Here is a 121,896-nt window from a genome sequence, read left to right as displayed (position 1 = left end):
GGGATATATTTTAGAAGGAGGTGGAAGAGAAGGCAGGCTTTAAAAAAATAGCTCAGATAAGCTGTGTGTAAGACAACGCCAGCTCTTACACTAGTCCTGATCTCACTTCAAAGGAAGAAAAACCGCGTCCACCCCAGGCTAAACCATGAGAGGCAATAAGGCAACGCAACATGGTCAATCATTTATGTGTCCTTATCTTTGATTTGAATGCCCACTGTAAGACAGTGGTGAATCAACAAATGATGCCCAGGAACTTCCTGATAAGGCTTGCTTTAGGTACGTGCAGCTTCCTACAACGATCTGAAACCGGCCAAAGTAAGGCGAGATGGACTTTGCACCCACCCCACTCCCCTGGCTGCCAGTAACGCCATTCGCGCTGCACCTTTACACGAGGAGCAGCCAGTGGGTTTGCAAATGCCTCCCCCAGAATCGCGAGACACGTTTTGTATGAGAGTCACACACTCAAAGCCTGTTTGCCACGCCAAGCAAAGTGCAAGGATATGTGTGTGTGTGTGGGGGGGGGGGGCATGGAGGGACTGAGAAAGAAAGAAAGAAAGACTCTTCTTGGAATTAATGAAAGCGAACCCTTATAGGAAATGGCCGTAGAAATATGACTCAAGTATCTAGAAATGCATGAAGTGCGTGTGTGTGTGTGTGTGTGTGTGTGTGAGAGAGAGAGAGAGAGAGAGAGAGCCGGTAGAAATATTTTAAACTTTTTTTGTTTGTTGCTTTTTTGTCTTTTCTTGGGACTTTTAGCTGCATTCCTGGAAAGGCTACAACCGACGCCTGTGGCATCCATCATGCTGACACCAGGTGGGGCTGGTGCTTTTCAAGCTTTAGGCAGAACGGGGGTGGAGCTGCAGGAAGAATGGTTCAGCAAAAGATCCCCTGAAAGGCACAGGAGGGGACACTGCTGCTCCCCCAGCCCAGGTTCCGCGGAAGGCATTTTCCCTCCCCTCTCTCCAGTTGAAGGCTACCTCGGACCTTTCTCCAACTCAGGCCCTTGCTGTGCCCCCCATTTCTCACCCGATTGTTTGCACAACTTTTTGCCAGGGCTCCGTGTGTGTTGGGGTGTGTGTGTGTGTAAAGCCGCCAGAGGATGTCTGAATTCCCGCCCAGCCGCTGCGAGTTGTGTTACAATCACAATGTTAATTTTCTTTAACAAACAAACGCCAGGAAGAAGCTAGGCAACGTGCTAGGGGGTGAACTGGCTTTTCCAGAGTTGCTATTAACGGAGAACGATGGCCGAGTCAGGGAGAAGAGGACAAGGCAAGGTTGGCCCTGTGTCCGCCCACAAAACCCATCCCCAGGCCTGGTGGTGGGATTTCCTTGGCTTTCCCCATGGGACATCCCCAGGTCAGAACTAGGATCTATGGAGAGAGTGGGGCTGACGAAGTAGAAATCATAGATCTGAGAGGGTCTCTCTCTCTCTCTGTAGGGGGAGGCAGATTTCCCGACAGTTGCTGGAGGAGGCGAGTGTAGCTGGTTAGCCAAATTCTGCTCCAAGCAGATTAAGGGCACGGAGATGAATTTTGGTCCCCTAAGGCTCCCCTGCGACTTCACACACAACAATATTCATTCAGCGTAGAAAGCGAATGACACGAATGCGGAATGTCTTGCCCAGCGTGCTCAGGGGGAAGGCTGATGATTTTTCTTGGCTTTCACCGTACTCCCCCTATGTGGCTTCAAAGTGCGCCCCCCACACGTCCCTCGCTCTGTCCAGACCTAGTGCTGAAAAGCACTTCGCAACGAAGAGTTTGCTTTTCTGGGGTGGGGGAAAACAGGGGAAATACGTGGGGCGGGGAAGAGGGGAAGAAGGAGAGGGCGGGGAAAGAAAAGTTGGTTTCCAAGAATCTTAAAGTTAGAAGCGCGCTCAGCCGGGCATTTACCTGCCTGTGAAATCAAATGAAAAGTACATGCAGTGTCTTGTCCCGCAGTGATCTAAATGCCTCTGGATTCTCCCTGTCTTGGGCGAGTGCCACTAACTCACACAAAGCTCTTCCCTGTCAGGAATTTTCACACCAACAACCACCATCGCCACAAACAAAGGCCGGAGAGGTGTGAGTGCGTGAGAGAGGCAAAAAGAGCCTCTCGGTGCGTTTCCCTGTAGTTTCCCGGTCGCCTCGCTCATAGATCAGGGAGAGCAAAATCTCTCCCCAGCCCACACAGATATTTGTGTTAGTGACAAACTGCTTGAAATACAGTGGGGATGTGCCTGCAGCTGAGTACCTGCGGTGCCGTCTGAAGGAAAGAGGAGCCCGTCCCAGCCCTTTACGCCAGTGATCCTAGAAATGGACCACAACGAAGCAAGACCCAGAATCGAGCCCGGACCATGGAGATCCTATGCCATCATTAACAACAGAGCGGAACGATCACCCCGCCTCAGCCCCGCTGCCTGCGTCGCCCTGGGCTGTCCACTCCGATCCTGACCTCTCTTAGCCCGGGCGGCGGTGCCACGCTGCCTGCCGTAACCCCCCTGGCCGATTTAAGTCCAATCAAGGCACTTTGCCCCAGGGAGATCCCCAAGTCACTCCCAGCCGCGGTGCACCACCCGCTAGACCCTCACCTCCCCAGCCCCACGGGCGCTGGTCTCAGCACAGACAGGTCACTCAGAACAGGCTAGGGGGGAGTTCAGTTTGAATGATTATTGTTTATCACGATGGCGATTATCGATCATTATTATTTCGCTGGCACTCGGCGTGCCGGGGAAGGAGGCAACGCACAAAGCCCGGAGCTGCTCCCAATCCGTGCATGTGCTTTAGTTTGTGTGTGTGTGTGTTTCTTGTTCTCTTGCAGGGTACAATGTTAAAAAGCCACCGCTAGTCGCCCCCAGTGCTCCTACTCTCTGGGTCTTTTTGTCTCTAGTGCAGATTAAACGTCACGTCCGCACTTGAACTTGAATTTTATCCCATTGTACAGAGGCAGCCCCAGCCATAGAGAGACAGAGCGCTCCCAGAGAACCAGGACTCCGCCATCTTCACATTGCAATATATAATAGTAATAGCCAGCACCAACCCAGCTGCACTGGGGGCTTTCTTCCTTCCAGTCCCAGTGCCAGGCGAGGGGGAGCAGTGCAAAGTGGTGCAGAGGCATTGGCAATCCAAAAGCACTTGGGCAAAGCAGTGCCACTTGAACTGGGAAAGAGGAGACACAGTTTTGGCTACCCCTTTAAAAAAACCCAGCAAGGGTCAATCTCTGAAAAAAAATATTTTTGGGGGCATTTTTGTGTGTGTGGGCAATCCCCATTCTGTACTTAAAAAAAAAAATCCTGATTTTTTACCCTCCTGGTGGAAGAAGTGCACTTGCCAATTTGCCAAGCACTCTGGAGAGAGAGAGAGAGAGAGAAAGTGTCACTGTTGGTGCAAATCCTCCTAAGTTCAAGAAGAGATTTGGAAGTCCAAGTGGCAGAAGCAGTGGAGAAAAGACAGTGAGAGAGAGAGAGAGAGAGGAAAAAAAGAAAGAGTTTTTCCTGATGATGATCTTTTTTTAATTCAGGGGGATATCCCACCCAGTGCACCAGAACAGCAAAAAAAAAGAGGGTTTTTCTTGTCTCCATTTTATTTTTTAAAAAGAAGAAGAAATCAATAAAGAAGAAGACGAAAGAGTGAACGAAAAAAAGAGGAGGAAGATCCACTCCCCCACACATCCCCCCCAACCCAGTACAGCTCTCCGGGCGATGCCAGTGTAAATGCCAGGGCAATGTCCCGTCGCAAGCAGGGAAACCCGCAGCACTTGTCACAAAGAGAGATTATCACACGTAAGTTTGAACTTGAAACAAGAACGATCAGAAATCAAGGCTCAAAAGGGGGGAAAAGTCCAGGAAAAGCCAAGTCTAGTAAGTCACTTTAGAGCCAGAAAGAGAAGGGGGGGGGGGGGGAGAGGAGAGGAGAAGGGAATTAAAGGGGGGAGGGTGTGTGTGGATGGGAGGAGGGGGGAACTCGAGAAAACCAAAGTTTGCCGTGAATTTGCAGGCTGTGGCGGTGCGGGAGGGAGGCGGCAGGCGGCGTGGGGCAGAGAAGGGGCCGGGGAAGGAGCTGGCGGTGGGGTCTCGGTGTTTTGGTTTGCAAAGCGCGCGTGCTGGCTGCAGTGGGAAGAGCCGGGGAAAGTTGGCGAGCACACGCGGCGGTGTGACAGCCGGCCGGGGGAAATGCGGGCAAGGGGAGCCGGAGGGGGGAGGGGGGGGGGAAAGGCGGGCAGTGAAGGAGAGCGGCGGGAGGACGGAGGGGGGGACGGGGGACCCCACGGAGCTTGCCGCCGGGGAGCCCCTCTTGGCCGGCGCGCCCCGGGAGGCGAAGCCGGGACCGTCCCCGGCACGATGCGGGAAGATCGCCGGCTGGGGGGCTGGCGACCGGGGCAGCCCTTGGGATGGGGGCTGGGGGAGGCGAAGGCGGAGAGCAGCGGCCGCCCGAAACGCTTGTCAGGCTCCAGGTAGCTGGGAAGGCGGCTGTCCTCCCCATGCCCCGCACGGAAGGAGCTGCCCAGGTGCCAAGGCATGGGAGGGGGCTCCTGCCCCTCCACGAGGAAACCGGCCACCGACCCAGGCATGGCAGCGAGCGGGCCGGCGAGAGCCAGGACCCAATTTGCAAGGGGGTGAGGGTGGGGGGGGAATTACCCCACGAGGATTCAGCTGCAGCAAATAACCATAATAATAACAATAATTAATAGTCACAATCACAATGAAGCTGGAGCTTTAGGTCCACGCTGGGAACCCCCCCGGCCCCGCCACACAAAAGCCCGGGCAGGCGTGAGAGCCGCACTTTGCAAAAGCTCCCATTGTAAAAGAAAGAGACGATACTAAGATGTAACAATCTCTACGAAGATCCGGGGGACAGCGCAGTTTGTGTGTGGAGATGTGTGTGCGCGCGTGCTACAGAAGCGGCTGCAATTGCACCTTCTCTGTGCACGTTCTCTTCCCCTCCCACCCCCGTTTTTAGCGTTTATTTCCCTAATTCTCCATGCACAATTTTAGTGCAGTAAAAATCAAACCTCTTCTAGGTGCAGTGAAGATTGCAGGCAGGGTTTTCCCTTGCATGGCTCTCCGAAATCCCACCGTCTGAGGTGGGGAAAAAAATGTAGCCAAATAACAAGCAAACAGCAACAACAAAATAAGTCCCGAACTTGCTTTTAAAGGAGTGTTGCGCATGGAGCAAGCCAAGGGCTGAGTCTCTAACGCTGCAGATCCGAATATTTATGTTATATTTTAAAAAATTTAAATAAATAAATAAATAAATAAATATATACGAGAGTCTCCCCTCCCCTGAAAACCAAGAATAGAAGCCATCTGCCAGGAGCATTTGGTGCTTGCGATCTCTCCTTTGTTACAGCTGATACATTTTGTTTGTAAGAATTTATTGGAACTTTTTTTATTAGATATTTTGGGTGGCGTTTGCCTTCTGAAATTTCAATTTCTTATTTTTTTTAGCTCATCTGGTTACTTCTTTTTTTTAACCCCCATTTCTCCCCCCCCCCCCCAACCAGCACCTGGTGCAACAAAATGAAGATGCATCTGATATTTGACTCTTTTTTGGGGCCGGGGTGTTTTTAATTCATTGTTATTTTTCATTGTTATTTTGCAGCCAGATTTGCATGCCCATAAAAAAGGTGACTCTCCTCCCCCTCCCCTTTTGTTATTTGCATTTAAAAAAACCCAAACATCTGGTTTGGAAATTGCATTTTCCTTTTTTGTGGGGGGAGGGTGATTGTTGATTTTTAAAACCATCTGCATCACCTATTGCAATTTGTACTACTTATTTTCTGTCTCATTTGCAAGGAGATATTTGGTTTTGAAAGGGGCCGTGGACTGTGTGGATAATCTGGTTTGTTGCGTACCTTTGAATTTGCTTAAAAGGGCGAAACATATTTTTTGGGGGGGGAGGGAGGGGAGCCAGGTAGGTTCGCTCTTCAATTTCATCTTGTTTTCATATCGCCTTATTTGAAAGGATATAATGAGACAGGGAATCATTAATAGGGGTTCCAAGAAGCAGCGGGCACAATGGGTTTGGAGGGGAGCCTGCGAGGAATGGAAGGCAAAGCTGCATGCAGTTTCCCTCCCTCCCCTCTTGTATTTATCTATCTCTCCATCCTGAGGAAGCTGGCGGAGAAATCAGGATGCATATTGAATAGTGGCAGAAAAAAATAAAGGTATCAACTGGGGGGGCGGAGGGAAGCAGGAAATGCGGGCATTTTAGCACACATACACTGAGCCTAAGCTGCAGACTTTCAGAAGGGTGCTTTGCCAGACAGGAGTAGTCCTACCAGTTTTCAGGAAGCTTTAATTCATTATTAAAGAGCCAGTGTCTGTCCTGTGAAAAGGAGAGTTTGGAGAGTAGCTGGGGGGAGGGGGGAAGCCTAAGCTAATAACCAAAACAACAACCCGGAATGAATTTGATATTGTTGACTGAGATGCATATTTTTGATGTTTAGCTCTGCCTTTTTGGCATCCGTCAGGAGAAATGGTTTGCAGGGTGGATGGGAGTCCTGTGCCAGGCCAGAAAAAAAAAGGAATTTCTTCCATTGAGGCAGGTTTTCTGACACTGTTCCACTGGTATTTATTGGGTTTCAAAGAAACATTTAGATAGTGAATGCAGATAAGCAGGCTGCACTATATATAACATATTTGTTTATTCCAAAATTGGAACAATGATTATTATTGATAATCTTCAAAATTGAGTGGCCTATTTGCCATTCTCTAGGTTCCTCAGACAGTGTTGCAGTAGATTTCCTTGCAATGCAAATAAGAGAAAAGATATTTAAAACAAAAGTCTGGACCTTTATCCAGTGATGGAGACAAAAAACTTGTACCCGAGCTAGTTAAATTTATAGACAAAGTGAAAAAAAGGTGTTATACAGAAGAGATGATGATATGCTGTAGAACTGCTCCAGATCAAGAAAGATTATTTTGGTTTAACTGCTTATTTTTCAGTTTAGCAATTTTTAAACTAGAGAAATGTGTTTTAAAACCTGAACTATATTTTGGAGTTGAAGGAAATGTGAAAGAGACTCTATGTGAAAAGCCTGCTTCTGCCAGTTTTGCAGAATAAGGCAAAATACACAGAATTAATAAAACAGTAGAAAATATGGAGGAGAAAAGCACAGTAAAAGGATAAAATTCCAGATAGAGAACTAGAGTTCCCCAATGAGATTTCTTCCATAACTGGTCAACAGGTTCCCTAAGAATATTAATAATTTACCCTATCAATTCGTATGTTGTCAAAGTAATTTAAGCAAAAGAAAAAACTAATAAAATTTCTAGTACGTAAAAGTTTTGCAAATTGCTTCTAAGTGCAAAGAACTCCACTTAAGATGCATGTAGATTTGCTGCAATTAATGTGCTTTTTGCTGTCAAAGAAAACAATTTCACCTAGTGTCACACATTGAGAATGTAAGATATTACTAAAGAATTAGCTAGGAAATGATTTTTGGAGATGGCTGCGTTTTTCTTAATACCCGCATAGCTGTGCATACAAAAGCATAATGTGTTTTTTAAAGACATGTTACATGACAGCTTTAAATAAGACAGTACAAAAGATACGTTCTTTATCAGTCTCTGGGATGCATTTTATTTAAATTTATTCATAATTTACTCATGAGATAAAAAACAGTTCATTTTCATAGCCTTCCTGGCTTCAAAAAATACCATATTTTAAAAAGCCAACATGTTGTGGCTGTGTGTTATGAATCTGTATTGCTTCCTAGTTTTTGCTTGATTTGCTTAGTGATTTAAATAGCTGTACGATAGATTAGAAGGTGTTTCATGTTGTTTCGTTGGTAGACAAATACAGAGAATATTTTGTCAAGCTTATTTAAACATTTAGCAAACAAGTCTAAGGTTTTCCTACGTGGCTGTGTTTAATAATAATGGTTTGTTGAATCCTTGTCTAGGGCAAAACGTATCTTGCTATGTTGAACAAAAGGATGTCTTGTGGCATATCTGACAATAATTATGATTTAGATGAGTGTGTGCTAGGTAAAATAGTGCAAATTATAGATATCAATGACTGACTTCCATTGACACCTATTCTGTTGTTTTTATCAGAACTGTTTGTTTTTAGCGTAATCTTTTTGTTTAAAAATGCTTTGCAAAAGGCATTTATTTCCCTTTCACATTTCCTATCTAGATTGCTTTGTGCTGTGGATTGTTTGTTGATATAAAATACTTTCCAAAATAAACTTTGCTGGCTTTTAGTTGAATTGCAAGTCTCAGTTGTGCCCTCTGGGTTTAAGTGACATGTGTTGACAACTAGGGGGAGCTCATAGCCTGTATCATAGTAGATTATGGTTTGAATCATCCAGTACTCTAGTACTGGTGGGTGGGATACAATAGCTTGGGAAATAATAGCTGTATCTGAGGCAGTTTATGTTGCTGCAAAATATTTTAAGTGTAAAGTTGAAGTATTGATTTTTATGCAAAGATCTATATGGTACTCGATGAGTGGGATTGCAAGTTAGATAAATCTATTTTTAAACAAATCATGACTGATTAACGGATTCCTGCAATTAGAAGTCTTTAATTAAAACAAGTTTTTAACAGTGTTTTTTATCATCAACATATAATCTTTAAATTCTCAGTTTGTTTTTGTCAGATAGTGACCAGGCTGATGATAGCCATAGGTATGGATTCATTGTAAAAAGACCTGTGCATCTATTTATCTGCTTTCTGCGTATGTATAAGCATACAGCGAATATTAGATAGAGAAGAAGACTGTGTACATTAAAAATGCACATGCACATTCATACAATTGTTTATGAATTGTATGAATGTCATAAAGCTTGAAATCCCACTCGATTGTATCAAATTTTGGGGATAGCTTGTGTTGCTTTTGATCCTTGAGTCCTTTTAACGTACAGGCTGCAGTTCCTGTAAATAAAAATACGTCTTTCCCTAAAGAAATAAACACAAGTCATATACAACGTTTAAAACTTTCCGTGGAATGAGCGATAGGCTAATATACAGGGCTTCTACCATTCACTGTTTTAGTTTGCCTGTGCATTGTTGATAGACTTTAGTGGGAAACTTTCTTGCCCAAACATATAATTTAATGGCATACACATAGAAAGCTTTGATCATTGGATGTTAGGATATAAAGTTTACCTCACCAAGTCCGAGAAATTCATCAAGTTATAGTTTTGTTAACATAGCAATGACTTATTCTTATTTTCGGGCACAATATGTGGGTGGAGATTATCCCGTGACAGGAAAGAGTGTTTTATTCTAACCTGAAAGAGAAATAAATTAGGTCAGACAAAAGATCAGGGCTGTCATCAACTGTAGAAAAAGACTTCACTCTTGAGTACAGAGGGCCAGCAATTTATCTGATGATTTCTCTACTTCATTTAATGTTTGAATTGAGCTAGTTGGACGACAGCAGCCAGCTCATTTGACAGACCTGGAAGATGAAGAGCACAGTGGCTCAAACACTGATGATGCTACCATTCTCCAGCTCTGGGAAAACCTTTTCTGCAGAAACCTCAAACTTTGCTGATTGTGGCTTTGCTTCAATTCCACGACTGTAAATTTTTACTAAGAGACATAATACGTCCCCCCCCCCCCTTTCCCCCACATACATAATAGTTGGGTAGAAACCCTCTGAGATTGAAAGACGTTTTAAAAAGTCTCGCTGAAGAGACTTACTACAACCAAAATGGCTCTCCACTTCCGCTGAACAGTTTCTCCTTTTGGTGGTTGTTCTGCAGCGCAGCAGTCCTCTTTGGTTCTCCGGGCCCAACACATTGAGTTAGAATTGTCTGTAGCATTTGGTCTTTCAGGGTTAAGAGTCGGGTAGCCTCAGAGAAGGCTAGAGGAAAAGTAAGCTGCCTTTTGGGGCTGAATCGTGCTGCACAGTAAAGTTACGGGTGCCATGAAAGCGCCTTGCGAAGTGTGTGCCGCTGTTCTATGCGGATAGATTTATATATATCTTTGTCATGAGGGGGAAAAAAGACATCAATAACTGTGTGAAGCATTGATAAATGTATGATTCATTCAGCTGCTGCTACCACATTACCTTCCTCTTTCATGTTTATTTACTTTCATAAAATGTGTCTATGCAGGCTGCACACTGCGCACTGTTCCTTTGCACCCTCAAAGGCAGTTGTGTATTCAGAGTAAGTTACAGCTTCTAAACATCAGTTAAATTTGCTCACTGCTTTCCTCCCCAAAAAGCTGTTGCCTAGCCTATACCGTATCCCCTTGATAGAGCTCTAAGCAGCAGCAGCTTTCCCCAAGGAATATATAAAAAATGCCTAAAGCAGGCTATTCGAAAACAAATTAAAGCAGAGGGACGCACTTCACGCATTGCAGGCACGCGCCAATGGAGGGGGTTAGAAGAATACCATCATTTTACGGGCAAAAGTGACACCAGATCGGGGATTTGATTAATGGTATGGCATTCACAGGGACTGAGTTCTGTATTTTTGACATATGCAAGTCTTTTGTGTAGTTGCCTCAATGGAAGAAATTCAATTTTTTTTTGTCTGAAGCATCTGATAATTTGTGTGTGTGCTGTTATGTGCCCAGGGTACTTTCCAGAGACTCAGTACTAGACAGCACATTATAAAAAGGGAATCCAAAGTTAAGGGGGAGAATAAAAAATCACTAGTTTACCTAACTTTTTTATGACCCCTTCCACTAAGCCACTGGCATAAGCCATAAATTCATTGAATGTTGTAATGAATATGCTTCAATGAAAGTCAAAAAAATGGCTCGAGAAAGTTGTATACGAGTAACAGTGATTTATGCCTCATTCAGAACACAACCCCTTTGGAGACTGAAATTTTAAAAGACAATATAGCTGTGTGTTTAAATCCACACGGGAAACAAAATACCTAATTTCGACCAGGCTTTTTAAATATTTTGTTAAGCGTCTGTAATTCAGGGATTCTTTTCCAATACAGTTAAAAGATTGTACTTCAGTACAGTTTTTTTTTCTTTTCTTTTGTGTATCCAGTATCTTTTTTGTATGTGTGTTTAGTTTTAAATAAAACAAATCTATTCACTTGGGAACAAAGAATGCTTTTACATCACATCATCACAATCCCTGTTTTATCTGTGAAGATTTACAGCTTTTGTGGTCTGTAAAAGAACCGATGCATTTTAGGCTCTCAGTAGCAGTGAATATTTTTTTTTCAAGAGCATCTAGTTTATTTAGGAAAGCATACATCACCCCTTTCTGTAACATTATGTGTGTGTAGCTTCTGATTAAATTACATCTGAGAAATGCCCAAGATTCAAGTATGCATTTGGATATGCCTGGCTTTTGTTTTGTTTGGTATTTTCATTGTTATTACTATTTCATTTCCATTTGCATTTTTCTTATAATGTAATCCTTATTACATTTTCTGCCGTGGCAGAGAGGTTTGTTCTGTCTCAGGTGTGGACTGAGGGTTAAGCTGCGCTCTGAGAGGTTCAGGATACTTCTGAAATAGGTGTTTGATGTACTGTGTTGCAGAAGAGCCCTGAAACTCACAGCTGTGTGTTCTGTTTGCTAATGCATTAGATCTAAATGGGTTATTCCCCTCTCCCCTCCCCGCATTCTAGTCCCTGTGCTGTCTAGTGATCAAAAATCATTAACATCTGAAGGCTGTGTAGTGGGCTATGTGAAGCAGGGATCTCTGTCCAGTACCTAGTGGACAGGTGTTCATATCGTAGCAAAAAACGCCCCTCTCTACCACAGTTGGAACTAATTGGCATGCTTGTGTGACTGTCTTAGCAGACCGAATGGGCCAAAGAGACTAAACTGTCCTCTACACCCAGAGATTGTCCCTTCAGGTCAAGGTTGAGGAACATTGGCCGGGCAGCTTGGGGAAGCTCATACAGCTGCTGCCTTTGCTGTTCTGTGGATAAGTGGAGAATTTGAATCTCTTGGGCTGTCATCATGGACTTTTCACAGGCATGAGGTTCACTTAAAAGTAATACAAAAATATGAGTCTCTCTGTCAGTAGAGCTTTATTCCCCGTTGCTGTTGTTTTTCTCTTTACTAATCCATCCTCAGCTTTCTTTTTATGAAGAATTGATCTTTAATCGTGTGGATCAGAAAAATTAAATATTGATGGCAGCTAAAACCAGCCAGTGCTGCTGAGTGTGATGTTAGTGCAATTTAGACATCATACAATATCTAAACACTGCAATTCACAGCTGCGAAGATGAAAATAATCTGTATGCAGGTTATTGCTAGACTTTGGATGGTGAGGAGATGAAGCCTTTGCTTTCCAAAGTATTAGTTGTAAGCAGGTAAAATCATGACACTGGGTGCTTCCGATAACCTAGCCAGTGTGTGTTGTCTGCTCTATTTCTATAAGTGCAATGATATTACAATAAGAGTGACATGCAGGTGTTGTCAGTGGGACATCATTCTAAAGTCTAGTTTGTGGGTAACACCTTAAGGCAGTGGTTTTCAACCTTTTTTCATTTGCAGACCTAAAAAATTTTGAATGGAGGTGCAGATCCCTTTGGAAATCTTAGGCATAGTCTGTGGACCTCCAGGGGTCCGTGGTCCACAGGTGGTAAACCACTGTTTTATGGTTATGACTACCTTTCTCGGATCTGTTAGACATAGTTTGCGGACCCCAGGTTGAAATCCACTTCTTTGAGGGCCCAGTCTTTCCTTTGTGCCTTTTTACCGGGATGAGGGTAAAACATTGAAAGTAGGGATTTGGTTTCAAAGCACTGTAGAGTTGCCTGGGTTTCAGTGCAATGACTGTCACATGGATCATGCAGCTGGTAACTCCACGTACATGGGGCATAGGCAGGAGGGAGCGTTTGCCATACCCTTGAAGGTAGAATTTCCCTGTAGATGGGGTGCAGCTGGCAAGTCGCAGTCAGATCTGGTTAATCTGTGCTCTGCTCATCTGGGACTGTGGAAGATTTACATGGTAACCGATCTTACAGTACCCATGGCAATTGGGGTACCTGCTAGCGCCTCTATAGTGAAGGCTGTGGCGTGTTTCCATCAACCTCTGCTTTTATGGGTTTGCAACTGAGCTGTAGAAACGATTCCTGGGGAAGAAATTTGACATGCAGGACCTTGTTCCGTGATCAGTTTTTTCTCTCCCACTTCTTTAAACAAAATAAAATATATTAACATATCTTACGTTTTATGCTGTATGATAAGGGAGGGAAAATAAGAAGAAGGGCAGTTTATTGCTTTTGGGTTCTTTTGTATTTTTAGTACTTAAGTACAACTAAAATATAGAAAGAAATGTAACACTCCCTATTATAGGCCTCATCCAAAGCCCAGTGGGAAGTCTTTCCAGTGAGTTCCAGAGCCTTTGGATCAGGCCCAGGGTGTAGTAGCTGAAGCTCTCTTGGTATTATGAATGAGCTTGAAGCATCTGAAAGTCAGAAACCATTGCAAGTGTAGTAATTTTAATATTGTGTGTTGCATAATATACACATGTGTATAAATGCTGTAATGGTGCCACCGTGCTAAAAAGTGTCGTGTCAGTGGTATTGTGATAGAGCCGTTGCAGTCTTGGATGAAAAAGCACTTTATTTTGAATGCAGATTGGTGCGATAGATAGTAACAGTGCTTAGAGATTCCGCTAGGAGTCTGACAAATACAGTGCTGTGAATGAACATTGTCTAAGCACATGAAACCATTGAATGACACCAGTTTCAGAGGGTTCCCACTTTGGACACCATCTCTGCTCCATGGATCGCAGTATTCCCCGTGAGCGATTACTGACGGGTTGCTTGGAGAATGCATCGGGGTGTGGTGAGAGGCTGGGCACACCTTAACCCACCTGGCTGGAAGCAATTAGTTTTCACTTTGCCCTTTTCCATGTGAGGGCAGCAGGCGTTTTTTAGTTCCTTTCTCTTTTTTGTGGTTCAGCTTTTCCTCCTTTTTAACATTCTATTTTAAATAAATAAAAATTAGGGGGAAAAGAACAAACAAAAAACGAATGGTGAAACCCAGCAGCCCAGCAACAGAAATGAAACCACAGAAAGCAAAGTTCAAATAATGCGAAGGAGCGTCTCATTTTAAACCCACAAGCAGAGTCAGAGTTTTCATTCAGAGTCTGGCCTAAACTGCCCAGTTGAAACTGCAGGGATCTTAAATGGTGGAGGACTTTACTTGTGGTGTTGTCCAAGCTTGGCACATAAGTTAAGGCTGGATGTGTAGCCTTTTCTGTCCTTACCTTTGTGAGTTTACATCTGTCCTGTAATGCTATTTGAATATAGGGTTTTAGTGGCTTATCTTTGTTGAGAGGAAGCTTTTTTTGTTCTTTTCTGAGTAAAAAATTAACATGCAAATTGATTGGGATAAAACGCATTTGAAGATATAGTCAGTGTTTTGCCTGACATTATTTTGTGACCATTTCCAGGCCCCGTAGAAAGCTGTGTGTGTGTATCTTACATCGCTTTGGATTGATAGCTACGATACCAATCTTGTTCCGGACGATTTGTTAAACTAAAATCAGAAATACAGTTGAGTGAGAATCTTTGAATACTTTGGAACCCAATTACTACCGATCACGAGGGTTTAGTGCACCCAGAAAATGAAAAGTTGATTTTCTGTAACGTGAAGACTGCCAAAATACGAAAGAATACCAGATGTTATTTTAAAAAATACCAGTGTAGAATCCTTGGAAAAAGAGATAGAGTATAAATGAACAGACATATGTGGACGTAACTAATATTCAGATTTATTGTTGAATTGAAAAGAAGGAATTTTGAACAATTTTAGCAGCTAACAACTAAAAGATACTTCGTCTTTTCCACCCAAGCATAGTCAGAACCCTTATCAAATGAAGCAGTTTTGCTATATTTTCTGAAACAGCAGAGGAAAAAAATCCTGTACATCAAAAAGATAATAAAGTTGAGATCCATATGTGTTTTTATTTATCAGTTACATATACCAGAGTTAAACCTTTGTAATTTGAGAGGCATATTTAATCTGAAAGCTGAAGAGGGATGTTATATGAACCTGGTAACAGGCATTTCCCCCCTTCCCTACCACTTTTCCTTAGTTCAGTTCAGCTCTCATTTTTATTTTGTCTTTTGCAGGTCTTTGTCCCATCTCCCTTTAGTGTGTCTGTGTTTTAATATTTTGACACTCTGCTCCCATTAATAAGAATTCTAGCCAGAAATGGTACACATATTTCTTAAAGATCTTTTTCACAGTCCTTTTTGTTTGGTTCTAAAATTATATATATGCAATTGGTAATTAAAGGTGCAATCTTTCTTCAATATAAACAATATTGCTCAATGTTAGATCATTAATGGGAACAGAAGCACTAAATAATTATCTTTTGCATTCTGACACACTGTTCACAGAAATTCACTCTCTCCCCAGCAATCTTTGTTCAGCACAGGGTTATGATTACATATTCACTATGGCATAGCATCTTTTCAGAAAATAAATTGGTAAATTAATTATGTAGCATTGTCTTCAAACTCCTTTTAAACTTAGATTAAGGGGGGGAAGTAATTAATGGTTTTCAGAACGTGTATTATGCCTAGAGTTTAGTTACCTTGTAGATTTATTTTGTTATAAGTTAGTAAATTCAGAGCCCTACAGTATATATCTTCTGTCAATAGGATGTGACTTGCTCAGACATTTTTGTTTCCTAGGATGCTAGTCCTGCTCTTACTACCGTAGATATACGAAGCACAGTATTTGTTCTCATTTTGCATACTCTAAGCCAGTGGCTCTCAACCTTTCCTGTCTACTGTATCCCTTTCAGGAGTCTGATTTGTCTGGCGTACCCCCAAGTTACACCTCATGAAAAAAACTACTTGCTTACAAAATCAATCATAAAAATACAAAAGTGTCTCAGCGCACTATTACTGAAAAATGGCTTACTTTCTCATTTTTACCATAATCGTAAAGTAAATCAATTGGAATATAAATATTGTGCTAACATTTCAGTGTATAGTATATAGAGCAATATAAACAAGTCATTGTCTGTATGAAATTTTAGTTTGTACCGACTTCACTAGTGCTTTTTACGTAGCCTGTTGTAAAACTAGGGAAATATCTAGATGAGCTGATGTACCCCACCCTGGCTGAGAACCACTGCTCTGAGCTGGTTGTGAATCGTGATGCAACTTGCGATACAGCTGGTGGAGGTACTAATCAGCAGTTTATCTTGTAAGGTGAAGGCAGGGGAGAAGCCTCCTCTAAACTTTTTCTGTGGCTCAGAATGCTCAATAACTTCCTAGTTATAAAGCATATTTCCGCTGTTCCTTCATCCCTTTTTGTATACTTTTTCTGCAGTTTGCTATATATCTGGGCAAAACTCCCGTTGACTTCAAGGGAGGAGGATCCAATTCTATATTATGACATGCTGTTTACCCACTGCTTTGAGAGATTTGCACGCCTTCCCTTCTCCAGGAAACTGAAAAACAAAGCACTGATGCTAATGTAGAACTTTTTCCCTACTATTCCCTACTCCAGATTCAATAATGTTGTCTCTCTACTTGCTGATTTACATACTGCTAGTTCCCTGTGTACTGTTTGGGCCAAATCCTATACTCCTTTCTTAGGTAAAACTCCCTCAGGTAAAAGTCAGTGGAGATTTTTGCCTGAGTAAAGACTAAGGTTTGTGGGATTTGTCAGTTCGGCTGTAGAACAAACAAAACAAAACAAAACATTTTGCTCTAGAAGTGGTTTGTGAACTACAATTATTTTAGATGTATTAATTAGCTTAGAATACTTAGTGATTGATTATGAAACTAATAGAAATTACATGTTCCTTTGAAACTGACTTGGGTGATCAGATAAAGAAATATTTTAGGAGGCTGAAGGTTTTAAAGTAATTATTTGAAACCCACACACTTTAATTCTCTATCAACTTAATAAGAAAACATTCTGTAACCTGTAGAACCATACTGAAATTTGGTAGTAGAATAATGAGCAGAAGATTTAAAGTCCAGCTAATATTCCTACATGGAAATAAGTGAGTTTCTCTCTCTCTCTCTCTCTCTGCAAATGCTTTTGAAAAGTCCCTGACTTCTCACCATAGGCCATATCACCTTACTCACATGAGTAGGTTAATGTAACTAGTGCTATTTGGCTGCCACTTAGCCTTGCTGCTGTCTGTGTGTTTGGATAAGCGCTATTTGTGTGTGCCATAGGGAGCCCAACCATGCATTCCTCAAAGCACCCAAACACCCATGGTAGTCAAGTGAGAGTTTTGAGTGTATAAGGATTGCTGGACTGGGCCTGTGCTGGATGGCAGGGAGATGCAGTAGGAATGAGAAGATGGGACAAAAAAGTAACCCTTTCAGAACGAAACTTGAGCATTGCAAAATGGCTCTTTGCTGATATTATTGCGGTGCTGGCAGCAGTTAGAAGGAGCTGTCAGTAAAGCTACATCCCCAGGTCAGCCTATCATTTTGTTTCACAGACAGTCTTGGTTGCAAAATATATTGAAATCATTATGGGGAGGGGAGGAAGATATGGAAAAGAAAAGAAAGATGCAACCAGGCTGTTTTGGCTGACCTCATGGTGCATCATTCAGATTCTATGAACATTCAAACCAATCTCTCTCTCCTCCCCACCCCCTTTCCCTCTTTCTTCTTGTCCATGTAAAGCAGAGGCTGACCATGTGGAAACGGTGCTTGCCGACGAAGATGAGAGCCTGGCAATAGCGGAGCCGGGTGGCATCAGCATCACCCCAGGTGGGACAGACCCCGATTTGTTAACCTGTGGACAGTGTCAGATGAACTTCCCCCTGGGAGACATCTTGGTTTTTATAGAGCACAAGAAGAAACAGTGCAGTGGCACTGGTGGTGTCTGCTATGAAAAGAGCCTGGATAAGAGCAGCCCTCCCCCCTCCTCCCGCTCCGAGCTCAGGAAAGTGTCAGAGCCAGTGGAAATCGGGATCCAAGTCACACCCGATGAAGAAGACCGTCTTCTCACGCCTACAAAAGGAATTTGCCCCAAGCAGGAGAACATTGCAGGTACAGCATGTTTTACACTCAATCCACTACCTAGGTAATCTTTTAAAGCAAGCCCTCTAGAAAGTGCTATGAAACGAAGTCTTCAATAGCAAGTCTTTATAGGAGCCATTTGCCTGGAGCAACCTCACTAGTCAGGGCTGTGGCAATAATATTGACCAGTTTTTTAATATGGCAATACCTTTCTGTGAAGGGCCAGCTGTCAGTGAGAAACGACTGTTTTCAGTGTTTGAAGTTGGTCTTCTGGGATAGCTGTAGGTACAGCCTGTACACACAAAAAAAAGCTTAAGTCCCAGGGTCAGAGAGGCCATTTTGGTGGTGTCTTCCCCAAGTCGGAAGGCAGATAGTTACCCAGGAAAGACAACAGAACATTACGCACTTGGGAAATTCATCCCAGTGCAGAGGCCCTATGCAACACTTAAAGCCTGTGGAAAGGGCCAAATCCTGATCCCATTGAAATCAATGGCAATTTTCCCATTGATTTTAATGGGAGGAGGATTTGGTCCTGAGGAATAAAGTGGGGCTTACCAGGTATATAGGGCCTTCCTCACTCCCTCTGCAATGGGGTGAATTTCAGTCTCATTATCCAAATGACCTGTTGTTGGGGATGTGTTTACCGATGCCCTGTATATCCTGGATTTTCATAGGTTTAGGTGGAAGGGAAGGGAGCTATTCAAAAACATGCCCCAAAAGGGGTTTTTGAAAGTAGAGATGAACCCACGCTGGCCTGTGAGAGCAGATTACAAACATTTTCTTTTCTAAAATGCTTGAATTTCTTGGAGAAATTGGATGGGTAGATTAAAGCTGCCCTGAGGCCAGCACTTATTCGGCAGATCACCAGCGGTCTCGCTGACCGGGACATCACAGGGGACTGTATCTACCTGGATGAGCTGTTCTGAAACTTTTTCTGCAGCGGACACAGCATGGGAAAGCTTTTCTGTAGCATGAAGTATATAGTGCATTCCTTTGCTCTGCACCTATGCTTCCCTCGGTTACTAAGCACACACTGCTTATGACAGTTATGTGACTTGCTCTTTCTCTTAGTGCGCGTGTTTCCTGTACTATCTCAGCATGGGATCTTGAGTCAAACTTGTCTTCTTGGTGGACTCCACTTTCTCCATCCAATACTGAAGAGCAACAGGATGTGGTTATTGCTTTCAGTATGCTGGTTTCCTTAGGAATTGCCATACTGGATCAGATCCGCTGGCCCAGTATCCCTTCTCTGCTAGTGACCACAGCACAACCCCACTGGTCGGTGAGTGTTACGTGTCCTCAGCAGGGCTTGATCTACAGAAAATGTGTGTCGGTTACATCTGCTAGCTATAGCGGCTGTCTGTTTAGTTTGAGCTACAGAGACTTATGCTTTTAGCAGCAGAGGCTGCTGGTTCAAGCCCTGGTGTCTGCTGTTACATAAATGGGATTTGAACCGGTGTGCGCATCGGATGCTTCAGAGGAGCTTTCTCTGTTGAGAGGAAGTATGTAACCACTGCTGGTGTGTGCTATGCCGCTCGCCCTGTGACAGCTGCTATCTTGGCTGACACTGGAGAGCGAATCGGGGAACCTCCAAAGCCAAACACATGAGTCTCTATCAGATGATCTGAAGAGCCAGGCTCTGTAGCTAGGCACTGTAACAGACACATGTCTTCCCCTCAGTTAATGCACTTAGCCCCCAAGTTAGATTTTGAGCAGGTACTTTTCTGTCTTTCCCGTTGGAATGTGATTAGTCAGAACATGCTCTTGCCCCATTTCCTCACAAGAGTGCATTGGCTTTTGAAGTGGAGCATGTGAAGGTGGCAGGTTTTTGGGCATCAGAAGTGGCAGCATCATGAGCAGGTTGCACTGTGGTAGTTCTCCCACCCATGATTTCCATGATTCCAAGAGGCCCCTGTGCATGCATTTCCTGGCAGATAGGGCTTCTTTGTGGTCTAATACCTTATTAAAGGGCCAGATCCCATTGAAATCAATCGGTTGAGGCATTGACTTTGATGGGAGCAAGAGAGAGCTCAAAGTGTGCACTTGGCACCCGATTTTGCAGCCACTGAACCCATAAATTGCAAGGTGCTGAGCACTCTGAACAACCATTGACCTCCGTGGGAGTTGAAGGCTTTTGGCACCTTGCAGGAGTTGCGTAGTGCCTGGCAGGATTGGGCCTAGAGTCTTTTCTGTAGCTGCACGTTTCCAAATGTCATGCCCAAATGTAATCCAGAAAAAAAAAAAAAAAAAGCAAGCCAATCCAGAGCTCCTTATCTCTTTCACACTAACCTGAAGATCAAATGGAAATGTGTATGGGATATTCTGAATTTACAAAAATAAAAGGGGTTTATAGATTGATTGGGATTTTCTCTGCACTGCACGCAGATAGGGACTCACCACTAAATACTGCGGTAATAATGCTTTCTCAATTAGGAACTGAACTCTCAGATAAAAAGGTAGTGTCCTTCTATTTTTTTAAATAGCAGAGGATAGTTTTCAATAGTAGGATAAAAGCCTCACATTACAGCCATGGAGGGTAGCCATGAAAAACCCACAGAAGTCATTCACTGGAAAGGCTTTAGTGGGATATACCAGGCCCCTTACTTATATTTCAATAGAAAGGCTTTCTGCATTAGCCAAGAAAATCAGAATCTCCATTTAACATTAAAGGTATTTCCCAGTGAGAGGCTGTAGAGCATTGTTGTTAGATTTGTTAAAAAAAGAGGCTAAATACGATTTCATAAAAGGGAAACTTAATCTCGAAGGCGGCTTTCCTCCACCCCTACCCCCTCCCGTTATTTTATTTTTTATTTTTGGGGGAATAATGCAGCAGCCTACAGTATTTTTACTTTGTATGTGACGAAAGATATTCTTAGCCCTTCTGCACGGTGACAGGAAGAATGAATTTTTTTATTCCACCAAGAAATATGTAAAATAATCCCTTAGAAGTACGGGGAGATATGTTTGTTCAAAGCATTTAAAATGCTATTTTAATCAAAGGCACAAAACACTCTACATGCTGTGTCAGCTAGAGGAGACCATTACATTTTAACAGCAAATCATGCTCCTTTTCCCCCCTCTTAACCAGCCCCCCTCCACACACACTTTGAAACAAACTTTTTTTTTTTATTAAATAAAAAGGAAAAGATTAAAGAATAAAAACTTCAGTGGCTCAAATGTATAAAGTAATTTAACATGGCGGAAGCATTAATTATTTTAGCTTAATTGAATTCGGAGGACTGCAATAGTTGCATTTTTGTAGACAAGCTCTGTTTATTATTTCTTTGTGTAGATTAACAGTAAAGGAAACATAGATAACTTTCAGTTATTTATTGTAAAATAAATGTGTCAATTCATGTGTAAAGCAAGCTGTTCAAAGATAATTGAGTCTTTATATTTGAAGAGAGAAACCAGAAATCACCCACTCGCCACTCCGGCTCCCTGAAATATGCTGCCACCGCTGCTGCCCTCAGATAGGTTTCAGCTACTCTCCTTGATCCCGTGTTGTTTTCATAGACCTTCTTATTCAGTCGAAATGATTTGTGTGGCCTTCTGCTGCGTGACTAAGCTGCACGACATTACAGCCCTCCATGGCTGAGCGTAGCCAAGGTAAGTCAAGCAACGAGCTTGGCTGAGCCACAGAACCCTCTTACTCTCTGCGGGCGTGGGTGTTTCCGCCGGAGTGCCAGGAGGCAGTGCATTGTAAAACTTTAATCCTAATTCAGGGTGCTCTGAAGTTGTGAGATTTTTTTCTTTTTTGGAATGGTTGGGTTACAAAGTTCCATATTGCATATTTCCAGCTGGATTCATGGCCTCAATTACCAAAGCCCTGAATTTTGTTCTGTAACATTCCATGATTTAGCCAAGTTCTTCTTTCTTTGGTAGACTCATGGATAGCTTTCTTTCGTTCTTTCTTTCTTCACAGCCAGGTGTGACTCCACTTAATATGCTCAATGAATCCTACTTGACCACATCACGGGTGGTTTTAGAATACTTGCATAGCTAACAAGAGCCAGTGGATCCTGGGGATCTGCAGGAGAGTGTGTGTGCGTGCGTGTGGACGTGTGTGTGTGTAACACAAATCCAGAACGTCTAGACTGCCATAGAAGAGGAGGTAACTTTGTCTCCTGAATCAGGATAGATTTAAAAGACCTTTTGATATTGAAATCTGTAGTGTTCTCTTAACTTGTAATTTGCTAGGCCAAACTTTGGCTGATCAAAGAGCTTTCTTTTTGTTATCACTGTCTATAAGGTATGCTTTTGAATGTTACATGGCCAGTGTAAAGACATGACTTGACTACAGGCAGTTTATTCTGCAAAATATTTGTTTATTTTAAATTGGCTAACCCGTTTAGAAACCCGTTCTCGCTCTTCTGCAGAAAGCACTGTATTAACAGATGCTTCAGATTGTTCCACAACAAAATGAAGCCAGGCCAGTGAATTAGCTAGGAGTTGTCAATCACTGTTGCATGTATTTTATAAATGTCAGTTGTTTTAGAAGAAGTACGAGAAATACAGTGGTGTTTTGTAGCTTGTCTTGCCTTCCCTGGATAGGTTCTGTGGTGTTTGTCTCTAGTTCACAAGTGTAGACCAGGAGCCATACATTTCCAGACAATGAGACCAAAACAACAGCAGAAATTCATTAAGACAGTGGAGTTAATTTCTGCAAAGACAGTGCTGGGAGTAGGAGTTAATTTGAATTCCTCATTCATCCAGTTCAGGCCACCAGTGCTGGGCTCCATCCATTATGGACTCAAACTAGATGTGCAAGGTGAAAAAAAACCCTCCCTGTCAAATGTGGGATTTAACTGCAACCCCTGCTCCATGAATGTGCATTTCAGGCTTTTAAATGGTAAAACTGCCTGTAGAGAAACTAAATAACCGGCATGTGCTGGAAGCCAGAGATAAACACTGCTGCAGGTTGCCATGAAATAGGCTATTTGATATATTTAGAATTGTTATTTTTCTCCAAATTAAGATTAGTTAAATCCATGTGTGTTGTGTGAGTGATTGTTAACTCAATGGCATGGATTATCCTTTTTTCAAATCATGACAGCTAATTATTATTGCTGTCTAGTCTGAGACATTCACTTACAATGTACCATTATGGGCCCGTGCACCCATATTAACTATAGGACTCAGCCAGCCATCACCATGCCTTAGTACGCCAGCGAAGGAAAATGCAAGCTGAGAAAACCTAGTTTGATCGCCCGTGATGTCAGACAGGTTGGGAACAGGTGGTCTGAGCAACACTGAGCTGGCATACGATGCTGGAAACCAGTCAGCATTGGCTGATCTCTTTAGGAAGTCTGCTGTGGCACCTGATCCCACCACCAGTAGCTCTTCAATACAATAGCTGTAGCATGGATAATTTATCAGAGCAAGGAAAGGAGATGGCTAGAAATAGTGTTAAACAGGAAGAAAAGGCTTCTGAAACTAAATGATATGAGGGCCTAAGAAAACCAGCTTACTGTAGGAATCTTTTCCTTAGGCTTCTAGAGAAAACATTGTGGGCTTGATTCTCCTCTCATTCTTGCTGTTTTCCCCTGGTGTAACTCCAGTGAGGTGCCTGGAGTTACCTTAATCTACCCTGCTGTAAGACCAGAATCAGGAGCTATGATTTTATCAGACATTTATCAATATATTTTGCTAATTTGCATATCTAACGTTGGAAAACAGAAACCCCCCACCCCCAAGAAACAACAAAACAGCCCAGTCCTATCAGCCCCAAACCTGATGAGAGCAGCGAGTGCAGTGTTGCAATGGTTTAAAGATCAAATCGTTTGCCTCTGGAGACCTCGGTGGAGGCCCTGACTTGGGTCACAAGGGGAAAAACAAGTTGAATGATCTCATCTTTGTTTGTGCACATCACCAAACCAGTGCAAAATAAAGCATGTTGGGGAGTCTCTTTAGTCCAGAATGGAGAAGAGAAAATCAGTCCTGAGGTGCATTCATACAGCAAAGTGAGAACAATTGCACAGTGCCTGCCTGCATTATTCCTTGCTCTCCCCAGTGCCATAACTGTGGTTCCACTCATCTGTCAGCTGTACACACTAATTCTGAGAGGGGAATTTCTCCAGTAGCAACTGCAGAAATATACTACAGCGTTAAGGGTTTAAACCAATTTCTAACTGTGAGAGACCAGAATCAGGCCTATGTGAAAAAAGCAGATTATCCCACATCTGCCTCTTGTGGGGTTCTTACACTTTCCTCTGCAGTCTGGTGGTGGCCACTGTCAGTGACAGGACACTGGCTTAGATGGACCTTGAATCTGATCCAGTATGGCAAGTCTTGTGTTCCTAGAATAGATTTCTTATTTGTTCCTCTTTGGCAGGTTAGCTGCTCAAAAGTATAAAACCTTTTGCCTGGTTCAGTTTCCACCGCCGTTGGCTTGGTCAGGAATTGTAACTCTCCTAATGGATGGGTTTCCACTTCTAAACACAATGCAGAAGTTGTCCCTTGAGGGGACAGGAAAGTTAATGGGGGAAGTTCAGAGATGCTCTTGAGCTACTTTCTGCTATTGAAGTGGAATAGCCTGCAGTAGTCCATCCTATCAAAGCAAACAAGGAGGCCAAATCATACTCTCCTTACTCTGACAATGACTTCTCTTGATTTCAGTAGGGGCTACTGCTGAGAAAGATGAGAAGGATTTAGCCTGGATGGCTGAAATTTTGCTGTTTAGATATTTTGGAGCAAACATTTTTTTAAAAGGATACTGCTGTCTATGAATTTGAAATCTAGACAAAATAAAAAAAGTAATTTCAGGTAAAACATCCACCTCAGATTCTCCCTGACAATTTTTGTGGTTTTATAATCTCATTTTCTTATATTTCGTAAATGTTTTTGTCTCCTGTTGCATCATGATAGACCCACACAAACAACAAGGGAAACTGGCTATCTGACTGACTGGGCAGGAGGAACAGTGAAAAGGATTACTCACAAAGGGCAGGTACATCACTGTGTTACTCCACTTTCACAACAGGGTAACTGTTGAAACCAGTGGTGTTACACTGAGCTGAGTGGGATAACGGAGCAGTGACTCAAGCCCAGCATGCTGTCAAATGCACAAAGTAAAAAAATGAAAAAAACAGGAACAAATATAATTTTTCCCTCAAACTCTTTCAGTTACAGTTATCTTGTGACTATGCTAGGTAAAACTTTTTCAGACAGAAATGTGATTTTTTTTCAAGTTGGAAGAAGGTCGTACTGTACTAGAGGTCAAGTTCTGTTCTGATACCGATGTAAATCTCGAGTAAATCCTCTGTGACGTTGGTGTCAGAGCAGTATTGCACGTTTTTTTTAAAAGCAGTGGGCTTGAATCCCCCTCATTTACATCAGCTTTACACTGGTATTACTCTTTTAATTTCAGTGGAATGACTTCTGATTTGCCCAGGACTAATCAAAATCTTTCCCCATTAAAATGTTTCTCTGCCTTCATTGGGACCTCTTTTACAGTTACATCGGGCGTGTGTGTGAGACAAGTGAGCATGTCTGATAATTATTACTACTGACAGGTTGATAGATTTTTAATGACAATATGATGGCAAAAGATGAACAAGTGCTGGTCATCCAATCGTAAGTCATTTTCCTGATGTTCTTGCAAAAAACCAGTCCATTGCAAAATAAAGACTTATCCAGTAATTATAAAAACCTGCTATGGCATTTGTTATTGCATGGAAAATAATAATAAAAATACTTGGTATGATTAGTGGAGTATTTGATCGTAGAAGTGAGTTTGCTGAGGAATTAGAGGCTGCGCTGAAACCTAGTTGGAAAGGACATTTACAGGCAGACCTTGTGTTGTAGAAAAGCCAGCCTGCAAGTACAAATTATTGGACTGTTTGAGAATGATGGATGATCAATAAAAGCCACGGTTATGGTTTTATGATAAATAAGTAAATAAAAATAGATGCTCCTTTGCCTTTGTGGGACAGGACTGCCGTACCACAAGAGTAGGCTCCCATCATGTCTTGTGGAAGAGTGTTATGATTTCTCAGTCCATGTCTGAACCTGTGCTGCCTAAACACACCGTGACCAAATCAGGTCACCGTCGCACAGGTTGCCCTTTCCCAGGGTGTCTGAGATTGGAACATTTTTCTATCGTAGCTAAAAATCATGAAGTAATCATACATTTTGTACTAGAAAGACTTAGATTTCTGTGTCATGTCATCTCATCTCACTCAGAGGGCATTGATTTTAGGCTGAATTTCAGACCTGCGACCATGTAGACAAGTAGGGAGTTGGGGGTGGGGAGGGCAAGAAGCAGAAGAAAAAAAGTCATATATATGAAATGGTGTTGCTTAATTGACAAGGCTGGAAATAAATCCAGAGCCCCAGAGAAACTGAGTAGTTTGCAGTTTGAGAGACGGGCACGTTGATTTCAAGCAAAAGCATCCGTCTTTAGCATCACTTCTTGTCCCCATTCCCTCCCACCTTCAGATTGGTAATCGGTGGGCTGTGCTGTATAAATCTTTAGAAAAAGTGGGTGGGGTATCTGGGGACTTAATGTCTAAGCTCAGGAGCTAAGCCGGAAATCCCAGAGATGTAATGAAAACAAAACGGACTTTTCACTCGCGCTGTGGCATTCTGGCAGTGAGAACGCTTTCGTGAGCCAATGTTTTCATTGTAGGTTTTCTCGAGAGAAGTAGTGGAAACGAATCGTTAACCCCTTAACAGGAATAAATGTGGTTGCAGCAGATGCAAAGCATTCTTGGCTTTCAGTTGGCATGTTGGAGGGCTCCGGGTGGGTGAGGAAGTTGGGAGGAGACACCACTTGTAAGAAATTTAATAATCTTAATGGCAGATGTGAAGTGGTTTCTTGGTGGTTGCTATTTTTTTCTTTTTTCATTTTGCATGTTTGCCTTTGCAGAATATTTGAGCATGCTCAGCACTAACCATTGCTGAGTCCAACATCTCGGGACCTTCAGTATTGTGTTCTTGTGCTCGTTAGCGTATATCTTGAGCGAGAAAGGTGGGGGACACTGCTTGTTGGTCTCTCAGCAGGGTCATGAAAGTCACAGATGGAAAAGACCAAGCTGTTGATCCTTGTCCCCTTTGCAAGAGCAGGGTATCTCTTGCATCCTTGACAAGATTACAGGACCAAGGACTTCCATAAGAACACATTAGCAAAAAGAGGATTTTTCCCGTCAGTAATTAAGCTAATTTACCTTAGCAGCTGGTTTTTGTGAAGAAATCATTCCCCCCTCTCAGCTGATTGTACTGCATTTTATTTTGATATTTTCTTTCACCTTTTGATCACGGGTGGCACTTACCATACCGCTCTCTCTTTCCAGTCTCTCATTAGGGTCTTTTATCTGCATTTATTCTTGCAAACAGTGTGGCGCATCAGACCCTTTTCTAGCTAGAGAGCATCTAATCTAGCCTTTAGAAACTTGCAGAGCAATTAAAATCATTAGACATCTCATTCCTGCTGTCCTAGATCCTCCTGTCCAACCTCGCCATGCAGGTTCTTGTAAGCTCCGTCAGTGCCATGCATAATTTGGGCATAATTGCACAGCTGCTGCAAGGGGGCTGTGTCTCTGCAGCTGACCTTGGTCAGTGCGTCTGGCCTCTGAATAGATGTTCGCCTTCTTTCTTTCCACTTTGACAGCTCCCCCCCTTCTCCTCTCCACACTCTTGCCCAGCCCACTCCTTGTCTGTTCTCATTCGATACACACCAAAGTGGAAAGGTATTCGTGAAGAAAACTGCCTTTGCAATGCACAAGGGCGGCTGGCGGACAGAGCGTTCCAGCTTGCTCTCTCTCTATGTGCTTCCTTTTGGAACATTTAAAAAAAGACTAAACGTTGTTATTTAATAAATGACTCATCTGGATTTTTACACCAAGCTGATGTTTTTTACTGGTCATTTGAAGAGGGCGGGGTGATGGGGGAGGAGCGGATACAGTAGAATAGCAAACAGGGATTAAACTGCCAGTCTCCTTTTAAGACATTTATTATTTTCAGAGTCAAACTTGTAGCCAGCTAATATAACTGTAAAAGTTGCTGTTTGAATTATTGGCTAGGAATCCTGAAATATTCGATTATAGCTGCTATTATTCTGCGCAGACAAATCCAGATTAGAATTTAGCATTTACTTGTTTTGTTTTATTTATTAAAAGGACTCTCTGCTAATTTTTTCCCTCTTAACCATCCCCCCCCCTTCCCATTTTCTAGAGTGCCCTGTTACTAGCTCATAAAAAGAGTTTGAAACTGAAGCGAAGTTTCCGGAGTAAGGTTTGCTTTTTCTTTCACACCCCCCCCCCCGCCCCATGGTGGTAGCTAGACTTGGCCCAGTGCCAACCTGTCTTTCATCAAGTAAAGAGCCATTCCAAGTTGAAATTTATAGAGCAGAGTCCAGGTTCAAGGGCTGAAGCCCGCCAACCGCTCCAGCCTCTTTGTTACTGATTAATTCTGCAAGCAGTTCAGCTGGTTTGCTCACTTTTGCCTCCTCTTCACAGCGCTGCTGCATTGCTTCCTAGGCAGCAAGCGGTGGCTGCAGCTGCTTCACCCCCACTTTTCAGCAGCGATTCCCCCGTCTCTGCTTCGTTGTTTTAACCACTTGAGGGCTGAGTTGTGCAACGATGTCTTTACACTAAAAAACAAAATTTCTCTGTCTCCTGTTATATTACCACAGCTAGTTTTAAGTGTCTGGGGCTTCCCCTTTCACATCAACTTCCACTAACGACTGCTTCTTGGAAGCATTTGGACCCAAACTTCCCATGCTTTAATTAGTATATTCAAACGCATGCAGCGGGGTGAAATAGTTTCTTTCAGCTTTACCTGCAAAGGATGTTTCCTGTCACAGCGAGCAGTTTCATGCATGGCAGGGTTTTAAAGAGGGACCTCGAGGTAGGAAAGGGGCATAGGTCAAAACAGCAGCAACAGAAGGACAACTGCAGAAAGGTAGCTTAAAATGGTTATGGCCCCAATCCTGCAACGACGTTAGTGTGAAAACCTGGCCCTTGTGAAGTCAATGGGAGCTTTGCCATCAGCTCCAGTGGGGCCTCAATTTCATTCTTAGCGTGCAGTTAGCTTTCTGAATGTGAGCAGCGTCATTGAATTCACTGGGATTACTCGTGCATAAAGCTAAGCACGTCCATTAAGTGTTTGCAGGATTTCTGGCCTGCGTTCGTATTTTCAGCCCAAGTGGACTGTGTGTGGGAAATACATGGGGGTAGATAAGGAAGCTGTAGCGGGGCCGTCATGTTTCAGCGCCCTGGGGAAAACCCTGTGCTGCTATTACAAATATCCGAGGACTAACGTGTTGCGAATTGTGACACGATTAAGTTCTTAAAAGTATCCCAAGAAAATAAAAGACTCGGATGAATGGCTGGAGATTCATACCTGTTTTTCCCTTCTTTTTGTCTTTTACATTAATCAGAAATAAAATGGAGTGTAGGTGGTCATTTTGTTGTGGGTCTTCTTTACCCCCAGGCACAAAGAAAAAAAATGTCTACTTTAAAATAGTAATTTAAGGAACTCAAGAGTCCTTAAAGAACCCCCCACCCAAAAAACCCAACCCCCGCCACCAACCCCAAAACAGTAGCTGTCTGAATCCACTGTATGCATCCTTACAATGAAGCTCTTAAATTCTTGTTTAAACATTTCCCCAAAGCTGTTCCTTAGGAAATAAAAAGGTACTCTGTTTGCCTATAGCAGATTAAAAGTTTTCCTTCAATGCGACAGCTTCTCAAGTCTAGTGTCGGAAGCATGTCTCTATTTTATGATATTGTGAAACAGGTCTGGACCAGACACAATGCATTTAACTAAGAGAGAACAAGGTAGAATTTGTGGGGTTTTTTATTTTTATGGGGTATAACCAGAGGCCTTTTCTGTGTCTGTCTGTCTCTTAAAACTTTTAAGTTTACAAATGGCAAGCACATGTAAACCACACTTGAAAATTTATTAACAAATAGTTCACCTTAAAAATGTAAAGTTCGGCAAAACTGAACTTTTTTTAGTCTAAGGACTGCTCTCTTTAATGACCTGGCAGAGAAATCTGAAGATGGCTTTTTTTTCTTTATAAAACATTTATAATTTCAGCACTGGAAAGTCAAACACGCACAAACTCTAAGAAAGCTTTCACATCTGTCTCAGCCTGTGTGCTGATTCCCGGGGGTCCCATTTATAACAATCTAACAAGATAGAATCTGCCTTTGAATATCAGTAAATATGGCTAAAGATCACAAAACTGTACTCATAATTGTTCGAGACTAAAAGGCAGAATATAGTGTTTGATTAATGTTTATGGTACAGGGTTTCTTTGCAGAAAAAGATAAATCACTTAACCAACCTCCCCTCCCCCAACCAGCCTTCCCCCAGACTCCACCGCAGAAACCCTACCCCATTTTTGCAGCGTTCATCGTTTAGGGACATGTGCTTTATTTTAGATTTTGAAGTTGATCAAGGGTGCCTAACTGTATGGGAGAATTTTTCTTGAAAGAGAGGCATTATGTGATTTCACTGATACTGTACAGAATCTGGTTTATTTACTGGGATTTATTTACCACCAAAAATTATCCATCAGTGTTCCCTCTAGGTCAGGGTACGTTGGCAGAGGAAGTCTGGCCTGATGCTGTCCTTGCTGGATCTTCCCAGCGGACTTCAGTCTCCAGAGCTCTGGATCAGACCCCTAAAATTGACTAAATATATCCATTGGGGGAAAAATGCATAGAAATGGTCATAAGAGGTCATGAGCAAGGACACTTGTTTGTGTTTGAAGGCTTAGTGTTTGTCATCTAAGTGCGTATATTGTTGCAGTCTGTACAGCTATCATCAAAGGTTCCGATTTGTTCAAAGGGATAGAGAACTATAGCATTAGTTACATGGGGGTGGTATTGTACCATCTTGCATTCTGTCCCTCTTCTGCTTTTTTCAGTGCCTCTCTAGGGATACCTGGAAACTGATTCCCATTGTCTCCACTTTTCATCTGGAATGCTGTATTATTTAGGGGAGAAATGCAACCTCTATCTATCTATCTATCTATCTATCTATCTATCTATCTATCTATCTATCTATCTATCTATCTATCCTCTGCTAGTTAGCTCTTCTGAAAATCTTCTTAAAATGGTAACTTGGACTTTAAAATAATACATTTATTGGTGTTTAAAATTTTTTGGCATTTCACAGAGGGAATGAGAAGAGGACTCAGAACTCTCCTCCATTATAAATGCAGCTCTAGATTCCCTTGAACTGATTTGATGAAGTGGCAAAGACGGTTTGCCCTCCAGAGATGCTGTATATGCAAAGAGGTGGATAGATTTGTGCAACAGCGTGTACGAATGTATATTCAGTGCTGTTGTCCCTCACATGCTTCTGCCTGTGCAAACACAGGCTCTGGGCCCTACCAGCAAAAAGTCTGCCTTGAAGAGTTGGGGGTTGTAGCCTGGCAAAGGCTAGAGGCTGCCTGTGCAGCCCAGGAAGTGGGAGGAGCCTGCTGTAGATGGGGTGTGGCTAGGATACCCAGCAAATGAGCTGGCTGATCCATGGTAAATTTAACAAAGAGAAATGAGTGTTCTAGAGAATTAGGGTTAATGTGCGCAGAGGTAAAGCCTGCAGGGCAAGAGGTGAAGATTGTTTTTTATTGGAGAGACCAATGTGACCCATCTGGGTGAAATGGTAACTAGTATGCAAAGAACCTTCATAGCAGAAACACCTTTCCCAGTATGCAGTTATGTGGGAACCTTTGCACTTTGAAAATCATGCTTGAATATCGCTGCTTAGCACTTGCAGCCACTAGGATATATTTGCTGATGTGGCTACAACCCAGGCAGTTCCACCAATGGTAGCAGTTATGGAAGCTCTAGTGTAGAGATTTCCATCCAGCCGCCAGCGGTTTAAGCTCAGAGCAGGATTACTTGGCTTTATGCTTTAAAACACTGGAGGCCATTGGTCCTTTCTCTGCACTACAGCTGTCCCTGATGGAGCAAGGGTGGGATGTTTTTGTAAACATCTAGCGAGCACCAGAGTGTATGGTGCTTAGAATCATAGAATCATAGAATCATAGAATATCAGGGTTGGAAGGGACCTCAGGAGGTCATCTAGTCCAACCCCCTGCTCAAAGCAGAACCAATCCCCAATCAAATCATCCCAGCCAGGGCTTTGTCAAGCCTGACCTTAAAAACTTCCAAGGAAGGAGATTCTACCACCTCCCTAGGTAACGCATTCCAGTGTTTCACCATCCTCCTAGTGAAAAAGTTTTTCCTAATATCCAACCTAAACCTCCCCCACTGCAACTTGAGACCATTACTCCTTGTCCTGTCCTCTTCTACCACTGAGAATAGTTTGAACCATCCTCTCTGGAACCACCTCTCAGGTAGTTGAAAGCAGCTATCAGCTAGCAGCTTCTTCCCTTCCATCTCTTTACAAACATCAACAAATCATGGATGCCTATGTGAGGAAAGTATTTGCATCCCCATTTTATAGACGAGACAGAAAGATGATAATGGCTTGACTTTCAGAGGTGCCTCCTCATGGAGTGAAATACAATGGGAGCTGCAGGTACTCAATACCAAAAGTGACATGTCCAAAGCCACAGAAGGCAGTGGGTGTCAAAGACAGGATTAGACCTCAGGAGTTCCTGGCCTTCAGTTTTGTGTTCACACTGCTAGACCTCTCTGCATGTTTTGCTATTTTTGAGCAGCAAGACCATATCCCCTCCAGGTTTTAGTGCTGTTATTGTGAAAACATTCCCCCTTCCACACACACACTTCTCCAGCACATGTGAACACAGGTAAAATCACAGACTGAAGTTTAAGACCCTTTCTCTCCTTCCCCCCTTGCAGCCCTTCCACTGGTTACATGTATAGGGTGAATGCTGGAGGGGGCTTGAGGTGTCACTTCTCAGTGGCAGAGCAATGTTGCTGCTGTGGGCCCAAAGCCAAAAGATGGTTGCTGCTACTTAGTTGAGTAAGGATCTAAGTAAATTTTCACTTGGCACCTTCAGCAGTCAAAGAAAAAAGGAATACTTTTTCAATCCACAATAATTTTTCTTGTAGCTGTGGGCTAGATCCTGCTTCTATTGAAAACATTGGGAATCTAGCCATTACGTTCAGCAGGTGCAGGATGGGATTCTCAGCTCAACCACGTACACTGGTCCAAAGCTTGAGTCAGAATTCCTGCACTGTAGATACCCACAATTCCTGTGCTAAGGGAGAAAGGAAAAAAAAAAAAAAAAAAGAAAAGATCTGTGGCAAAATCGTGCGACGCCCACGTAAATATTGTTTGTATGAATTGGGTCCTTCATCTTTTGTTAGCAGCAGCTTGTTAATTAACAGCAGATTAGTGCTGCTTTCTTCTGACACATGAATATATTTTGGGTTAGAAAATACTTGTACTCAATAAAACTGGGTGACTGAACAATTCAGAAAGTACTAGCGAAGCTCTGTAATGGATTCCCTTTTTATCCCTCCACACCCCCCCCCTTCCTTCTTTAAATGCAAGCAGATTTCTGCAGTCTAGTGCAGAGGAGACACGTTAAACACAGCTAATAAATCATGTTTACTCTTGGAGTTCTTGGTAGTGAAAAATCTATTGGCTGTTTTTACTTCCTTATTTCTCAGCATTTGCTTCCTACCTGTTTTTGAGTGAGTGCCCAGAAATAGTAGTTTTGTCAAAGGAGTGGATTTTGCCAACCAGCAGTTCGCTCTGCCAAGTAAGCTGCTGGATTGCAAAACCCAGTGACACTGAGCTACCTCCCCCTGCAAGAAATGAGGCTGTAGAATATGGGTATTAAAACCTGCAGTATGGGGAGATGTAACTAGATACTAGCAGTTTGTGAGATCAATTTAAGGAAATCAGAACATATATTACAGAAGCTTTTTTTTTTTTAAAGCAAACTATTTGTGATTGTGAAGGAGAAAGGACTGATGATAGCAGTAATAGGAACCAGACATTTTTCTCTTCCCTTAGTCATTCCCTGTCCCACATCAGGATAGGTATGGATATTGTTTCAGTGTTTTTTTCCTCCCTCCAGATACCCTCTCAGATGTGAGGGAAAGGTGACTAAGCCTTTATTTTAACTGAGTTTTGACTCCATCCTCTCCTCATATGCTCTGCTGTTGTGAAGGCAGCGGGTTGTTTTTCTTTTTGTTACTGTGCCTGTTAGGGGTAGGAGTGGTGACTGCCATTCCATTTCCTTTTGGATTCCAAATGGCAGGCCAAGGGCTTGATCTTGCAATCTGTCTTTACTTAGGCAACACTTCCACTGATTTTGACAGGGGTTTCACCTGCGTAAGGACTGTAGAATGGGCTTACACCCTAGAAGTGGAAGGTAAGTTCCTTTTTCACAAAGACATACAGGGCCATATTCATCCGTGGTGCTGCTCCGTTGTAGTCAGTGAACTACGTCTTCTAGAGATGCCCAAGCATGCCTGTGTCTCCAGACTGTGGGCCCAATGCTGCATAATCAATGTAGGCAAAGCTCCCACTGATTTGGAATTGAGATTATTTTAACTGTAGGGCATGATCCTGCAGTCTTTTATGCCAGCAAAGTTACTGTTGAAACCAATGGGAGCTTCACATGAGTCAGCGCCCTTGTGAGTTTTACTCAGGCTAGGTCTCCGCTACAAAATGTACGTTGGTATAATTATGTCACTCAGGGCTGTGAAAAATCCACCCCCATGAATGATGCAGTTATACTAACCTAACCCTGGTATAAATAGTGCTGTATTGATGGGAGAGCTTCTCCTGTCGACATAGCTACTGCCTCTCATGGAGGTGGATTAACTAGGCTGTTGGGAGACGCGCTCCCATCGGCGTAGTAGTGTCTTCATTGAAGCACTACAGTGGTGCAGCTGTATTAAGTGTAGCGCTACCCTCAGTTTGATTGAAAAACTAGAAGAATACTCCTTTCCTTCCTGCCAAGGCCTCAAATGCAATTCTTTGGTCACACTGGACGGGTCTGACCTTCCCCCATGGGAGCCTGTGGAAGTTTTACCTTCAATTTCAGTAGGAGTGGTATCACACCCTCCATGAAAGTAGGAATTTCTGTGGTGGACCTAAAAATCCATCATTGTGATATCCACCCCAGGGTGGAGGCTCCTATGAGGCCCTTTCTACCTGGTGAGCTTTTTGGGGAGAGCGTACAAAGTGAGTGGCCACTCAGAGGGGCGTCCATTTTCTGTGCATGCTTGTTGAAGCAGAATAGGGGTGATACTGGGAGCAAGCTGGAGTCAATGGCTGGGAACACAGCACACTGGAAGGCTGTGCCCTCTCCATCGCTGGGAGACGGTGAATTCTATATTCCCAGTCCCAACTCAGTTCACTGCACAGAGCCTGTTAACTCAGGCTTTGTTCTTACACCTTAACTGAGCTCATTATTCGCAGTAGATTATTACTGTAAACAACCACATGTCCTGAGAAGCCAAATTAATTTTTTCCTTTGCTTTACTAAGTCCAGAAATGCCTGATCAGTTTCAGAATGGGAGGAAAAATAAAACAGAATCAAAGTTTGTATATTATGATTCCTTTAAATTTCTGGTGGGAATACTCTGCGATCAGAATGATATTTCCATGAGGCTTTTGCTGCCAGTTTGTTTAATTACATTAAACAGTGGTATAAACCTCAGCAGAACAGAAACCTCTCTTACAGCCAGTAGAATATTAAATCATAAGGAATAATGATACTAGTGTTAACTGGTTATAACAATCGTTATCAAATTAGTGCTCTAAGGTGTTACTTTGTTTTGCCACTGCTGATATGCATATACCTTTTGCCTGATCACCTGTTAAAAGACTGGAAAATGGATTGAATTCTGTTACAGAAAAATCAAGAAGTTGTTTTAAGTGATACATCAGAACACAGTTCGTGATTTCGCAGTCTTGATTCCACTCATCCTTTAAGGAAAGGTTCACAATATGTATATTGAAATGCCATCTACATCCAGAAAATCAGGGTTAAAAGGACTACTTTGTTGAAACTAATTATAGGGTGGTTCAATTTTTGTAGTCAGTGACATTTCAGAAACTTGTCTTGAAACCAAAGAGGCCATAGAAAGATTTTGTTATAGTGTGATACAAAGCAGTGAGCTCCAGTTTGAGTGTATAGACACTTTCATTAAAAACAAAACAAAAAAATCCACTGGCATTTATTTTACTAGGATAATAAAGATGAATTGACTATAACTTCCTTATGCTGAACATGGCTAAAATGGTGGTCTTTTGCTTGCCCTCTGATGGTGCAGAACTTCCGTCTTGTTCTCAACTTGATTTTATTTTTTTAAACATCCTTCTTGATACAGTAAATCATTTTGGCTTCAGTTTCAGACAGACATACTAAGAAAGGGCCTGATTTGGCTGTACTCACAGTGGGACTACTTGCAGAGTAAGATACTACTCAAAATGAGTAAATGAGGTAGAATCAGGCCCAAAGAGAATATAATTACAGCGGCATGTCATGTGGTCAAATGGTTCTCGCTTTCTCAAGGCTGAATTTGCTGTTATCCTTCTGCACTGGTGGTGAGGAACAAGGGTTGTTTCTTGATTGTGCTAGTTTTTTACCTTCCCAGATGGAATTTGATCATCCAGTCTTCATTTAGTCAACATTCCTAAAGAGTCTGCTGCTGCTCTGATTGAAGCACTGGGCAAAACTATAATTGATTAATTTATATAACACCAGGACTGGGTCAAAAATTTGTAACACACGGCTTCCTTTTGCAAATAAAATTTGATTCATTCCTCGATTTCACCTTTTAAAATCCCTATAATAGTCTTTTCCTGCTTTTTTTGTCCACCTTAGATGGCTAATCAAAACCAACCTGCTTGGTTAATTTTCTGGAATACTTTCTGTTCATGTATCATTTTGTTACTTATTCAGATTTTTTGGCTGACCATTGAATTGAGAATTAAGCTTAAGATCCTGCTATTGACTTTTAAAATCCTCAGGAGTCTTTATAGCTTTGTGGATTGTGTCAAATTTCCTGTTAGCCACTTTACCCACTTCATTTGTACATTCAAGGTATCAAACTTTGGGACATTTTAGGTCCTCACTAGTGGAGTTTTCTTCCCAGAGAGATCCACAAATCAAAGTCCACCCTTATTTTTTAAATCTATATTGAATATTTTCCTGCTAACTACTTGCCACTCTTTGATATGTTTTAGTTTGCTTATGTGAAATGTCATGGTGATTGTGAATAGTTTTTATACACGGGGGAAAATTGTGGTTACAGATTTGTACGTAAAAAGTCAGGAAAAGCAAAAGTGAAATTGCTAGTAGTGTAATTAACTCATCCACATTGTACGCATGTGCAATTTTTGAAGACTAGAGGGGGTATAAAATGTATAGCTTAATATCCACATTATAAATACTGGGTAAGTGAACATTGCTGTTAGCAGGAGACTAACTGGAAAAAGAAGTACGTGGTACTCTCCCAAACTTTGCTCACAAACCAAGCCCTGCCCATATGCTAAGTTGCAGCCCTTGTAGATGTCAATTACAGAAGATAGCACAGATCTTCTTGTGTATGTTCTCTACATACAGTGATATGAGCTGATCGTCCTCCCTCCACTTTCTTGAGTCAACAGTGAAACAGTTGACATTGTTGATACTTAAACTGTTGTCATTAGTCTTCAGAGTTAACAGCTGCGGAGCTGAATAGGGGCTGTTCACAGCTCTCAGAGCTAGTGTTTCACAATGTCCATAGCCTCAGACAAACAGCACTTCATTGATTTACATCCCATTCACAGCAGAAAGTTTTCTTTGCAACTCTAATGGCTAGAGAATTATTTATTTTAAAGGAGGCTTGGATTCTGGAGCACCAGTTGGTATCGTTCAGACCATGAACAGGTCCAGTTCCACCCCAGCCATGAGCACCTTAACATTTCCATTTCCTTTGTGCCCATTCATGGCTTTAACATTGCATCAATATAGGGTTAAACATTATATTCCTTTGGTTTCTTTTAAGCCAAAAAGAAAAAAGGAGGGGACAGAAAAAAAGAGACAGAATACCATAACTTTCTGCCCTTGTTCATTCCTTTCATTCTTTTGTTGGTCCTCTCGTCTCTCTTTGCCTCTCCCTTCTCGCTCCAGCCTTCCTTTCTCCTTGGTCTCGCTCTCTCTGTGCGTTTCCCACCACCACATTTCTCGTTCCTCAGGTCTCCTGAGATTCACCATAATAAGAAAACCACTTTTGAGACCAGGCAGCTAGAGAGTTGCTTAAGCCCCACTACAGTCTAATTCTGCCACCAGGTTTTTTCATTGGTGAGGGGTGATTTGTGGGGGCAGATGAAAAAGTGGGGTAGAGGAGAAAGGAAAAAAGGGGTGAGAATAGAATGGGGACAAATTTAGGGGCAGTTGGTGGGAGGAACTTGTCCAAGCCGCGAATTCCTTCTGCTTTCTTCTCTAAGGGCCAAATTCTGCATGAGGATGCTTGTGTGCATTGAAATATGAGCAGCTGAGAACAAAATTTGGTCCCAAATGGACAAGTTCAGAAGCCAAATGGTCAGCATAATTGACCACTGGTTAGTCCAGGCTCCTGTCCTGCTTACCCATGTCCCTTCGTTTTTGCATCTTAAAATGAGAAGAGCTATACGATCTATCTATCTATCTATCTATCTATCTATCTATCTATCTATCTATCTATCTATCTATCATGTATATGTGTGTGTGTATGTCTATATCTATATATATACTATGTGTGTGTGTATCTTTGTATTTTTGCCCACATGCAGCCCTGATTTCACCCCCTAATTCCCTTCATTAATTCCAGGATCGGTTAAATTGCTCTGATCACCTATTGGGGCGATATGTTTTAATATTATGATTATATCAGGAATATTTGCTGAATATTCAGGACTAAAAATTTAAATCCCCACAAGGATTTGTATAACCATTGAAACTCCTCAGGACTTAATTATGAGAGCTGGGGAATGAAATCAGGGGAATATTCATGCACTGTTTATTGTCAATCCTGTATTTTTTTTTTAAAAAAAAACTTCCACAATTGGAGTGATTATTATTATTTATTACTTTATTTCAGTAGCACCTAGAGGCGCCAGCTGAGATCAGGGTGCCATTGTGCTAGACACTGTACGTGCACGTAGTAAAAGACCCTGAAGAGGTTACAGTCTGAATAGACAAGACAGACAAAGGATGGGAGGGGAAACAGAAGCAGAGAGAGGTGAAGTGACTTGCCCAAGGTCACAGGAGGTTAGTGGTAGAACTGGGAGTAGATCCCTACTATCCTGACTCCCAGTCCAATACTTGCTTTACTGGACCACACTAGCTCAAATGAGAAATGATTTTGATGTCCTGTTTGTTAATGCTAGATACTTTAGGCCTGATTCTGCCCTCATTTACCCTCCCTTCCGTTCCCTTCCCTTCCTTTCCTCGTGTCGCTCCCTGATATTTAATACACCCCTATAGAAATGTAGGCAGCTACCAATGATGCAAACACTCTTGTCTTGAGGAGGAGGGAGCATGGTTTAATTTGGACCATAATAGTTTTGGGTTTTGATGAGTAATTCTTTTTGTATATTTAATGGGGGGGGGGTGAATTTAAAATAACAAATATTGGTTTATTTCTTAATTATTTTGCATTTAAACTCTGAGTGATTAAAAAAATAACAAAGATAAATGAGCAGGTTTGGTTCAATGACCCAGCCGTGACATTAGACAAAGTAGAGTGTAAAGCCTTTGACCTGATTCTCTAGCCATGTCTATTGACCAGCTAACAGGCATGAGATCTAGAGTGTGTTTTATATGGATACTGATGAGTGGCATACAAAATACGCACCGTGACATCAGTTGTTGCCAAATAGTGGGACAAATAACAATTAACATACCTGTCTTCTAAAGGGCAGGTTTTGGCACTCCATAAGCAATCTTCAGGGATATTAGGGGTCACCTATGAAAATTCAGATGGTTTGTTGGGTAAGTAAAAATATCTCATCCTACTCTTTAAACATGAACACCCAAAATAGACACACAAGTATATGGATGATCAAAAACATAGATATGTACACACAAAGAGGATTTGCATGCACAAAACGGATATTTAGGCATTTAGTAACCTTACATGGGGTGTTTTAAGCTCAGTTTATTTATGTTTGTAAAGTGCTTCCAGAGCCTTGTATGGAAGGCATTAGTGAAATGAAAGTTGTTTATTATTATTATTATTTATTTATTTATTTGTTTGTTTTATTATAGCATCTGACTACTACTAGGACCCTACAACTTGCATGCACAGTTTGGGGCCCTTAAATTTAGAGAGTGATTATAAAAACATGACCCTAATACTTTTCACGTTGACTCCTTGTACTGAATGTGTGTATTCAGCTGATCCACTGAAAGATCATTTTCTGTCCAGAAGTGAGTAAATAGGGACTTTAAAGTGCCTTTTAAAGACAGCTTAAGTAAATCTTTGTCTTACATATAAATATGTGTTCTTATGATAGAGCATAAAAGCTCCAAAGACAGAGCTGCAAAGGAACTGACTGTGTGAGCTGTTAGTTGCTTCCAAGGCATTTAAAAAAAAAATACTGCTATTAAAACAAAACCAAGGAATTGCATAGACAAAAGACAATGTTTACATTGTGTTAAGGATCTGACATAAACTAACAAAAGTCAGGAAGTGTAAAGCTGAGGTCACATTCACTCTTTTTAACCAGCTCTGTTGTGCTTAACCACTGCAGCATATATGTTATGTAACATAATACTTCAGACTCCTACAAATGCTTAGCCACAACAGGGCATGTTAGGAAGAGCTTGGCATTGTTCAGAAGACAAAAGTCTCAGCTATAACTTTGCATTTCCTGAATGACGATGTTTAACCTTAACTTTTTTACATTTAGGCTTTTTTCCCCCTTACAGTGCTTAAATAATAGATATTTTTTGTCTCTATAAAAATGGATCAGCTATGGGAGAAAATCCCATCAAATCCATTCTGCCCTTTTAGAAAGACTTCGTCTGTGGCAATTTTGTGCAATTTGTGGCTTCATCCTTGTTCTTTTTTTTTTTAAATAGCATTGAAATGATACAGTTTGAAGAAATCAGCTAATTCTTCAATGATTCCTAGAATATGTTTTTTAGATTTTAAAATATGGGAATAATTAACCTCAGATTGTAAAAATCTGCAGAAAAGCCAAACAGGCCTGTGTAACCCTGGGATCTAATAACAAAGAAGGTGAGTCCGATTTCTGCTGTCTTAAGAGAGACCCAAGGAATGATGACCTACATGCCTTGTCCCTGGAGCAGCAGTTAGAGCTCAGCTATCTGGTGCTCAGTTAAGGTGGCACTCAACTTATCTTGTATTTGAAATTTCAAAACAGTGGATGTTGTCGGCTGTTAATTAGATGTATTTTCACTGCAAAATGATTTTGGCAGTTAATACTGCTGTTATGTGCTTCAGTGTGAATCCTTAGTGGAGCTATTAAAGTGTGAGAGCCTGAATTTACCAGACATTTTGTAAAACTGCTGGCTTTTTGTAGCATTGTTCATAAACCCTGTGGGGAGGCAAGGACCTTTCTCACTTGGAGAATGCTGCCTGCACATTTCCTACCAACTGATTAGTTGGTTGGGACCTTCTTGAACTCCTCTTTGCCGCCGGGCTCCCAAGGATGCGCACTATTCCTTACCTGGTACGTTTTTTTGTTTCCAGTCTATGGCCACACCCAAGGATGGACTTTGTAGCATAGGGACCACACATAATACTATAGGGCTTGGTCTGGTTAGTGCAAAGCACCCTCGATTCCTGCCTGAGTTATATACAATAAGGTGAGGGCTTTCCACATTTTGTAAGTGCTGAGCACTATGCAGGAACAGACACCTAAAAAGCAATGCCCCAGAACAGACAGGGGAGTTATTCTGTATTTTCCGATCAGTTTGTAACCAGAAAACTCCCAACCTTTTCCAGGGTAGATTTGACAAAATTGACTCGCACTTAATAAGCAAACAGTACATTTAATTATGGGGATATTTCTCCCCCCCCCAGTCTTACTGTATAGTTGTTTTCCCCCTTATAATTTAAAATAAAGTGGCTGGTACAATATTGAGCCAATGAAAAGAAACTGGATTTTATTTTTTTTTCTTTATTTGCTTGAATTTGAATTGGGTTATCTGCCTATCTTGTTTATGAAATTTTGTGCTGTCTTTGCTGCACAGACTGTGACTCCCAAATCTTCCACAGCTCCATTTCCATATTCCTGCGTGCTTGTTCTTTGTTAATCACTTGGCAAGCGCTTATTTGAATATTAAAAATTTCTTTAATCATCAAAGGCAGGAGCACAGCTTCATGAATATTCATATTTTTTTCCTCCTCAGACTGGATTCTAGTTCATTACCCTGCAGTAAAGCCAAACAGTCATCAATCGCGCTCATTACAGCCGCTGGCGTTTTGATTGGCTGCCTGCTGCTGGTAGCTTTCTCCCTCCCTCTGCCCCCCACCTCTCCCCTTCCCTTCTCTATGAGCTGTCGTGTACCTGCCAACAACAACAACAAAAAAATATCAACAGTGCAAGAATAAATTTCTCTGGTTGAAAAACAACTTTGCAAACTTGTCAAACAGTCCTCGTCACTTTTTTCTGTTTTACCCCCTCCCCCCCAAAAAAAATTAGAAGGGAGAAACTTGAGCTTTAGAGATGAATATTTGTCAAGAGAGTTGACGTAAGTTTCATTTGCATAATGACTTTGTACTTCTGCATTAATAAAATTTGCATATGAAGCCATGTTAATTACTCCTGATCATGCTTTTTGCATTCATGCATAGTAATTTTCTCCGACTTGTGAGAATTAATGTCTTGGCATGGGGGGGAGGGAGAAAGAGGGGGAGTTAGGGTACTGTCAAGTTTCTGTGCCAGTGTCCCTCACTCACACTCTTTCTCCTTCATGCTCACAACGTCGCTGTTCTTCTGTGACTCATTTATGCATTATCAGTTGGAATCCTTGGGATAAAGAAACGTATCTATTCAAAGGGAAGCCTCGTTTGCCCAAAAAAACCAAAAAAACCAAACCCCACGCAGAACACCCGTCCTTTACAACATTGCATTTCATATGTGTAGATAAAGTTTAGCTGGAGAAAGAATAATATAAGTCAGGCGGTGTGTGAATCTGAATAATCACAAATTGTTGTGTGCACTTCGTCTTGAAAGGTGGCGTGGCTGGGGTGTCCGTACCTCTGAGTGTTTGTGTGTGAACATGCCTCTCTGTGTGTGTGTGCATGCACATGCGCGTATGTACATGTTTTATGTGTGTATCTGCATATACTCTTCTGTGTGTGTGAGAAAGGGGTATTTGCCTCTCTGTGTGTACATGCCATGGTATGTGTGTTACCACTGAAAAAGATTAGAGCCTCTATGTAAACCTCAGTACTGTATGTACTCTGTGTGTGTGCTTGCTTCCTTGTGCCTGTGTGTGTCCCTATGTCTGTGTGTGTGCTCCTATTCATATGTGTGCCTGTGTATGTGTGTGAGAGAGAAAATCCATGGTTAAGAGATTATAATACTAGGTGGAAAAGGTCCATATTGTAATATGTAACACAGATGAAACAACTCGTTTTAGGAAAGGCTTTCAGATCAGCGGGAGAGATTATCAAATAGATTCTCATTGCACTGTCGGATGTGTCTGGCTCATGGCTGCTGCATGGTAAATACAGAATACCAGACTTCTCCGAAATAGCTGCAGGAGTGTACCTGAACACAATGGGATGGTGCAAAGATGGGTTTGCAACCTACACTCTGAATTTCCTGCTTGGGACTGACATCTGCCATTATTTTAAGAGCTTTTTTATATAATGTAACTGAATCTGTCTGACTGCCTATCTAGCTGTCTACCTGGACACGTGGGTACAGAGAAGCAAGTATGTACATACAGAGGCACGCATGCACTTGGAAGAGAGGCTTAAACAAATGTACACACACACACAAAAACGTACAGGCAAACACAACACACCAAGAAAGGAATATAAAAATACACACATATATACATGCACATTGATCACAATATAATACATAAAACAAGATCTCTCTTAATTCGTTGGCCGTCTTAAAAACTCTGATACATTACGTTCCAAGGGTAGGCTACAATTCCACCCTTGTACCACTCTGTTGTGCTTGGGTACTGTTCTGCAGATGTGTCTGAGAGAATTCGGTTTTTTCATGTACAATACAGTATGTCCAGCAGTGCCTAGGCAAGGTGAGAGGAACAATGAAAGGATAACATTTATGCTGGGGTTGTGACTTTCCAGGGTTTTATCATTGTCAGCAAGATCCTTACACTCATTTCAATTTTGGGGGATTATATTTAATTTAACTTATTTTCTTATACTCTTAGACTCAAAGGTCAGAAGGAACCATCATGATTATCTAGTCTGACTTGCTGCACATGGGAGGCCACAGAACCGCACCCGCCTGCTCCAGTAATAGATCCCTATCCTCTGGCTGAGTTACTGAAATCCTCAAATCATGATAAAAAAAACGTGAAGTTACGGAAAATCCACAATTTACACTAATTTAAACCTGCCCCATGCTGCAGAGGAAGGCAAAAACCCTCCAGGGTCTCTGCCAGTCTGACCGTGGGGAAAATTCCTTCCTCACCCCAAATATGGTGATCAGTTAGACGCTGAACATGCGCGCAAGACGCACCAGCCAGATACCTGGGAAAATTATCTGTAGTAATTCTTCTTTGTAAATGTAAAATTAGTGGGGAACAAAAATGACTCTCAGATGTATCTGGGAGTCAATTCAACAGTGATATATATGCAATGTAGAGCCTTTTTAAAGTGTAAGGAAAAATGTCTCCTCTCCCATATGCACTGGACATCTTTTATCCAGACTGTGATCTCTCTATGCCTGCTTCACACTATTCTACCTGCAAAACTCCCATTGACATCAATGGGAGCTACACATGCAGAATGAGTAGAAAATATGCTATAGGGATCTGCAGTGCAGGTGAGTGATTCTCCCATACTGACTGCAGAGGAGAATTATGCCTCAAACATCTAGGCAGGGATATATAAAATACACTAAAACAATTAGATCAGTTTTTCTAAAGTAGCTTCTAAAATTGCACCCACTTTTTCTTTACATCTAGGCTTCCTTGAGCCCAGATTGTGCAGGCTGGGTGTCTAGATTTCTAAGTACAGTATCTGATTTTCATGTGTAAATGTGATTTCCTCATCCTGGTTTTGAGTTTTTTATATGTACAAAACTTGGATGTGAAGAAGCCTGGACACAGTTTGACAGGCCAGTTATGGACTGGGCACTTGTCAGATTTTAGTCCAGAGCCTGCAAACCTACACGTTAGTGTGATTGGGCCAATCTGGAAGTCTCTACTTTGTTTCCACTCTGTCCCCATTCTGGCAAAATCTTGCAGTGATGAATGAGACAGTTCTAGCTCTTAGTTACACTGGTGTCAATCCAGAGTAACTCCAAGCCATTCATTGAAGCTACTCCAGAATTATAATAGTGTGATTGGGAGCAGAATTTATCTCAGTGGGAAATTTGCTGAAGTAAAGAATGGGTAAATGCTGAGTATCTGATCTTTTGAAATAGGAGGGAGTTCATAGATTTTTTAAGGCCAGAAGGGACCATTTTGATCATCCAGTCTGAGCTCCTGGATAACCCTGGCCATAGAATTCAAGCCAGTGATTCCTGCATCGAGACCTGTAACTTGTGGCTGAGTTGAGAATGATCAGTATCTCACTCCACTGTCTTAAAAGGGCAGATTTCTGCTTTTCTTGAATATGTTTATATTTAAAGCAGTTAAACTGATGCGGAGTTACCCTGTCTTTGTTTTCATCTTTAAAACACTCCTTACGCTAGGGCTGCCTGGTACCCACTGAAAATGGGTTGTATGTGCACAACCCAGACACATCCTTTATGTACTTATTGGGGTGCTGCTGGGCACCAGCTCCGCAATTTATACAACCAGAAGGAAGCTTTGTTTATTTAAAAAAATGCACTAATTTTCTCTGGCCACTTCCCTTGAACCCAATGGATGAGGTCTCTCTGTGGGTTTATTTTCCAGGCACTTTGCATTTGCCAAGGTGCCACCTTGTCTGATCCTCAGGTGCTTCAGAAAGTTATTAAAAATGAAGGGAGCAGTGAGAAAAAAGATGGCACCACCTGGTCTGTAACTGCTGATAGAGGAAGGCATGGCCTTGTGCTGGTCTGTAAGCCCTGGGAGTTTTCCTCTCTCACAGCACCAATCTGTGCAGTAGTGGCATTTAAGACCTGCCAGGGTTGTGTTTTATTGTTTATTGCTTCTCCCTTCTTTACCTGCTCTTTGCCCCACTTTTGCTTTTTTCACCTGTTAGGAGTGTCCTTTTTGATACTTCATTTCCTTCCCTGACTAGAGCAGGACACCTTGGACTAGAACTTGGACTCAGTGTGCCTATCTGAGGGCTGTATTGCATCTTTTCATGATCCTGAGGGCTTGGCTAAATGGAGCAGCTTGCAGCCATCCTGATCCTTAACAGAGAGTTGTGGTCCGTTGAGATTTTAGGAAAGACTGCTGTGCTTCGTTTTGATCCCAGCATTTGGGTCATGCTGCATGCTGGGATCTGTGCTCCTTGCAGGCCTCCCCTCCGTATTAAAGCTGAGTTCACCCACAGGTAGTATAGAATTCTGTAGGCCCATATGGCCCATCGACAGAACTTTGGCCACCCCTAGCCTCCCTTGTAAGCTTTGGTTCTGTTGAAAGGTGTAAGTGATTGGAGTACACGTGACCTGAACTCCTTCTGTATGTCCCAGTCTGTCTCTTAGAAACGTTATGGTGCAAACATTGTGGTGCCGCACATGGATAGTTGGAGGTTGCAATATAATTTTGAATATTAATGTCCAATAGCCACCCTGTGTACTCAGATGTCAAGCTCACAACTCTTCCCACAACACACAAGTTCCCCAGTAACCAGGTGGCTGAACCAGGCCAGCAGAGTGCCAACCTAATTCATTATACTATTTTTTAAAAATAAAAGTGCAATTATTCAATAGCTTTAGGATGCCTTCCCCCGATCGCAGGTCTTTATTGCTCTATAAAAATACTTCCCTTATTATTGTACTTTAAAATTACAATGAAGCGGCCCCTGTGTGTATATGTCTGACATCTGTTTCTTTTTGCCTGGCACACAGTCATACTCAGAATGTAGTACAGATACAACGGTTATCTTTACCTGTTTTTGAAACATTTGCAGTGAGATCAAACAGAGTGTAGTACAGATACAATGGTTATCTTTACCTATTTTTGAAGCATTTGCAGTGAGATCAAACAGTTCCAAAAAAATGCCCCATGAGCCGCAGAGATGGCTTCTATTTAAAAGCAGTCCTTGTAAAAGAGCACAAATTTTATCCTTGATGCTTGGAGCTCAAGTATTTACACAGGGAATTTAGATTCTTCACTTGTGGTTTTGGCAAAAGCTTCACACAAATGTTTTGCACTGGTGGTCTCTTAGCCATTTAAGATAAACGGCAAAATCAAATGCAGTCCTTGCAGACTAACGCTCTGGATGCTGTGCCAAGGATGAAGTATCCCTATTTGCCTCACATGTGTAACTGTCAGATCAACATGTAGGCATAGTTTTCGAACTGGGACTCTTGAGATGGAGAGGATGCATTATAACATGCTGCTTCTAATGTTGTAGGGCTTGTGGCAAAATAGTTCTTGATGCCCGGGTGTGTATATGTTTATGCATGTACTTGCATGCACAGACAGAGTTGTCACCATTAAAATAGGTACAGCGTTTGCCAAAAGATACCCCACAATTAACACACTTGTTTCCTGATCTAAATGTAGGGGAAAACCTGTGGTTTCCGAGGTACCACTGTGAGGTAATTGTTGGCAAATGCCAGCTTTTGAACGGTGACCACTGCACCACATAGCTTTATTTAGAAGCTACCCTGGATTAGTTACAACTCCTTGTTGAGTAATTAAATAAAAGTCATGGCTTTAAATAAATATAGCGCCAGATCTTCTGTTGGAGTATTTGTGTAATTCCATTGACTTCAGTGGAATTATGCTGATTTACAGTAGTGTGTGTGTGTGTGTGTGTGTGTGAGTCTGCATGTGCATTTGTGCATAGGTATGTGTGTGTATACACATATTTTAAGATTTTTATTTTCTTTTTTTAAGTCATAGGGCTCCTTTCTGACTAGTGCCTGGAGAAGAGAGGGTTTCCAGGGAAGCAGGAGAGGATTCTAAACACAGCTTAAATAGCAGAAGATTTCTAGATGCGTTAAAAATAAATAACACAGTTTGAGGCTACAATATCGTTTTTCAACTATTAGGAAAAAGGTTGTTTCATTCTTTATAGGCTTGATAGGGAAACAGAATACACAAATGGGGCATGCAAAATGCGTAACTGGCTGCAGCTCAAATGGGAAGGAAGCACAGTGGCCCATGAATGCTTTATTCTGGGAGCTTGATTTCTGGCACCTCTGTGAAACCATTTGAGCTGTAAGTTGCTGCACTTTGTCTGCGCTGGTGGGTTGATCGTGTTTCAGCAGCAGCTCGGCAGAAAGCCTACCCAGTTTTGTGTCAGTTAAATGCATTAACACGCCATAAAACAAGAATCCCCCTTTTGATTCGGTCCCTAAGCACGTGCTGGTGGGTCTGGTAACTGCCTCCAGTTCTCATCTGCACCATCTTTGACCTTCTCTAGCTTCCCTCACCGGCCACCTCATCCCCTTTCGATGTCTCCCTCCCATGGGCCCCTCCAGTCTGAGTTTGTTTTCAGAAAATTGCCTGTAGCAACCTGTGGGTTTGTAGTTCTTCAGGTCTCTTGCTTGCCCTTCCCCCCAGCCTGGCTTCTCCTCCCTGGCTTTCCAACGAGCCACGACGGTCTCAGCCTGACATATAAATTAGTTAACTAAAAGTATGTAGCGAGTTAGGCCTAGTTGCCCTCCGCCCCTCCTGTTTTCCCTGATGATGCCTTCTCTGTCCCTTCAAACTTAGATCCGACTGACAGTTTTTTCTATTGTTTTTTCTCCAGGGCCGTCCAGGCCTGCAAAGCTGCCGGGGGCTCCCATAGCTGCCTCCTCCCACCCTCACACATCAGTGATCACGTCACCTCTCCGCGCACTGGCCTCTCTCCCGCCCTGCCTTAGCCTGCCCTGCTGTGGTGCACGTGCAGTCTCAGTTGGCGGGACTCAGACTGAGACTCAGACTGAGACTTCAGGCACATTTGGATGTCATTGTCAGTTGTCAGGTAATAGAAACCTTTTTTTTTTTGCTATCTGAAGGTCAGTAGTGCTGCCAAGTGATGTCATCTGTACTGTGGGAGAGTCGTCTTCGCTGGGTTGTGTGGGGGAGGCAGTGAAAACGTAAACATTCCCTCATCACTGAGGTCGGGGAGTGGGAAAAGGGGTGTGAGTCCATTCCTCCCCTTCCTCCCCTGCCCCCCATTTACCCATTTTCAGATGTCACTACCAGCTGCTGCTGGTCTGTTTATGCCACATTGTGAGCAAATGTCTGAGAATCCTTACATAATGTGATACCCTGGTATCAAGATTTCATCTCTCTGGGCTGTTTATTTTAAGCTTAATTGGATAACATTTAACATCTGAGGTCTTTTTTTCCTAATCATTTGTATTAAGGTCTTTCCTCAGAGTCCATGTGCATGCAGGATGTATGTGCTCCATGCACTTTTTCTCCTTGGCTTTTGAGAAAATGTTCCTCATTAACTTTTTTTTGTCTTCATTTTTTAAACCCCCGAGTCTTCTCACTGCCATGAAGGAAAGGCAGTGTGGAGATTAGTGGAACCCAGGTTGCCAGGGAGGACTCTGACATGTGACTGACTAAAGAGTTGATGCCTGACCCTGCCATTTCAGACACCGGGATCTCTTTGAAATCAGTGGGTGTTCAGAGTGCAACTTAGTTGAGGGGTCAGGCCTGTAGTGAATTTAGGGGATTAGAGGTGAAAATGGGAAGGGTCTAAAAGAAAATTCAGCTAAGGCAAAATCCTAAAGTGCTTAGACAGGCAAAACTCCCATGTGTGCCAAATTCTGCAGTCCCTATTCGGACAAACTTACTTGGAGTTTCACAGAATAATGCCGAGTAAATACTGCATAAGGACTGCAGAATTTGGACAGTCAGGAAGGACTGAGCAGAGTGAGAAGTGAGTAAAGCCTTCAAGAGTTGGCCCCTATGACCTCTTGGAAGGGCCAGCATAAGCTTGCTCACATACAGCTTTTCGTTGTAGCATGTGCTGATAAAACCCTACCACAGTATAACAGTGACTATATATCAAGACAGGGTCCCTATGGTTCAGTTTCTTTGGAAAATACCTGAGTGTATTTCCTTAAATGTCTGCGGTCTTTCACTGGGCGACACTGGGGCTGAGGGAGAAAGTTAGGAACTTCAGATTTAATGTGATGAACAGATCAAAAGTTTTGCAAGTATTTTAAACCTTGAGTCTTGAATGATGAAGAGTTCTCAAGAGGAGGTTTAAAAATACACAACAGAACCTCCAAGAGCCTGATCCAAAGCTTGAAGTCCATGAAAAGACTCCAGTTGACTTCAATGGATGCTGGATTGGGTCCATTGTGCAGTCAGTTTTCATACATCAACTTTGCTCTAAGCACAAACTCTCTATAACCAGCATGATATGTTGCACAGTGCAAAGCATTCAAATAATGTCTGCCAGCGATACGTGAAGTTGCACTATATCCAAGTTCCCTATAAGCAGGTTGCTTTCTCAGTGGGGTTGATTCTCCACTCTGTTAATATGGCTTCACTTCATTGGATTCAGTGGACTGACATTGCCATAAAGCTAATATAATCAAGCCCTTATAAACAATTAACACACTATGTGGAGGTAGGCAGTTTTCCTCCTGTAACCAGTAAAACATATTGGAGGTGAGCTCATATTGTCTGTTCCCCTCTCTTTTTTTTTATATAGAATAGACCCGGGTGGCTTTGATATGTAGGTAGTTGTAACAATGAAGTGATACCCTTATTCCCTATTGCTTCTAAAACAAACGTAGACAGTTAATGGAGAGAGAAGAAAGTAAAACTAAAAATAGAAAAGGAAGGAAGGACTAACTCATTACAGCACGTTGGAACACAAGGCTTTTCTATTTTACGTACTTGCATTTTATGTGCGCTGTTAGTGTTTGGAATGATCTATTTGCTAAAAGAGTGATGCCAGCTTTGTGGGGAGATAGACCTGTTATCATGGCTTCCTATAATTACTGCTACAGTCTATGGCACTTAGAGAATAGGTTATATCAAAGCACACGCTAAGTGTTTATGACAGTAGTTGGTCAAGTTCTGCTTGCAAGAAGCATTTTCTTCCCTTGGAAAGGAGGCGCATATCTACTTAACCCTTTATTGTCTTCCATGTATAACGCTGAGAACATAGAGCAAGGTCTTTCTTACACCCAAAATGTTTTGTGGAAAAGAAACTTTGTGTTGACTGTATAATAATACCGGTGATGATCTCAATGTTGTTTTCTTTCCTCTTAAGAAAACCATTTACACTGGAGAGTCACTTACTCCAGCTTTAGGGATCTGCTTGTGTCCCTGACTCGATTAACTCTTTATTCTGTCAGCCTTGTTTCTGTTTCCGAGGAATTGTTTCATTCTTTGAACAAAAGCCATTAACATTTCCGTCCTCTCTCCTTCCTCCTCCATTTCGTACCTTTTTGTATTTTTCAGCTCTTGCTTAAATGCTTAGTAAGGACCTCACATTTTTCAGTGTAGCCTCAACATCTCTAAATCTGAGGGCAAGCAATTGCAGGTGCATCTGTAGGCACGTAGTATCTCTGATTGTCACTCACAAGTCAGGTCCTTAGGAGTCTGTTTAATTTGTGGTGGCATACCTGAATTGTTGGCTGCATATGGGCATCCACATGTCAAAGCTGCTGTTGAAAATTTGGTCCTAGATATGATTTCTCTTGTACACAAGACACTGTTAAGTTGTGCAAATGGGAATTCATCCTGCATCATCTCGGACTGTTTGTGCTCTTTAGAAATTTTGATGCTGATAATATTCAAAGTAGTCAATAATAACCACAACAAATGGATGCTATGGAAGTTCTGCTGTGGTGTGTGCTAGGCCACTTTTTGGTTACTAGTTGCATATTCTGTTACGCTTTTGTTAATTTTTTTGTGTCTAAGTCAACACAGGATGTAGAATTAGCCAGTTAGAGCTTACATATTAAAATATTATTATTTTAATATCTACACATATCCCTGTTGCAGTGTCTTTTGTGCCTCAGAAGCTTCTGTCTGTTGAATTGGGCTCTCTTGTTTTAAACGTTTTTAGTGCCTATTTAATTAGAAGTTGGAACAGAGTCATGAAATTCACAGGGTTGTGTAGCTTGGATCTAAAACATAAATGGGCACAAAATTCACTTTGCTTTGTGTCTTGCCAGATCAGAGTGCTTTTTTTAATCTTTTTTATTTTGTTTAAATCAATTCTGACAGCTTAGCTTAACTGTAAAATACATAACAAAGACATGCAAATGATTATTGAGTGACATAATTGTATGTAAAAATATATGTATATTTGTGTATGCTGACGCTCTGGAAAACTTTCACTGAAGCCATTTTTCACAATACATCTTTATTATAAATACAGGTGTCTTTTTCAAGATCTGATTTATTAATATTGTACTTTGAGGCTGAGATTTTCAAAGCGGCCTATGAAACTGGGATGCTCAATTCCCATTAAAATAAAAGAGAAATGGGCTATGAAAATCTCAGCCCGAGAGTACATGACATTTTATGACATACTGTAGAAACACAAAAAGTCCCTGCCCTGAAGATGGTACAATCCAAAGGCGCTATGAATGGAATTGCAGTTGGTACATTGAAAGGCACATTGAAACAACATGGGTCTCTAATTTACCCATTATACTTGTGTTATTATGGGCCTGATCTAAATCCATTGGCACTGGCCCTGTGAGCATGGGTTTTATATACATATATAAAAATAATTAAATCTATCTAATATGCATATATCTAATCAATCAGTGAAACAGCTTCCTTCCCACACAGACATATCTATAAGGAGGTAGAAAGCTATTGTAATACTTCAGTTGCATATTTAAAAACAGTAAGTGGGCATTGACAGCAGTGATTAACGGGCAGAATTGTGAGGTTCAAGGTCTAACACAGAGAAGCCATGGGGCCCTAGATCACATGGTTAGAACAATTTCCCGTTAATTCAAGGCATTCGCCATATTAGTCATTAAGACATTCTAATAATTACCCAGTAATCTTGTAAAGTTAACATCAATTTACTTTGCTACTAAAATTTTGCTCACTGTATTATTTAACTAGTCTGGTGTTTTCTTGGCATGGGTTAAAGTGACAATAAAGTTAAAAGAACTAGCTGTAAGTAAATAATAGGTTTTAACAGTAGAATATTTTTTCCTCCTTTAGTTATATATCACTATTCATTTTGTGTTGGTTTATAATCCGAGTCGGCCAATGAGAAGTGCTAGAAAAGACCACACTGCTGTAAAAAGCTTGATGCAATTAATACAGTCTGTCTAGAAAGCAATATTATTTCAAAAACTTTTATGTTAATGATATGGTATGTGTTCTGCACATTTCATACTAGAACAAGAAGCAAGCTTTTGTTTCATATCAGACTGGGTTTTATTAACACTGGAAGATCAATGGAAAACAAAACAATAATCAGAATGGAGAATGCAAACTCATCCTGCAAAAGCCTCCTCACTCATCAAGTCCCAGGACGATGGCTGATATGTTACTCCTCCCCCTCTTACTGAGTGGAATCTGAAAAAAACCCCCATCCAAATTAGACTTCAGATCTACTTCCCCCCCTTTTTCTTTGGAGAGGAGAAAGAGGAGTTGGACTGTGTGTGTGAATGCAGACAAAGAGCTACAGCTACATTAAAATCATTTGCAAATGTTTCTTCTCATTATACTGTGAAAAAAAAAGATTCACGCAAGAGTAGAACTGACTAAAATTTGTGCTCCGAAGAGATGTCTCTATTAGTCACTGATTAGTTATATTTATTTACTTATTTTAATGAAATATTTAATGCATTTTGAAGAATTTACTTCATGCAGTGTTTAAAGTATGCACTATCTATCTGTCTATCTCATATCCAGTCACAAACTAGACCTCAACATAAACCTATATTTAATACATGGTATGTTGATCAAGAGATGAACAGGAGACTATAAGACAGCACAGAGGCAGCTAAAATTAGGGCGCTTCACAGGGCAGTGGTGCTGGCAATATAAGTGAGGCTTAGGCTTTGTTCTAGAAAGACACCCTATCAGTATAACTTAGTAAGTCCTAATTATGTAAAGTTAAAAACCAGCGGGGCAAAAGGGGTATTTAAAGTTGCTTAAAACTAGATGCCTGCAATTTCCAGACATCCAAGGAAAAAGACAGGTGCTTAATTGCAATATTAATGGGTGGAACTGGATCCAGTAATCTCAAGACAAAGGGGTTCAAGGAAACATTGCCTACCGTAGAAACAATGGCTCCAACATTTAGAGAGTTAACGGGATTGCATACCACTACACCAAGCCCGAGAGTCTGAATTCTTCAAACGTTCCAAATGTAGAGCTAAATCAAAGAATTCTGTTTCAAATCCATACAAGATGTTGCTGTTTTTCTCCTCTGACAGGAGAAGCATTTGGAAGTGCAGTTTCTTTCTTTTTTTATAGCTGTCTTAAAAAGGAGTTTGGACGTTTAGCACAGCTGGTGCTCATTACATTATGCACTATCAATAAAATAGCATGTGTAATTAATTTTTAATGCAGTGCTAGATGCAGTGCTTTAAAGCAGTTACTGTATGGGGAGAGCTGACATCGGTCACCGACATCAGAAATATTAAAATAGAGGGCTAGATTTTGCATTTTTAAAGGGTGTATGTGTGTGTGTGTGAGTGAGTGGGGAAGGGCTAATTATTAACCAGCAGTTCTCTGGCCATGATTAAATTTAAAAATATTGCAACAAGATAGATGGAGGTGTTTTTTAATTTATTTATGGGAATGGATGAATTTCCCATTACTGAGGGGCTCAGTGTATGGTAAATGATGGCTTGTTTAGGAAAAAATGTTTTCAGAGCAGGTAAACACCATTAGGCTAAGCAGTAAGTTTGGTGGATTTGTATTTTTTAGTGACCGGTCTTTGTTAAATCCTGACCATAGCTTGTCAGTATCAAATGAGAAGCCTACTGAAAAAGGCACAGTGGGAACTGAGGTTAAACGAAACTAAAGGACACATCAGAGTTCCTTCAGACCCCTTTTTTAAAAAAGAGTTCTTTCTTGTGGCATCTCATCGGTCACAATAAAAATAAACACCAAATTTCTTCTCTTGAATCATTTCATATTTGGGAGCAAGGTCAGTTTGAATGAGAGTAAGTAGAAGGATTAGGAAGCAGCACCTTTGATGGGGGAGCTGCTGCTGCTCTGACAAAGGACCCACTCACAAACAACCCCATTTACACTTCTGCTTTTTTCTCTGCAAATTGGGGCTCATGCCATACTTTTCAGGAGGCCCAAAATAAAAAGAGGACGCCCCTACTCATAGGAATGTAGGTGGGGCTTAGGTGAATACATAGCTGCACACAGAAATCATATCAGAAAACACCTCCACTGCCAGTAGCAAGAGCAGACGTATTTTTCTAGTTGAAATATTGTGCACAGTCTTACTCAACAAAGAAGGGATCCACTTTATTTTGCAGCAGGAGCAACAGGGTAACTACTGCAGATAATTTTTGCTGTAAGATCAACTGTTTGATGGCACTACCTTCCCTCTACCTCTCCACTCTTTCCCTAAATGCAGCCAGTCTCTTCGTAAACACTTCATAAAAAAATGTTAAAAACATGAAGAGGGGAAGGCTTGTGTGAAACAATAATCTGTTAGGAAATGAAGGATCAAATTAGGATTCGCACTGCCTGTCTGCATTCACTGGGCTTGCCTTTTGGCTGTGCAGTGCACAGGGTGTTTTTTTTTTTTTTAAAGCACTGAGATTTTTAGACACACAATACGTAGATGTTTGTAATTATTCTTTATTTCCCTCAGTAAAATCCCATTCATTTGTATGTAGCATATGCCAAACCGTTTGCTTGCATTGCTTCACCTGGCATGTGTAGCACTGAGTTATTCTGTCCCTTCAGAAATGTTTTCTGTCATTGCTTTTCTTGGCACTTTCGATTTGATGTGTGTGTGTGTGTGTGTAAGGAAATGTGCTAACTAGGCTTTTCAGACTCAGTGAGGAGGATTAGTGTCCTGTGTGTAGACATATCTCTCACAATCAAGGGCAGGTAGTCTAATCTAGGAAATATCATTTCGATAAATGTTATCAAGCCTGCGCCGTTTGGCCCACAAACCAGTGTGAAAAGCATTGGTAAGTGTACATTTCTTTGTGAACCTTTTAGTTTTTTAAAGGAGCTGTGCCAGATTCCCCACTGCAGTACCACAGCATAACTCCATTGAAGTCAAAGGAGTTTATTGAGTTACCCATTGCACTTCTTTTGATAGAAAAATGACTGCGTACATATTTGAAGCATACATTTTTGTTTTCTTCTTTATTTGCTCTCTGGTTTCCATACATTTTTTGTAACACATAAGTGTATCTAGTACACTGGAGTGTGGCATGTCCCTTATGTAATCATCTTCTTTCTGCCCTGTGGATGTTGTTGTTCTTGTTTTGTTTTGTTTTTTTTAACCAGTGTCCTTGCCTGTGTACTAAAGACAAGGCCATTCACCATAGCAAGGACTGGGGAAGGAAGGTCTGATGAATCTGTAAAATGTGTACTTGGAAAAATCCCACATAGAGAAGGGTTACATTTTTTATGAATTCAGCTGTAAGAGTCAGAGGTCCTGGGACTTTTGGAATGAAGTTAATGCAGGCGCTGAGTGAGTATCTGAGGAGACAGGGCATTTGGAATCTTTCCATAAAACTGTACTTCTAAAATTATTCTTTGCTAATAAGAACCTAAGGAATCCGTGGGTAGAGAGAAGTCAATGTATACAACACACCTGCTCCCTTTAGGTTTGTTTAAATACCACTTCCTTATTTTGGGCCATATCCCACTTGATTACTCACATAAACAGTCCTGGTGGCTTGTAAGGGGAGTGGGATTGGACCCTTTGTCTTTTTGTCCTTCAATCTCACTCCTTCTGTATGGGTGGTTGACTCTTTAACTTTCATAATATTGACAGATTATTTTGTTTTCTTTGTCTGTGTCTTGAATTGCTTGCTTTGAGTGGTTATAATTCTTTCAGAACACAAATGGTCCATTTTAGCATAGAACTGCTCCTTTAACCTATTTTTATAAAGCACTCCAAAGATGATTCAGTGCTCACAAAAACATACCCTTGCCTTTTGTTTATTTCCTGGGTTTCAGTAAGCCTCTAAGTCATTCACCTTCAGGAGGATTCTGGGTAATTTTAGAGTACCCACTTTCATGCCCTAACAGTGAGCCATGCGGTAGCTTCCATGAGCCAGGCAGAACAATGATCATACAATGCCATCAGTCTGTGTGTGGAATTCTTGTTGACAACAGGGGGAGCACATGTGGTACTTAGTCCTGTGAGTGTGTGTTCCTGAGAGGTGCCTTAGTGCCTTTCACTTCCATCAACTTAGTGGTGTTACACCCATTTTTGCAAGCTGTGAATTTCGCCTGTGCAGCCCAGGAAAGTATATAGCTCTAAATGAGAACCAGTATATGGTTAGGAAGGATCTGTCATTTAAAAATAAGTTATGTAAGAAATAAAAATTAACAGAACTGAATAGGATCTTAAAATAGCAATAAACCTGCTTACATGTAATCCATCTTTAAAAGAACTACTGTTATTTTAGTTCACATCTTCTAAAAGGTCTTTCTGGTTTTTTCCCTCCCTCCAGTAGAACAGGGAGCGAATAAGTGCACGTATTATGACCTAACATTGTTTAACATTTAAAGGGTGTCTAAAAATTAAGTCAGAGTGTTTACAGATTAATTAATCCAAATCCTTTATAAAAAAATGTGTGCCATTGATAGAGCTCGGAACAGGATGTTTGTGGTTTTGCCTATAGTGAGGACAACATTAAAATAAGTAACTTTACCCTTATGCAGAAGTCCTATAGAATTTAATAGAAAATAAACTTTTATAAATTTTTAAACCTCTTCATTGAATTAAAATAATATCCCTGTTATAAAATATAAAATTCTGTAGTATGGTTAAAAAAGCCCTATAGTATGGATATAATTTTCTATTACATTCAGTTGGCTTGTAGAATAATTTTGATAAACCCTATTAAATTTCTGTAGAAATCTATTGGTTTTATCCTTATACAGTCTGCAGGGCTTTGCCATAATGGGTAGGGTAAAAGATGCTATTGAAATGAGAGGCAATAAAGCTCTCTTATTTCTCCTCTTCACCATCATTGTCAAAGATCATTAGGATATAGTCAATACATTCTTAAAAGCACAATCTCTTGAAACTTTCAGTGGCCACTGGCCAGCAAGTCTTCTTTTCAAGGAGCAGGCAGATGATCCGGGTTGGGAATGGGCAGTGGAGGGTAGGTTTTTTGTGATTATAGAATGCCACAACATAGCGTCATCCAGACCTTTGAGGGAAAATGAAGATGTACTGGGAAAAAAGCCATTGCCTTTTAATGTCGGGTTGAAAGCTGCCTTGTATAATTTTCTCCGTCCTTTCCCAGTAAGTCTGCCAGGACCATTGCACATCTCTCTGAGATGGTAATCAATTATTAATTTTTTTTATTACACCAGAATTGGCAAAACCCAATACATTTTTTGTCTGTGGTTGTTTATATTGTTGGTAGTTCTTTTTCTCCACCCCTTCCCTTTCTTCATAAATTCCTGTTATCTCTGGTGAAACAATCTGGTCAACTGAGATTGTTAGAGGAAGGTTGCCCATGTGATTGTATTCCCCTGGGGATAGCACCACTGACCCTGCTCCTCTGTAGTTCTCTTGGGAATGCTGGAGCATATTGCACGCAGACAGACAAAGAGACAGACCCCCGCCCCAACAGCCCATCATGAGTCAACATTTTTGTTGCTTTGATATGTGATTAGAACAAGCTCTTCTGTCAATGGCCCGCTTGACTTGTGGTGACTGACCCACAAACTTAATCCACACTAATTTTTATTCTGGAATTTCCTATTTTAGGGACCTATTTTAATATATATATTTTTAAATTATTCCCTTCACTTTCTTTGCTTTCTTTCACCTTAGGAAAATTTCTCTTTATTTGCCCTCCCTGAATTACTTTTAAACACATTTTTCAGAACCTCCTCTACTAAAGTCAATCCCAAAGTGAAATTGTTTTAATTTTTTTTAAATGGAAGTATCAGCTGAAAGAAAACACAGCTCACAACATGCAGATTTATTGAGCCAGCATGAGCTTCTTTAATAAGATTTTTTTTTTTAAAACTGGAATAAGAGCACTATCCCTTTAAATCTGAACTCAAACTTTACTGGATATTTTACAGAGCCTGGTTTCATTTATAGTGGAGCCAGACTTGCTGTGTGAGAGCGGTCCGCATGCTGGAATTAGTCTTAAGCTTGCTTCTGTGGCGTTGCCAAATTCCATGTTTGTGTTTTATTTAGAATTCTTTTCACGGCCAGTCGAATCTGTTCAGGCACACACAGGCGCTGTTGCGCCCCATGGAGAAAATAAGCAAGCTTGCGTTTTCTTTGGCATAGGCCATGGCCACAAAAGACTGCGGTCTAAAAAAACATTTTTTAAAAGCTATTTTAACCCATAACAGATGTATAAAGTAGGCACACGCATGCCAGTTTCCTTAGTTTTAATTAAAAAATAATTACAGCTTTAATGGGATGCTAGTGACAAATTTGGATGAATGGTGGGTGACATTATCTCAAGGCTCACTTCAACTTATAAATTAGTGTATTTCTCTTGGCCGATCATACAGATGAAATTAGATGAAGGAACAGATTAATATTTTTTAAAGTCACATTTCATCAAAAGAAAAAAATATGGACTCCAGTACCACATGCTCTCATGAGGTTGCAGTATATGGGGAAAACATTTTCCCCCTCCTGATGAATGGTTGGAATGGATTTGGACTCTGCTTTGCAAGTTACCTGTCCCTTTCATAATGTCACTGGTGGTCATGTTGCCAAATTATTGTGATTAATGTCAGCAGGCGATTCTATTTATAGCTACATCTAACTAGCTGATACAGTTTCTCTAAACCAGGGAATTTTAAACATAAAACCATACGTGAATTCTGTATGTTGCAATGGCAATCCCTAGACACGTCTGCTCACATGCTGGCCTTTTGGATTGTATTGCTTTAATTCTTCATAACTTGAGACTATTTTCTATTTGGGGCTTTTAAGAAATACCAGAGACAGTGCTGGACCTGTGTGCAGGTACCAGTGATTTTTATTTATGAAGAAATAAACAAGGAGCAATAAATATTAGATGGGCTAACCCCAAATCTTATTCCAGTTGTTATTACAGACAGGTGTATGCCGAGCTGGGAAAGCAGGAGGAAAGAATTGTTATGGGAGGTGACTGGACTGGTGGATACTTAACGAAGAGGAGAGGATGGACTGCTTAATTCAGAAGGGTGTATTCTCCCCTCCCTGCAAAAGCCCAGGTCTGTATGGGCACTAATAAGAGAGAAGACTCCAGAGTCAGCAAATTCCTTTATAGCAGAGGGCAAAATTCCATTTCCAGACTCTCATGGCACATGGGCTTTCCTCCAATATTGTGCTCCACTGGGTAAAACTTTCCAGATACATGCACTACCAGGCATGGGCCTGACTTTCCAAATGGGAACATGAGGTCAGAATCATGATCCACTGGGTGGATCTGGGAGGGTAGTTTTGCCCATAGAGGACCAAATCATGCTTGCTGGACTCATCAGCATTCCCACTGTCTCTAGTGGAATGGCTTGGATGCATAAGATTTGGCCTCCAATGTAAAGGCAACTAAGAGTTGTTGAGGTACATATTAGTACAGGTAATAAGAGCGCATAACAGTAGCTTATCTTAGCCCAGAATTTCCTTCGTTCTGTAACTTTTCCTTACAAATATATCTATTGTGTTTTTCCTGGTTAAAAAATCAGCAGATTTCATTTATGATTTTTTTTATTAGCTCATTGTGATTGGCAAGCAACATGCATGCATGCCTGACATCGGATTGACTTGGGCACCATCCTGTCCCTGTTGAAATCATGAAAGTTTAGATGTTTATTTCCAAGGGAGCGGGGTTGGGTCTCCCATGTTACCTGCTGACAGTAGCCTGCCATATCAGGCAAGACAAACTCAGCAGTAGGAAGTCACATTGTCTGGTCTGCTTGAAGAAGTTTGAGTTCATTACAGTGATCTATCCTGCTTGGTTTTTCCATTCTAATAAAAGAAGATCCTCTCTTGTTGGTGTGCAGTATGTCCATTACCTGAATCCAAGCCAAGCCAGATTCTCCAAAGATGTGACTCCTAGGATTTAACCACACTAAAAGAGAGATTTTCCTTTCAATTGAATGAGTATTTCTGTGGCAATGTTTCCCTAAACCCGAATAGCTCAGAAGTAAAAATTAAGTTCCAGTATTAAGAACATGAGTCATACGGCTGCAGATGAGAGTCATTTCAGCATTCCTGGAATTTTTGGAAGGGAAACATTACATTCAAGTTAATCCTTTCAATTATACCTTATTGCTAAAATAATCCATCAGGCATTCTGCAGTAGAACCCCTCTGCTATTCGATTACAGTTCAGGCTTTGAAAATAGCACCTGAAAATTTTCAGACTCTTGAGATTCAGTGTCTTAATTTTCTTTTTGTGTTGCTACACATAGGATGGTCTATTGCCTTTTTAATTCACTTCTTAGGATTTTTTTTTTTAATAAATAGGGCTAATTTGATTTGTTCTGATGTGTCTCAAGTATCTAATTGCTGCTGTTGAGAATGATTAATGTCCAGTTGAAAGGATTCCACATCCATAAATGAGAATTGAAAACAGATGCTAGTTTGATGAAAGTGTGCGCCCCATTCCTTGTCTGCAGAGGCTCACAGAGCAGGCTGCTGAGATATAGCTATCTATCAATAGATAGATGTTAGATGCCAAATACAGTTCATAGTCTCACACACATACACATTTAAAGCTGAGCGACCAGTTAACAACAAACAATTTATTGAGGGACTTTAGTGTGAGCTGTAAACGAATATCCTCAGATTGTCATTCAGAAGTATTTGACAAACTTTAATGTCATTTTAAAAAAAAGCCTCCACGGACTGATTGCAAATAGTTCTCTGTGAGGATTTAATCTTCAGTATTCATCAGTCGAGCGCTGCTGGTTATTTGTCAAAAGTCAGATGAGTCACACAGAGCCTGATTTTCAGAGGTGCTCAGTCCTCAGGTTTAAGTCAGTGCAGGCTGTGCGACCTCACAGGAAATCGGGCTCATGTTGTTGGGATGTTACTGGTGGGTTGGACAAGTGCACAAGCACTTTTGGCACAGGAAGTCAGGCACATCTCAAAGTTGGCTTCTGCAAATGAATGTGTCTGTGATTTTGGAATTTGCTAGTAAAATTTGATTGCATGCAAATTTGTGAAAAGAGGCAGATTCCAGGACAATTTTTATCGTATCCAACCAGCTTTGAGGTGCGCACGTGCACGCACACACACACACACACACATGTGCAGAAAGAGACAGATTTTATATAGCAATAACTACAAACAGTACTTATTCTGTAATACTTTTCACTTCAAGAGTATCTCAGCGTTATCCGTTATATCAGTGGTTCTCAAACCAGGGCCGCTGCTTGTTCAGGGAAAGCCCCTGGTGGGCCGGGCCGGTTTGTTTATCTGCCGTGTCCGCAGGTTCAGCTGATCGCGGCTCCCACTGGCCGCGGTTCGCCGCTCCAGGCTAATGGGGGCTGCGGGAAGCGGCACGGGCCCAGGGATGTGCTGGCCGCCCTTCCTGCAGCCCGCATTGACCTGTAGCGGCGAACCGCGGCCAGTGGGAGCCGCGATCGGCTGAACCTGCGGACACGGCAGGTAAACAAACTGGCCCGGCCCGCCAGGGGCTTTCCCTGAACAAGTGGCGGCCCTAGTTTGAGAACCACTGAATTATGTACAAGGCAGATTCTCTTCACCCATCTAATACAACCATCTCTGAGGTAGTAGGCATGTACATCTCAGGGTGGGGGAGGAGAAATTTTGGCCAAGAACAAAAGGGCAGAGGCTTTTGAAAACTGGTAGGATCATCAGTGTTCACAAAGAGCAGACAGGATTTGTTTTTTAAAGTCACAGTAAAAGGATATGTGATGTGCTGTTAAAATGTTCCAGAGGGTGACTGAAAAAAAGTCTAATTGAATAGATAATTAGCAATTTGGAATTTATTCTTGAAATGGGCTTTATATTTATATTTTAGATTCAGTCATCATTTATATAATGCATTTAATTGAAAAGCTATATCACAAATCGGCAAAAGTAAAAAGTTAAATGTATGGCAGGCTATTGGCTGTGTGTGGGGGTGCACATGTGTGTGTGAGGGAGAAAAAGAGAGATGGGCAGAGAGAGAGCCTTAAGGACAGTGTGGATATTAGCCTCTCCAAGGCTCATCTTCTACCAGCTTCTGTGCTGCTGCAGCAGCATAAAAGTTGCAAAAAATGAACAAGACTTCCATGGTGACCTTCCATTTACCTGTTATATGCACGGCAATGTAAGTATATTTCCAGGTATGTGAGAACAGCGGAGAGATTTATTTTGCATTTGTTTGTGTTGTAATATTAATTTTATGTAACTGTATTTTTAAAAAATACCTTTGTTTCTTGTAACTCTTTTGAAGTTGTAAGGAATTGAGCAGCAAAGAACAGCAAAGCGGCATTCTTACCCTGGGGAGTTAGAGTTACCATCCCTTCTGGGGACAAAATTCACCCTTTCAGTTTGTCCCTGCCCATTATGTGTCACTTAATTCCACTCAACTATGCTATAATCTCAACTGCCCCTCACCAATATACCCCACAAAGTGATCGTTAGGCTTAAAGTGGACGGAAATAAATGCTAGGCCTTCCACTGTATAACAATAGCTTCCTATTAGTTCAAAACAAATGTTTCTTTTCGTCTCCCCTCTGTCCTCCTTTCCCTTTCTCCCTCTTCTAAGCTCTCCTTTCTTGACATGGAAATACATTCAACTGTGGATGTTGTGAATACAATTACTACTCTCTAAATTAAGCTAGTGAGACTCAATAGTGAGTTACATGTCTGTGAACTTTACTGGTTATGTCTGCATTGTATGGGAGGAGCACTCACTAAACGTCCAGGGTGAAATCTTGACCGCATCAAAGTCAATGGCAAAACTCCCACTGACTTTAATGGGAGCGGAATTTTACTGTCAGAGTCCTGGCATGGTGTCCACTGCACTGGGTGGATTCTCTTAAGGGCTATATTGTGTTTGGTTGTCTGGTTTGGAATCCAAGTGAGATGCTCCCAGGTCACTATAGTAGGAGCATGAAGATTTAGATGTTTTAGATGAAGATGATTTAGTTGGGGTTGGTCCTGCTTTGAGCAGGGGGTTGGATTAGATGACCTCCTGAGGTCTCTTCCAACCCTAATCTTCTATGATTCTGTGAAATAAAATTACCTTTTTGAGTTTGGCAGCTGTTCACTGTTCCATTGGGCCAAACCAAATCGCCAGACACAAACAATCTTTGAGGAGTTCCTTGTTTGGATTTCCAAATTTGGATGTGGATTTTGCCGTGCAGGGCCCATTGCTGGTTTGCATACAGTTTCTGAATGTGGTCAGTTGACTGGGTACCAGTGTATTATGAATCAGAATCTTTTTGTGCCATTTCTTGTTTTATTGCTCTCCAAGGCTTTTCTATGAATAGTGTATATGACCTCCAGCGAATGCTGGAATTCCACACTGGTGGCAGTGCGAATGGTGTGGAGGCATCAAGAACTGTAAAAGCACATAGTATATCCAGAATTAGTGGCTCAGCATCAGAAAGCTCAAATCTTGTCTTCACTGGGAATCCACTAAGGGCAGAATTCTGTTCTTAGATTTGTATGGTGAATCATGAATCTGATATTCTGTGCTCCTCATACGTCATATCCGTGAGTTTGGAAGAGGATGACGATGGGACCAGACACCCAGAAAAGCAGTACACCCTGAGACCCAATCTGTGGGAGAGGCAGCCTTAGCAAACCAGCCACTGTCCTTTAAAGCTGGGAGGAAGGAAAACTCTCCTTTCCAGAGGACTCCAATGGAAGAACCAAACCATGTATTTAGTGAGAGCAGAATAACTGCACCAAGAACTATCATGGATGGATTTGAGAATTTGGCCCTGACTTTAATTGGTGAATAATGGAAGGTGTTAAAAAACAGATGTATGGTTTCTGCATTTTATTTCCTAATCCCTAGGATTTGGGAGACCCAGATTCAGGTCCCTGTGTCTCCACATGTTTCCTGTGTGACCTTGGGAAAGTCATGTAGAGTTTGTGCCTCAGTTACCCATCTTAAAATGGAGATAATAGCACTTCCCTACCCCAAAGGAGGGCGGTTTCAATAAATACATTACAGATTGTGAGGTCCTCAGATACTGTGGTGATGGAGGTCATCTAAGTATTTAAGATAGACATGGAGAATATAGTTAGTTTGTAGATACTGCTGTTGCTGTGCTCTATTGGATATCATGGAAACAAGACTGAAGGTTATTGATGAGACTGATTGGGATTGATATTTGTCTGACTATTATTGTTTTATAATCTTCACAAGCATAAGAGAATTACATCTGTGTATCCGATTCTGCTCTCAGGTATAACAGCACAAACACATTGCAAATGAAGCTCATTGGAAATCAGTGGGGTTACATGGTTGTAACTGAGACCAGAATTTAGCTTGGCATTGCACTGGGTTTTCTTTGTTAATTCTAGCTTCTAAACCTGGAAGAAATGGCTTTTTTATTACAGCAGTGCTTTAAGAGACCCCAGGAAAGCAAGGTGGAAATATTTGAGGCTGCCAACGGCTAGTGGCAGTTTCGGCCTAATAAACTGCAAGTAAATAACTTGGTGATTAGCCGGAATTGGCAGGCCACTTAAACACAGTGCTGAGTAGGTAGATGGTTTTCCCTATCCACACCTTAATACAATATAACAGCATGGATAGATGCCTGGAAGACATGTGAGCCTCACCAGGAGCAGTCACCCAAAACTTGTTCTGCAACTACTGTGACATCTTTATTTGTGAATTATAATAATAATAAAAATAATAAGCATTTATTTTAGTACCTTTTGTCCCAAGGAGCCCCGAGCACTTTCTGATTGAATTGGGTGTAAACAATAAGCTTGAGTTAGTCATTATGGGAAAGACATTTTTGCAGCTGAGAGACAGAACTGGAAGTGGAATTGGGTTCTTTTCTCATTTCTGCTACACATTCCCTGCGTGAGCTTGGCCAAGTCATTTCACCTCTGTGTCTCTCCGTTTGTATAGCTGTAGTGGGGAGAGAGCAAGGTAATACCTATCTCACAGGCAGTGTCGTGAGGCTTAATTCAAGATGCTCAGATGCTGTAGCAATGAGAGCAGCGTATAGAACAGAATTAACCAATATTCATAAAGCACTTTGAGATTTGGATGCAAAAAGTGTTGCTAACAACAGTGTGTATAGGATACAAAGTGTGATTGAAATGGTGAAAAAATTAACTCTCTTAGAGCATGATCCAGAACCCACTGAAATGGTCAGAAAGACCTCGATTGATTTCATTGGGCTTTGGATCAGGCCCCTATTCCATTTGTAGTCCAGCAAACTTCACTTTTTTTTTTTTTGGTGGAGCAGATTCTCTTCAGTGTTTTAATTTCATTCTCTGCCTTTCCCCCATTCCTCTCCTCTGTGCTCCCTTACATCTCTGTCCACAATGACAGCCGTCCTGAGCAGTGAGATGGAGAGGACTCTGCTGTAATTCTTTTTACAGCTTCTGTCAGTTGATGCCATTTCTTTGGCAGCATGTGCATTAGGCTCCGTTGGACAAACTTGTTCTATATCCCTCCCTCTGTTGCTATTGGTTTTTTTTTTGCTCTTGATGCCTTTCCCTCAGGGAGATTGCTGCTTCAAGGAGCAATTCCCCCCTCCTCCCCCATGTAGTAAACTGAGATTGAGAAATGCTAATTACCAGAGTGGATTGGTGTTGTATTCCCGAAGAAACATGAGGCATAAAGAGCAGAAAACATTATCAGGCTCCCTAACAAGAATAATACTTCCCAGTAATGTGTTGCCTCTCTGGCAGCCACAGTTCACCCGTTCTTCTTAGTCATTTCATTAGTAAATATTTTTGGTAATGCATGGTGTGATTTTTGTTTGTTTGGAAAGCACCCCAGACCAGTTTATTATACATGTATATTGGACTGGTTTAGTATTAATAAATAATCAGCATCCTGTTGATCTGTGAATTCTTTTGAAATTAAGTGTAGGGGGAGGGGGGAGGGGAATAGTGGCTTGTGTTTGCTTCATTTCTTTATTTCTTTTCATTTTGAAATGTGGTCTTTAGGCTGCTCAGAAATGGGATCATGTCTCTTTAAAACCTCACAACTTTTGTGAAAATATACAGGTTGGTCATCTTTGCTGATTCTATATAATCAGCCCTCACAACAACCTGGTGAGATAGGTAAGTAGGTTTATCACCATTTTACAGATGGGGAAAGAGGTGAAGACTGATGTAAGTGACCTGCTCAGAGGCACAGACTTAATAAATAGCAGAGCTGGGCACAGAACTGAAGAATTCCCAGCTTGCAAGCCACTAGTCAGACCACCTCTCTCTCTGTAGTAAACTACACACATGGCAAAATATACAGAAGCAGAAACTGTTCCTGTCCCAGCATGTTTGTGAGATACAACAATTTCTGCTTCAGCAGGTTAAAAAAAAAGGAAATAAATAACGTTATGTTCTACAGATGTGTTTCTAGTGGCGTTTATAGTCAAATCATGGGATCCATTCAGCTTTTATTCTGACTGACTAAATGAGAAGTCAGTAAAAAAGGCCATTAAAGTTTAAGTAGAGCTAGTTTTGCCTTGCTGACACTGAGAACTAGTGAACTTGCGCTTGTTGGGGAAGCAGCTTCTAGGGCTTGGATCCACGGTGGGTATCCCAGTGATTGTTGAGAGATCAGTAATCCAGAACTATTGCTTTGTGTGGTGTTTCTGTGCGGAACTGAGAAAGAGGTTCCGGCCCAATTCTGCAATACTTACCCACAGTGGATTGCGCTTTTTGAAGCGATTAGTTGCAGTGAGGGAACTATGAGTAATGTTACTCATCTTGAGTAAAGGTTGCAAAATCAGGACTTTTATGTAATGCATAAACCTAATAACCTAGCTTCTGACTTATCATTACTAATATTTGGGCTTATTTCTCATGGGCCTTTCCACTCACTTGGTGACTATCACTCACTTCCATGCTACTCTTCCAATCCATAATTACATCTGACTGCCCTAAAGTAACAGCTGTTCCTGATGCTCTCCAGCCTTCACCACACCTGATCTGCATCAGGCAATGTAGGCACTCTTTCACCTGCACTCTTTCACCTGCATTTGTAGTCTGTTGAGACTGCCCACTCTCTTTTCCTTGAAGAAATAGGGAGTGGCAATTCAACCACAGCACTTGTTACTCGGAAATGGGTGATCTGTAACGCTGATGTCCCCTTCCTGGGAAGCGCACTGGAAAGGGATGATCCATGCTCAGAAATAAATAAGCAAATAATCCAAACATTGGGTCATGTGTTCTGGTGTGTTTCCAAGTTCTTTGTTCTGTATTTGGTTTGTAGTGAGAAAGAGTCTAAGAATGTTAGAAATACAGATTTTCTTTTTCCCTGTTATCATGTACTTCTATTAAAGTACTGGTATACCTTCCCTTTTGACGTTCAGCTGGGGGAAACTGGACATCATAATGGTGGGAAATTTGAATGTTTCAGAAAAACAGTTCAGTTTGGAGAAGCACACCATGATTAGTCCTTATTGTTCATTATTTATATAGTGGCCATACCCCTAGGCCCCAGTCAGGGTAAGTACCCCATTGTGCTGGAGACTGTTCAAACAACAATAGAAGACACAATATCTGCCCTAAAGAGTTCACAGTCAAAGTTTATCCAAACTGCCTGAAATGTCAATTCTGCAGAATTGAGCTTGAAATTGTAAGTGAGCTTTCTTCTATTTTCTGGTACCAGTAAAGCTAGAAATTTTCTCATAGTATCTCAATATTGCCACTTCTGATCCTGGCCAGGCCCTGAAGGTTTGGAGGTTTAGGAGGAAAAATCATTTTAGCTTCAAGAAAAGGTTTAATCAATTCAAGTTTTGGGGGCTTCTGCTGGGTCTTATTTTAACCATTCCCAATTGCATTAAAAAAATGGAGAATGGAAGCAAAACTTGATGTAACCCAAAGTCCTCAAAGATATCCAAGGGTTAGAAGAACATTTTTTTTTAATTCAGTGCAGAGGAAGGAAGGTGCATACACATTTAAAAATCTACTGACGAAAAGCACTATATAAGTTAGGTATTGTGATTGATTATTATTTTTGTTCCCATTGCCCTTCTCAAAAAACACACAAACAAACAAACAAACAAAAATAATTGCCAAATTACTCTTGAGAGTACCCCCTGGTATTCACGCTTGGCACTTTTAGAATGTATTTATAATATTATGTAAGGTAATATTGTACCTTGTCAGTGCACTTTTTATCCTAAAGCACTTCACCAAATGTAAATATGCCACACTACTGAAATGTAGCTACCACTGGGGTGGAGGCAAATATCTCACACAGCACTGTCCACAAGACACTGAGAGGAGATGCAATTTTGGTTAAGGACATCTGGGCGAACCCCATCCATTCTGAAAGATGCCATGGGAGCTTAAGTGTCTACACAGAGCACAGTCATGCCTGTTTTTTTAAATGCATCATCTGAACCCCCAGTCAAGAATAAAGTTATCTCCCTCTGAAAGAGCAGGGGGTGACTCAAACTGATCTGGATTTGAATCTGTGGCTCCAGGCATTCCTCATGATCATCCGTCCTAAACCAGTCATCTCCTCTGCTACTAAAAGTGTTGGGGCCAAATTACAAATCAGTGATCAGCTAAGATCTTTTAGTCTTGTGAACTGTCCCATGGAAATGTATTTGTAACTCCTCCTGAAGGCAGCAGTAGCTACAGACATCCAAGCACTATTCCTGAGTTATTTGCCTCCTCAGTACTGAACATTAAGATCACAATTCACTAACACAATATCTGTTAAGGTTTGAACATTGCAAATACATAGATTTTTTTAAAAAACCAAGTCATTTGCAAAATATTTTCTCTTTACTTGCCAATGCCTGAGTTCAAGATTCAGGTTTCCCCTGCTTCATTTGATGTCACCCCTAGCACATAAACCAGGAATTCAGCTCCTTCCGCTGGTTCAGGTGTCCAGGATGGAATTGACTGCTGCAGAGAAACACAGAAGCCAGGGGTGCAATTCTGGCCCCACTCAAACCAATTCCTTTGATTTCAGTCGGGTCAGTATTTCACCCCGGGACTCTGGTCCTAGTGGGTAAGGAGGAGAGGCGACTGGAGGGACAATATTTCTGTTTCACAGCAACTTTTGGAAATTTGTTTTCATTCTACTTTGGAACAAAACCAAACCTTTGAATGTTTTTGCAAAAATGGAATTGTGTTGAAATGTCAATTTTTGGATCAAAACCCGATCTTTTTGATTGGCGGGGGGAACGTTATGGCATTGGCTTCGGAGCCCCTGCACTTTCTGTTTCAGAGCAGAGTTTTTCATCCCAGAACACAACGAAGGAGTCAAAGCAAGGATTTGAACCTTACCTGTGTTTCCCACATCCCAGTTCAGTGCCCCAACCACCAGGCCACAGAGTGTGAAAGTCTCTTTCCTGCTCACAAAATCTTCAAACCAATATGTCTCTGAAAGACATTTTAGCTTCGGCAACAATGAAATTGCATCAAACGTTCTTACCAGCTTTAGTAAAGAGCTTTCAAGTTCACCTTTAAATAAAACCATTCATTTAAACACACAAGTCAGGAGCTCTGTGTACAATAGAACGTAATAAAAGCTAAAAATGTATGAAGATTGCATTGCTTGGGTGATACAATTGCCCTGAAATAGCTTTTTTAATGTGCTGAAAACAAGAAAAACATGCCATTTACCTCCCCCATGTCCTGCACATTTTAGCCAGATTCCAAATAGGATCTGAAAGTCCAGAACATGGGCCATTCAGCCCTGAGCTGCTAAGGAAGCCCTCTCAGACCTGGGAGGGAAATAGTGGAAACATACCTTGTAGAATGAATGCACTTGTCTGTTGGAGAGATGTAACTTAATTTGTCAGCTCTCACAAAACGCACACTCATTTTATTTCCATTGCTGCACTTTTGGCTAGAACTGTTCAAACCCTGCAGGGTTCCATTCACAATGGCGTACGTGGAGCAAACCCTGCTTTCAGGTTCATGAGGGGTTGATGGTGAACCAGACCCTTCAGGTTTGCCTGGAGGTTCAAGTCTGATAAATTTAGAACTTCAGACCTCTTCATCCCTCCTAGCTCACCCTCACCCCCACTTAGACCCTGGATTTCTTACTTAGGATTTGTTGTCTTCAAGGAGTTCCTGGGAATATTCTTTCCTATCATAGATTCATAGATATTTAGGTCAGAAGGGACCATTATGATCATCTAGTCTGACCTCCTGCACAACGCAGGCCACAAAATTTCACCCACCACTCCTACAAAAAAAAAACCTCACACCTATATCTGTGCTATTGAAGTCCTCAAATTGTAGCTTAAAGACTTCAAGGAGCAGAGAATCCTCCAGCAAGTGACCTGTGCCCCATGCTACAGAGGAAGGCGAAAAACCTCCAGGGCCTCTTCCAATCTGCCCTGGAGGAAAATTCCTTCCCGACCCCAAATATGGCGATCAGCTAAACCCTGAGCATATGGGCAAGATTCATCAGCCAGATATTACAGAAAATTCCACCTTTCCGGGTTTGGAGGGGAAAGAAAGAGGGGACTATGGTTAGCTGTTCCTCATATCTTCTGTTCTTGATGGGACTTCAGTGAGGTTGCATGAAGCTTAATTTCTTAGTGTTTGTAAAGTGCTTCTAGAGCCTTGGATATTGTAGATGGTGCTACAGAAGTACAGTAATCAATTGTCATCATTATTATTATATAGTAAGTTCAGAACCTGAGACTTTGCCCCAATAACACAATTTGAAATAAAAATTTAAAAACTACAGCCTCCAGGTCTGTCTTCTCTCTTTCACTCGGTATGTTACGAAGTTCATCAGTAGTTGTAATTTAAAACTTGTGGAAAAAATTAAATAGGGATCCAGCAAGGGCCACACTTCAGAGAACAAACATTGAAGTATAGTCCATAGGTGACAATGTTGCGATCTGTAAACGATCTTCTCAGCCAGTTTCACATACACGGCTCCAAGAAAACCAAATGGCAGAATCTTGTCCATGCTTCACTGCCTTGACCTCACATTTCCAAGGATCTGGCGATAATTTGAAATCCTCTGGATGAAAGGGTGGAATCAAGCCTCACAACAGTATTCTGACCAGTTTCCTCTGCTTGAATGACTTTGAGAAGTAATTCCTTTTTTAGCTGCACACTGTTGGCCATATTCTGCTCTGACTTGCACCCTGATGACTTCAGTGGGAATTATACCCATGGAGCTGAATATCCTATTAGGGTCAAGATAATAAAAGTGCATAATTTTGTGTACACTCCCAACTTCCTTTGTGACTAATTTTCGCTTCGGCTTTAGGGATACTTTAAAATGTCTCCCAGACTTGGCACAAAGCAGCTCCTCTCCTCCCCGCTGCCCTAAGGCATCATAAGAAAAAATGATAAAAAGCTGTGAATGATTGAGCAGAGCAGTCTCTCTCTTTAGTTTTCCCAGTCACAGTATCATTTCTTCATTAAAGTGCAATGTGGAATATGTGGCTTGATTTGGTGCAAGCCAAACACACTTTCTCTCCCCCGATGTTAAAAATGATGAGAAGTCGAAATATTCTGATATGGGTCTAATTGAATTGTAAGTGCACGTGCCTCATGTGTTGTTATCGTTGCAGAAAAGAATCTCCCATCCTTGATACATTTTTTGGTGTTTCTGTTAACACACAAAAATGTAAAGTAAGGGGGAGCTCTTCCACTACAAATATAACCACATGCTATGGGATCTTTTGGAAACAATCTTCTTTTTTTAATTTCTCTTCCAACCATCCTGATTATTAAGATATTCATTCTTATAAGGGATGTTAAATAATTAAGCCTATGGAGGGGGCAACATCAACAAACGCTGGAATATATTTAAATAATGAAGAACTTCTTTAATTTGTACATGTAAAATAATTGCAGGCCGGTGGCAGGTTAAGCATTCATATTTATTAAAATGTACTTTCCTCCCTATTTAGAAGAGGAAGATTATCTTTTCTTTTACTCTGCACCAGCCCCCATCACTTAAAGGCTTCCTTCTTTTCAGTCAAAAATCAATTATGCTTTGTGGTTGCTTTCCAAAAAAACACTTTGGTTGTCTGATTTTCTTTCATCTGAGAGTGCTCCAGTCATTCTCCTGGAAGCAGGAGAGAGGGGTGTAAAAAAAATAAATACTGGGTCTGTTACCAAATATCTGGTGCTTCAGTATAGATTCCAAGCGATTCAGTATATTGACAGCAATCAGGATTCTCAAGCTGTTGAAACTTCCCCTCTAATTGAACTGGGAAAGGTAAACCAGTTTCAGTGCTCTGCACGCTGTAATTGCAATAATTTAATTTAGCTATTTAACCTGTAATTCAGTGGTATTTATTAAAGAGCATAGGAGAAAATGAGGCCATTAGGAGCCAGAGATGAATACATTGAAATGAAAATGAACACTTCTAACTGCTAGTTGACCTTCGTTTTGTAGCAGTTTTTATTAGGCTGGTCACGGTAATTACCGGGACGTGAATCATGGAGAAAAGTGAATAATTCTGTAATGAACATTTTTATTCATTATCTCACATTTTCAGGAACCAGGAAAGTATCGTGTAAAAGTATCCGTGATGTTCTCCTTTTGTTTGTTTTTCGACAAATAATGGTTTGTGGACAATAGCCCAGTGCAAAACATTATTCCACTGAGCGAATTTGTGTCATGCTAAATTGATGGGCCAGTGGTGTTCAGTATGCAGTGCACAGGGCTTCATGGTACACTTAGGGAGACAGAGTTGTTTGTAAACTGAATGGGAAAAACAATAGTAAACACAGGACAAGCAAGTTGCATATATTCAAAGCCAGAATAGGAAATTTTTTGGACATGATTTATCAGATTAAAAGTTTGAGTGACTCGTGTTGAATGAGGAGAGCAGTTCCTACAGGGCCTGATGCCATCCTCTTGGCTCATGGAGAGTAGTTCCTTTCTTTATGAATAGTCCCACTGATAACCGTGGGACTGCTTGTGGAGTAAACTACTACACAGCATCAGTAGAGGTGGCAGAATTGGTCTTGTAGGGATAGATTGTGCCTTCATTTAACACAACCTGGCAGGGAAGTAGTAGGGGAGCATCGTCTTCTCTGTGCAGCTCACGTTAAAGCTGCCAAAGCTACAGTGGTTTTGGGGAGCATAGATGTTTTCCCTGGGAGCAGCTGGGTGAGGAGAGGGTGGGGAAGGGGAGTCATGGCTCTGCCCCGTCCACTGGTCAGGGGAAATGGTGGCTGTGCATGGTGGAAGTCGATGAGAAAGGAAGTATTGTGCACCCTATAAAAAGATGTTGCAAATTATTCCTCCATCGCTAGGAGCCTATGTACTGCCCTTTACTATAGCCTGTGTGCTAAATGTACAGTATAATCTACCAAGCATCCTACTCATGTCATCCTTTTGAGCCATAATGTTTCATTAAATCCTGTCTTTATATTGCAGCAAATTATTCAGGCCTTTAGCTTGAATAAGGATGAAAACTTGACACAGGTTTGTCAGTTGTGCCGTGATTGATATTTTGTTCATTGTTCTTGCAAACTCTGGTTGCTCTGTATCTCTCTCTCTTTTGTTTTCTTGCCATCCCATTGCTATTTATCCAACTGGACTCCACTAGGAACTAGCCTACTTCACTTGCCCTAGTTCACAAGATTTTTTAAATTATTATTCTCTGCTGTGACAAAGCGTAATCAGTGCGTGAGGTGTTATGGGGGACAGTTACCTTGAAAGGCTGATAAGCTGTTGAAATTTCTCCAGCATATCTTCATTACTTGTGGCTACAATAATTCTAACTTGTGATGGAGAGCTTGTTCTTAATAATATTAATAGCAATTATGCACACAGGTATGATTGCTAACTTTTTCAAACACGAATCAGTGCACCCAATAGATGGTCCCTGCTAAACACCTTTGAATCTACTTAATTGTGATCACAAAACCTATACTAGATACCATGATGATGAACCTCAGTTGTGCTAACTTCTCATTTCCGGCATTATATTTATTTATTGGAGTGTTACTTAGTTCATATGCTGACTTTTAAAAGGAATAGGGATGTGAGTTTGCTTTAAAAACCCCAAGCAATGCACACTCCTGATATAATTTCCCTAATTTCTCTCATTGTCTTTATTTTGAGTCACATCCTGGTCCCATCGAAGTCACTGACCAGTCTCCCATTGACTTTGGTGGGGTTGCAGTTTGGCAGCCAGTGCACTATAGGTAGCTTACGAACAATTACTGTTATGCTGTGGGCCACTTGCTAAGATAAGAACTACCAATGGTGTCAGACATCAAAAACTGGTGTAAGTGTTAAAGAAGCGTAACTTGGAGAGTTTTGTCATTTGCTGGGGCATGGAAAATAAGTGTAACTTAAATGCTGGGGAGGCTGGAGGAGAGTTCATATGGAATAGCAACCAAGAAGATGGTGTAAGATAAAGGAAAGCTCTGCTTTAGCCGACATTCTGCAGTTAGCTGCTTTTCCCTTTTGATTTGTAATCTACACTCTTTCTGCACAACCTAGTATGCCAGCCTGGTGAAAACTAGGCCACTTACACCCACTTTCTCATCCAACTATGTCTGATATGTGATTTAACCCTCTGGTTACATCACCAAAGAATGTGGTCCGGAGATTTTCATGGGAGCTGAAGTCACCTCGGCCAGTTTGGGATTAAGCCCTCTGAGTTTAAAGTGCCTTGTCAGGGCTTTCCTGTGAGCATTAGCTGTCTTTGACTCGAAGGATAACTTTTTTTTAGGATAACAACACATTCTGCTGATTCATTATAGTTGAACAGAGATGTACCAATGCAGATTCCCCTTGCCGCCTCCCCTCCCCCCCATTTCAGTGATCAGTCAGAGAATTTCACTTCATTCCAACCTCACAGTTTCTAGTTGTGTTATTAGCATTTTTCTACTATGGTGGCCAATTAACTACTAAATGTAATATGTTAATGCTGACTTCATATTGTCTGGGTAGTCATGGATTTTAAAATGTTTAATATAACTCTGAATTCAAACAGCGGAACAGACACTGGACTGTATTTCAAAGCTCATTTAGTTAATTTGGCTTTATTGATCCAAATTAGTAAGAGCGAAACCTTTTGTGGTTCTATCTATCTATCTATCTATCTATCTATCTATCTATCTATCTATCTATCTAAATGTTTTATAATTTTTCTACATATACATACACAAATGCTTCAGTTGTGAGGGTCACATAAGTACTGATATTGAAAGAGATACAAAATAAACACACATAATATATTTCTGTCTCTCTCTGTCTATATAAATATATATTTATTTAAAATATGTAATTTACATCGTTTGATCAATAAAAAGATTTTGTAAACTCATGCCAGTATGGGATAACTATACTTTGTTAGCAGAGGATCTCTTAAGCAATAGCCCCTGCTACTGGGGACTGTACTGTGAGATAATTGACCTCCAGGGGCATTATGTGTCTTGAGTTGAAAACAAGGGTGCACCTAGTGACATCAAGATCAGTCATCTCATCGTCAATCCCCAGTGGAGAGGGCTGTTACAAGTTAGAACAGGCCACTGGAAAAGATGCCGTTGTTTTAAGATGTTTTAGGTTACTAAATTTTTATAAATAATGTTCCTATATTGTGCAAACAAATATTGGTTGGGGATTAAGCTATGCTAAATACTCTGAACATTCCCAGGCACTTCTAATGTAAGGGCTAACTAGCTAATTGGTGGGGATATCTGGGGCGGTTCCATTGCTGCCATGGAGCTGACTGGCAAGTGGGAGCAACTCTATTTCACCAGTGGATGTCACGCACCTGTATATGTCAGGGAACAACAAAGGTAATGAATATAGATTTTAAGGACAGAGAACCAGATTCTACCTTCACATCCCATGCAAACTGCCAGGGTTGAATTCGGCTTAGAGCATGAGCCAAGGCTCTGAGTGTGTGAATGGATTTAACTCAGAAAATGGGTATGGCCCCTCTAGTCAGATCCTGATCACCCAAATGATAATAAGCTAAGCTGTCATGTGCTGGAACTTTGAAACTCTTCATCTGTCCGGTTGCTTGGTTACAGAATCATTTGTGATGTATTCTGGTAAAAGGGCGGGAGGTGTGGGGGGAGAAGATTACATGTGCTGTTGAAAATGCAATGAGCACATTCGATCATATCTAATTCCCATTTATATTACTGTGGACACCCCTACTGCCCAGCTGCCCTCTCAAAGACGCAGAGCTATGGGATTTTTCTGACGCATGAATGAAGACTGGGAAGTGGGCCAGAACTCTGTTCATAGGCTTCTTCATCATTTATTACCTTCTAGTTTTAATTGTTTTCCTGCTTCTTTCCAGATATTTATCTGGGAAGAACTGTACTATGCATTGCAGATACACGAGGTGGCAATTGAAGATTGCTTGTTTGCTCAGAACACTATACAATAGACGCATCTTAAAAAATAGAGGAAACTATTTACATTAAAGGAAGAGGCCCATTTGTAAACCTTTTAGTACTTAAAGTGCACAAGTTTGACTTCTGCCTGTCCATTACAAGGGGGTAGAATATATAATAATCACCATATGACTGCCACCTGCATTCTTACAACCATCAAAAACTGTTATTTCCTCGTGCCACCATTTCACAAATCCTATTGTAAACGGAGGGCTAAATTTATCCCTGGTGTAAACCTACAGTGGGTTTAGACCAGGGCAGAATTTGGTCCATTGTGCGTATGATGCCAACTGGGGTGGAAGTAAAATAAACAAAAGGCACCCAGAAAGACCCTGATTACAGGAAGGAAAATAAAGAGGTAGTTGTGTGATGGGGGGAATGACATTTGGCTTAAAATTATGTAGGAATCAATAGGAAAGCCCAAACTGAATATGTTTGTTATAGATTTGTGTTTGAAATCTGCTCCATCCACTTGGATTTCTATGTACTTTTCTCAGAAAACTAGTTAGTGTGCTCCCCAACTTCCATTAATTTCAATGGGAATCAGGTGTTCAAATGCCCTACACAAAATTGAAATCTTACCTCTGTGTCTTTTGGATTCACTGTTCACCCTGTGATCATTTTCTCACTCAGGCAAAACCAGCCAATCGTGTTTCACAATTTTCATGCAATTTTCTGGCTCAACTGTCTTCTGCTGCGTTTCAGCATCATAGAGGCACTGCTTTTCCCCTATAAAGGAATGTCCTAGATGAGGATACGAGGTCTTTGGCAGGGTAGCAAGAGAACTTTAGTTGTGTCAGCCAGCTTCCAGCTCCTACTGTTGACCCAAACAGTAGGTAGAACCCAGATGTGAACAGGTGAAGGGATGGAATTGTGTGAAATGCAGCTCCAGCCTTCACTGGTTATATCGTTTGGCTTTCAGAGCTTTTATACTGAGAAGAAGATGTGAGAAGACTCTCAGAATCTTAAAGGGAGGTCAGGGCAGTTGACTGAACTAGGACTGACCACTTTGGTTTAAGTCCTCTTTGATTTGATAAAAAGATACAAGACCACTTTTATTTCTGCTTAGAGGGCTGGAGAATTAGGGGATCTCTCATGCCACTGTCCCATTATCATTTTCAGGAAGACAAGGTAGTTTTCTGCATGAAACCTAGTTTCTTCTCTCAAATATGAGTGCCAGAGTACATTGAGAACATTTGTGCATGGATTAAGAGGCCTACAAAGTGGAAGAGATTTCTTATCATTTTAGGATTAAAGACTATTAGATCTAGGTGATCTTGTCCACGTCCTGGACAGAAGAGTTGGCTTAGGGGTGGCATTTTCCGATTTTTGTAACCCAGAAATTAGTCCATTATTTCTCCCAGCATTACATTGAGTTTTAGTGTTTGGCTCTTACCTTGGAGTGTTCATCATCAGGATTAGTCCATATAGACCACAAAAAGGGTAGTGACTTAGCTGTAAATTTAGCTTCTGAGACCCAGATTTACTTTTGCATCAGGGTCTGATCTAAAGCCCAGTGAAGTCAGTGGGAATATTTTCATTTACTTCATTCAGTGTTGGATCAGGCCCTTGGAGATACTGGATTGTTCTACTGAATTATTGAGAATGGATTCCTTGTGCAGAGCAGAGTCCATGGTGCACAGATCAGCATAAGTAGACATTGTGCCAGATTCATCCACCTGAAGTTACACCAGGGATAAATTTTGGCCCAGTGAACAAAAAACTTCCTCATATCCATTATGGATGGATCCAAATCACAGTAACCAAACTTACAGGTAAGAAATTACATTGCCTGCAGATATGAAATGGAATAATTCAGTAAATCTGTGAGTTATAGAACAGTTGCCTTGAGAAAAACGTATACCAGTTGATTTTATATATATAGTAGGTATACTTTTAAACTTCATAATCATCAGTTTATGTGAATCAGCTTATTTGATTTAAAAATACAAAAAATTGTCAAAATATTCAAATAGTAAGTCTGTGCTTATACGTTGGAGAGAAGGGATGTGTGGCTCAAGTGAAGAATGCATTATTTTCATTTCTCTCCTGAGCTCCTATTGATTGTTACTGGTAAGTACCATTTACATAGTACCATAAAGGCTCTCCCATTGACTTCAGTGGAGCTGTGATTTCACCCCTGGAGTGCCCCTGAGACAAAGTGGCTCTGGTCTGCCCTTTGCTCTGGGCTTTGCCTAAAAAGGCACAGTGTTATTCAGAGACCTTGTTCAGCAAAGTACTTAAACATGTTCTTAACTTTAAGCAGGTGAATAGTTCCATTGACTGTAATGGGTTAAATGGGATTACTCTGGTGCTTAATCTTAGGCACATGCTAAGTATGTGAATCAGGTCCATAAGTACGAAGATAGAAAATACCTATGGAATTATGCCAATGTAACATTGTTGCCTACAGTGTATTCTTAAGTACTTTCCCCGCAGTTTTGTTTTAAATGACACAAGTGATAGGAATTCTATCAGTTCCCTTGGGAGGTTTATAGACCTTACTTTTAGGATATATTTTCCTGATAATCAGCCTGTCCTGTCATTGGCACAATTTTAGCCCATTACTTCTAGTTGTACCCCCTTGGATCACCCAAAACAATTCCTTACCATCCTTGCTATCTACCCCATTCAGAAACTTGTGGGTACTTATCATGTCGCTTCCACAGTTGTCACCTAGCCAAGCTTTGTGGTTAAAAAAATGCATGTTTTTCACACGTAGGCCTGGTTCCTGCATGCTTCCGGGTTCTTCTTGCAGCTGCTTGCCTCTTACATCCATTAGTTTTATCTTTGTAAATCTGCTATGCTATTGCGTCTTAGATGGAAAATAACTTCTTGCTGTAGGATCATATAGAGTTAAGCAACTGGTTCAAACTGACAACGGCAAGGCAATCCAGAGTCAAGGTTGCCACTTAATCCTCCCTTCACTCTGTTGTGTCTTGCTGTTTCAGGAGTCTTAAAAGAGTGATCTCTCTTGATCACTGCTTGATCCAGGAACAAAGGGGTTGAGTTATGGACAGTACTCCTTCCTCTGAATTTACATGCTTCCGTCAGCCTTAGTTTTCCACTTTGGGCCAGAGTCTGCTCTCATTTACAGCATCGTAAATGTTACTGATATCTGAATCTGATCCATGGTGTTACTTTAAACATTATTTCAGCATTTAATTCTCTTTGGGCTTTGTTTAAAGTGAGTTTGAAAAAATAATAGTGATTCAACATAGTGTATAATTCTGAGCATCTTGATACTGGAAAGATGTCAGTAAATGGGAGGGAATTCAGAGAACAACAACAAAATTGATTAAAGGGCTGGAGGGCTTGATTCACTAGGCAAGATAAAAAGAACAAAGTATGTATACACAAGTAGTATTACTATAAAGTGGCTAAGGGGAGGGTGGATGGGAATACGATGCAAGCATTTGAGGAGCGTTCTGCAAATAGCATTGTGGGAGAAGAATACCTGAGGGTGGTCCAAGGGCATAAAAGCCCCAGTTCAGGAAGGCATTGCTATTCAGGAAGGGCACTTAAAGTCAATGGGATTAAACCACATGCTTCAAATTCAGCATATGCTTAAGTGCTTTCCTGAATGGGGGCTCATAACCATGAGTAAAGGATAAAACTAATCAATGAGAAATTTAGGCTCAATATTAAACCATGACTTACATCAGGATTTGAACTATTCTTCCAAGTAGAGGTGGTTGAAAAAATTCAAGTTTTGACAATTTTTGAACAAAAAAAATTCTGATCAACTCTCTCTCAACGGGTGGTGACGAAAGCCCCATTGCTTGGGACATTTAAAACTAGCCAGGGAAGAGCTCCAGAAGCCACACAGTATCTTTCAGGAGAAAAGGGCTGGACAAAACAACTTAAATAGGTTTTTTCCATTTCTAATTTCTGTGGGCCAAATCCTCAAGTCATTTCTTACTCTGACAAAACTCCCATAGAATTCAGTAGGAGATTTGCCTGAGTAAATTCTTGGTAAAAACTGAGGGTCTGATCCTGTCACCTGTACTTCAAATAATATTGTACTCTGATTCTGCTGCCTTTTTTTATATTGAATAGTTCTTACCTGCACAAGCACTCTCATTGAAGGCAACATGAATGAGCATAGCAGAATCTCATTGATTTCAATCTGGCCTTGAGTAGGATTTGCCCAATGATTCCATTATATCTCATAGTAACTTTGTCAGTGGAAATGAATTAAATACTCAGGCCTGGCCTATGCACAAAGTTGCATTGGTTTAACTAAAGATATATTCCAACTGACTTAGTGCAACTTTGTGTGTGGACACTCTTAAATTGATGCAAACCTGGCTTACACTGGTTAAGTTAGCTTCTGTGACAAGCTATACAGACAGAACCAGTTTTAAACTGATGTGTCCACACAGGGATTTGCATTGGTTTAACTAAACACGTTTCATTAAACTAGTGCAAATTTGTGTGTAGACAAATCCTCTCTTTCCCCTGGCAATCATATCAGGCTGGTGAGTCCTTTAGACCCGATCTAATACAAATGGAATTTTTACCATGCAAATCTTATTACCTAACGTGCCAATGAAACTAATGGGATTTGGAGTAGAAAAAATCCTCTGGATGTGACACGGAGTTTGGAATATAAACACACAGCAAAAAATTTAAGGAAATGGAGCTGCTATTCCATAGGCTTAGTTTTGACTTAAGGAAGGGCCTGATCCTGTGAACCCCTGATTTCAGTAGCAGCAGAGGGATGCTCAGTACGAGGCGAGAGATATTGAGTACCACACAAGCTGCATACATACCAATACTTGTCTCATTTGTTTCAAAATGCATTTGGGGGAAAAAGCAGGAATAAAAATACACCAAATGCGCCACTTCAAGGACAAACATCCAGAGGAATTTATATTTTTCCAAGGGGAACCATTTTTGCTGTGGAGGTCGGCAGAAAGCATCAGGAACACAAGATACATTTGGATGTGTTTTGACAATCTCTAGATCAAAAATGGCTGAACCTATTCAGATGAAATTTTGTTAAAATAATAAAAAAAAAACCCCAAAAAATCCATGGCTCCAGGCTGTGAACCTGTGTGGCATGTCTTGGGCTAAGGATACTGCAGATAGATGCGTTGTCAACCCCTGCAAAGCAAGGTTAGCAACAGAAATACTGCAGTTCTTTTAACTATATCAGTGCTACAGATGTGGATGTAACACAGAATAAACCACAGAGGGTCTAATCTCACTGTCCTTACGCAGGCAAAATTCCCATTGACTGTGCTGGGAGTTTGGCTTGTGGAAAGCTGCGTGGGGATTAGGCCTAAATCACATTTTGGAAAAACCCAATACATTAAGCCCTTTTGATGGTTCAGACTGTTATTTGGTTTTCTTTCACCCTGGAAGTCCAGGTATAATAAATAATACCTTTTTAAAAAATTAAATTAAATGAAACAATAAAAGAAGACACTTCAGAAAAGTGGAGGAAAGAGGAGAAGGTCAGAGAGAAACAACTGAATTTCGATGTTCATTTTTGTGGAGTTGATGGTTATTATTCCCAAAGAAAATAATGTCCTTTTTTGATTTGCTTTTAACATTCTGCCCTTGGCATCTGTTCCATCCATTGTGGACTAACCTAGATCGTGTTCTGACAATGGGTTAAAGCGAGCACTTATTGAAGAGCATTCTCTACTTAATTACTTTTCTTTCTTCTGGAAGCTATTTTTTTATAATCACACGTTAATTGTGCATTAGCAGGCCTTTCCGATTAGTTGAAAACATAATGAAACCTTTGTAAACAACAGAGAGAATGAGAGAGAGAGGGTGGGGATAGAGAAAGGGAAGAGAGAGAGGTGTGCAGTGGAGGCAATGCTGCTGAAGGGGAGTTTTTAAAGCCAGAAATAATATTAGGTGTCTAGATGCCATACAGTTTTGTACCTGGAAATTTGTTCTTTGAGTGACATCCTTCATTGGCCAAATTAATCAATTTACTTTACAAGAGATTAAATGTATGGTGATGCAAATTGCTGTCAATCTCCAAAAGCAAGGCAGCAAATACACCAAGTTGGAAAGTTGTGTAGGATTGCAGCTGTTCCCTAACAAGTCAGTGCTGTTCCTAACGTGCATTCAGAATCCCCGCTTGGTTTTTTGTTCTTTTGTTTTTCCTTCTTCCAACCTTAGGTGGAAATATAGTGGTTGAGTTTCTTACTGATCTTTCAGTGATCTAGATTTCTTCCTCTTCTACGTTTTATGCCCGTTTGTTTTCAACAGCTTGTTTTTGCTTTCCTGGTGCCCCCAAATCTCCCTCAGGTCAGTGGAAATTTTGGTTGCACAAGGACCGTAGGATTGGACATCAGATCTGTAGCAGGCTAGGAGACATCAGAAACCACTAAATTGTCTGTGCTGTCACATGAAGATCATTCTTAGTGCCTGATTCTTGAAGTTGCTGAGCATACGCAACTTTTATTGACTTTAATGAATCAGCAGAATCAGGCCTTTTCACTGAGTTGTTTCCTCTCTCTCTCTCATTTTTTTCCTGAAAAAACTGTGCCTTAGACATAATTCACATTGGTTGTTTTTAAAGGGACCATCCTCCATTTGCAGTGCTCAGTTTTGAAGGGGCAGAAATTCCTCCCCCCTCCCTTTCTGATGGTGTTGCTTAAGCACCACGCGTACAGGGATTTTGCAGCTCTCCGTGTGTTATTAGAAACCGTGTGGCTGGGACAGTTAAAATGGGAGTGCTACTGTGTGCAAGAGCAATATTCACTGTAAGCTATCCAAGGAAATCCTGCCAAGGCAGTATATGAACAGCAGCCAAACAAAACACAGGCGCCTTTCCAGTGAAAACCAGCACACTTCTGCAAATAGAGGAAAAATTGACTTTCTGATTTGGAGTGTTTCTACAACTAAGAAGAATTACTACAGTGATTGTTCTAAAAATATTTTTAGGCAGCACATTCTCAGAGGGCTTGGGATACTTAGCATTCTTTAATTGTGATTCTCTTAGGTGATCAATCTGGATTGTACAGAAATAAAATATGACGTTTGTACGGTTTGGAGGTTTTTTAAGCCTGAATGGGCATTTTTTTCTGCAGTGTTGTAACAGCATAAAACAGCAGTTTTAAGGAGCAGAAATTGTATTTTTTATCTTTGCACTTCAGGAAATATATTTGTCTATTAATCTTTTGCAGCTACACTCACACAGATCACATCTAAACTGCTTGATCTAGAGCAGCCCCCAAAATCCCAGCCTCTGTGGCTGAACCTTTTTTGTAGTTTGTAGTATTTGATAGCATTGTCCCCTTAATATTTATACTTCTCATGTTTCTACTCATTCTGCTTCTCTGTTCATGCAGCTTGGGCTTTTCCTTTACAGGACTTAGAATTTTATAGGAGCAACTTTACTGTAAGATGCGACCGTAGGCATTCTGGCATTCAAATAATTTCCATAATGATGGAAATTGACTGGGATTCCACAAGTTTGTTTATTGCCAGGAATAAATAATGTATGTGTTCTTTTTTTTAAAACTGTTTTGCTAGTTTCAGCTACAGTTCCTGCAAAGTCTTAATAATGGCACTTAAAAGTGGAGTCAATTTATCTAAACTGGGCAAAAGAAATAAGAGAGACCTGCAGAGCATTTTTTCTCCCTTCTACTCCCCCCCCCCCCCCCCCCCCCCCCCCCCCCCCCCCCCCCCCCCCCGCATAATAGTGTAGTAAAAAAAAAGACAGCAAAATTTGTCAGGGACTGATATTCAGCTAGTGCATTTCCTGTTTTTTAACATGTGCATTTACTGAAGAAACAAAAAGTACTTAACAGAGATGATCCAAATTAACCCTTAGTGTAACTTCAGCTGATATCTTTGGGCTTTTTGCTGGGATGAACTTGGTCCTGTATTCTTAACTAACTGCCATGTAGCGGGCCAAGTTTATCCCTGCACTGAAGTCAGTGGCCTGAGAATAGCAAATCCCAGGAAGAACAAAGCCTGATCCAAAGCCCATTGAATCAATGGAAAGACTCTCACTGACTTCAGTGGACAGTGGATCAGGCCCTTAAAAATAAACAATTTTTTTGGCCCTTTGAAATTAACTAATTGAATTTAGGGTAGTATTTTTATTCTTAAAAAATATTAATTTATCCAAGTTTCCCTGGCCAAGCTCACAAAATAAACTTTCTACCACTAGACAGCTCGATCCTGAAATCCTTACTTGGGCAAAACTTCCTCTGGAGTGAATGGACAGGGTATAGACTGCAGGATCAGACCCCACATGTTTGAAAGGGTAATAGAAAAGGTTAAGGAGGCCCTTCTAGTGCCTTGTGCTTTTCAGCATCCTCCCCTTTGGGAGTATTGCAACCATGTTCACGGTGAGAAAAATGAAGATTAAAAAGTCATCGTTCCAACCATGAATATAAAGATTGCTACCCACTGTGTTCAAATTAGAACATTTAATTTGTGTGACATATGCCATATCCAGTCACAGCAATAGTGTTCTGCATCTTTAAACGTTGACTCATAACAGTGGAACCAGGTGAGGTCTGGCCCCAGGTGCTGGCTTGTGCATGCATTGCTGAACAATTTTCAAGGCATGTAGATTGGATGGTTGTAGAAGAAAAGAAAAAAACAGCTTTTTTCCCCTAAATGTTTGGGTGGGTTTATCACAACAGTGGGAAGCTGACAGACAGCACATTGATGTAATTCAGTTCTGACCTGGATCCCTTTTCTGACCTTCCTGAACTGGGCCTCCTTTTTGTACAGAGCCCCAGTTATTCCAACCCTGGTGATTGGTTTGGTGATATAGACAGCTGAGACCATGGAACTCATTTCACTTGTGTCCCTTCCGTATTGAAACGCTGAGTTAACTATCATTCATGGAGAGTGCCCTAGTAGACTTGCCAAGGTAAAGAGTAAGGACTGAGGAATGGGAATTTGCAGGCACAATTCCCAGTATCACTTACCACTGCTACACAACTAGTCCATATATTGTTATGAAAAAATCACCTAACAGAGAAGGATTGTGCACTAATTATTTCCAGTATAAAACCAAAGATTTCATTTAACTATTTCACTTTCAAAAGCAGTGGGCAAGCATATTTGTGCCTCCAACCGTTTTTTCCCATAATTTTTCCACCCCATTTTTTGCCCCCATGGCTTTACACCTTTAGTGGCTATCCTGCTTGCCCCGCCCTGTTTACGGCTCTGTCCTGGTGCACTCCCATTTAAGTCAATAGGGTTGCATCAGGGTAAATTAGAAGAGAATTTGGCCTGTGATCTGGGCTGAAGGTGTGTGGTTTCTAATTCCAGTCAGAGCAGTTTGATATAGCAAAAATTACCAATACACGAGGAGGGTTTTATTCAGAGACATCTGTAGGTTGGCAGCTGTGCCAGTCATGTCAATTCTTTTAAATAACTGAAGCTATGAACTCGAGAATGTTAGCGTTTTTGTTGGTGACAGTGTTGTGAATATTGGTGCACTATGACAGATTTATTTTTTTTCCAAGCAGATTTAGGGGGTGTAACACATGCACATGTGGGGGGTTAGAGGGAAGGCTGGTCTCATTTTTTTTAAAAACACCTCCTTAGCATTTTGCATATATCAGCATCCTAGCAGAGTGGTTTGCTAATCACACTAGAAGATCCACTTTAAATTCAGGAATACTGAAACTTTGAAACTGTAACATTTTGACTGGTGAGAATGACCAGTCTTCTTTTCTGTTTTGCAGTGAGCTAGTTGAAGGAAGCTGGCATTGTCACACAGTGAAAGCTCTGCAGAAGTGCCGCAGGTTTTTCATATGGAAATGTGAAATAATGGGGTGATTAAATAGAGCTGTATATTAAAGTACATCTGACATTAGAATTAGCATAATGTGCTCTAGCCCTAGGCTGAGTACTTTATTTGCCATCTGCGTCGGACCAAAATCCCCTGGGGAAGCGCTAAAATATTCTGAATAAACTCAGCCCGAGTTCTTATTGAGAGTAAAATACCATTTGTGGCACGTCGTATTGATTCGTCTTAATTGCGGTGCAGAAAAGAACATTCAGTTGCTGATGACTTTTGTACTCTGTGACAAGTCGGCTGGAGTTATTCTAACACTGCAGTTGGTTAACCTGAACAGACTGCCATGCTCGGAGAAGGAGAAAACCTTATTTTCAGCAGCATAACCTGCAGTATCATCTCTCTGCTTTACTCCTTCTTATCTTGATGCATCATCATCCCTTTTTATTTTTAAGAGTACAGCCATCAACTAAAAATAAAAATGGGACTTAGTTCAATCAGTCCAAGGAAATTCAAATTCTTACCCACCCCCCCCCACATCTTCTTTAAAAAAAAATATCCAGAAACATCTGACCAGCTTTCATCTAAGCGAGTGAAAATCAGTGGAACTTGTCCTTGAGGATACATCGCCAGAACCATTAGTTCAAGAGATTTAGTCTGTATATTTTATAAAAGCCAAGGTTTCTCCTGTGCTTAAGCCCATGGTCTTAGTCTGTTGTAGTGGTTTGATTTTTGTTAACTCTCCACTCAAATAGGTTGCTGAATACCTTTGAAAAAGTGCTTATAGCATGCACAAAAGATAAATATTTCATCTGAAGGAAAATACTTTGGTGCTACATGCAATTCTGTAACATTCATAAGGTCCAGTTTTTACCCTATAATTGCCTATCATTATACACAATTTACATATTCAAACATTCTCTACAAACCTTAGTCTAGCATGTTTTTATTACAAATTCAGATCAAGGGAATAACCTTTAACTTCAGAGACAAATGAGACAAATTTACAAGTGCATGTCTGCTGTTTTCTTGTGTTTTATAAATCCCCGTAGACCTGAACACTTTTGCTATAACGCCACTCAGAACAATATACATATATTACTACTTGTTTGTAGTGCTTCAGTAATGAGTCCCCTTTGTATTAGATAACCTATATAATTCAGTATCTAGGCTCTCCATAACGTCAATTATCTCCTCATAGCTAAATGTACATTCCATTAAAACAAGATTTACAGCCCTTATAATACTTCTTAGGATTGAACATGGAAATTTTGTGGATTTAAAGAAGCAGAGATGGGAGTTAGCATTTGTTAAAGAAGTAATGAATTAAAACAAAAGTGCTATTTCATTTACTAGCTATGAATAGATACCTAATACCCTAAAGAGATAGCTGCAATAAAACAGACACAAGCACCGAAAGAAAAAAATGTAAAATTTGTTTTCACCCTTTGGCTTATTTTATTGTCTCCTAATTTACTCTTTATTTTTCCATTAAATGACATGGACAATTTCCTTTATGTCTCCCTTCAAGTTCGTGATCAGGTTTCTGGCCTCAAAATTGCTGCCTGAAAGATCAGAAAATGGCACCTCAGAAAATTCTGCTGAGAAAACAAAACAAAACAAAACAAAAAAAAACCACTTGCCAGTTTTCAAACAAAGCTACTGTATAGGAAACAGATTTAAAGGGAAGCTGCTGGCATATTTCATATGTTGTAGAAAAGACTGACATTATTTCAAATGTATTTGAATGCCTTATGCAAAAAAAAGCCCTAAAAATGTCCTTGAGAAGTACAGTGTTTTTTCATGAATGCTATAAATGGGATCCTATATATAAACCGCCATACCATAGATACATCCAGTAGCCTTTTCATCTCACTAATGGGTACATTTTCCCACCCAATATTAAGGTACTGATGATTTTCACTATTTTATAGGCCATGTTTCTAATGCATCCATCCATCCACTCTCTGTTAACTGGTATATAAGGTTCATAGAACCTACCTAAAAGAAGCAAAACTGTTTAGATGCTGTGTATATGGAGTCAGTTGAAACTGTTGTATCACAAAGGGCTAATTTAAAAGTTAGCTAATTCACTATTGATCTCTCAGTATTGATTTTCCTGTCCTCTCCTTACCTTTCGCACCTCTCCCTTTCTCTGTTTTATAAATTGCTTTGTATTTTAGAGTTTAACACCAATTAGATGAGTGTGGTCCAGAGATGACTAACGTGCTCTCCTCTTCTATTTTATGCAGTGCTTTCCATTCAGGGAACATTGTATTGTGAGGTCCAATTTTTGCTATGCATTTTTTCTTTTTTTCCACTACATAGGAGGGGAAAAGTGTTTCTTACTCTTAAAAGTGCTGAGCATCCACCTTCTGTGAACCTCAGGCCCCTCCAAGGTGTCGCACCCAGAAACTGAGGCTCCCAAAATCACAGGTCACTTTTGAAATTTTAGATCTGGATGTATAACACTGCTATAATGTGGTATGATAAAAATTAAGCTGAAATGTACAGCTAATGGCTTAATGTAGTGGCCCCTGGATGTGCAAACTTGAAGTTTGATTAGGGCACAACTGAAAATGAGTTGTTGGACACGCAGCCCTGTCTCTAGCAGAGATTTGTCTACATCTACCAAGAGACAACATGCACCGACCCATATTACACGTGGCTCTAGCCTGAGCTGTTAGCCACTGATTTTTTTTATGAGTGTTAAATTTCATCAAACATATTCAACAATTTTTGGGAAAAAAAGTTTAATGAAATAAATCAACAATTCTGTTCATTTGTTCAATCTGGGCCAGATTATGATCTGTGTTGTGCCAGTCTAATTTAGCCTCTGTGATGGAGGTAAATGGAATTACTTTGGATTTATATCCCTGCAAGTGAAAGCAGACTCTGGCTCAGTGTATGCTAGTGTACAGTAAGCTTTACATCACTAGTTCTCCTTAGGATTCTTGTACTCTGTTCCTGTTGACTTCAGCAGGAGATACACATGCGTATCTGAGCATAACTTGGCCCAAAGTGACAGCTAAGGTGTGTGACTGGCAGTTGGTCTTTTTGATTTTCCCTGTGTTGGGTAAAAGAGTTTATTTGGCAAGAAGATAATGTTTATTATTGATTGCAATACAGGTGCTTTGGTGTCCCGCTGAACATTTGCTCAGTGAGGATCCGACCCAATGCCTTTTGAAATCAATGGAGAACTCCAGTTGACTTCAGTGAGCATAAACAGTAGGCCCTATTTGTGGACCAGCTCTTAACCCTGCTGAAGACAATATTTTGCTACTGGCTTCAGTGTGGGAAGGATTTAGCTATACATAAAAATATTAGTATATATTGGAGCAAGAAGTCATGAAATCAGTTAGTGCTATTGTAAATTTTCCACCTGGGAGAAACAAATTCTCTTCTGAATATTTTCTCATTAATTAAAGGCCATGTGGAGATGGGGGAGCCTTGACAGAGTTGGAGAATACTCAGGAAGTATGAAAGCTTATCTGAAGCCTTTCCAATCACAGCGGAGCAATTATTATTATTAATCATGTTTATTAGGGCAGTGCCTAACGACCAACCAATAATGGGGTTAGGCGCTGTACACAGAGTAGTAAACTAGGCAAGACAGATGCAGGATGGGAAAAAGGAGTATAATATGCACAAGCGGAGTGAACAATGTCATAACACCAAATGTCATGTTAGTTCCATTTATTTTTTTATGGGGAGGGATTTAATTAGGATGGTGGAAACTAATGGAAAGAAAAAGACAAGTGCAGGGAGAGGGGATATAGAAGGGAAGGGAGGTGAGGACAGGACAAGGATATAGAAGGTTGGAGGGTAAGTGTGGCGTGAAGTTGAAATAAAGAGACTGCCATGGATGGGGATGGAGAGCAAACAGCCTTGCCTTCTTTCTGAATGAATTCCCATTATTTCCCCTCCCACCTCCCAAATCAATTTGATCCTTCTCCATCCCCAATTCTTCCCTTCACCTGACCTCATTCCAAAATTCCCCCTCCCCAGATTCCAGGAGGCTCCTTGGACACTCATTTCTGCTCTCTTTCTCCTTTACCTTCAATTCCTTCTCTCTGACCTTCCAGCAGGCACCTGTTTAAATCCCTAGGTGCAGTGGGATGAGTGGTCTATCAGGCACTCTTTGCCTTATCGAGGCCAGCCAATGTAATCCCAGGTGTTGAGGCTACCCTGTGACAGTGACACCCCAGAATTCATGTCCTCCTGCTCTTAAACCAAGATGTCACATGACTGAAGACAGCTACTGGCTCAGGAGAATGCTAACTCTGATGTGCTCTGAGGTGGACTTTAGCAAAGCAAGTAGGTTAGTTGTGAGTCAGGAGAGGGAATGAATATTTATCTGAGTTGGGAACTGAGTGGTTCAGGAAAGTAATAATCAGGTCTGGAGACATTCTATCTAAGTCATAAGAGTCCAACATTTTCTGCCATCTGATGGCTGATTTGTTGTCTGTGTGAAATGCATTGATAGTCTTAGTCCTGTTTTCAATAGACAAGTGTCAGTTTCACAGGAAACATCAGTGCTCAATAGGCAATGCAAGATTTGAATGGACATGAAGGCTATTGTCTAGTAACACCCAATAAGCCATCCCTTCAGAACAAGGCTGACATTGGGTGGGTTATGTAGGGAAGTATGCACTCTACTAGTAGTCTATGGATGGACTGAAGATTTAGGGGTTGTGTCATTTCATCAACTTTCACTGGCATCAAACTGAGCTATTATTAAAGAAATGTAAAAGTCAGTAGTTCAGTCTTTGTTTAAAAATTTGGGGTTCAGGTTAAAGCACTGGGTTGGTGGTGCTTTGGAATTGTAGATCTAGGTCCAAGTCTTGGCTTTCCCACATACCATGTCACGGACATTGAAAAAACCTCTCAGTGCCTCAGTTGCCCTTCTAGAAAACAGAGATTAAAATACTTCCTTACCTCACAGGGATATTGTGGGAAGAAATTCATTAATGTTTGTGAGGTGCTCACATATTATGGTGATGAGGTCAAAGAATTAAGTAGATAAATATTCTAGCTTGCTTTGGATAGCTTAATTTTGGATAGCACAGTTTGTGAAACTATTTCAGGTAGAAAAGACACCGGGGCAAAATCTTGCTCTTGGATCCATAGCACAGATCTCTTTGGAATGCTCCATAGAGCTGGCATGTGGGTGATGCAACAAGGGTTCCCACTGTGGATCCTGGGAAGGATTTGGTCCCAGCCTCGATGTTCTGTCAAACGTTATGTACCCATAGATCTTGTTCACCATGAAACACTAAATCTTTTTAGTGTTTAATGTCCTTCTCTTTAATATCAGCTGGTCTTATAAGGAGACTTGTTAAACCAGTGCTTTCAATTATGGCATTTTAATTTAATAATAATTCAATTAAAGGTGTGTTTTTATTGAGCATCTACGCTACCTTTATAGGTATTATTAGAGTAACCAGCATAATAAGAAGGAGTAATTATTTAAATGCTCATTAAAAAATCAAGTGGCAGAGGGCAAGAGTAACACTGGTGGAATGATTGTAGGAACCGGATACATGTCTGTTCCTGAGTGTTACATTTAATGGTGTCCTTTCTTTAAAGCTTGCAAATTTCTACTTTTCCTGAACTTCTAAAGCTGCAGTAAAGCAGCATTAAAATTCCTTATGTTTTTATTGCTGCTGTCATAACTTTGTAAAGCATACCAGAAACATTACCTAGAATGTATTGCTAGAGGTAAAGAATAGCAGTAGTTATATGCACCCAACTTTGTGTATGCCACAGTCCTAGTGAGGGTCATGGGTGGCTGATTAAAGGGGGGAGTTTATTCTCTTGTTACAGCTAATGGAATTATTCAGTCCTGCTGAGAAGAGGGTTCGTAAGGCAGAGAATGTCTCTGTAGCCCAAACAGAAAACAATGAATTCTCTCAAGTTCTGATCACACTATGATTATTGTTTAATATGGCACAGAATATTTTAAGGCGTTTTGGGGGGAAATTCACCTCTGCTGCTGATGGCTCAAGGTTGAGCCTACATAGGGAGGGTGTGAACTGATTGCACGGGGAGGGCCTCTACATCACAAAAAAGAGTTGTGCATTGGTCACAAATAGGCCTGCAGATGGCCGGTCAGGGGATCCATGATTATGCAAATGCATTGGAGCAGCTGACCCACAAAGTCTAGTTGCTCTAGCATTGAGCTAGGCATTAAGCAGAAGTTCAGATGGGTGAAATTTACTTCACCTACCTGTCTACTAGGTGCCCAACATAAAACCAGACTTTTATGGGTGGGGCGGGGGAAAGGAAACTGAATTTAGCTCTGTTTTTTACCATTTATTAAAAAGAAAAAAAGTCTTGTTATTGTTTTGACATTTTGAATGAAACGTAATCAGTCACGTAGCAAGGAAGGGAACAAATGTTAATATTTCTGGCAAAGACCACCTTTAGCTATAATATGCAGAAAAGACAGAAGTGTTCAATAAATTCACGGTCTATAATTACCTACTCAGGGGAGGGGATATCTGATACTAGAGAGCTCTTTAATTTAACAGACAAAGGCATAACAAGATCCAGTGGCTGGAAATTGAACTCAGCAAAGTTCAAACTGGAAATAAGATACAATTTTTTAATATTGGGGATAATCAACATTTGGAACAGACTGCCAAGGGTTTTGGTAGATTCTGCATCACTTGGAGTCTTTAAATCAAAAATTGGCTGTCCTTCTAAAAGATATCATCTAGCACTGAACTGTGTGGCCTGCTTTATGCATGACATGAGACTGGAGATCATAGCAGTCCCTTTTGGCCTTAAAATCTATATATCTGTGAATCTATAAACATATGTCCCCGGTCATGTTACTTTCTACAGGTGCCCATCCTATGCTCTGGGTTCTCATCCCACCATATAAATTACAGCATGGGGGACTGATCTTCTCATCATAAATAAATACCCACCAATTAATAAGGATAATAAAATAAACTCAAACACTCCTTCTCTCCCCCAAAAGACATTGAAATCAGAAATGTCTGCTTGAAGATGATCGTGTCATGCCCACATTCTAGAAATGTGTTCATTCAGGCCCCATTCAATAAAGCACATAGCATATGCTTAACTTTAAGCACATGAGTAATCCCATGCCCATTCAATGAAGCAGTTAAACATATGCTTAAATGTCATTGACTTCAGTGGGATTACTCATGTGGCTTAAAACTAAGCATGTGCTTAAGAGATAGTGCATGGCATAGCCACTGTAGCAAGTTGTTATAAAGCGGTTATTTAACTTCAGTGAAGTGGGCAAGAGACTATGCCATCTATCAAAAGTAGCCTTATAACAAAGGGTTTTACAGTGTAGGTGCACTGCATTATTAAATATACAAATCATTTTTGAGAAATACATGACTGTTCCTGGGCATGTTTAAAATATTTAGCAAGTTTTAGACTATAAAATGTTCGGAGTGGATCTTCAAAGACTTTTTGACATTGTTCTGTACTTAAAAGTGAGCATCTACACTGCTCAGGGCAACTTCTAGGCAAGATAACCATGAAGTGATAATATGGAAATGAACATTTTATTTTATTTTTTAAAAAAGAGGCATCTAGGGAGAGCCTTTGAGGGTTGTGAAAGTTTAAAAAACAGAAAAGAAAAAGCTGTCAGAGCCATGGTAGCCAGGTAGCCTGCAGTCAGTTTTGCCATTGTGTAGGGGTCTCCTGAACAGAAGAGTTTAGGGGCATAAAAGCGAAATAAAACAAAAAGAGAGAATACTGTTTCTGTTATGACTGATATCTCATAAATCTTGTCTCAGCAATAAACACTAATTTGCTCTGTTTGAAAGAAAACTAAAAAGGAGTCGGGGAGAAGGAACTTTCCTCACTTGAATTTCACAGAGGTGAAGTTTTGGAGAACAAAACAAAACATCTGAGCTTCATATAACATGTAGTAGCAAGCTCCTAGCCAGCTGCCATTTTGAGGCTAATTTTTTTAATCAGCCATTTCAGTTTTAGATTAGCCTTGATCCTCAGCCTGCCCACGAATTCTTTTTCTTACATATGTGCGTTTTCTGAAGTAAACTTTTTTTTTAACCGACAGCTAATTTTTTGTTCTTGTTTTTGTTTGGATTTTGACAGTTCTTGTACTAGATGAGCAAGCTTTTAAGAACACACACACACACACACGTGCACGTGCACACAAAATTTAAAATATAAAGCACAGTGTGACTTTTAAAAATGAAAGAATCGAACAGCTGTGGGTAATAAATCGATTAATTAGAGTGGATAAAATGGAGGTGAAGGATGCAGAGCACTCTTTATTTTGAAGATACATGACCTTGTAAGACACTGCACTTCGTTTGCTATTAGATCTCACTTGAGAAAGGGCTTTATTAAAATCCATTCTAGGGTGAGCTGAGGTAAAACATATTGTTAAAAAAAGCTTTTGACAGAATATGTTATATACTTCAGTGTGCTTCAGTGATTTCTGTCACTTTTTATACTACACATGTTGCTGTTCAAGAAAAGTTAAAAGTCTAGACATTTTCATCATATTTCTATAAGAAACAGAAATTTAAATAGTTGAAGTAATAATGGGAGCATTTAATGTTGCTTCGACTTCAGAGTTGACATAAAACCCTATAACTGCCTCATCGCTAAGTAGATTTTAAAGGATACTGTATCTGCTCCATTTGGTGTGTGCATGCAGCTCTTATTAATGTCAATAGGAGTTCTGTATGCATGTTAGAAGGAGAATATAGCCCCCGCACTTTTATTTACAATAGCTATTGTTACAGATTAATCACAAAAGTTTAGCATATTACTCCTAGTTATCTCCCCTCCGAGCACAAAATAAGAACCTGTGGAAAAAGATCATGTCAATCAGACAAAAGTGTATTCCACTCCAGGTTTCTTTTTTGTAAAGGGCCAGATTCTACCACCTTGACTCACATGAATAGGCTATTAAAATCAGTAGCAGTGCTCGTGGTGTAAGGAACTACTCCCCCATAAATAATCTAATGAATATATAGTTAAAAATAGGCCTATTTATGTAAGTCAGGGTGGTAGAATCAGATATAATTTTCTCTATTCTCCCTTTTTGTAGGCACTCAGATGCTATGATGATAAGGCCAGATAGACAGGTGGATAGATAGATATCCCCCATCTTCCCTCTGTCTAAGCTTTCCTCATCAGCAGCCATTTCTGGAAGCTTAGAACAGTGGAATAGAATCAGTGGCAGTTATTCTTCTCATGGTGTGTTTTGGCTTAAGTTTTCTTGGTCCCTATAGGCATGTCTAAACTGCAGTTAAACACCTGCTGCTGGCCCGTGTCTGTTAACTAAGGCTCGCTGGGTTTGGGCTGCAGGGCTATAACATTGCAGTGTAGGTGTTCAGGCTCGGGCTGGAGCCCAGACTCTGGGACCACATGAGAAGGGAGGGTCCCAGAGCCTGGGTTCCAATCCGAGCCCGAATGTCTACACTACAGTTTTATAGCCCCGCAGCCAGAGTCAGCTGACACAGGCCATCCACGGGTGCTTCAGTGCAGTGTAGACATACCCTGTGAGTCACTTAGCTTTAAAAAGGCAGTTTTGATAGTACAGTTGATTCACCTATTAACACTTTTGATTTCAAGCATAACGGTTGAGCAACAGGCTTCTGCATAACCTAATACCTACAACTGGAAGTGGGTTGTAAAATTTAGATCCAGAGCCAAACTTTTGCAGTTGTTATGAGCTGGGATTTGGTTCAGTTCATTATGCATAGGGCAAGACAGAGGAAGTTCAGTCCTGGTTCTGTTCTTCAAAAAATTTATTGCACTTGGGTTCAGAGCTCTGGTTTAGGTCCATCACTGCTCAGAATATATTAAGTCATAGAAAGAAATCCAAAAATTCAATTTTAGTTTTTCCATAAAAGGTAGCTACTTTCAAAGACACACTTCTAAAAAAAAAATGTCCTGAAGCATGATTTTCAAGCTGACGTGTGTGTATGCATGTATAGGGGTTAGACTGCTGCGGGAGCACTAAAGGGGAAAAGACCATGTTTTTGAAGATGGTAAAAATTTTATATTATGTCCAGGGTTGGAATATTTTAGATAGTAAAATTATGACTGTAGTGCAGACTTGTCTACACCTGTCTTGTATGTAAACTGAATCAGGGTTAAAGGAATGTTTCCCACCTTATACAGTTGTTTAAAGGAGGCTAGAAAGGCAAATAGAGAGCCATGTTTTTGGCTCTGGTTACTATTTCTATGATGGAGGGCAGGCTCAGGCTCAGAAATTCTTGGGATCCAGTTCAAGCACTGCCCGACATTTGTTACTGTTAATTGCAACTGTTCTGTTAGCTTTGATTACCGGATATTTCACTTGAGTGGCTTCTTGGTGTTTTGGCAAAGAGAATGTCAAAGGGATACGTTTTCCAAGCTCCTGTTGACTTTAATGGGACTTGTGCAGATAAATACCCACATACTGCTTTAAAATTTTCGGGGACAGCATGATTGAAGCATGTATACATTAAATACAGCAAAGATCTGGGGTGACTGCTGAGTAAAGTGTATACAAATATAAAATTAAAGACTGAACATGATACCAGAGCCTATTTAGGTACCATAAAACAGATCTACCTACTACATCACATTTTCTTTTGACTTTATACATAGCATTAGATGCCTTGAAACAAATATTTTTACATGGAATAAATGTGTGAAGCGAGTTTCATCCCTATATGCCAAAAATCAAGGTTTTATATGATATAGTATATAAAGATATACACAGAAGGCAAGTATGTGTAATGTATGTCATACATATTCAATGAATAAAAATGTTGGATGAATAAATACGCTGGGCAACATGTTATATCAATCAGTACATTGCAATTAAATCCCCTTTCAGAAATTCCAAGGACTAAATCTGTTAACAAAATAAAGTACATGCCAATGGTATTTAAATATTCTCCACTGTATTATTTTTTGAGTGTTCTCTCTGTTTTTCTTTTTTAGGTAAAGATGAGCCTTCAAGCTATATTTGCACAACATGCAAGCAGCCTTTTAATAGCGCTTGGTTCTTGCTTCAGCATGCCCAGAACACACATGGATTCCGCATCTACCTGGAAACCAGCCCTTCAAACAGTTCCCTTACTCCACGCATCACCATCCCTCCTCCTCTGGGACCAGAGACTGTTGCACAGTCCCCGCTGATGAATTTCCTTGGAGACAACAACCCTTTTAGTCTTTTGCGGATGACGGGCCCCATCCTACGTGATCACCCTGGCTTTGGTGAGGGTCGGCTCCCCAACACACCTCCACTGTTCAGCCCACCGCCTCGTCATCATCTGGATCCACATCGCCTTAGTGCCGAAGAAATGGGGTTAGTTGCCCAGCATCCCAGTGCCTTTGACAGAGTTATGCGTTTAAACCCCATGGCAATTGAGTCCCCAGCGATGGATTTCTCCAGAAGGCTTCGAGAACTGGCAGGAAACAATTCTACCCCTCCTCCAGTCTCACCGAATCGCACCAACCCTATGCATCGCTTGTTGAATCCTTTTCAGCCTAGCCCTAAATCACCTTTTTTGAGCACCCCGCCATTGCCACCAATGCCCCCAAGCAGCACTACGCCGCCGCAGCCTCAGGCAAAGAGTAAGTCCTGTGAATTCTGTGGGAAAACATTCAAGTTCCAGAGTAATCTTATCGTGCACCGACGCAGTCATACAGGAGAAAAGCCCTACAAATGTCAACTCTGTGATCATGCTTGCTCCCAGGCCAGCAAGCTAAAACGTCATATGAAAACACATATGCACAAAGCTGGCTCCATGACAGGCAGGTCAGATGATGGACTCTCCACCACAAGTTCTCCTGAGCCAGGCACAAGTGAGCTCACTGGAGAGGGACTAAAATCCAGTGAGACAGATTTCAGGAATGAGAGTGATCCCTCCCTGGGCCATGACAATGAAGAAGAGGAAGAAGAAGAGGAGGAGGAAGAGGAGCTTGAAAACGAGAGCAGGCCAGAGTCAAGCTTCAGCATGGACTCAGAGCTAAGTCGTAACCGAGAGAACGGTTCCAAATCGCTACCAGATGAAAAATCCCTTGTCCTTGGAAAAGTTATAGAGAATGTAAGTCTCGGTGCCATCCAGCAATACAATGACATGCTAGCTGAAAAACAGAAGAGGAGTAGCTTCATGAAAAGGTCTTCTGATCAGCGAGACCTGTGTCCTCGAGACCTCTGTCAGAGAGACACAGGCGATGAAGACTCAGTGGCAGGAGAACTTGACCGCACTGAGGAAGGGACGGTCAATGGAAGAAACTTTGGCCCAGGTGAACCCTTCCCAGGCTTGTTCCCTCGCAAGCCAACACCTATCACGAGCCCTAGTTTAAACAACTCTTCTAAAAGAATAAAAATAGAGAAAGATTTGGACTTACCACCAGCAACAATAATACCTTCTGAAAATGTTTACTCCCAGTGGCTGGTAGGGTATGCAGCATCAAGGCACTTCATGAAGGATCCGTTTCTAGGATTCACAGACTCCCGACAATCCCCCTTTGCAACTTCTTCTGAGCATTCTTCAGAGAATGGAAGCCTGCGTTTCTCCACTCCACCAGGTGACATGCTGGATGGGGGTCTCTCAGGGCGCAGTGGGACAGCGAGCGGAGGCAGCACTCCCCACATCAGTGGACCTGGTCCCGGTCGACCCAGTTCAAAGGAAGGGCGGAGGAGCGATACATGCGAGTACTGTGGCAAGGTCTTTAAGAACTGCAGCAACTTAACAGTGCACCGCCGGAGCCACACGGGAGAGCGGCCTTACAAATGCGAGCTCTGCAACTATGCATGTGCCCAGAGCAGTAAGCTGACACGTCATATGAAAACGCATGGCCAGATAGGGAAGGAGGTCTACCGCTGCGACATTTGCCAGATGCCCTTCAGTGTTTACAGCACCCTGGAGAAACACATGAAAAAGTGGCATGGAGAACATTTGCTGACAAATGACGTCAAAATTGAGCAGGCAGAAAGAAGCTAAGACCCCCACTGGGTTAAATCAGGGGTCTAGGTAACATTTAATTTGTACAGTTTAACTATTGCCAACTGAGAAAAGCTGACCTAACTTGCCTCCGTAAACATAACTTAGCATAACTATAGTAGGTGCCAGACCTTGGCACTTAAATATAACCTGTGTCTACAAAGTTCTATTAAACCTGAGGGTTGATTAAGGCAGTAAAATTGTGGAGCCTTTTAACTGTGCAATAATTTCTGTATTTATTGGGTTTTTGTAATTTTTTGGCATGTGCAGGTACTTTTTTTTATTCTTTCTGTTTAAATTTCTTTTAAAATTTTGTTGGGTATCCCTTTTTAATTTTACCCAGTAGTAGCCTGAGATTACTTGCATTGTAGGGGGAGAGGCATATCTTTTTAAATTATAATTTTGGGGCCGCTGCTTTGTTGAAATTTAAGCTAAGCATGTGTAATTTCTTGTGAAGAAGCCAACATTTTAACTGAATTCTTTCTTTTCTTCTTCTTCTTCTTCCTTTTTTGTAAAATAACCTTGGAGATTAGGGAAAATAAAATTGTACAGCGGATAACAATCTTTAAAATTAGCACTTTCTTTTGGATTTGGATCTGATATGTAGCACTGACAATGTCGCTAAAGATAGAGGCCTTTTCTATGTAGACTTCAACATTAAAGTTATGTCAACTAAAAAGACATGGGTGCAGGTATTTTCTGAAGGCAGCTACATTGAACAAAGCAATAGCATTCTTAATTGTGGATTATTATCAGATAGTTTATTCGGGTTATTAATGATATGTACTGAGATGCCGCCATTTTGTCACTTGTTCCAGGTTCATTAATTAAGATAACCGAAAGAATCCTCATAGTTGTAATAAAAGCTCTTTTAAGGTATTTTAGCATCTTCTCTACCCTTGGATGAACGAAATGCCATTCTTTTAGTTTACCACACACACACACACACACAAAACTAACCGAGTTTTGGATATATGTACAAACCCCTTACTTAGCTCAGTAGTATACTGCAACTAGAATCGCTGTAATTAAGGCAATTGTAACTAGGGCTGATTGGTAGTTTCTCAATCTGATAGAATAGAATTTATAAGGTATTTGGATGGCGAGTAGAAAATATCAGGATTATCTCATATAATGCACAACAATGTTATTGTAAGGAAGGGGAAAAATTAATCATAATACCTGTATTGGCCTGATTCTGCTCCCACTGAAGTCAATGAGAGTTTTCCCATTGACTTAATTGGGAGCAGGAGCAAGCCCTATATGAGCAAAGCATTGTAGGGAAAGAATGCAGCTGCTCTGTTTTCCAATTGTTTTATTTTTTAGCATATTAGGACTAATGATAACAAAGAGTGGACAATTAAGGTTAGACATTTTGATTATGTTGACCCGCACTTTAAAACTTTTGTTTGTGTTTAAGAGAAAATGGCTTCTGAACAAGAAATTACAGCATATTCTTCTCCTTGGCCCAAAGGTGGGTTAAACTGTAAGGGAACAGCTGAGATTAAGTGTCAGTGTTGCTAAGCATGGCATTCACAATACTGGCACTATAAAGAAAAATAAAATAAAAATAATTTATTGGACAGTTTTTCTACTGCCATTCAATTTGACGTGAGTGCCTTGAAAACTGATCTTCCTATCTGAGTCTCTTGAGACAAATGCAAAACGTTTTTGTGAAATGAAAAGACTTTTAAAAAAGTAAAACAAGAAAAGTACATTCTTTAAGGGGAAAAAAAAGAGCCACATTTACTTAAAAAAATTACTGGTTGAAGATAGTGGACATGAAAATGCCATAAGACCCAATCAAATGAAGATGCATACCCAGCACAACTTCGGACATCCATTAGCTGAATTATTCTCAGCTTTTTTTTTTTTTCAGGACAACGCTGCTTAGGAAATGGAATGGAAATGATTTACTGCTGAATTAAAACTCATATGACACAAATTACAAGTTATCATTGAATGAGAAAAAAACAATTCAGGAACAATGGCTAATTTTTTTTAAAAGTTAAATTTAGTGCACTCTGTCTTAAAATACGTTTACAGTATTGAATACATACAAGGGTAAAAAAATTGTGTGTATGTGTGTTTGAGCAATCTTTTTTTTTTCAAAGTTTGCTTAATAGGTTATTAAAAAAATGCCATGATGGCCATGTGTATATTGTTTTCTTTTGGTGACGGGGTTTTAGTATATATTATATATATTAAAATTTCTTGATTACTGTAAAAGTGGACCAGTATTTGTAATAATGGAGAATGCTTGGGCATTTTACAAAACCAGAAAGAAAAAACAAAAAAAAAACAAAAAACAACAAAAAAAAAACCTTTTCTTTTTTCCTTGAAAATGTTGCAGTAAAATTTAAATGGTGGGTCTATAAATTTGTTCTTGTCACTGTAACTGTAAAGTCTTGAGTTTTAGTAAAATTTTTTCTGCCTTGGGTGTTGAATTTTTATTTCAAAAATGTATAGAAACTTGTATTTGGGGATTAAAAGGTGATTGCTACACCATGTAGAAAAAGTATGTAGAAAAAAGTGCTTAATATTGTTATTGCTTTGCAGAAAAAAATCACGTTTCTGACCTATACCTATTTTTCTCTTCCCCCTCCCCCCCTTCTGGAATGGATATTGATATTGGTTGATTCATATGATGTAGGCACTCGCTGTATTTTTACTGAAGCTTGTAATTTTTTAACTGTACGCTTGTCCTTTTAAAGGGATTTAATGTACCTTTTTGTTAGTGAATTTGGAAATAAAAATAAAAACAAACAAACAGGCTGCCAATAATATATTTTTTTAATTTGGCAGGATAAAATATTGCAAAAAAAAAATTTGTATGTTAAGTCCTTATTGTACAGGAAAAAAAGGGGGGGGGGAGGGGTTGTTAGACGACCTTTAAGTAAAAGAAACAAAACAAAATAATTAAGTGCTTTTTTTCATTTTATTTTATTTTTTTTTTGTTCACAAATGATTTTAGTTGTATATATATTTTTTTTTGTCAGAAATGGCCTACAAAAAAAAGTGCTGTTCCCACAGGGCTCTAATATCTTCAAAGTTGCCTGGGCCCCTTGCATCAAGGTTTTACCAGGTATGGGTGAACCAGGCTGAATGGTTATTGCCTATTCATGTTAAGGGAAATTCAGTTTTTGTAAAGATGTTTGAAGTAACATTCCACAGATTCCCCTTCTAGAGAGAGAGAGAGGAGATTTTTTTCCCCCTTGCAAATGATTAGCTGTCTATAGCATCTTCTCTACCACCACTGCCTCCCACTCACTTCCCTAACTCCTGCCCTCCAGAATAAAGTAATTTTACTCTTTAAAAGCTGTTACACCTGCTTTGACACAGCTAAAGTGACCTGCTCTTGGTACAATTGTAATTTGGATTGAAGTAAAATTGGTCCAGGCACAGCCTTCGTTTTCCCTGTCAGAACAGGACCTATTCCATGTACAGGTCTTGCCAGTCCATGTTATTATCTGCTTTGCTGCTGTACTCCTAACTGTACATTCCATAAATTTCTGAATGTTTGAGGGACTGGGATGAAATTCTGTGCCTTTTGATTTCTCTTTTCTATTCTCTCTCTCTTTTGGTTGGGATGGGGACAGGTAGCAGAAGTGGCGATGACATTCAATTGAATATTTTAAGGTGGGAGAGAAGGAGGAAATTGCATTGTTTCAGAAAAAGGTGGTAAAAAAACACCATGCCAAATTCTTCCTTCACTTTCATCTGTACAATGCAGTTGAAGCCATTGGGGTGGCATGGTTGTAACTGAGAGCAGAATTTGACCCAGCTATCTTGCAGATGTTGCCTTCTTGCTTGACTACACCCTATCCTAAGATTTACCTATTGGTGAAGTTTTGATTTCAGTGATGCTGGTGTAAATCAGGATTAATTCATAAGATTTACTCCTGATTTATACCAGCGTAACTGAGATCGGAATCTGGCCCCTTAAAGGTGTATACTACTTTATAGTGAAAACTCTAATCTTTGTTACAATGGTGTAAATCTGGAGTAACCTCATGGAATTCAGTGGAGTACCGCTGAATACACACCAGTCTAATGAAGATCAGCATTGAATCCTAGGTTTCCAGTCTAAGACCAATTCCTTGAAAGAAAAAAAACATCAACTTTCATTTTAAAGCAAATTGTTGGGAGCACCACTAGTCCTATTGTTTCTTACTAAGGTAGTTAAACCAGCATTTGTCTAATCGTGTGACTTAAATCATTCATAAACCAACGGTAAGTCACCCAAAAAGCACAAGGAATGTGTTTCTACAGACTGTAGTGACAGTGGAGACCCTCTTCTTCCTGTTTAGGAGAATCATACTTTACTAGGCCATAAGCACAATATTACATAGACATACAGTAGCTATTATGCTGCCATATTTATATTCACAATTCAGTTTAACATTTTATTAAGTTGAAATTTATTACTTCCAGTGCCCGCTTCTGTTTCCGTTGAAGTCAACAGCAAAACTTCAGTTGACTTCTGTGGGAGCAGGAGTGGGCCTGTAATCTCATTTTTGGGAAGGAAAATATCTATATGAAAAAAAGGGGTCAAAAATCAGCATTTCATCCCAGTCCTGAGTACAAGACAGTCCAAGGTTTTGTTTATCACAAGCAAACTCATTTTTATGGTGCTCTTTGTATTTTAGAACTGCAAAGCAAAGTAATGTTGATTTAAGTTGTTTGCATTTGTACCGGCAAGGCAAAATATTTTTATTACCTTTTTCTATTACTTATTGTATGAGCTTTTGTTGTTTACTTGGAGGTTTTGTCTTTTACTACAAGTTTGGAACTATTTATTATTGCTTGGTATTTGTGCTCTGTTTAAAAAACGAGCACTTTTTTTTTATTATGGATAAAATGTTGAGATGGCTGGAGGTCATTTCAATATGGCTTAGTGAAATATTTATTGTTCCTTTTATTCTCTGTACAAGATTTTTGGCCTCTTTTTTCCCTTATTGTCACAATGTTGAGTTCAGCATGTGTCTACCATTTCATTTGTACGCTCGTTCAAAACAACGTTTGTTCCAGTTTCAAGTTATAAAAATAAATTGGACATTTGACTTGATCTCCAAATCTTGTCTTTCCTGTTTATTTTAAATTTGGGAGGACCTGAAAAACTGAGGATCATTATAGTTCATTAGACTTATGGAATATCTTTGTATCAGTTCAGTTAGGTATCAATTCAGGAAAGCATCCCTATTCAGGAAGGGCATTTTAGCACTTGTTTAACTTTAAGCATGTGCTTAAATCCCACTAAAGCCAATGAGACTTGAGTGTATACTTAAAGTAAGGCATGTGCTTAAGGGCTTTCCTGAATTGGAGCCTTAAGCAATGCAAGCTGGAGCAATATTTTAAACACTTAAAATGTCCCAGAACAAGTAGCTTTAAGTACTGGAAGGTAAGCATGGTTGTTTCTGTTTTTTCTGAGCTGAACTTTGCACTCAAGCCCCCACCCAGCAACATACTTAAGGATATACTTCACTTTCAGCAGGTGAGCAGTCCCAGTGGTTAAAGGTTGTTAGGGGCTTTACTGGATCAGGGCCTCTGTTCTCTGATGTAAATATGGAATAACACCATTCATTGACTTAACTGAGAGCAGAATTTGCCCACGCAGTATGGGCTTCCAAGCAATATTTTACATACACCAAAATTTACCTTTAGATACACATTTGCCCTTCTGACTGAGTGCAGGGGGAGTTACTTATATGCATCTAAAGGCGGAATAAGGCTCAGTTTGTGGAGTGTTGTAAGGATGGAGACAATAATAGCTCAACAGAATCCACCAGCCTCTTCTTCCCTATCAAGCTAACACTTTTAACAACTGTAAGAAAACCTTGACTGGGATAATTGTATACAAAACTGCTATTAGACAATTCAAGATTTATTTGTGAAGCTTTGAGGGCCAGATTCTTAACTCACTTAGGTCCTGATATAGCAAAATATGTAGGTAGGCGCCATATTTCTAAGCTTGTGAGTAATCTCCTTGTCTTCAGTAGGACTACTCATGCTTAAATTATGCTTTGGTCAAATACAGGTTACTGGGCTCAATACAGGTGTAAATGGGTGAAATTTAATGGCCTGGAATATAGAGGAGGTCAGTTTAGATGATCTAATGGTCCCTTGTGCCCTTAATATCTATGAATCTATTGAAGTTATCCGCAAAAAGAAAAGGAGTACTTGTGGCACCTTAGAGACTAACCAATTTATTTGAGCATAAGCTTTCGTGAGCTACAGCTCACTTCATCTCACGAAAGCTTATGCTCAAATAATTGGTTAGTCTCTAAGGTGCCACAAGTACTCCTTTTCTTTTTGCAAATACAGACTAACACGGCTGTTACTCTGAAACCTATTGAAGTTATGGGTGTGCTTACGTGTTTTGCTGAATCGGGGCTCGACTGATGTAATAGTTAGACTATTCTAACTGTTATGGTAGTGTGAGATGAGAATCAGGCTCTTTGACAATTAAATTGAATTAAAGTTCATGCTCTTACAATTTCCAAAATGCCAAGTAAGGTACATTTTAAAGGCACTCTGCAACAGAAGAATTCTTTTAAAGGACACTGTATTTTATTTTTAAGTTTCATATATTTTTCATTTCACTGTGCATTTTCCCTAAACAATAAGGCCTGATTCTGATCTCACTTACTACTGTTTTATACCACTTTGTATCTTTATTGACTTAAACAGAGCAACTCCTCAGATTCGCTGGTGTGAATGAAAGATCAGAATCAGGCCCATTTGTTAGACTATTAATGAAAAGCGAAACAACAAATACTAGCAAAGCAAACATGTTCACAAATTCAAATGAATATTTGTGGAATGTTTTTGCAGTATTTGCCAAGCTTTGATCCGTATTCTGATTTTTCTTGTGCATGGGTATAAATCAGGAAGAATTCTATTGAAATCAGTGGAGTTACACTGGTTTAGTAAAACTGTTGTGAAATCAGACTCAGGACCCTAGTATTCAATGTCTGATACGCAATGAACCAAAAAGTATTTTAAACTTAAAAATCTTTTAACTCATTTTTTCTTTTCAGAATCCCTTTAAATTACCTCTTCCTTAGCATTATTGTAATAAAGGAACATGAGGTTATCAACCAATTTAATTTTGAAGGGCCTGATTCTTACTTATATTAATTTGAGACCAGTATAGCTTTATGGATTTAATAGGCTTACTCCTGATTTACATAAATATATATGAGATCAGAATCTGAGCCAGTGAGTTTACTGGCAAGAAATTTACATAAATTTTAGGGCCATATTGCAGAATATTAGCAGAAAATATAATAACTAGTATTCACACCATAAAGCGGATTCTAAGGGTTGCATTGCATTCTAAGGCCAGTCAGGGAAAAGAAATGTACATATGATCTATGTGTCCCGCCAAAATAGCTTGAAGATTGAGCACTCACAATGAGAGATTTGTGAACAGACCAAGAATTTGTTGCAGAAATAATTCTGAATAACAGATACATTTGAGAAAATTTGATCAATTTGTAAAACAAAAAAAGAGGCAATATTTGTCTGGTGGATGATTTGCTATGAATTATTCTCCCAGCTCAGCTAAACACTGACCTTTAGTTATTCAATGACAACATGTATTCCATTTTCTGTCAGATATTCTTTCCTGGAAAGGATCACACGTTAGAGATGGAAAAGACCTATTCGTTCGTTTCGTCCATCCCTTACCAAATGCAAGATTGTTCCCTACAATACATTTCCTAGATGTTACTATAGGCGGAATAGGATAAAACATCATTTCATATTTTAATTCTAAAAATATAGGGTTGTTAAAAAAAAGTGTGAACCTATTCTGTCCCTGTCACTCTTCCTGTAGGTTTTATCATGAAAAGTTACAATATGGGACTACTCTGTTGGTCGAAGTAATGCACATTTTTAAGTGCTTAGGTGGATCAGGGCTTTGGGATGAAAACTAGTTCAGGAAAAGACAGTTCTAATTATGCTTTCCAATCAATTGCTCATCAAGGGGCAAGTATGCTACATAAAGATGAAATACCCAGTACAGATTTCCTTTTCTTCACACAGTTTAGAGGTGTGTGTGTGTGTGTGTGTACATGCCTAGATACTTGAGACTATCTCCTGCAGCAAGTTAAGACCATTTAGATATTTTCTTGTGGAGCTGGCAAGCTACAGCACTGATTAAGGTTGAAGTCACTGGTATATCAGAGCACATCAAAGCTAATGAAAATGAGAAGGAAAGCAATCATAGTGTCGTGATACATAGATCTACACAGAGTGGCAATCAATTAAAATAACTTCAAAAATATATACAGTGCTCTTTAAAAAAAGGTTTTACCATTGAGAATTATTGTTTATCAGTTAACCCCGTGCTGTACTGTGTGTGTGGGGTAGTGGTGTTTGTGTTTGCGTGTATAAAATATAATATTATTAAAATATAAAATCAGATTCAGATCTCTGGTACACTGATGAAAATCTAAAATACTGAGATCACTTGAGTTACTCCTGATTTACAGTTGTGCAACTGAGATCAGATTCTAGTCCACACATTGTGGCCCTGGTTCATTCCTGTGTTATCCAATTTTATGCTGCTGTAACTCCACTGAAATTGATTATAATTGAATAATGCAGTGGTGAATCTCTATGTATGTATTTGAAACCCCATAGAGAAACCTTAGTTTGCACAATGATTTTAAGGATGTAAATCCATTCCTACTGAACTGTCCTGCGGACACCATCAAAATCCTTCAGCTGTTGATTTCTACTGGGAGAAACAGTAGCCCAGCAAGCAGAAATTTGGAACCAGTAGACTAATAGTCCTGTTTCTCAGCTCCAGAACCTAGTTACCAGCTAGAAACAGGATCCAGCAGAACATGGTCAACTGGGATTCCCACTAGGGTGCAGGTATAAGGCATAGTGGTGGTGTAAGTAAAACATTCCTTCCTGCAAAACTTACATGTCAAGCTTACAATGGGGAAGATCTTCCATGAGACAGTTAGTTGCTGGTTATAACGTCTTTTGTTTACTCTTGGGTTTTGCACAACTCACTCATCATCTGGCCAGCACATAAACTGAAATTAACACAAAAATTCAGCCCTAGAAAAAGAAGTGGAAGTAGTGATTTCTGAACACCTGATCTGATATTCAGGGGCCGCTGTAAAACACATAGCAATGCTGCCCTTCTGTTCTTTTCTTAAAGACATAATTCTATAAATAGTTTTTTCTAATGTGCATGTAATTAAAATACATAATTAAGCTGCTATAATTATTTCATTCCTTTGGGGGAAAAGGGAGCGGGGAGTTTATATTTCTCTTTCACTTCTTCTTTTTTTGTTTATGTGAAAAGTGTATGTAAATTACCCTCTTTTCCGTATCTTTTACCAAATTTAGAAACTCATAGTTCCCCGGCTGTGTGATGCAGAGGAACAACTAAAAGTAGGTAGGAGCATAAAAGCCACAGTGGCGTGGGTTATCTACTGTGGAAACCATAGAGAGCAAACACTATTTAGTGAGAGCTCCACGGCTTGGGGAGGTGACACATTTCTGGAGTGGGGCAAACTCTTGCTCCAAGGGAGCAAACTCTTTATATGACGCCTCCCATTGTGAACCAAGGCCAATCCCACCAGCAGAGCCAGGGGAAGATGATATTAATATCAATGGCAGTTTTGCCAGTGTGAGGATGGCTAAAACAAACTAACCAGAAACAAGCACTCTGCAGAAAATGCCTTGAATTTTTATTACAAATGCAACACAATTTAACTTTATTGAGCAAAGCACTGTTCTTGCAAACTATCCCAAAATGATCTGTAGAGTGAAATAATACAATGACAGAGTTCAATCGGAAAATAAGAGCAGAGGAAGGGAGATGTTGAGATATAAGCAGAGGAGAAAATGGTTTTCAGTAAGGCTGTCAATCAATTAATTAATTAATGCTCAAATAAATTGGTTAATCTCTAAGGTGCCACTAGTACTCCTTTTCTTTTTGCGAATACAGACTAACAAGGCTGCTACTCTGAAACCTGATTAATTGCATTTCACTCATACAATTAACTCAAAAAATTTCAATTAAAAAAAATTAATCGTGATTCATAGCAGTTTTAATCGTACTGTTAAACAATGGAATACCAATGGAAATTTATTAAATATTTGTGGATGTTCTTCTACATTTTCAAATATATTGATTTCAATACAACACAGAATACAAAGTGTACAGTGCTCACTTTATATTATCATTTTTATTACAAATATTTGCACAGTAAAAATGATAAAAGAAATAGTATTTTTTCAGTTCAGCTCATACAGGTACTGTAGTGCAATCTCTATCGTGAAGGTGCAACTTACAAATGTAGAATTTTTTTTTGTTACATAACTGCATTCAAAAACAAAACAATGTAAAACATTAGAGCCTACAAATCCACTCAGTCCTACTTCTTGTTCAGCCACTTGCTAAGACAAACAAGTTTGTTTACATTTACGGGAGATAATGCTTGCCTGCTTCTTATTTACACTGTCACCTGATATGAGAACAGGTGTTCACATGGCACTTTTGTAGCCAGCATTGCAAGGTATTTACATGCAAGGTATGCTAAACATTTGTATACCCCTTCATGCTTCAGCCACTATTCCAGAGGACATGCTTCTATGCTGATGATGCTCATTAAAAAATAATGCATTAATTAAATTTGTGACTGAACTCCTCGGGGGGAGACTTGTATGTCTCCTGCTATTTTACCCGCATTCTGCCATATACTTTATGTTATAGCAGTCTCGGATGATGACCAAGCACATGTTGTTGTTTTAAGAACACTTTCACTACAGATTTGACAAAATGTAAAGAAAGTACCAATGTGAGATTTCTAAAGATAGCTACAGCACTTGACCCAAGGTTTAAAAATCTGAAGTGCCTTCCAAAATCTGAGGGGATGAGGTGTGGAGCATGCTTCCAGAAGTCTTAAAAGAGCAACACCCAGATGCAGAAACTACAGAAGCCGAACCACCAAAAAAGGAAATCAACCTTCTGCTGGTGGTATCTAACTCAGATGATGAAAATGAACATCTGTCGGTCCACACTGCTTTGGATCGTTATCGAACAGAACTTGTCATCAGCATGGACCCATGTCCTCTGGAATGGTGATTGAAGCATGAAGGGACATATGAATCTTTACCGCATCTAGCTTGTAAATATCCTGCAACACTGGCTACAACAATGCCATGTGAACATCTGTTCTCACTTTCAGGTGACGTATATAAGAAGTGGGCAGCATTAACTCCTGCAAATGTAAACAAACTTGTTTGCTAAGCGATTGGCTGAACAAGAAGTAGGACTGAGTGGACTTGTAGGCTCTAAAGTTTTACATTATTTTATTTTTGAATGCAGTTATTTTTTGTATCTAATTCTACATTTGTAAGTTCAACGTTCATGATAAACTGATTGCACTATAGTACTTGTATTAGGTGAATTGAAAAATACTATTTCTCTTTTTTTTACAGTGCAAATATTTGTTATAAAAATAAATATAAAGTGAGCACTGTACACTTTATATTCTGTGTTGTAATTGAAATCAATATATTTGAAAATGTAGAAAACATTCAAAAATATTTAAATAAATGGTATTCTCTTATTGTTTAACAGTGCGATTAATCGTGATTAATTTTCTTAATTGCTTAACAGCACTAGGTTTCAGCTGAGATTTGTAACCAGATGGAGAATTGGTGAATCAAGCCTGTTAGATGGTGGATACAATTTTCAAAAACAGCTAACTGATTTAGGAGTCTAAGTCCCATTTACAAAGTGTCTGAAGCCCAATGGCAGTTAGACACCTAAATATCTTTCAGAATCTAGGTCTGAAACACTTAGGAGCCTAAGTCCCATTTACTTTCACTCTGTCTTGCCCAGTGGGGAGAGAGAGAAAAAAAGAAAGAGAGAGAGAGAGAGATCTCCAATGGATATAAAAGACTTCAAAGTTTTGCTACTTAGTGTCCTGATCCTGGAATGAAAGATACAGAGGTGGAACTGTGAGCCCACATGGAGCCAACTGCAGAACTGGTGTCTAATGGCCTGATTGCCTTCTCATTAGAGTCAATGGCAGAATTCCCACTGATTTTAGTAGTGCAGGATGAAGCCCTAAAATAGAAATCTAAATTTTTGGCCAGATTTCAGCAGTGTTCTTTTAATTTTACATGAAGCGAGAAGCACTGAAAACTACACCAGATATCAACCCCTTAAGTGTTTGGGGAAGTTCAGATCTACATCAATACTTTAGGCCAATCTCCTTAGACATCTGAGAGAATAAATTTTAGCTCTTATGGTTATGTACAAAAGCATGAAAATGACCCAAGTGCATTCTAAAGGCTAAAAAAACAGATGGCAAATAAAAAGTACTCAAAATGTATTTTAAAATGTCTCATGATTTTAAGACAATCTCTTGATTTTGGTGGCTTGCCTTATGATTTTTAAGGTTTCACATTTAAGGTTGGGGTACTGTAGGTCTTCCCCATCTCTGATTTCCAGTATACTCTCAAGCAAGTTATGGAAAACTGATCCTTTCATTTCAGTCTGCATAACAACAAAACACACAGATTAGCTCCTCAGCTGGCATAAATCAGCAGAGCTCTGTTGTATCCAATGGGGTTAGCCTGATTTACACCAGTGGAGGATATGACCCAATAACTATAGTTAGTTTAAGATGTCGTACTACTCATTCTAGATCTATGGATGTTTTAAAACCTGACAGAGAAACCTGTATGGATTGTTCCAAAGGACTGATTTGGTATAATAGCTTTCAAAGTTTCTGAAGACAGTCTGAAGTTTCCTTACATTGTTTTGTCAGGCTGAGTCCAGCTTCTCAAATAGGTTTGCCCTCAAAGGAGCAGCGGCGAATCATCAGTGCTAGGTTTGTCAGGCAGATTTTGGCTGTCTGCTTGAACTTCCGTGATACATCTGGATGATCAGACTGCAGAATTATGTAGCTTTCGTGTCATTTTAGTCCAATGTAATTTGCAAAGCAATTTTTACCCAAAGGTATGTTCTTGTCTTAATGTGCAGGGCTCTGGTCACATGGCTCTGAGAAAGTGACATGCCTATCCCCGCTCTAAAAATGCAGGGTATAGTGTTTTATTTGTTACCAGCATGCAAGGACATGATTTCACATCAACCGTTTAATTCAAATGCTGAGTGATTTTTGAATGCAAAGGCAACTTGTTTTTCTTCCCCATCACGTTTTTCTAAGCACAGCACCGTGGTCATTTCTTCCTCTAGCCAAGCAAGAGCAGACTTTGCCCTCTCCTAAGCCTGTTAATGCCCCTCTGTGAATCACCTAGAGGGGAATTTCTTAGTTATGATGAGGCACTCCAGACCCTTGGGTCTGGGTGTTCTTGTCCAGATTTTTAAAGATACTTAGGCAATTAAATTCCCATGGATCTCAGTGGAAGTTAGCATAAATGCCTTTAAAAATCTGGCCCTCTGCCATTACAACTCCTTGTCTAGGGAGTTTAGGAACAACTGAACTACATCCTCCACACACAGAAGACTACTGGAGCAACCTATACATGTAAATATAAAGTGTCTTTTTGCTTTAGTTTATGTCTACTAGCAATGGTTTCTATTGTAGTTCATTGGAGGTTCTTCCTGCACATTCAAGGCATTCTGTGCAGTGAGCTTTCAAACTCTAATTTTCCAAGTGCCTCAAGTAGAGATGAACCAATGGGGTATATGAATGTGGATTCCAGGCATAGGATACTGTTTGTCTGCATGTAAGGAGAAGTGCACTTAACTTCTTATGCCATCTATATTCAACACACAAGACACCAAGGCCACAATGAGCAGCCTTCATCAGTAAGCAGTGACAGGAACAGCTTGGATCAATGAGAAATGGGTGTCCAAACTCCATCAGAATGATCTGCTCATCCTGATGTGCAAGTAACAGCTGCCTCCAATGACTCTTTGAAGACTTAAGTATCTGGGGTAGCAAAGAATTTGTCCATGGAAGGAAGGTCACTGCCTCAAGCGCTAAAGATGATGCACTAGGATGCATTTTATATAGGACCTAATCATCAGCTGGTGCAAATCAGGTGTATATTACTCCCTCTGAGAACCAAATACTGCTTGCCTTACTTAAGCAAGTAGTTCCATTACTGTCAGCAGCAAGCAAGATCAGGAGGATTTAGCCCAATTGCTTCAATATACAAATATTGATAAGAGGCAGTTAGCTAATGTAATTGCAAATAGGGCAGGTAGGCACTGCTGCTCTTGCAAAACAAAAGTGGACACCAACACATAATATCTCAACTGGGACAAGAAGAGCACTTCTTTGGGGAGGAGACTGCCCCTCTTCCAAACCACTTAGTGGGCATGTCCCAGCTGTAATGCAGATGACTTGGGACATGGGATAAAGGCTATGGTCTGTGTCATCAGTCACATTCAAAAAGACAATTGATCTTAGTTTCTTCCAAAACAGGAATGACCCATAAAAAAAAAAAAGAAACCTATGGAGGTTTACCTAGGGAGGTGGTGGAATCTCCTTCCTTAGATATTTTTAAGGTAAGGCTTGACAAAGCCCTGGCTGGGATGATTTAGTTGGGGATGGGATGATTTAGTCCTGCTTTGAGCAGGGGGTTGGACTAGATGACCTCCTGAGGTCCCTCCCAACCCTGATATTCTATGATTCTAAAAAAAACAAACAAACCAAAACACTTAACACTTAAACCAGGGATTTTAAAAAGAGAGTAAAGAGACTTGACGCTCCACACCCATTTAATTGCAATTGGAATTGGGTGCCTAACTCCTTGTACTCCTTTGAAAATCCCAGCCTAAGAGAGTTGAAATCTCAATAGCGATATAGAGAAACAAAACCCTACCAAAAGACAAGGGTGGGACCTCAATGCGCTGTCTAAACAGCTATTTTTAGAGTGCTAGCAGGAGCCCTGCTAGCCTGAGTCTATCAACCCAGGCTGGGAGGCTCGCTGTCGCGGGCTGTCTAGACGTGCCTTAAGAGTACATCCTCCCCCACATACACCATCCCACCGACACTCTGTATCAGGTGTGTTTCTAAATACAATGGATGTTTTCATACTTTTGTGTCTGCCTTATTTGGCTGTGATGATGTGTATCTTTTTTGCTTAGTTCATTTAAAAATTGTCAGTGGGTACTTGCTCCCATGTGGCATGGCAGATCATGCTCAGCAATGAGTAGAAGGTGTTAATAAACCAGGTGGGGATAGGTGGTGCTGGATAATGTGCCACTACATGGATTCTACAGTCCTTCCTCACCTTTCTGGGAAGGGTGTGTACAGGAATTGAAAATTATCAGACGTGCATGGAAATAAATCCTTCATGTCTTCAGTGACGGGGTCTATCAGGCCTTCTCTGTCCCTGCTAGAGGTGTCGGTGCTCTGACATGCCTTCTGAATAAGGTAAACCCGCTCAGGATAGGCTACCAACAAGATTTACTGCTCCAGAGGCCTAGAAGGGTCAGGAGAGACTGACCAATAGGGAGCCAGCTGGTCAGTTAAGAAGGCTTGCCTGCTTTGGAAATTGGCTGAAGGGTGGAGCTGAGTGAGCCTGGGAGCTGATCTGAGCTGATCTGAGCTGAGCTGAGCTGAGCTCAGCTCAGCTCAGCACAACCCAACCCAACCCAACCCAACCCCAGAATTCCAGGGCCAGGTGAAGTCCTTTGCATAGTCACTGCAGCCCAAGCAGTCACCTTTTGTGTTTGTTCCTTTAAAAGTGCTGACAGCCAAATCCTGTTTGTTTATTGTTAACCATTTCAGACTGATGCCAAGTGCATGGCACAGCCGTTCTGCTCCAGCCTTGCTGCCACGCCACCACCTACAGCCATACGCGTTCTGTACACATATGCCTACTTTCTCTATTTATTATGGAGTCTGTAGGACAGGATCAAATGTAGTCCCACTTTCATATCTGAAACATCCCCTATAAGGAGACTATATCCTGCACTGGCAGGGGAACAGGTTTAATCATCTAATAGGTCTTTTTCATCTCCAACACTTATGATCCTATTTATCCTGCTCTCACCTCCTCATTTTTCCTTAACACATTCTATTAACTCAACCTCCAGCATGCACACAGAGGCATACACATACACACCAGGGGATAGATCAGTGCTGTTTTATACTGACTTCTGTTGATGTAAACCAGGGGCCCTGACGATGGAAAATCCCCATGGGGCTGGGGAAGGGGGAGATTTATCAGTACTAGAGTGCTGCAATCTCCTCTGCACAGGGCAATGGTAGGGGGCTAGCACAGCCTGAAAGGGGGAAGAGGTTGATATGATTCAGTGCATCTACTCAGAGCCCCTGGCAGAAATGAAAGCTGAACCCCCGGAGAGGGTGACCTAGGAAGCATTGCCTGCCCTTCCCTGGGGGAGAATCTCTTCTGGGCCTCACTGGTGCAGGAAAGAGCAATTTGTACCTCCCTGTGCCAAGAGCCATGAATCTAGGTATAGTATTACATCTGTATTTGGGACCTGATTGTGGCCTGTCCTGCACACTCTGGCAGGGGAATCACCTTACTCTCCTGTGCTGGCTACCCATACCATGGATATTGCAAGGGAAGGAGGGAAGCAGCTTTTGTGGGGCTGTTCTATCCCTTGCCCACAAATGTGGATGGAAGGGGCAGGGATTGGGAAAAGCTTTGTCTCCATGCCGTCAGCACAGCATTCAGCGCAGCTGTGCTGATGCACTAGCGAATTGGGCTGCACCAAATCTAGGGCTGATATAGGGTCCTACCCCTCCACAAAGCATGGCAGGAAACTTGGAGGCAGACTGTGGATCTCTCAGATACTAGCTCCTTCCCAGTTTGCTTCTGGGGCAGGGTAACCATGCACTACCCAATTTATGAGGCCTGCAGCAAAGCCAAACTTATGCCCTTTATTATCATAGGTGAGTTTCATTCTGTTTATATTGTGGTAGCAGCTACAGGTCTCAGTGTTGGCCCCATTGTGCTGAGCACTCTACAAACTCATGGGAAGGGGCATTCCTTGCCCCAAAGAGCTTATAGTCTAACTTGAGACTATGCAACAAAAGAGCATGATAAATAAGAGGAGGGAAGAGGGAAAGGAGAAGTGTATCACAAATAAGGTCACACAATTGCACAAGCAGGTTTTGCACTGAATGGTGCTTCCTGAAGATACCAGATCACTTTAAAAACAGGAATTAAAATCCACTCTGCCCTGCTAACACAGAACCAAACCATCACTGGCTGGATGGTGTCTTGTAGGTATCAAAGCATAGGTTGGTCTTGAAGAGGGATTTGAAGGAGGAGAAGACCTCATGGATTAATTCAGGGAGGATACTCTATATATAAGGGGCAGCATGAAAGATGGCATAGAGACAGTTGGGGAAGAGGCTGAAAAATGGGGCATGAAGCTGCCATTATTGACAGACCAGAGCAGGTGCAAAGGGAGGGAGGAGTGACAAGCTTGGAGACAAAAGAGAGGGAAAGGACAATTTGTGAGGCACCTTGAAGCTTGAACTTGCTGTGGGGAAAGGGGACGAGCCTGTTGGGGGAGGGGATCAGAGAGACATGGAAGGAAGATGATCCTTGTACAGCGGTTCTCAAACTTCATTGCACTGCAATCCCCTTCTGACAACAAAAATTACTACATGACCCCAGGAGCGGGGACCGAAGCCTGAGCCTGCCTGAACCCTAGCTATCCTGGGTGAGGGGGCCAAAGAGAAAGCCGAGGCCCAACGGCACCTTCAGCCCTGGCCAGGGAGCCTGTAACCTGAGCCCCGCCACCCACGGCTGAAACCAAAGCCTGAGCCCCGCTGCCCAGGGACGAAGCCCTCGGGCTTCAGCCCTGGGCGGTGCAGCTCGGGCTTTGTTTTCTGCCCCAAGCCCCAGCATGTCTAATGCCAGCCCTAGCAACCCCATTAAAATGGGGTTGTGACCCTCTTTGGGGACCCAACCCACAGTTTGAGAACTGCTGTCCTAGTATATTTTCCAAGTTAATACATACTATGTCTTTACCATGCTATTGTAAAGTCACCAGACAAGTAACACTCAGCAGTGATCACAGCTGTATATTTTGCAAATAACCAATACATTTGAACAGCCTATTGTCTATGAATCGTGACCTTTCAGTGATGTATTATTTTTTCCTGAGATGTGGAGCTTCTTTGTCATCTGAGCTTGATTCGTAGTTTAGGTTTTTCAGAAATCCAATGGGCTGTATAACACCTCTCAGGGGCCAGCCTAGTGCATTACAGCCAATATTTTAAATTTAGGTTATAAAAGAGATGTATATTTCTCCAGCCTCAAATCCACACATCTCCAAGCTGACATTTTCTACTCAGTAGTTTTTAATGTTATATGGGTTTTTAAGAAGTATAATGTATGCCAGCTCCATCTAATGATGCAACTTTAACCAAAGATGAAACACTACCCGTGTTGCTTTTGATTTAGCCCTTTTGGCCTGGTTGCTGCAGATCATTTTAGCAAGGAAAAGGTTGTCTGCAGTATGAATCCCCCAACCAGTGAAACTACTTTGTCTTAATTACCTCAGGACGAGAGAGTGCCCCTGAAGCAATCATCTTTGTTTGTTAACACACCCTATCTGCTGCACTGTTTCCCATAAATAAAACATGACCAAGATTACAATGTCATGTTCCTGTGGACTCCAGACCCTAGTAACTGCTCAAGTAGAATGCACAAAAGCATCCCACAGCAACCTGGTGCATATCAGAGGGCATCAAGGAATGTTTTTCATTCCTAAGCAACCACATGCGTACTGCTTTCTAATATTAAACACAATGTTTGCTCAAATGCTAACGGAAAGTATAGGAAACATACTTTGTTTCTCCTTTGTCACTGGTAAACTACAGATCACAGGCCAGTTCTTTGGCTGGTGGAATTCAGCAGAGCTCCAAGATCTGTTGCAAGATTTTACTGTTTCAAATTGTCTAATTACAGTTCATACCTACAGTATTAGTAATTACTGCAAAATTTGCAGGAGCGTGTTACAGGTAAGGTTAGGAGAGGGTTTATGAATTTATAAGCATTTTTTTCGCTATAAATGCATCCGATCATTAAGGCTGTGCCAGTGTTGTTGTGTTCTCCGGGTGAAAGCTTGGCACTCGAGTGCTTAGTCTGGGAACAAATTTGCTCACATAATCTGCTTTAAAACACACCATTTGGCCTTTTAAAAAAGTAATGGGGTGGAGTGAGAAAGCACCTGTTGTGAAATATTCCACACTGGCTTTGCTTCTTAAAAGGAAATTGGGCAGGTCAGGCCAGATTGTGCCATCCGTATGCATCCTGAGTAATGCAGTGGGGATTGCAGAGACAAGAACTACTTAATAGGAGTATGCGTAACAGCATCGGCTCCTTAGTGAATGACTTAAGGCTAGATCATGTCTGTTAAGCAAAGCCCAGAGTAAGGGGCTGGGTGGAGTTGCCTGGCCCTGGGCTAGCTTGGAAATACTTCACTGAGCTTTTTGGTACATTATGGGGGATGTATATGCTACTACACCCCTTCAGGGGGTATAGCTTATTCTTCACGTGCATGCTGGTCCTGTTCTGTGGGTTAGTGTAGAAGAGGGGTGGGATGGTGGGCCTGCACCTCCTCTTTGCCCCACCATGCCCCATTAGGGCACCATGCACCCCCAAGGGATGAGGACAAAGTGGTCCCTGTGCTCCTGCCTGGACCTTATATTGTCTGTGCAAGTTCCCTCCTTCCTACTTCTTAAGCCCCTCATTGCACATTTGCAGAAGGACCAGGAACGATTTGGCACTAAGCAAGTCATTTCCAGTCTCCTCCCTCCCTCTGATCCTGACCCCCCAGCAACCGCCCCTCGTAAAGCAAAACAAAAACAAACCCAAAATGTCAGTGCACTTAGTGCTACTGGAAGATGTCAGCTTGGCTGCTCTTAAAAATGAAGCCACCTTCCATTTGTCCACAGAGTAGGTACAATACAGGCAGCAGGAGAACATGCTTTCTCACACAGCTCACCAAAGTACCATAACCCTGGCCTGGGGAGATCATCATTAGGGGTGAAAGCATAGTGCAGTTTCCATGTTCATTCATCCCTGGAGGGTATCTTAGTCCCTGAGTCTCTTCATTACATGAGGTAGTTCTTGTCCTCTCTGTTTAGAGAACCAATTTGTACCAACTGTGCGGATTATTGTGAGATAGACAAACTTCCTCTGGGGATGGGGACCAACAACTCCTCTTACAAAAGTCACCAAACATGCATCAGAAGAGGTTCTCTACTATCCACTGAACGTTCCATAGAACATGGAAGGCAGCTCCTGATGCTTGGTGCAGGTCATACAGTTTATTCGGTTGTGATTTCAGAGGTGCTTTTTTTGATGGCCATTGGCACTAAATGCAGGACTCTCCATAGAATTCTTCAGTCTTTTTAATGATTTTTCCCCTGTCATTGATTCAGTTCTGTTTTTTTTCTGGCACTGTAATAAAATGGTATGTCCCTTTCTTGTGCTTTTTTCCAACTACCGTATTTTCAAGTTTTTTGTTTTGTTTGTTCATTGTTGTCTTGAGAAGTTCAATATTGTTCTTCCTGGTTTCCTCTCTCATCTTTGCTTTTATAGCTTTATACAGATTTACAAAAATCTGCCTCGTTTCTTGCGTTTAAATCTCTTTATATTTCACTCCTTATCTGTAGCACTTTCCTTGTTTCCTCAGATACAACCTTGGCTTTATCTGGCATCTTCATTTCAGCCTCTCTTGGCAACTGTCTGAAAAACCTTTGCTATTTCTTCATTCATGGCACTGATATTGGGATTAGTCTGAGCTTGCCATTTCCTGGCTTTTGCCAGTTAGCATCACAGCCTTAATATTATGTACATATAATGTTTTGTATTTAAAACAGATCTGGTCAAAATGTAGAATAAGGATTCTGGAAAAAAAAAAGAACTGCCAAAGTAATAGCTTCCTCGCCAGAGTTTTATGCCCTAAACATCTGCTGGACAATGGCTTCACTATTGAAAATAAATATGAACATCTTTGGGCCAAATCCACTTCCTGGGGTAAACTGGCATAGCTCCATTGACTTTAATGGAAATATGTTGACTTTTCCCAGCTGAGGATCTGGGTCTTGTTAATTTGATTTCCCTTATTCAGAGTGTTTATGTGTAGAACATTTCAGTCCATTTTAAAGCAGGGAAGGGAAATCTTTTCGGACTAGAGTGTGACTTGGAGTCTACATGCCCATGCAAGGGGGTCAAAACCCTCTTCATATCCCACCATGGGGTCCTTTGAGACACTGGATTCAGGCATGCTGGAGTAGGTGGGAGCTGTGCATCTGTTATGTTATAGGAATCTGGTTATTATGTATCTGTCAAAATGGTGAATGAGCCACCACTTTAAAAACATAAGTCATTTTGTGTCATTGGTTTTTAAATAGGTCTACCCAGTGCAATCAGTGGGGAATTCTGCTCTTAAACTGATATCAGTGTTGTGCCACAATGATACCTAATGGCAAGATCAGATCCTCACCTGATCCTCACCTGATCTAAATATCAGATCCTCACCTGATCTAAATATCAGTATCAGATCCTCACCTGACCTAAATCAACACTGTTGGAGCCATGC

General features: G+C 40.8%; 1 protein-coding gene across 7 annotated transcripts; it reads left to right on the top strand.

Annotated features, from left to right (window-relative positions):
- Positions 1–2,163: 2,163 nt before the first annotated feature.
- On the top strand, positions 2,164–105,419 carry BCL11B (BAF chromatin remodeling complex subunit BCL11B). Of its 7 annotated transcripts, none has more exons than XM_007064949.4 (4): positions 2,164–3,757; positions 17,537–17,902; positions 48,790–49,005; positions 98,332–105,419. In XM_007064949.4, exons 1-4 carry the CDS (start codon positions 3,700–3,702, stop codon positions 100,341–100,343), a joined length of 2,652 nt encoding a protein of 883 aa, XP_007065011.1. In that variant the 5' UTR covers positions 2,164–3,699; the 3' UTR covers positions 100,344–105,419. The 7 variants fall into 7 exon arrangements, with proteins under 7 accessions (XP_007065011.1, XP_007065013.1, XP_007065012.1 ...); XM_007064950.4 differs by having other exon boundaries at positions 2,916–3,757; positions 17,534–17,902; XM_043548390.1 differs by having other exon boundaries at positions 2,917–3,835; positions 17,534–17,902.
- The last annotated feature ends 16,477 nt before the right edge of the window (positions 105,420–121,896 follow it).

This window comes from Chelonia mydas, chromosome 6, assembly GCF_015237465.2.
Source record: "Chelonia mydas isolate rCheMyd1 chromosome 6, rCheMyd1.pri.v2, whole genome shotgun sequence".
Lineage (NCBI taxonomy): Eukaryota > Metazoa > Chordata > Testudines > Cheloniidae > Chelonia > Chelonia mydas.
Note: the sequence above shows the minus strand (reverse complement) of the source record. Positions and strands in the feature narration are given on the sequence as shown.

What these genes read in the sequence shown, in the direction of transcription:
- BCL11B (XM_043548390.1), top strand. Translation starts at nt 3,700, where the DNA reads ATGTCCCGTCGCAAGCAGGGAAACCCGCAGCACTTGTCACAAAGAGAG. An exon ending in CAAGCAGGAGAACATTGCAG is followed by an intron (nt 17,903 to 48,789) that starts GTACAGCATGTT and finishes TTTTTTCTCCAG; the next exon opens with GGCCGTCCAGGCCTGCAAAG. An exon ending in ATGTCATTGTCAGTTGTCAG is followed by an intron (nt 49,006 to 98,331) that starts GTAATAGAAACC and finishes TTTCTTTTTTAG; the next exon opens with GTAAAGATGAGCCTTCAAGC.